Source organism: Lactuca saligna, chromosome 6, assembly GCF_052625555.1.
Source record: "Lactuca saligna cultivar CGN05327 chromosome 6, ASM5262555v1, whole genome shotgun sequence".
Taxonomy (NCBI): domain Eukaryota; kingdom Viridiplantae; phylum Streptophyta; class Magnoliopsida; order Asterales; family Asteraceae; genus Lactuca; species Lactuca saligna.
In genome coordinates this window covers 43,200,720-43,344,898 of record NC_136422.1, presented here as the reverse complement: position 1 = coordinate 43,344,898, position 144,179 = coordinate 43,200,720, and the positions used below count along the sequence as shown (strand labels likewise).

General features: G+C 34.6%; 2 protein-coding genes across 3 annotated transcripts in view; both read right to left on the bottom strand.

The window, feature by feature from the left end:
- Positions 1 to 31,226: 31,226 nt before the first annotated feature.
- On the bottom strand, positions 31,227 to 102,310 carry LOC145001250 (fatty acyl-CoA reductase 3-like). Of its 2 annotated transcripts, XM_078960613.1 has the most exons (10): positions 102,198 to 102,310; positions 102,021 to 102,124; positions 68,079 to 68,281; positions 52,882 to 52,982; positions 52,537 to 52,729; positions 43,885 to 44,049; positions 43,663 to 43,744; positions 36,002 to 36,274; positions 35,761 to 35,888; positions 31,227 to 31,410 (listed from the first exon to the last, which is right to left on the bottom strand). In XM_078960613.1, exons 1-10 carry the CDS (start codon positions 102,274 to 102,276, stop codon positions 31,269 to 31,271), a joined length of 1,470 nt encoding a protein of 489 aa, XP_078816739.1. In that variant the 5' UTR covers positions 102,277 to 102,310; the 3' UTR covers positions 31,227 to 31,268. The 2 variants fall into 2 exon arrangements, with proteins under 2 accessions (XP_078816739.1, XP_078816738.1); XM_078960612.1 differs by lacking the exon at positions 68,079 to 68,281 and having other exon boundaries at positions 52,882 to 52,993.
- Positions 102,311 to 141,504: 39,194 nt separating this feature from the next.
- The window catches only part of LOC145000768 (alcohol-forming fatty acyl-CoA reductase-like), a 5,565-nt gene continuing 2,890 nt past the window's right edge, over positions 141,505 to 144,179 (bottom strand). The window contains exons 6-11 of the mRNA XM_078960041.1: positions 143,551 to 143,746; positions 142,853 to 143,014; positions 142,645 to 142,726; positions 142,283 to 142,552; positions 142,070 to 142,197; positions 141,505 to 141,962 (exon numbers count right to left, since the gene is read on the bottom strand). Of these exons, the coding sequence (XP_078816167.1) occupies positions 141,809 to 141,962; positions 142,070 to 142,197; positions 142,283 to 142,552; positions 142,645 to 142,726; positions 142,853 to 143,014; positions 143,551 to 143,746 (992 nt within the window). The 3' untranslated portion in view covers positions 141,505 to 141,808. The remainder of the gene's footprint in view (positions 141,963 to 142,069; positions 142,198 to 142,282; positions 142,553 to 142,644; positions 142,727 to 142,852; positions 143,015 to 143,550; positions 143,747 to 144,179) is intronic.

Sequence of the window (144,179 nt, the reverse complement as noted above, 5' to 3'; positions counted from 1 at the left end):
ACACTCATATTCATATCTAAACCTACATAGTTTCTAGTTGGGTTCATCTTGTTGAAGACCAAGTTAATGTTGTGGGAGAAAAATTATGGGCAATTCTCAAAAATGGTGAAAAATATAATGAAGAAAATTTATGGAAAGATCTCTAAGCATGAAGATACTCATAAAATGGTGGTTTTTGTAACCATGTTCCTTCGTACAATTATATGAATAAAGTAATGGTTCTTGCTGTGTGATTTTTCTAAAAATTCTATCCAAAGTGAAAAACTTGCCCCTGAATTGTACAAAAATGATATGGTGAAGAAAGAAGGAAGAATATTGCTCTTCCAAAGTGAAAATATTGCCCGTGAAGTGTGCAAACGAGGATATGTGCACAAGTAATAGAGAAAAAAATTAGAGTAATAATGCTCTTGGAAAAAGTAGACATCATTTTTTGTCACAGGGTAAAAGAGAATGATAAACTAGCCATCCACCAAATCTTTAAAGAAAAATTCGAAAGTTGGAAAAACAGACATGATAATCCGATTTAGGGCAAGTTAGGATCCGAAGACGTATTATGCGCATGTTAAGTTCATGAACGTGTTGAGTTAGTTTCCTTGTTGTTTTTTCGTCACGAGAATCCATTATGACTGTCCAAAATGGATGTCCATGGTTTATGCTGGTCATTTTTGTTGGAATAGTGTCTAAGGCTATAACTATATTCGGTGGTGCATGGTCCTTTTGGGTTGCCTTCACCATAGCAACTTGAAGGATGATTTGTTAAGAGAGAGTAAATATTATAAGGAATAATATTTAGCTATTTGATTAATATAAGTCATAGATTAATTGGTATTAATTTGGTGACTTAAAGAGATTAATTAAATAAGAGGGTATAAACTGTCAATTGTTTGATAGTTAGACTTTAGACTATAAATCCATTAGGATGGACTTTGGACGGTTTCTAAGAGCTTTAGGATAGCTCAAAATAGTCCATAAGGATATCTATGGAATGGATTTGGATAGCCTTAAGTGAAGATTATCCAATTAGGGTTTAGGGTGAAACCCTTAAGGAGTCTAAAGGTATAAATAGGCCCTTGGGGTGTGGAATTCGTGTACAAGCTTTCAGAACCTAAAGAAAGGAACCTCTGGCCGAATTCCATCCCCTCTCCTCTCTCCTAAATCATCTTGCTTGCTTTTGGTGTTTGTGAACCATCAGAGGAGTGACAATTGTGACTCTAGAAGCTCCAAGACAAGAAGATCAACAAGGAACTCAAAGGTATGATTCTAGATCTGTATTAATGTTATTGTTTAACCTAATTAGCCGTTAGAAGTCTTGGATTCAAAAGCATGTTTGATAGAAAGCCTAGATCCAAGCAATAGGGTTTTGCATGCGCACATAGGAAAGTTCTTATGGCTAAAACCCAACAGTGGTATCAGAGCCTAGATTGGTTTTCTACAAATTGTTGCTTGTATAACTGAAACAAACCTGCAAAATTCGATTTTTTTTTGGTTTTGAGTCACTGACTCGTCGAGTTCCAAAGTGGACTCGGCGAGTAGGCCTGACTCGGCGAGTCCATTTGTGTACTCGGCGAGTCCAAGCGTCAGGAAAGGCCAGATTCGGGATTTCTTTGTGTTTATCTTATCCAAACTTACCATAAACTAATTAGATCAATATGAATCCGTTTTTTTGATAAATATAAGTGTTATCTTGATCTAGTTAAAGGTAATTATCAACTAATTAAATATTTAGTTTCTTTATATGATAATTAATTAATTGTTTTAATTATTTTTGGTAATTATCCTCAAAGAAATCAAAGATAAATCAAATAAAGATAATTAAGATATTAATTGTTAATTGAAATTATTTGTTATTTGATCCTCCATGTTTTTAAATGTTTAAAACCTACCCTATAGTTTTGAAATTTAAATTTGTGATTAAAAGCTTTAATTTAGACAACTTAAATTTCAAACCCTAGATTTTGAAAAGTTTAAAATACAACCCTATACTTATATGATATTATTAGAATAATATATATATGTATAACTAAATGCTAGTCTTACCGCTAGTAGGCCTCATTCACGAAGCCGATCTATAAGGTGGGTATAAGGTTGCAGCCTATAAAATGGCGCTTAATGGGTGTACACTCACACCCACCGCTTGCTTGATTGGTGGAGGGTCGTTAGCCGAACGGGTAGGATAGGGCAACATCATCCTCTCATTAAAAGTATAATAAGAAATACGAAGTAACTAAAACTTTTTTTAAAATTTCCCAATCTTAGTTACTGTAGGAAAAGTGAATTGATGCAATCCCATGAAATTACACTTTGCACCTTGCTAAGATGTTAGTGGAGCGTGTGTGGTTTACCGGCACACTAATTGGTTCTAAGCGAAGGTGGCGAAGGGTGATTCATTGTTTATCATAGTTCGATGGAGCGTGTGTGGTTTACCGGCACATCGAATAGGTGATCGTAACAATGAAGGCACCATGTAAATTTGCATGGTAATTCACACCCGCTTTGTGATCCTCGGCATCCCAGTCACAAACAAGAGGGGCATATCGAGATTTAAACATGCCATTGAATAGTTCAATGAATCTCATCCGAACCTAGGAATTCTCAAAAACACTTAGGACTAAAAGTTTAAGTTTTGTGATGGAGAATTAGTGAATCGTCATTCACTTACCTTCAATTTATTTGCATGTTGGATTACGGCATCCCTTTTCTAGTATGTAAATGTTATTGTTGGATCCTAGCCCTAATTTTTCTTATTGGGTGATAATTAGGGATTCTTGTTCTAATCTATCTTTGTCCTTTCTATAGATGTCAAACGCAAACAACGCTGCTGCTAGTTCTTTCACGTTGATGAGCCTTTGCCAAAAGGTCACCTTCGATGGAACGAACTTTGGCGAATGGATAAGATACATTCGCACCATTGCTCGCTATGAGGATAAAGAGTATGTCCTCGACGAGAAGCTCGAGAAAATCAACCCCGAAATTGCTACTCCCGCTGAAATCACCGCCTTTGAAACCCATGAGCGAGATGCGACGAAAGTACATTGCATCATGATCGCCACCATGAACTCCGAGTTCCAAAAGTCCTACGAGGACATGTATCCATACGAGATGCATCAAGACTTATTGGAGAGGTACCACCAAAACGCGAGACAAGAGCGTTACGAGATCTTCACCAACATGATTTCCGCCAAGATGGGTCATGGAGAATCTCTTACCGTGCACTTGCAAAAGATGCAAAGGTATGTCGACCGCCTTCGCAAGTTAAACGTTGACTTCGGCGAAGACTTGGCGATCGACATGGTGCTTCACTCTTTGCCTCCGATGTACAATCAATTTAGGATGACCTACCACATGAACAAAGAGGAGGTCACTCTAAGTAAGCTCCAAGGTCTCTTGAGGGTTGCTGAGAGCAATTTCAAGGACAAGTCTGTTGCACCAACTCCCAATCCGTCTGCTGCTCCTGTCTTGGCAATTGGTCAAGGGAAGGGAAAGAAGAGGAAAGCTTCTTCAAATAACTATCGAAAGGTGAAAGCCCGAGATGGTTCCTCTTCTAGTGGGACAAAAGTTGATCCCTCTAAGCCCTGCTCTAACCCGAAGGAGGCAGAGTGCCACCACTGCCACAAGATAGGACATTGGAAGCGAAGCTGCCCGGACTACCTGCAAGCCATCAAGGAAGGAAAGATCAAGCCATCTTTCGTAGGTATATATGCAATAAAATCTAACAATTCTAATCATGCTATTTCTTGGGTTCTTGACACCGGTTGTGGTTATCACATTTGTTCTAATGTGCAGGGACTAAAAGGAAGTAGGGATGTGGAGCAAGGAAGGATCAATCTAATCATGGGGAACAGAAGATCGTCGCCTGTGACCAAGATTGGAGTGTATTCTTTGGTGCTTAAGAATAGTTTAGTTTTAAATTTGAACAATTGTTGCTATTCGCCAGAAATGGCTAGAAACATCATTTCATTTCATGGTTTGTATAGACAAGGTTTTAGATTTTCTTTTAATAATGAGAATGGTTCTATTTTGGCTTATCTAAATGGTGTCTTTTATTTTGAAGCTATACCATGTAATGGAATATATGAAACTGTTATGATTGTTGATAACTTAGGAAATGATGTTTTGAATATTGATTCTTCCACTAGTATGGATAAAGCATCTTTGTGGCATTGTCGTCTTGGACATGTCAACAAGAAACGCATAGCCCAACTCCAAAAGGATGGAGTGTTGGAGTCATTCGACCTTAGGGAAGATGACACATGCGAATCTTGTTTACTTGGAAAGATGACTAAGTCACCCTTCACGAGCACTTGTGAAAGGGGTGAGGGACTATTAGACCTAATACATACCGATGTATGTGGACCTTTTAGATCAACCACGAAGGATGGGAACCGCTTCTATGTGACCTTTACCGATGATTATAGTAGATATGGGTATATCTACTTAATCAAGCAAAAGTCAGAAACCTTTGAAAAGTTCAAAGAGTTCAAAAATGAAGTGGAGAATCAATTGGGCAGGAAAATCAAGATGCTTCGATCCGATCGAGGAGGAGAGTACCTAAGTCTTGAATTCCACGATTATCTCAAGGAGTGTGGAATAGTTTCGCAATTGACGCCTCCTAGGATACCACAATTGAATGGTGTGGCAGAAAGGCGTAATCGAACCTTATTGGATATGGTTCGCTCTATGATGAGTCGTGCTTCACTACCTATCTTATTTTGGGGGTATGCCTTAGAGACTGCCGCCCATATCCTTAACCGAGTCCCTACCAAGAAGGTTGCCAAAACACCTCACGAGATGTGGACGGGGAAAGTTCCCTCGTTGGCACATATCAAGGTTTGGGGTTGCGAGGCTTTCGTAAGACGAGATACTCACGACAAGCTTGAACCTCGAAGTGAGCGATGTATTTTCATCGGCTACCCGCAAACTTCCTTTGGATATCTCTTCTATAGACCGAAAGATAATGTTATCTTTGTTGCGAGGAGAGGAGTTTTCCGAGAGCGAGAACTCATAAGCCAAGGAGACAGTGGGAGGCAAATCGAACTTGAAGAGATTCAAGAATCGATAGATGAAGGAACCTTTACCGCTGGCGTTCAACCCGAGGAGGAAACTCCGGTTGAACCGATTGACGAATCCTTACCTCTTAGACGTTCCGATAGATTTAGAGTTCAACCCCAGTTTTATGGTTTTCATATTACTACCGAAGGGGACACGTATATTAGTGATGGTACACTAGTAAATCTTGATGAACCTAATAGCTATAAGGAAGCCATGGCAGGCCCGGAGTCTGCGAAATGGAAAGAGGCGATGGATAGCGAGATCCAATCCATGTACGATAACCAAGTTTGGAATTTGGTTGATTACGTGCCCGAACGTAAGACCGTAGGGTGCAAGTGGATCTTCAAGAAGAAGACCGACGTGGATGGGAACGTACACACATACAAAGCGCGATTGGTTGCGAAGGGCTTTACTCAAACTCCCGGAGTTGACTATGATGAGACCTTCTCACCAGTTGCGAAGATTAAATCTATTAGAGTGATGCTAGCAATTGCCGCATTTCATGATTATGAGATTTGGCAAATGGATGTCAAGACCGCTTTCCTTAACGGAAAGTTGGCTGAGGATGTTTACATGGCTCAGCCAGAGGGGTTTGTGGATCCGAAGCATCCGAATAGAGTGTGTAAGCTTGAGAAGTCCATTTATGGACTTAAGCAAGCGTCTCGCAGATGGAATCTTTGCTTCGATGAGAAAGTCAAAGAGTTTGGATTTGTACGAAGCGAAGACGAATCTTGTGTATATGTCAAAGCCAGTGGGAGTGTAGTAAGCTTCCTCGTTCTATATGTCGATGACATATTACTCATAGGAAACGACATCCCGACTCTGCAGGAGGTTAAGTCCTGGCTCGGGAAGTGCTTCGCTATGAAGGACCTCGGAGAGGCTTCTTACATATTGGGAATAAGGATAGTAAGAGAAAGAAGTAAGAGACTAATTGGACTTAGTCAGAATACTTACTTGGAGAAGGTACTAAAACGTTTTAGTATGGAAAACTCAAAGAAGGGAGAACTACCGATACAAGGAAATGCCAAGTTGAGTAAGACTCAAAGTCCGAGTACCGAAGCCGAGATAGCAGAAATGAGCCGAGTACCATACGCTTCCGCAGTTGGCTCAATCATGTACGCTATGACTTGTACTCGCCCTGATGTAGCCTTCGCTTTGAGCATGGTTAGCAGATATCAAGGGAACCCTGGCAAAGCACATTGGATTGCGGTGAAGAACATCCTTAAGTACCTTCGGAGAACGAAAGAATGGTTCTTAGTCCTTGGAGGGAGTGATGACTTGAAGGTGCGAGGGTATAGTGACGCCAGCTTTCAAACCGACAGGGACAACTACCGTTCGCAGTCGGGCTGGGTCTTTACCCTAAATGGAGGAGCAGTGACATGGAAAAGTTCCAAGCAGGAAACCGTAGCTGATTCAACGTGCGAATCAGAGTACATCGCAGCGAGCGAAGCGTCGAAGGAGGCGATATGGCTAAAGAACTTCATTGGTGATCTTGGAGTTGTGCCGGCCATAAAGGAGCCCATGGAGATTTTCTGTGATAACGAAGGTGCGGTTGCCTTGACCAAGGAACCGAGGGATCATGGTAGATCTCGACATATTGACAGAAAATATCACTTCATTAGACATCGTGTAGAAGAAGGACAACTCGTAGTGAAGAGGATATCATCAGAAGATAACCCAGCAGATCCGCTTACGAAGGGACTGAGTAGGGTTAAGCACTTACAGCATGCTAGGAGTATTGGGCTGAAGGATGTTATTAGCATAGATTAGATTGTATTAGAAACGTATAATAGATAAATGTAATTAACATTTGATGATTAAATAAAGAAGTTTTATTTATGAGTAAAGTTACTATCACATGTTAGTTGTTTAACTATTGTTTCACTTTGCATGTTTTGACTTCCAGAATAATTGAGTTTATTAGGAATAATCGAATTATTCAAATGGTCCACAATCGTTCATATGTTGGGAGTAGATATGAATGAAGATTGTCGTGAATTGGTGTGTAGAGTGTCTAAATGGTGTTAGACATAGCAAGAGTTGCTGCAACGTTCATGAGTGCTTACGAACTGGTTTTGAGCATTGGAATAAAGCTGGAATCACTTTATGGAATACGATATAAAAGGTGATCGCAAGACGATAATATCATATGGTCTTAAAACCTAGATATATGGTTTATTATTTGTTATTTGATTGTGCATTGATAATGCGAAAACGCATCAGTAACTTGATGTTATAAAACGCATTGTTGTGTATAGTTGGTTAATGAATAAGTAAATGCATATAAGTCGAAGTTTATCTGTAAATTTTATCCTAAGAGGGTAGAAGAGATATCTTGGCCACTCGATGATTTGATTTGACTTATGTGCCGGGCCCGGTCAGAACTGAATTGATGTGTTCGATTAAGTTCTATGTCAAATAAATCGAAGATCGAGAAATCTAAATGCTAGACTAACCATTCCATAGGATTGTCAGCATGATATCTAACAGAGGACTGTACGATCCCTTATCTAAAGGACAAGATTGATTAGATCAGAGTTGACAGCGTCTTTGAGAGCTACGATTGCAAACCGTGTTATACTTGTATAGTTACTAGACTTATCCAAGTGGGAGACTGTTGGAATAGTGTCTAAGGCTATAACTATATTCGGTGGTGCATGGTCCTTTTGGGTTGCCTTCACCATAGCAACTTGAAGGATGATTTGTTAAGAGAGAGTAAATATTATAAGGAATAATATTTAGCTATTTGATTAATATAAGTCATAGATTAATTGGTATTAATTTGGTGACTTAAAGAGATTAATTAAATAAGAGGGTATAAACTGTCAATTGTTTGATAGTTAGACTTTAGACTATAAATCCATTAGGATGGACTTTGGACGGTTTCTAAGAGCTTTAGGATAGCTCAAAATAGTCCATAAGGATATCTATGGAATGGATTTGGATAGCCTTAAGTGAAGATTATCCAATTAGGGTTTAGGGTGAAACCCTTAAGGAGTCTAAAGGTATAAATAGGCCCTTGGGGTGTGGAATTCGTGTACAAGCTTTCAGAACCTAAAGAAAGGAACCTCTGGCCGAATTCCATCCCCTCTCCTCTCTCCTAAATCATCTTGCTTGCTTTTGGTGTTTGTGAACCATCAGAGGAGTGACAATTGTGACTCTAGAAGCTCCAAGACAAGAAGATCAACAAGGAACTCAAAGGTATGATTCTAGATCTGTATTAATGTTATTGTTTAACCTAATTAGCCGTTAGAAGTCTTGGATTCAAAAGCATGTTTGATAGAAAGCCTAGATCCAAGCAATAGGGTTTTGCATGCGCACATAGGAAAGTTCTTATGGCTAAAACCCAACAATTTTGTATATTAAAATGTTTTATGTTAGAATGTATTTATGGTAAATTTTTTGTAAGAAATTATGTAGTACTTTGTTGCTATGTTAATCTTCATAGGGTTTAGCTTGAATTACTCTTACATGGAATAATCATACAACCGGAGATGTATCCATGAGTATTACCGAGATGTTCCTAGTAATAACCTTTGATGCCTAGGCTATGAAAAACATGATTGTGTATCAAGAGAATAAAGTGACAGAGTATGAGAGTATGTATCAAGAGAATAAAACCTCTCTAAGGTGCCACATGTCCTTATAAACACCTACATTCCACGTGTCATTTTCTCCCTTTTCCTCAAAAACTTATTCTCACACAAACCATTCCTAAAGAATTAAACAAAAAATCAAAATTCAAAAGTCAATATTGATACATTCAAATTCAAATACAATCACATCAGATAAATCGGCAATGGGTTTTTAAAACGAAGTCTATTTCCATATAAAACAAAAATTTATGTTTCTTATCAAACTTTTACCACCTATACCTTCTTTGACGAATCCACACATTCTCTTACTAATAAGTAAATATGTTTCCATATTATGCATGCATTGAATACAGAATCGCTAAATTCTTTTTAACCATTTGCCTTTTCGCATTTGCTTCGTAGCTGAAGCGTAAAACACTTCAATTCTGGTAAAGCATCCCCAAACAACAATGTCAATTTTTTTGTTTACCATGTATTCATACTTTTATTCTTATTTTGATTATAACTATATTCTTCTACTTCTATTCCTTTCTGTATATGTTATAAGACAAAATCTTCATTTTTCTCATACGTACACACAAAAGGAAGAACATGATCACATAAATCACAATAAAAGAAATAGAAAACTACATATTTCAATTTGTTATGTTTTGAATTTTGTAGTGGCAAATTGATGAAAGTACATTGCTATAAATTGTAAAAAAGTATGTATATTTCTAATGTTGGACAACTTTACACTTTATAAGAATAATAAAAGTACTTCGAAGCTGTTATGGATATAAATTGTAAAACAAGTACTTCGAATCTTATAATAAGAAAAAGCTTTCCAACATTATTTACCCTTTATTTTTGATGTTGGACAATTTTACCCTCTATATATTATTTGGAAATTATATCTTTTAACTTTTGTTAATTAAGAATAAGCTTTATAACATTACAATATGTTACATTCTGTTGATTCCATACAAAACATAGAAGTGCAAAAAAACATTTTTTCCGGATCTGGTTTGGTTTTAAAACTGATTTGGATTGATCAACAAAGTTAAAACCAGAAATAGCCCAAAATGGCTCAAATGCAATCCGAATTTGATTCAAAAAAATACGAACATATAGGAATATGCGTGTTATGTTCATTAGGGCTTTGAATTTACATATATTTTTCATCAAATTTATATACTTTTGTATTTTTTTAGTTAAATGGCTGCTCCTAATGTCACTTTGATGGTAGATGTGGATGCGTTGAGGGACGATTTGACTCTAAAAGTTCATATCATTAACTTGTGGAAACTTATGTCATTCTACAACAAGGACGACCATTAGTTGCATTTTATATGCATCTTTTAGCACAATTTCCTTAGTATTTCGTTATAAAAAGCTAACCAACTCCTGATTATTCTTATGTATTACGTGTTTCGTGATTATTTTGTAGAATGCCCGTACTGCTCACGTTTGTTATGATTTTTAGGGTAATTTGGAGCACATGGATGATTACGTGAGTTTGGGATGCGTTAATGGATGCTTTGGAGCTTAACTGGAGTCTAGACTAAGGAAGGATGATGAGGAATGATCAAGAACTACTTGGAAGGAGGAATGATGATTGAAAAGACAAAAACAAAGACTTGTGATCGCATGCCTTATACCTGCGATCGCAACTTTAACCTTGTGATTGCATGTTTGGTCGCAGCTTCACGTCGGAGATTTTTCGTGCCAAAAATTCAAAAGGATGAGAAAAGACACTTTATGTGATCACAACAACATAACATGCGATCACAACTTTCTTACTTGCGATCGCAACTTGGCCAAAATGCTTCAAAATGGCAACATACTTCATTTAAAAGGCATGGGACGCGTTTTCGGTAATACATACGATCGCAACTTTCGTATATGCGATCGCATGCGCGTCGTTTTTACCGTTGGACGTATAAATAGAACCACATACTTGTCCAATAACCCTAATTCTTTCAGAGACTTTTAAGTGAAGAACGCAGATCCGAAGGAGACTGTGACAACCGTCAAATTCTGGTCAATTCAAAGTCAAATAAAGTCAACGAGTCAAACCGGTCAGCTCAACTAACCTTGTGTATTAGGTCGATGAATCGATAAAGCAAGAACATATGAGTTTTTGATTCGCATTTGGATTGATGATTGAGGGATGATTCGTGAAGAAAAACGCGAAGTCAAGGACTATGAAATTGTTGGTTGCAAGAATTTAAAAACTCGATTGTGGAGTTGTTGATGCTCATTTTGCGAAAGTAAAACAATCGAGTGTTCGCATCTATGAATCAATTTGAAGTCAATTGGGTTAATATTCGCATATGGGTTCAACATATGAAAATTTTGATTTCGCAAGTTTAGAGTTCAAGAACTAAACTGTGTTCGCATCTGGAATGAAAAATTTTGTGAATCGCATTTGATTAATTAGGTTAAAATGCGAAGGGATGCGAAGGGTGTAAGAATGAAAATGCGAAGGTTAAAATGCGAAGGGATGCGAAGGGTGTAAGAATGAAAATGCGAAGGTGATTAATGCGAAGGGATGCGAATGGTGTAAGAATGAAAATGCGAAGGTGATTAACGCGAAGGGATGCGAAGGGTGTAAGAATGAAAATGCGAATGTGATTAATGCGAAGGGATGCGAAGGGTGTAAGAATGAAAATGCGAAGGTGATTAATGCGAAGGGATGCGAAGGGTGTAAGAATGAAGATGCGAAGTATTTCACAGTAGAATGCGAATTGGGGAAGAAAACAGAAGATTTCAAATATTGTCCCTGGAGTTTCGCATTTTTGGAAATAAATACTCAACTTCGCAAATGGGGGTCATAAAATGATGAAATTGCAGAATTTTTAAAGAGATGCACACACATAGACAACCACACATATATTTAGAAAATTAAACTAAAAATGGGATATAGACTATTATAAGACATTGTTCTTGACTTTTGAGTCCAAAGACGTATGATCACAAGCAACCACCCCACACCCACTCTATGACCAGCCATACCTCCCCACCTTACCTATGTCACTTCAATGTTCCCTTACACTCAAATTTCACTCACTCCCACGTTTTTGAGCTGGAACAATCAACCACACTCCTCATTTTCTCTCATTTCTCTCATTCCACTAAGTAACAAACATCACTTTTTCTCTCAAACTCTTCTACACAAATTTTCGAGATCCAAGGCTGGATTCAAGTGTTCTTCCACACTTAGTAAGTAAAAATTCATCCTCCCTATTATTATTTCACTTCATTCTACTCAAATCTTTGGTTGCTTACACAAACTCCCTAACTATGATGTTAGATTCTCGAAAACCTTCAAGGCATCTCCAAGCGTTCTTGAATTAAACACTTCCATTCTTCAACAATCATCTACTGAAATCACTCAAGGTGAGTTCATACCCCTACATTTTCATGTTTTCTCAAGTTTTCAGGGGGGGGGGGGGAATACAAGTTAAAACACTAAGAACATAACTAGATTTTTCTAACAGCCTTCATCAGAAAAGTTCAACTCCATTCACGGACTGTTTTGGGCATCTTACACATTTTTGTTTTCAAAACTGTACAAGGTGCAAATAGTTCAAGTTTTTAGCTTTAAAATGGCTACTTGCACATCTCCATACGATTTTTCTACAATTTATGGCGATTTTTACAAAACTGCCTATCATTTCAAACAACAATCCGGACCAGTCTGTGATTATGGACTTTTTCACCCAAGTTAGAGGTCATTATAAATTGTGATAAAAATTATGAGCAAACTAGACACATTTTGCGAACTCTCAGAATTTACGGATCTAGTTTTCGACTTTGTATGATTTTTCTAGGATTTTTCCAAAACAGGGCAGAATTGCTAAATTTTACCAACAGCATGTAAATATCATAACACTTTGTATTATGTTGAGCAAAGCGTATAATCATAAGTTTTAATGTTTGAATGTGTTTCCTAGTTAGTTTATCATTATGAACTGAAACTAAGACATTCATATTAAATATTATCCATTCATTTTGGAACACGTATTATTTAACTATAAAAAGTATAGTTTGGATAAATTCACAACACTAATACATCTCCATAAAAGGATTCATACATATTACATACAATTTAGATAAACTATAATAGGTATAGTTTATGATACATCACTCTACGCACTCGTACCAGAAGTGTACATTCATATAAGAAAGATTTCTATTCGCACACATCTCACGTAAGTTAATCTATGGTTTGATAAATTCACAACACTAATACATCTCCATAAAAGGATTCATACATATTACATACATTTTAGATAAACTATAATAGGTATAGTTTATGATACATCACTCTGCGCACTCGTACAAAAAGGGTACATTCATACAAGAAATATTTATATTCACAAACATTTAACGTAAACTTGTTATCCTATATTGTGAGTTTCTCTATCTCTCCCCGTACGTCCGAGTGCGGGATATAATTCCTGGTAGTTATAATCAGAATCTCCTTGAGGGAGAACGTGATACTTGTATATAGATCTATATTGGGATTGACACCCCACACCTTGCTGCTAGCTACAGTTGGACCTGCAGGTCTACGGGTGACAAATGTCATTTCATTTTTCGCGACACTGAGAACGTCGTGGCAGGTTCACATAGTCATAGTATGATTATAACGGCTCACATAGGGAACAATCCATAAGTTTACGGGATTTTATTTTTAAAACCTAAATGAGTTTTATGTCGATTTAAAATCACCTTTTATCTCTATGGGTACAAATACAAAGTACCGGGTCTCTATACAAAAAGGGGTACAAATACAAAGTACCGGGTCTCTATACAAAAAGGGGTACAAATACAAAGTGCCGGGTCTCTATACAAAGCTATTATGATATTAAAACTACACATCCTCTAAAATTGTTAGACTTCAACTATAGTCGCTGAGCGTATATGTTGAGTCATATAAGAATTTAGTCTTGATTGGCCTAGAATTGGTGGTGCCCGCCTCATCTCCTGTTCCTCGTTGGGTTGTGGACCTAGGGCAGACCCACTATATTCAACGTTTTATCTAAGTTAAGCCTTATATAACTTTATATGTTGGACGATTATAGAGGAACTCTACGGATTACTCTAGGGTTCATTACAGCATCATGTAGGATTATTTCTATTCATACTTAACTAAGAAAATATTGGATTTTCTGGAAATCAAACTAAATCGATTTTACAAGGAAAAACGGTTTCTACTTCAAACAAAACTCTTATGAACTCACCAACCTTTGTGTTGACACTCTTTAAAACTACTTGTATTCTCAGGAAATCAGTGAAACAGGAAAACTTCATCGCTTTGAGGATGGGGCGCTAAACCGTCAACAATTTATTTTGTCATCATAATGTAATTGCTTTTGAAACATGTAAACATATACTTTGGTGTAACTTTTGCAATTATATTTGTGTTGGTTGTATTTACTTTGAGCACTATTATACGCGTTGTTGTGATACTGTACATGAAGTCCTCCACCCCCAGATGTTTCCGCCATCCTTGGTTTGGGGGTGTGACAGAGACGATTCAATTTCTTTTCATTGTTTAGTAAGATTTATCGTTTACATTCCGTTTCTACTGTTTGTAATTCGCTTTTAGCCATGCCAGGCTAAAAACTCAGATTTCAGTTTCACAAAGACGAAACATTTTCGTATGATTAATCATTAGGCACAATGTTTGAAAAAGAAGGAAGGTATCTATTGAAGAGATCAACCAAAGTGTTGTTTAATAAAGCAACAAAGGTTGTTTGTTGATTATGCAATGATTATTACGTTACATATATATGTTTACTTTAACTGAAACGTGTATTTACATTATTATTCAATGCAGATTGGGGACAATACTTATTTGTATCTAGGGGAGATTAATGCATTGAAAGGGTTGAAATTGGCATTCAAGATTTCTATTACGGATTTCAATCTGTCGAAAACAGAAATCAGTATGGCATTGCTAGAGTCATTGATAATGTTGATTTAATTTTGATAACTCAAAAATAAGTTTATTGAATCACATGTAATTAAATTACTGATTATTGTTTTTTGGTTGTTAACTACATATCCTTATAGTATTTCTAAAACAGTTTTGTTGTTATTTTATGACTTATGCAGACTGGTAACACACTCTTTGGCACTCTTTGGATGTTTTGTTCAGTCGAATTCGAATCTCAACATAACATGCCTTTAAAGGTTACATGCATGTTAAATTAGATAAATATGTTCTAAGAGAATACTTCAATGTAAATAACAATGTTATATAATTGTTCTTTTAGGATGCAATTTCTGGGACGGACGATAACATAACTCCTTCCGTTGTTCACAAGAACTCAGCAACAAGCCCAATGAAGTTTTTGAACACAACACCGGTTTTGAAACGAAATCTAGAAGAAGTCTTTGATTTGGAATTGAATGAAAACTTATCGTCTTCAAAAACTCCAAAAGTATCCCTAGATGGTCCAAGAAAACAACTGTTGAAGGTAAAGTTGGAAAAAGTGGCTGAATTTTATTTGGTGGCGAATTTGGAAGACAATGTCCGAATTTTCATGAACAATTTTCAGTTTTTATTTTGCATGGTGTTTTTTTTTAACTATCTTGGTTTGATGTTTCAAACATTCTGGTTTTTAATGTTAAAACTTTGGATTAGATGATTTTCTTTTTAAATGGTTTGGGATGCTATATTATTATACCATGTTACGAATTAAATTTTTTTCATATTTTTTGTGATTCTTTTATGTTTTTCCATTCTTGGTACAAAATGGCATGCTACATACTAGTATATTTATCATTTTAATATTTTAATATTCAAAGTGAAGAATCGACCATGTTTATTCAAGTTTTTACTAAATACATAATGATACTTTGTATTTGTAATATATGAACAAAAAACAATGATTTATAAGACTTGCGATCGTTCAAATTGCATTTTTTTTTATAATTATAATTATTGGAGACTGGATCATGCATGGACCAAATTTTTTATGATGTCATATTGTTTTGCTTTGCTTGATTACTTATTCAGGGGTACTTATGTTTCGAGTCCAGTAACCCTAATGCACACTACTTAAAACTGTAATAATTAAGGTTAAAATTTTGGATTCGATCATTGCACTTAAAAAAATACAATTCTATAATCTACAATGAATCACTTTTCAATGTACTTTTGTGTATATCCTTTAATTTCGTAAGGGGTATTATTGGGAATCTTAGTCTATTTTGGATGTTACTTGGTTATAGTGTAATTGTGTAAATTAAAATAATCTAATCTTTATATTTAAACTGTAACTCTGTAGTGTGATGGTTGTTTTTTTTTTTTTTTATGCTTTTGATTTTAAAGACCAAACAAGGGCCGAGATGAATATCGCCATGTCTGTGCTAAATCATTTGTGTGCTCTTCTGTTTTCTTATTTCTCCTTTTCACAAGTTCATGAGCTTTTTAACATGACCAATAGAAATAAACATGCTTTGTAAGGTTATTTACATTTTAGTCATTGATATTGTTCTTTGTTATGGACTAGCATAATTGAGACAATGTTCATGGTTATTATGACTTACCGATGCATTGGAATTTCAAATATTTCATGGATTTGTTTACTAAAAATAGTCTTAAAAAGATTCATAATTATGCATTTATAATTTTCCGACAAAGCATTTAACAAGTTTTTGAACCAAACAGAAATATGCAGAGGAATATAATTGAGTTACATTTTCTTATGCTTCTGTTGAGCTAGAAATTCTATGTGGAAAATTAATGTTAGCCGTGTGTTTGGTACGAGTTGAAGATTCATGTGTAGAACCAATTTCTAAGAAAACAAAAGCCATAGTGAAACTTCAGTTCTGGACCCATCTATTTTTCGTACATACCAGTGTATTATATGGTTTAAATCTAAAGGCTGCATATGTGCTGGTAAGCCTCACCCCACCCCTAAGTTATATTCTTAAAATTATGCTATTTTGGGCCATTTTCTGCCATTTTTTGTCTTCAAATATTGTTGTCAAATGCAAGAAATATCAATCTAGATTCATTTTTTGTGCTAAACCATTTCTTTCAATTTCAACTCACTCATTATCTAATAAACCGGACTGGATTATTATCTAAATACGACTGGAAAGAGATGAGGTAGCCGAAAGCTTTCACTAGGCACTAATATGAGTTTGTCCTGCGTTTTGCACATATTTAACCCTAATATCTAGCTAATCTTTATAAAAATGGCAATATAATTTCGGAAGGTATATAAAATTCAATTAATAAATTATTTGCTAATATTAATCAGATTAACATTTTTGCACATATTTAACCCTAATAGCTAGCAAATTTGAATTTCAAAATTTTAAACTATTACGCAAAAAGTATGAAAATCATAATTTCTGTCAAATTGAAAATTAAATGATTGTGTCTCCACTCTTGAAGTATTTCGTATTACTCCTCATACCACTTCAGTTTTCGATAACTTCTTCAAAAGAATCAAATTTCTGCAAAAAATAATCAAACATAATTTCTTCCAACTAATCTATGTTCTGTTAAAAAAACTATCATTAACAAAGATTTAGATAATTTCTTACCTTCAATTGTCACATCTTCAAACCCTATTCATTCGTAACTTCATTCTCTGTCTCCAACATAGTATATTAATCGGTATAAGTTTCTACTTGGTTCAAATTTGATTCGATGACTGTATATTCCTATTTATATTCACCGATAGCAATTGAAAAACTTCCATATCTTTCTGAAATGAATACCTTAGAGATGTTAATCTCGATTGCGGAGATATCAACTTCGGTATAAGATTGTTCTAGGTCTTAATTTCCATTACTACAAAAGGGAGAAATGGGGGTTCTTACTGATTGATCTTGTACGTGGGTATGTTGGTAAATAGTAAAAAGTAAGTAATAAATTTTTTTAATAAATACAATAAAAACAATATATATATATATATATATATATATATATATATATATATATATATATATATATATATATATATATATATATATAAACACTTATACGAATCCTTCAAATAATGTTTATTTTTCTAATTTTTTCTATCAGTAATATTTAAATAATTTTGATTGGTGTATATCCCCAATTACTATTAAAAGAATATAGTTTAAAGCTCAAACACCACTGTCTATTAATAAACATAATTCAACGTTTGACATTAGCACGGCATCTACCAATCATTCAACAATAATTCATAATTCTCCTTGAACAAATATAAATGTTAAAACTTCATTTTCTAACATTTCAAGTGGTACACATTTATAAATACACAAATTTAGAAATATATGCTTTACATTTATATAAATCATAACAATTGCTAATGTTGTAATTTGTATTTTTATTTTATCCGGTAATTATATATATATATATATATATATATATATATATATATATATATATATATATATATATATATATATATATATATATATATATTCAATAATAACCTTCAAACACCAATATCTATTAACAAACATAATTCAATGTTTGGGAATGTCATGATATCTGGTAATCGTTAACAATAATCCATAATTCTTCATCAATCAAGTTACTAAGAGAGAAACATCAATTAAAAATGAAGACTCCACATATATCCTCTATACCTATGTTTGACTTGACATTAGATGAAGAAAGTAATGATGATTATATTGTCGAAGATAAACTATTAGATTCTAATAGTTTTAATATTATTTAAATTTATTTAATAATATTTTTTTATAATTTTTTTTATTCAACAGATTACTTGCATCATGGAGACGAAATTGCTATATGTCAGATTTGTCATGCAACATTATGGCTAGATGAACCGCTTAGAGGGGAAGAAGGCAATACGTCTTATTCCCTATGTTGTGGTTATGGCAAAGTTAAGCTACCACCCTTAAAAGAAGCACCATCATCTTACACATATCTTTATCGTTCTGTAGATTTTAAAAGCAAACACTTCATGCAGAACATTCGACGATACAATTCAATTTTTTCATTTACATATGTGGGAGGCAAAGTTTATTAATCCATCAACACAAGCAACACACCATACATAGACTTAGCGATCAAAATTATCATAGTATGGGGAGTCTTTTACCTAAAGGTGGATCAAGACCAAAATTTTGTTAGTTATATATATATGATATGGAGAACGAGAGTTCAAATAGATTGATAAGTATTGGGTATATTTTTACAATTAACTTTAATGAATCATTTCAATTCTTTTAATTTTTTACTAACATAAAATTATTTTTTATAATATTTTCAGTGGACCAACGTGCGCTTCTACATCAAGTTCAAGATCATATGATTTCCAGATTATAGAATTTTTGAAGGTTATGTTAGTTTCAAACAATGCGTTTGTCAAGCCTTATAGGATGGTAAGAGACAGTCTGCATGAAAACCATGGTGCTAATTTGAACTTAAGATTAATTGGAAAAAGAGAATAAGATGGAAGGACGTATAACTTACAAACTTCTTTTGAGGTATCCGCTTTAATTGTCAGTGACATTTGTGATTCAATTGTAGAAAAGAGACATCATTGTTGACACCTCATCAGGATTACTAAAGTGTATTAGTGAATTGTATCCTTCTTACCTTCCTCTTCAGTATCCGTTCCATATGGCAATGATGGTTATAGAGTTGACATCCTTCATAGAGGTATTACATCTTCAAGTAACAGCAAGTGCCCAACTTATAATGAAAGAATTTTCCACTTACAGAATTCAAGACAGAGATCAATTGTTCTCACTACTTCTTAATGAAAGGTTGTTCCAATAATTTTTCGTTGATGGTTATACCATGATTGAAAGTAACCGGTTATTTTTCATACGTAAGCAAAAAAAAATTCTTAGATGTGAGTCTTATGAGAATTTGTGTAATCACCAAGCACATGGGAGTACAGATATTCTGAAAGTAGGGAAATGAGTGATCTTAACTTCTTCATTTACCGATGGTGTACGTTATATGATGTAAAACTATTTGGATGCCATGTCGTTATGTAAATGGTTTGGATATCCTGATTTTTTTCATAACCTTTACGTGTAATCCAAAATGGCCAAAAGTTCAAAGGTTTCTTAAGGACACTCCACTTCATATAGAAGATAGACTAGATATATTATGTTGGTTATTTCAGATGAAGTTGGATGCATTTATTAAAGATTTAAGGGAAAATGAAATTTTCAACAACGTTCAAGCAGGTATTTAAACTTATATATATATATATATATATATATATATATATATATATACATACATACATATATATATATATATATGTCATCATTAGTTATTAACTTTTATTCTATTTGTATATTTTACATGTAATGGTTTATACAATTGAATTTCAAAAAAGAGGTCCGCCTCATAGCCATATATGTCTGTTCATGCTTTCTAACTACAAGCTTTCTATAGTTGAATATATCGATTCCATTATTTCTGCTGATATTCCAAATATCGATGAAGATCCATAATTGTATTCACTTGTTAGGGAGTTCATGACTTACGGTCCATGTGGGGCTGAAAATTTGAATTGCCCATGCATGGCGGACAAAAAGTGTTCTAAAAACTTTCCAAAACAATTATGTAATCATATTTCAGTTGATTCAGATGGTTTTCCCTTATATAAGAGAAGAAATGATGGAAATTTTATTGAAAGTTTTGGTTTTCATTTAGATAACAGAAATGTTGTTCCATACAATAAATATCTGTTGAAAAGATATCAGACATACATTAATGTTGAATGGTGCAATCAAGGATCTTCTATAAAGTATTTATTTAAATATGTAAACAAGGGTCCTGATAGAGCGGCTGTTGCTATGGTGCAAAGAAATAATGATTCTGATAACAACGATCCAGTGGATGAAATCAAAGAATACTATGATTGTGTGTGTGTGTATATATATATATATATATATATATATATATATATATATATATATATATATATATTCATGTGAAGCATCATGACAAATTTTTAAATATGATGTTCATTAAAGGTATTCTGCTGTGATTAGACTACCTTTTCATCTGCATGGTTAACAAAAAGTTGTATATGAGGTAGATAATGATATTGAAGATATTCTTGACCGGCCTTCAGTTGCTTCTTCAATGTTCATATCTTGGATAAAGTGTAATGAAATAAATAAAGAAGCATGAAAACCTATACATGTTGAATTTCCTACAAAGTTTGTTTGGAAACCTAAACTTCAAATTTGGAAGCCAAAGAAAGTTGGATATTCTATTGGTAGAAATCACTCGGTTTCGCCTAAGCTTGGCGAAGCATATTTTTTTAAGAATTCTTTTAAATAAAGTGAAAGGTCCAAAATCATCCGAAGAAATTCTCACGGTCAATGGTGAAATGTGTTCTTCTTTTAAAGATGCATGCTCTAATTATAACAATCGTAAATATTAGGTCGACGTCCGCCGAACAATGACCATAACAAATTGTGATGGAGGACTTAATGTACGGGGTTCTTATAAAAATAAGTATATATTTTTAACAATAAGAATCGTTTAATATAGATTATTATTGGAATGCGACTAGTTATATACTAATAAAATCAATAAGATATATACAATTATGTATATGAAGTGAAATGGGTTTTATCTATAAAAATATCCAAGTCCTTATGATGGTTATATGTAATAATAAGTGGGTCATATTATCATATGGAAAATATATCACAAAATAAGTGAATTTTAAAATATATGTGTAAAAATATATGGTTAGAAACTCTCGAGACTTTGCCCCATACAAACCCAGAAGTTCATTTTCTCACACTACACCATTTAAGAGCTAGTACATACAATCAACTTTAGATGTATCGAAGACAAGCTTTGAATGCTAAAGGCAACTCCTAAGGCTCTATCCCTTTTCTCTTGGAGTGTTTGAGTCTTCCAACCATCCACTCACATCATTTCCCTTTATGAGTAAGTACACTCATTTAAGAGTGTTGCTTGCAAGTATCAACCCAACATACATGGCAATTAAAGAGTCTTACACCCTACCTCAAACACCCCACGTTTTCTTTCCCTTCTTTCCTCTAAGCCATAAAAATTCTGCACAAATGGTACTAGGTGTAAATACAAATGGGTAAGACAAGAACTTCAAGCAATGAACCAAAGTACCACCCACTTAATGATGACCAACAATCTAGAGCTATAAAAAGACTCTTCATGGATGGAAATGGTTGCCCAAAATCACCCTTCAAACCTTTTTCTCTCAATCTTTTCTAGCCTAAATTCGTATTCATCAAGGAACACCTCCACCGGAGGTGTTTATTGGCCAGTTTACCGACCAGAAAAAAGGCAGCAACCTCTTGAAATTCTTCCCTGGTTAACCACCCTTCGAGACCACCAAACACCCTCCCTGAATCTATCTTGTTGCCACCAATTATTTCCCTCAAGAGCTGCTGCGAAAACAGGAAGGAAAGGGGGCGATAAAGCTGCCCGGAAACATTCCCCGACAACCCGTTTTCTATCAACAGCCGCTGTAGTGTTTTGGGTGAGTTTATTCCAGCTTAAAAGCCTGAGATACTTGCTGTTTTGAACACCCTTGTGAAGTTTGATAATCTAAAACCAGATTTGTTTATTGTTGGTCAAGGTACCGGGTCTTGAACAAAGCACAAACCTCACAAAATCCTCCCGTCTAAACTCGAGAATCACGCTCCAAATGTGAATCTTTATGGACCCATTTTTACATTTTTACTTGTTTCGGGGGAGATACATACTTGAGTATTTTGATATAATATGATGGCTAAAAAGTGTACATGTTACATGCATGCAAAGTTAATACCACATACAATAACTATTAAAGTCTATGTTTATTATAAATACTATTTTTACAAATAAAGTTTGTTAAAAAGGTGGTGATTAGTAAATGATATACAAAAGAATTTTATAAAATGTTAGACTTATTTACAAGCACTTGTGTAAACAAAAAAAGTTAGATAAGAGTAATCTAGTGTTATATTATTTGTCGGGACAAATAAAAGTATCGTTAAGAGCTTATGTCAAAATTTTGATAGATGAACATTTTTAACTTGGAATGATAGGTATAACCATATGACTTGTGTATATTAGGGCATTAAGCAAATTTTTCATCAAATATTGATAGTAAAGAATTAAACGAGATGATAAAATAAAAATATACAAATGAATTATAAAATGATATCAAGAGTATGAGAATAAACCACAAGTAGTTATATACTATGGTATAATACACAATCTCGTCGATAAATAATGTGTTTGTATTTTTAAGACTAAATTTTACTTATAAACGAAAATAATATGTTTCAACATTAAGTAAATATTAAAAATACAAAAAATAATTGATTAAAGCGACAATCGGTCAACCGACGTAACATCGACACGTAGAAAGTACTCGACTACGCTAACAGAACATCCTTCCTATCGGATAGTAGATTGAAACTACTTGAGTTACTATCGTCTCATTATTGGATGCTAAGTTAAATTTAATATTTAACTAAATGCACTAGATAAAAATAAGATCTTAATAATTTAAGATTCGTGTTGGTGATCATCGGAAGCGACAAATTTTGTGAATTAAGGAATTTTCGTCATGGATTGTGCGGAATGTGTATCCCATGTGTGCTTGTGGAAGGAATGTATCGAAAGGGGTGAAAGAGAGTTTTATGATGGTGTGTTTTTCCTTCGTAAGGATCAAATCCTGGAATTGACACCTAACTCTATAACCGTTAATCCAAGATGTATCATATACTCTAGGTCTATGTACACTACATAGATTTATAATAAAGAACTTTGGTGTAGATCTTTTCTTGTGGGAAGATTTATGCGAATCGTTATTTTCCGTCTATGGTTGGTAGCTACAACTGCGTCTGACGAGGCAACATGCATGAAGTATTTCTTTCTTTGTTACTATACGACTTCTTTTAAACGTTAGTAATGATCTCGATTCCTCCATTTTTTAATATATTATAATGTGCATGTGTGGCTTGTGGAGGAGCGACATATAGTGTCGGTTATAGGCATATTGATATATTGAAGACTTTTATTCGGAGAAGTATAGGTCTAGATTTTATCAATTCTCCCAATTTGGGGCCGAGAGTGTCGAGTGTATAAGGTGTTATCTACCTCTCCTTGCGACATAACTCTTCGTAAACGAACAAGATCCAAACAATAATTTTTTTATGAGGATGACTAATCCTTATCGTTAAAAAGTGTTTGAATAATGATATATGCATCATAATTTACTGATTTTTGGAAAACTTATCCGGATTATAAAATTTTCGGAGTCAAAAGAATACCTATAAAGCTCACCAACATTATTGTTAACGTATTTTCGAAATTTATGTATCTCTAGGTGTTCAAGTTGGCCGGAAGAACTCTCATCCCGTGTGAGGATGAAGGATTTGGCGTTGAAAATAAATTGTCAGCTCTATAGTAGCCTTTTGTCTCTTTTATGTTGCAAGAAAGAAATTGAAATCCGCATATAACACTTATGGATTATTAAACAGTGTATTATGTCATATTCAGACTTTGGAAGAATGTAATATCGTATAAATTCTGTTATTATTTCATTATATGTTATTGACTATGATCCACATGTTTAAGTCGCAACCCCGGCGTTTCCGCCGTTGGTCGGGGTGTGACAATAATCTAGGCCTTTTGGATGATGACAAAGAATACATCGAAGCAATTAAGGAAGCAAGTCTTTCTAGATTTGGTTTTTATCTACGATTCTTATTTGCTATGATGTTGTTATCCAAAAGTTTGTGTAAACAAAATTCTGTGTGGAAAAACACAAGGGAATACCTGTTAGATGGAATTAGTTATACTCAACAAAAGATATTAAAGTTTTTAGGTATTATATGTTTATTACATTATTATTAAAACCGTATCATATAAATTTCCATTATATAGTCAATTACATTTTACATCCCACTTAATATCCTTTTTAATATGTTGTAAGTAATATAGTATTGTTCGTACAGGTTTTGCGCTAAATGAAGATCAAACTAAAAACTTGACTTTGTTTGAGATAGAACAAATTTTACTCCGAAATAATTCTAGTCTCAAGAACTATATAAGGATGCCTTACCCAGATGATGATTTGGTTTTATCTTCAAACAATTATTTGATAACTGAGGATCTAGATATACCAAATTTGAAGAATGAGTTAGATTGGCTCTTTGTTTCATTACCCGATGAGCAACGCAACATTTTTTTGATATCATGGCTACGGTTAAAAATAATAAGGGAGGTGTATTCCTTATTTATTGTTATAGTGGAACGGGTAAGACATTTCTTTGGAAGATAATTTATGCAACAATTTGATCCCAAGGTGAGATTGTTTTAAATGTTGATTCAAGTGGGATCGTTTTCATTATTATTGATTGGACGTAGGACAACACACTCTTGGTTTATAATTCCCATAAATCTTACCGAGGATTCATTTTGCAGAATAAATCCAATGAGTGATCTTGCAAGTTTAGTAAGAAAAGTTTCATTGATCATTTGGGGTGAAGCACCCATCGTACACAAGAATTCATTTGAATATTTACATCAAACTTTTAAGGATATATTAAGATTTGTTGATCCTAAAAACTCAAATATTCCATTTGGAGGAAAGTGGTTGTTTTTGGAGGTGATTTCAGACAAATTTTACCTGTTGTTCTGGGTGGCAGTAGACAAAACATTGTTTTTTGCGTTTTATTCAACTAATTGCCATTCAAAACCCTTTCAAAAAAATCCATATGGTGTTTTATTCAACTACAAACCCAAGTATGATCATATGAAAGTCTTTTGTTACCTTGCAGATTACAGAAGTAATGAAAAAAAGGGTGATAAATTCGAAATGAGGAGAGACCTGGCATGTTTTTGGGATACCCACAAGGAACAAAAGGATAAAAATAATTTGATATGGAAAAAGGAAAAACTATTGTGTCAAGAGATGTCAAATGTCATGAAGATGTCTTTCCTTTTCCCTTCAATTTGATCCCAAATAATGGAGAAGGAGATGTCATTTTTGACATTATGCCAAACCAATTCATAAAAGAGCAAGAGAAGGACAACTCAATTGAAATTTTTGAAAAGGAGCAAATGAGTGAACAAACGCCACCAAGCCCCACTCCTCAAAGCCCACAAAATGAAGATGACATTACTAATCCATAACATGATGAAAATTTCACAAATCCTCAAAATGAAGCTCCACAAATTGAAACTACAAAAAGTAGACCTCAAAGGAATAGAGCTCCACCAAAACACTTAGATGATTATGTTGTCAAGCTTCCCTCTTTGGTCGATCACGCACAAACTACACCAAACCAAGGATCCTCGACGGTACACCCTATTGCTAATTATCTTTCGTATGATAATTTTTCTAATTCTCATAAAGCTTTTTTTAACGAAAATCATTTCAAATTATAAGATGAAAAACTTTAAGCAAGTTGTGCAATACCGAAAATGGGTTAAAGCTATGAAAAGGAGATATAAGCTCTTCAACAAAATGAAACTTGTACTCTAGTGAGCCTTACAGAGGGAAAACGAACTATACATTCCAAAAATTGTTTACAAAAGAAAATATAAACCTAATGTAGAAGACAAAAGATATAAGTCCTGACTCATCACCAAAGATTTCATGCATACCGAAGGATAAGGTTTCCATGACACTTTTGCTCTTATTGCAAAGTTGGTGACTATCAGAATGCTTCTAGCTATTGCCACCAAGAAGGGTTAATTGGATGATTCATCAACTACATGTCAATAATTTTTTTTTCATGGAAATTTGGAGGAAGAAGTTTACATGAAGGTTCCTCAAGGCTTCTCTATAGAAAATGACACTAGAGTATGTCATTTACGAAAGTCTCTCTATAGCCTAAAGCAAGCCTCTCACAATTGGTACAAGAAATTAACTACAATCCTTCTTCGTCTCGGTTTCGATCAATCCAAGTCTTACCATTCTTTTTTATTTACAAAAGGCTGGAACTATCATTATTATTCTCATTTATGTGGACGATGTGATTCTTGTGGGAAACAATTCTCACAAAATTCATGAAAATTAAGAAGTGTCTTAATGAAGAGTTATCACAACTGGCAAATTTAGCGTTGAGATTGTGCTTCATGTACAAACAATTCCTCTATGTGATATTGTTGCATTAAACTATTGAAATTAAAAATGGAAATGTTATATGTACATACATGCATACACTAGGAATCAAGTAATGATAACCTCATGTAAGCCCAACTTTGATCCAATAGCCGAACAAAAACAAGTTTTTGGGTCTTTGCTTAGAGTTCTCGGCCCAAATACCCTAGGCCGGAAATCCTTTTCCTTGGGCCTTCCTTTGGCCAAAAACTCTTTTATTGGACCAAATTAAGCCCGAAAGCCCATACCCACCCGAAAACCTAAAAACCCTCCCTTAATGGGCCATCCAAACCGAAAACCCAAAATGATAGCCCATAAAAACCGAAAACCTCATAAGGTTTGGGTTTGGGATTGGATAAAAAGAAAAAGAAAAAGAAATCATTAATGGAGTGCGACCTTAATACTTTACCTTATATTGTCCACCAAACAACCACCTCATGCATGCTTTTACCTTCCATATATCCACACCATATATCACATTGTTTACCATGCAACCAAGCCTACCTTTTTCCCTCTCTCTTCTTAAGATCGGCAGAAAGCACCCAAGGCCGTCCCAAAATTTCCTTCACACATTTTTCTCTCAAGTCTCATTCATTTTGCTTCTCCAAATTTGTGTGCTAGCTTCAAGGGGTTGAAATTATTTAAGTCGTCCATAGAAATCGGTAATCATACTTGTAAATTCCAAGTATTTTTACACCTATTTAAGTTTAAAAATCCATGTTTACATACCATTCTCTTGTGCTATATCCTTAGAGCATTAGCAATTTTTGAGGGTCCTTCAAGCTTGTGCAAGGCTAGGCTCAAAAACCACTTCTCTTTTCTTTCCTCCTACCACACGAAATCAACCAAGGTGAGCTTCATACCCCTAATTTTTTCGTGTTTTTCATGCTTTTACCCGGGGAGGGGGATAGAAGTTAATTATTGTTTAACCGATGGATATTTGCATGCACCAACTTGTTTATGGAATGTTTTGTGTTTATCAAAAACCTCATGCATACTCATCTTAAAATCATGATTTACAAGCTTGTTATAAGTTAGAATGAGTTTATCCATTGGACAATTGCATGCACTATGATTATATCTTGAATATGGAACAATTCTTGTATAAAATGGTTGATATCATTTGTTAACTACATAAAAATCATAACATATGTGATTGTCAACACTTTTATTACACAAAAATTGGGCTTAAAAGTTGATATACTTGAAAACAGCAAGAACACAAGTTTGTAGAAGCTCAAATATGTTTTGACCTTTGGATAATTACTTATCCCACTTTTACAAATTAAAATTTTGACAAGTACAAAAATATTGAAGTTATCTTATGGTTCTTATAAAATTTTTTTTGTGACTTACTAGAATGGTCAAATTAAACTAGTTTGTGTTTACAAAGTCTCAACCGGAAAAATATGAGATATGCAAAACTACAACTCTTTGGAGGTTTTTATTACCGAAAATAAACTTTTCTAGTAAGAATAGTCGTAATTATGTTGTCACTATTTTTGATGGTTTAAAGCGCAAGGATATTATGTTATTTTTACAACATATTTTACTACTAGACATATTTATTATTGACTATTTGTATAAATCTTTATAAATAGTTTACACAAAAGAGAATACAAAACAAACTGTTGACATAATAGTTTGCTTGTCATAAACAACATGTCATGAAAGTTATAAAACACGTGTTGTAAACAACATATCATGAAACTCTTAAAACGCGTGTCGTAAACATCATATCATGAAACTCTTAAAACGCATATCATAAAGCACATGTCACAAATTTTCCAAAAGTGTAATTCTTTCATGATACAAGAAAAGGAGTCGTAGTTCACGAAAATCTGTTAATGCTCTAGTGAGACACTCTATCTTCACTTTACCTACCTAGCGTACACTTTAAGTCCTGTATTATAACCAGAGTCTCCTAGAGGGAGAGCGAGGTAGTTGTGTATAGATCTATACAGGGCTTGACAACCCCACACCTGATCTGTTCGCTACAGCTAGACGGGCCAATCTACGGTGAAAAATATCTTACCGTTTTCCTATGCCTGAAGAACGTTGTAACAGGCATACAATCACATTAAACATGGTTATAATAACTCACATAGGGATTAACAACACTATCTTGGTTTACGGGAAGCTCACATTTCACTAGTTTTATAAACTATAAAACTACTTACTATGTTTCAGTACACTATTATCACCATTCTGGTCTTAGGGTTTTTAAGACTACAGTTTTTCATGCATCAAAAAATATTGGATTTTCGGGGGAATATACATTTACAAACTACAAGGAAGCATGCACACATACACTTTTAGTCTCACTTTTATAGAAAATATCGGATTTTCTGGAAGCATATAACATTTTTTTAAACAAAGAATATACAAACCATTTTTCATACAAAAATGCTTATGAACTCACCAACATTCATTGTTGATGATTTTTAAAATGAATTGTATTCTCAGGGAACCAGTAACAGGTAAACAACTCTCCTTAAGATCAAGTGATGCTGAGCTATGGAATTTTACTTTTCAGTCATTTTTGGTGTAACTTATGAACAAATTCACTATGTAAACAATGTACAATTGTATTTCAATGCATGTTGTTTGGTTGCTATGTTTCAATTATAATCAATTGTTATGATACTATACAATGACGTCATCCGCCCCAGACGTTTCTGACGTCCTGGTTCGGGGGTGTGACATAACGAAATTTGGCATTTGCATATTGACACGAGATTACAACTTGTTGATTTGTTCACAACAGGTTTAGGTGCTCAACGACTACGTTCCATGTTGCTCAAGCTGGGTATTTGCGATCTTCATGCTCTAGCTTGAGGGAGAGTATTGAAATTGATTTATTTCCTTCTTATCTCTCTATTTTTTCCTTGTTTTCTTCGTGGTTTCTATCTTATGGCTATCATGTATCTCTTTTTAAATATTTAATGAAAATCACAGAAATGTTGTGTGATTTGTTATCAGTTTTATCAAAATGCTAAGGTTAATAAGACTTCATGTGGCTTATTAGACAATATTTACCACATCAAAAGCAAAATGTATGTCTAAAACGATAAAACAAGTTCAAGCTAGTAAAACTTCATGTAACTATAGGTAAAATAGTCACATTTAAAAAAGAACATTATGTGACTATACCACATTTATAGATACAATTTACAAATAATGTTTGTGTATAAATTATAAATAACATTCATATTAAATAATATTTTTGTGCCTAAATGATAACATAAGCTATACTGAAAACAAGTTATCGGGGTCATGAATGAATAATGAACGACTAAAGTTACAACAAATATGTGTATGTAAAAGAATTACAATCATTGTTTGATTGATTTTCTAAGTCGAAACGATAAAAAATAGTCTCGATTAAACACACACACACACACACACACACACACACATATATATATATATATATATATATATATATATATATATATATATATAGGGTTAAGTTCAAATGAGAACACTATTTAATGTAAAAATATGAGAACACTACTTTATGTTACTATTCTACTATGAATTTTATATATACAACGATATATCATTATTTATCAACAAATATACAAACAATCACACATTAATATTCACATTAAAACTTTGTATGTACAACTTTATGACATTATTTATCACCGAATATATGAACAGTCACATATTTAACATTCACATTAGAATTACTAAATTAATACACACACACACACACACACACACACACACACACATATATATATATATATATATATAAGAATAGCAATATAAAATTTAATATATTCATATTATAATTACTACAATACTATACATATTAAATAGTAACATAAAGTAGTGTTCTCACGTTCTCACATTAAATAGTGTTCTTATTTGAACTTAACCACATATATATATATATATATATATATATATATATATATATATATATATATATATATATATATATACATATTGTGTCAATGGTCATTTAAAAAAACATATGTGGTTGTAAGTTAAAGGATAAACATATTAAAAAAATCATGTGCCTATAAAACACTTTTGGCCATGCTTTCCTTAAATCGATGTGGCTAAACTCCTACAAACAACCATTTTCTGACTAAATAATAGCTAAGGAAACATTGAAAAAGATATGTGTCGCCACTGAATGAACAATAGTCACTATTAAAAACACTTGTTTGTCTTGAAATAGTTTATACTCATAATTATTGGACAAAATTGTTTGATTACAACAACACTTTTGCCACAATTTTCATAAATTGATGTGACTAAAGATTCAATAAACAATCATTTCTGTGACTATTAGCACAACCCATGAAATCATTCACTTCAACAAAAGTAAAATGGGATTCAAGGAGTTCATTTTGAACATTAATATAATTTTGAATATTTAGCATACACACATTCAAGAATATCCAATATTATTAGAAGTTAAATTCACACAAATATGATTAGGTTACATAATTCCTTACAGCAATGAACATAATTTTAAGTCTTAGTTACTTATGTGTGATTATTTTCTTAATGCATATTTCACCAACCCAGGGATATGTATATTCATGAAGAAGTCTTCCCAATTAAGAGATTTCACATCAAAGAAAAATGTCTCCATCTCAGATATGTCGTGCAATTTGTTGAGGTTTGCATCATCATAACTATATGTAATGGAAAGTTTAAATTAGTTAACAAAATCTTCCGTATATATAACATCTATTTAGCTTCCAAGCATGGCCGCACATGCAATTTACAGCGTGGACCATAGCAACAAGAATTTTAGAGCTGTTTCATTTTATTTTGTTTATATAAATACATATACTCCAAAGTCTCTTGGATAACATCATATTTTCAGACAAATCCCGAATGTTAATTAAGGTCAACTATAATTTAATTTATCTTCAAGTTACTAGCAACATTTATTTCATTTATTTTATTGGGAACTGATCTTGTTTCTCGTAGGATTATGTAATATCACGATATGTTTTCAAATTAGTGTTTACCTTATGATGGATTTTTTTCTTGTAGTATGTATTTTGATGTAATTGTTTTGTATCTATGTCACATGTTAATTTTAAAGGTGAGTAATTTTACCTTAGAACACTTCTCCCCATTATATGATTATTGTAAATTGTGCTTTCCTTTATGTACAATATTATACATGTATTCATATTGTTTTCCTACTATATCTACATATTGTGTTTACCTTATTAAGTGACTTTATTTATGATTAGGGACATCCTTTATTGAGTTAAGGATGTACTTTTGATAATGTGAATTTATTGAGGGGAAAGGGAGGGCCGGGGGGAGGGGGGGTACATTATTTATGTTACCATGGGTATGACTACCCTTTTGATCTTCATCTTATATAACGACTGGTTCCTGGTATATATTTAACTTATAATTTATTCAATTTTATAGAGAAAATCGAAGTGTTGGGAGCCCCAAGCTCGTCGAGTAGAGATCATAAGGGCCATATGTTTTAAGTAACCTACTCGATGAGTTGGGAGGCCTCAACTCGACGAGTAGGCCGACAGACATAAAATCCTAATTTCCGGGGTTTTCACCCTATTTAACCACCTTAACCCTAAGGTGTTGACCTTATTTCTAGCCTGCAAGTCCCTAACCCTAAATCTCGAAAGCCTAAGGTCTTGTGAGTGATTGTGAGCCATTCTAAGTGTTTTTAGTGTGTATTTGAAGCCATTGTAAGAAGGAAAAGCTTGAGGACAAATGAAGGAGTTGATAGATCCAAAATCCTTGCCTCATCCACAACATTTTGTTGGTATAAAGCTTGAACCTTGCCTTGTATTTGAGTAGATCTCCTTTTTGGGGTTATTTTTCTTAGTTTTGTCAAAATATAATGGTCCTTGGGAGTTGGATATCCCAAATGGGCTAACACTTCAGATCTAAGGTATTGAGGGGTTTTCATGGCATAAATGTGCCAACTTTATGGCCATGGAAGTCCCATGCAACCTTTAGACCATCATTTTGGCATTTTGGAGCTTCTAATGGCCATGCATGTAGAGAAAGTTGGGACTTTACGTGATCTTTTTGTCCCTAGAGTCCAGATCTATAACCTTATGGTATATCTTGTAGTTTTGGTGGTGTTTGGATTAAGACTTTGGCCTTTTTGGGTTAGGGTTTGAGCTTAATCCTTTTAGGAAAGGTATTAATGGGTAAAGTTGGAAACTTTACCCTTCTAGAGGCATTTCCAGTCTAGATATGGAGTTTAGGGTGTAGATCTAAAGAATAAGGGCTTAATGCATTAAGAAGGGTTAACAGACTGAAGAACTCGATGAGTTCATAGAGGAACTCGATGAGTTGGGTCGAAGTGTCCCGATTCAGTTTAAAAGGAAGAACTTGGCGAGTTGGAGGAAAAATCGACGAGTTGGATTGCAATTTCACGATTCTATGATTTATGGGAACTCAACGATTTGAAGGGTAAACTCGACGAGTGGAGTCAACTCGGAGCGTTGACTTTGACTTTGACCTAGACTTGAATTTGATCATAGTTGACCCTAAAGAGTTATGAGTATGAAATGACATTTAAGGGGTTGTTTTGGTTTAGGGATACAATAGAGTTGATTTCGGGACAAAGATGTTTCAGCTACCATCCAACATTTGAGGTGAGTTTCCTCCTAGATTAAACGGGTCGAAGGCACCAATGTCGGCCCGTGTATATTATGTGTGTTGATTAGTAGCTAAGTGTGGGAAAGGCCCGTATCTTAGCATTACTTGAGTATGGATATGGAATGGATTGGTAGGTTCTGGTTATATTTGTTGTTTGTGTGATACTTGTATGTGTCTCTTAGTTAGCTGAGTGTGGGTGGGGCCCATAAATCCTAGTTAGCCGAGTGTGGGCGGAGCCCATATCTCCTAGTTAGCTGAGTGTGGGCGGGACACATATCTCACTAAGTGTGGGAGGGGCCTGTATCTCATAGCATAGGGTCCGTTATCCGAGTGTGATTGGGGGACCATATCTCCTTGAGTGTGGGCGGGGCTCGTGTCTCCTCATTACATGTTATGTGTATGGTATGTGGTAGTTTGAGGGAAATTCACTAATCTTTGTGTGCTTACGGTTTTCAGTTTTGGTTTCAGGTACTTCCGGTAGCAAAGGAAAGAGCTCAGGATGACTGCATTGCACACACCATGATGTTTAGCCTGGGATGTTTACTTTGATATATTTGACATATGTTTTGATATGGATATACTGTTTATGATGTTTTGAGATACTACGACTTATGTTTTGATGAGACGATTTAAATAACTATAGTTTATTTATAATTTAAAAATGAAAATTTTGTGACAATATTTTATGAGTGTTACATCTTGAGTTACTAGGAGCATACATCCTTTATTATTGATCTTGTGTTTCGAAAACTATTTAGCATATACTTTATTTCAATTTGCTTACATGTGCATATACTTATTTTCATTCATGAAATAAGATTTTAAAAGTGATTTGATAGCAAAAGCTAAATATAGATTTTGAATGTGTTTTGACATCCTATTTGTACATACATACTAGGATGAGTGACTTGTGTGTTCATGTCCTAGACTCGTTACGTGTTGAGTTGTTGTGAGTAGATTTCAAGATAATCCTCACAGACACATGTAGGCTCGCTACCCCTTGTGTGTGTGTGTGGGGGGGGGGGGGGGGGGATCATGGCTATGTAGTTCCTAGATCGATGGTAGGAGACCCAGTAGACATAGAAACTGAGAGACCCTTCTTCCTAGAGATAATAAATGTGTGAGACCCACCTTCTCTAGTAACTTGAAGGAAGACTCCTTAAGTGCCCACCACCATTTATCATAGTGAAATTGGACATCTTGAAATTCACATGGGTTGGGATAGTTGCATGAATTACGTTATCTCTTGGAGTTGTTTCTTCGTATAACGATTGTTTGAAAAAAGTATAAAGTTTTGTATATTTGTTTTCTTTAGGTTATCAAATTGAAATGTTTTGAATTCATGTATGTATATATCTCTTTCTATATGATTTGATGTGGGTTTCGATTGTTGAGAATTGACTAATTAAGGCATAACTATGTTGTGTTGTTTATCTATTTTCGAAGTTTATATGAGGTTTGACATTTATGACAATGTACTTTGAGTATTGTTACCCTCAAGTTAAGTATTGATGTTTTGTTGTTGTTTTGAGAAGGTACGAGTTTTTATATTTATTTATGAGTCATGTGTTCATTCATACACTACCCGTGCAATGTCCAACTTTTGAATTGTACTCACTTGGCTCCTCATAGCATAACTCACGGGGTTGATAAATTTTATAGGTTAGTGGATATTATCAGGAGCTTAGAAGATTTGTAAGCTTAGCTGCTTAGATATTTAGAAGACTCTTGGTTTGTAAAAACTTCTTAAACCGTTGTATTGATATTTTTTGTGACATTCCCGCATGAAATATTTTTATTAAATCCTAAATCGTTGGTAATTTATGTTTAGGACTGTTATCCACATTTGAAATCTGAAACATATTTGAATTAATCTTTTGGACAATTATCCGCACTGGACGTATAAAAAATATTTGAATTAAACTTTGGGACCATTTTCTGCAAACAAAAACTCTAAAAATATTTTAATACTATTTTTAATAGTCTAATGAGGGTGATACAAATATTGATTAATTTATTATGTATATGTAGAAAGAAGACCATCAATGACAACCTATATATATGAGGGTGGATGGTGACAGTTGAAGATAAGAAGAGGAGAAGACGACAAATAAGGAATTTGGAAGATAGTGTGACACGAAGAACATCATCGAAAGGTGAAGAAAAGGTATCCTTTATATATTTGCCTTTTCTATTAGTTATTTATTTATTTATTTATTTTTTATTTTATTTTATTATTTTTTTATTTTTTATCTTTCAGTCATGTGTTTTCACGCGGTTCAACTTATCTCTTATATCAATATACTAACTAAACACCATTGTGCATGTTTTAAAAGCTCTCCATAATTTAATAACTAGAAAATGATGGAAAGATTGCTTACATTGTGTTGATGAGAACGTATGGTTTATAAAGACTTGCTAAGCGGAATATGATATTGATTTTTCGCTCTGCGTCGAGATACCATGCATTAAAAGCCCTACCTAGTAGAATGTTTAGATATTTAAATACCTACAAACGAACAAGAAGAAATGTTAAAAACCAGTGAAGTATAATATTTCTAAAACTAAATGTGATATATTTTGTTTTTCCATATTAAAAGGTTGATTAAATTAAGAGAGTACCTTTAAGGGAATCACGTAACGTATCACCATATATCTGTTAAAGCTACTCATGGAACTCAACAACCTAATTGTTTTGGATGTTATGATGGGGTTTCCTTGCTGGCTTTTTAATGGATGCTTAGCAAAGTATTCAATTACACAATTCTTAAATGTAGAAATTTTCAATGGGTTTGACATAGATGATCCAACATGATAAATAGTCATGGACACTGGTTTATTTATGTGGGCACCCATCGCTATTATCATAACATTAATCACCATGTCTGCTGGAATCTGCATGTTTTAGAGAATATCATAATAAATTATATATCAAATAGCTATTGGCCTAGCGATGTCAAGGTGTTTGAAAATATGTTAGCTCTTCTAAATGGTTGAAAGTTCAAGTCTTATGGACTCGTGGTGGACAAATAAAGTAGTTGACGAGTAAGATTTGGAAGGTATATATGCCGTAAGTGTTTTAAAAAAAACATAATAAATTATATTAATCTATTTACAAGGGTGGTTGTGTCTTTCTTATTATTATTTTACAAGTTTCTGTACAAGAGGAATGTGACATGCATTACTAACACTTTAATTAACCATAAAAAACTATGAAAATGTCAAAAGAAAGTTAATTGATTTGCCGTTAAAAAAAAATTATTATGTTAATTAACCATGAACATAATAAATTATATAAAGCTATTATTTACAAGAGTGGTTGTGTCTTTCTTATTATTATTATTATTATTATTATTATTATTATTATTATTTTACAAGTTTCTTGCATTTACCATATAAGAGGAATGTGGCATGCATTACTAACACTTTAATTTACCATTTCTTGCATTTAGATATAAAAAAATATTATTATCATCCAATCAAGTGCACGCAAATAACGCTTTATAAAACATGATACCAAAATGGGTAGGCAAGAGCATCGAGAAAGGCTCGTGCACACTACACCTGACATTCCGTGGTCGGGCGTGGTTGTGATACTTCGTGTTCCCAACGATAAAGTCAAACGAAGAAGGTGATTGGTGGTTGGTTTTTTTGATCATTGAACGGCTATTTTGCTTATATATATATTTTTTTTCCAAACTCAATTCAATAACATAAATAAACCTTCTAATTTCATTAAAACTTACACCTCATTCTAACATTCATTCTCTATGTTGGAATCCTAAGTCACGTAGGACTTGGAATCCAAGAATCTTAGGGCTTAAGCAAATCAGTTTTAATCTCCTAATCTTATTCTACAAGTTGGTAGACAAGGAATGTTTATATATATATATATATATATATATATATATATATATATATATATATATATATATATATATATATATATATATATATATATATATATATATACACACACACACCGAGTCATGATTTGTACAGAAAACAATATTGGTTTTGAGTTATTTTCCAATTAATCAAAGAGTTAGTTTGATTACTTGTGCTTTCTAATACTTGAATTGGTATCAGAGCTTAAGTTAAGAAGCTTTGAGACCGAGTTACTTACCTATTGATGAGCTATGTTAATATGTCAGACGTAGAAGACGGTGCAGGGCCTCCTCTGGTGAGAGTGAAGGAGGTTGGGACAACCACAGTGGCATGTCCAATGCTTACTTCCACTAATTATACCGTCCGGGCACTAAGGATGAAAGTAGTGCTCAAAATTCATAAAGCAAGGAGTGTAATTAACCCTGGAACAGAAGAGAATGAAGAAAAAAATTACATGGCCATCGGATTGTTGTACCAAGCAATACCGGAATCCTTGATTATGCAGTTGGGAGATATTGAATAAGCTAAAATCCTCTGAAACTCGATCAAATCGAGGCATGTTGGCGCCGATCAGGTGAAAGAAGCCCAACTTCAAACCCTAAATACCGAGTTCGACAGATTGATGATGTCAGAGAAAGAATCAATAGATTCCTTTGCCGGGAAATTGTTAGGAATTGCCTCTCAATCGGCGTCACTGGGAGAAACCATCGAAGAATCAAAGATGGTGAAGAAGCTGCTAAAATCCGCACCAAGAAAGTTTCTTCATATCGTGGCGTCACTTGAGCAGGTTCTTGATTTGAAGACAATTGGGTTTGAGGACATCGTCGGGCAGTTGAAAGCGTATGAAGAGAGGGTGAAGGAAGCAGATGATGGAGGAGAAGGATCAAAAGCTTTATTCATCGATGGTGGATCTTCAAATCGCAATTGGAGATCAAAGGGGAAATCGATGGAAGCTCACAGGTCTGGAAACAAAACACATGGGTTTAATAGCTCAAGTGGATTTGGATCCTGCGAGTTGAATGGATCAAGTGGAGCTGGCCCAAGCAAAATTAAATCAAAATAGGCCCAAGGAAAGCCAAATAATGGTCGGTCCAATACTAACCAATCCAACAGTAGGCCCAATCCCAATTCAGATATAATAGTAAACCGAAAAAGGACCGATCCAAAATTATATGTTACCGATGCGATAAGACGGGTCACTTCGCGTCTCAATGTTCGGACCGAATTAAAAAATTACAAGAAAGTAATTTTGTCGAATATGACGATACCGACGAGACCGTATTTTTACACGAGACCGTGTATTCTAATGAAGAGAAGGTGATACTGTCTCGATACGACTCACAAGACAACGATGTGTGGTATTTGGATAATGGGGTGAGCAATCACATGACGGGGAACCGGTCATTTTTCTCCGAGCTTGACAAAGGCATAACCGGGAGGGTTAAATTTGGAGATAATTCATGTGTAAAAATCAAGGGAAAAGGTGTTATACTTTTCCAAGGCAAGAAAGGTCAACAAAGGTTGATGACAGAGATTTACTACATACCAGATCTCAAGAACAACATTATAAGTCTCGGACAAGCAACTGAAGCCGGGTGTGATATTCGAATGAAAGGCAACTATTTAACCATGAACGATGCCGATAATTGCTTATTAATGAAAGTACAAAGATCACCAAACCGCATTTATAAAATAAAATAACAAATTGGATTCCCTATTTGCCTTCATTTGAGACTAAGTGAAGATGCGTGGCGAAGTCATGCAAGACTTGGGCACATCAATTTCGAGTCAATGAAAACGATGTCCAAGAAGGGTTTAGTCAAAGGGTTACCTCAATTTGATCATGAGAATCAATTGTGTGAATTGTGCTTGGTGGGCAAGCAAACAAGAAAGTCATTCCCGACTATGACGACATACAAAGCGAAACAACCATTAGAACTTATTCATAGTGATTTATGCGGTCCAATCACGCCGGCAACCAATGGTCAAAATATGTATATTTTTACATTAATTGATGATTTTTCACGATTTATGTGGATTTATCTCATAAAAGAAAAGAGTGAGACATTTACACACTTCAAAAAATTCAAAGCTTTGGTGGAGAATGAAATTGGAAAGCCTTTGAAATTGTTTAGAAGTGATCGATGAGGTGAGTTTACTTCTCTCGAGTTTAATTCTTTTTGTGAACAAAACGGAGTCAAACGCAATCTTACCGTCCCATACTCTCCACAACAAAACGGAATTGTGGAACGAAGAAACCGGACACTCATGGACATGACGCGAAGTATAATGAAGGCAATGCATGTTCCAAACTACTTATGGGGAGAAGCGGTAAATCACTCTACAAATCTAATCAATCGCGTTTACACAAGAGTCCTTGGTGATACAACTCCATACGAAAAGTTGTATAAAAGAAAACCAAATTTAGAAAATGTTCGTATATTTGGGTGTCTAGCACATGCAAAAATTGAACCAGTTAATCTAAAGAAGTTGGATTCAAGATCAAGACCACTAGTGCATGTTGGTTTCGAACCGGGTACGGAAGCTTATCGGTTGTTTAACCGGGTAACACAAAAAATAATCGTAGGTCGAGACGTTATTTTTGATGAAACCAAAGGGTGGGATTGGATTAAAGAAGCAGGAACCAACAATGAAGAACCAGACTCATTCATAATACCATGGGACTATCCGAGAGACGATGCGAACAACAACCAAGGAAACAGTGTAAATAATGATCCAATTGAATCGGATCATGAGATTAGAGACGGAGCGGAAGTACAAGAAAATGAACAACCAAGTCTGGTAAATAATAATTTTCAACAAGGAGCTGCAAATCAAAGACCCTCTTGAATAAGAGTACCTCCAAGACGATTTCAAGATTATGAGCTTGATCTTGAAAATCTAGAAGAACTCCTTCTAATAACCAATGACGAGCCGGTATCGGTTGAAGAAGTGAAGAAAGAACCAGAATGGGTCAAGGCCATGGATGCGTAAATCAAGTCGATAAACAAAAATAATACTTGGATTCTTGTGAACAAGCCTATGGGGGTGAAACCAATTGGACTCAAGTGGGTGTTCAAATTGAAGAAAAATGCAGATGGCACCATTAATAAATACAATGCAAGGTTGGTTGCTAAAGGTTACGTGCAACAACCCGATATTGATTTTCAAGAAGTATTTGCCCCGGAAGCTCGAATCGAAACCATTCGGTTTCTTATAGCCTTAGCAGCTACTCATGGGTGGGAGCTTCAGCACTTGGATGTTAAAACATCGTTCTTACATGGAGAATTAAAAGAAACTGTTTACGTGTCACAACCGGAAGGCTATATAAAGAAAGGCAACGAGCATAAAGTATATCGCCTTACAAAAGCACTATATGGTTTAAGACAAGCACCTCGAGCATGGAACACGAAGCTTGATGGGATTTTGAAGAGTATGAAATTTCAAAAGTGCATTAAAGAACCATCGGTGTACCGGAAATGTGAAGGATCTAACTTGCTAATTTTAGCAATTTATGTTGATGATTTATTTGTCACAGGTACTAATTTGAGCGTGATCAAGAGATTCAAATTAGAGATGTCCAAGAACTTTGAGATGTCGGATCTTGGAAGATTGACTTATTACGTTGGCATTAAAGTTAAGCAAGAAGAATCGGGGATTACTATAAACCAAGAAGCATATGCTCAATGTATTTTAAAAGAAGATGGTTTACATGATTGCAATCCGACCCACATATCAATGGAACCAGGAAATAAATTGTCAAAGGCCGAAGATGAACCCGAAATCGACCCGACACAATATTAAAATGTGGTAGGATGTCTTAGATATCTCTTGCAAACAAGACCCGATATGGCATATGCGGTTGGAGTTGTTAGCCGATATATGCAAAGTCCAAGAGAATCACATGGTGGTGTAATCAAACACATTCTAAGGTACTTACGAGGAAAAACGGGATACGGAATTAAGTACGAGAGGATGGGACAAAAGCGACTTATTGGTTATAGTGATAGTAGTCACAATCTTGACCCGGATGATGGAAGAAGCACAACCAGTCACATTTTCTACTATGTTTCATCTCCAATTACATGGTGTTCGCAAAAGCAAGATACCATTACTTTATCATCTTGCGAGGCGGAATTCATGATGGTTACATCAACCACATGTCAAGCAATATGGCTTCAAGATTTTCTTGGAGAAATCATGAGCAAAGCGCAAGAGAAAGTGATTCTTAGAGTTGAGAACAAGTCAGCTATCGAACTAACGAAGAATCCCGTTTTTCATGGAAGAAGTAAACACATTCACACGAGGTTTCACTTCATTTGTAATTGTGTCGAAAGGGAACAAATGGAGGTGGACTACATTCCCAGTGAAGAACAAAGAGCATATATTCTTACGAAACCACTAGCTCGAACCAAGTTCAAGGAAATGTGGAGCTTGATTGGGATTGAAGAATTCTCTAGAAGGACTTAGAGATTCGGGGGTGATTGTTGGAATCCTAAGTCATATAGGACTTGGAGTATAAGAATCTTGGGGCTTAAGCAAGTCGGTTTTAGTCTCCTAATCTTATTCTACAAGTTGGTAGACTAGGAATGTTTTATATATATATATATATATATATATATATATATATATATATATATATATATGTAGATACCAAGTCATGGTTTGTACAGAATACAATATTGGTTTTGAGTTATTTTCCAATTAATCAAAGAGTTAGTTTGATTACTTGTGCTTTCTAATACTTGACTCTAAAACCACAAAAAACATATACATGGATTCTACAAAACATATGGAATTTATAAAAACTTTTGATTCGGATGACAGCGTAAAATTTATCGATACATTCTTCAATGTTGTGCAACACATTTACGATGAAGAAAGTTCGAATGTTGCTCATACAATGGCGGTCGTCAATCGTGATCGCCAAGCCGCACACGACTTATTGGTACGTGATTACTTTGCCGATAATTGTCTTTATAATGACGACTTGTTCGAACGTCATTTCCGTCTGAATAAGGCTATATGTTTACGTATTAGTAATGCTTTAAAATCTCGTTATGATTTTTTTCAAACAAAAATCCGATGCTAGAGGAAGAATGAGTTTTAGTAGTATACAAAAATATGCGATTGCTCTTAGGTATTTGGGATATTGTATAGCATTTGATGCATTTGACGAATATCCAAAAGTATCCGAGAGGACCGCAGTTGAATGTGTAGATTGGTTTTCTGCATGTTTTTATGAGGTTTTTCATGAAGAATATTTGCGCAAACCTAGTCAACGTGATATTGAGAGATTATATTCAGCTCATGAAAAGAGGCATGGATTTTCGGGTATGCTTGGCAGTCTAGATTGTACGCATGTGGCTTGGGAAAAATGTCCAAATGCATGTTGTGGTCAGTTCACTCGAGTAGATATAGGTGAACCAACTATCATCCTAGAAGCTTTTGCATCTCAAGATTTGTGGATATGGCATGCCTTTTTTGGGGTAGCGGGGTCTAACAACAACCTTAGTGTTCTTGGCCAGTCTCCACTTTTCAACGATATTCGAACCGACAAAGCACCTGATATGACGTTCACAGTGAACAGGTACACGTACAAATACGGTTACTACCTTGGTGATGGGATATACCCGGATTATTCTACATTGATGAAGGCATACTCGGTTCCTCGAAGTGAAAAAGTAAAGTTGTTTACAAAAAAAAAGGAATCGGCGAGAAAGGATATCGAGAGGGCATTTGGAGTTCTTAAGCAGACATGACATGTAGTGAAATATGCTACACGACTCTGGGATAAAGAAAAAATTAAACGAATGGTCCTAGTATGTATTATAATGCATAATATGATTATTGCAGATGAAGGTCGAGCGATTTGCACGTATGATCCGAACGACGTTGTCGTTCCAATTGAGGAGTTCGTACCCGGAACAAATGCGTTTTAGAGCGAGTTGTTGAAATTCATAATAGTGAAACGTGTTTCAATCTTCGAGATGATATCGCGGAATATTTGTACAAACGTAGCATGAACGACGATTAGGTTTTTAATATGTAGGTTTGTTTGTTTTTTTTAATTAATGTAACGGTTTTTTTTCTAGATTAACTAACTAATATAGTTTGAAGTTGTAATTTTATTTTTATAATTAATGAAAAACTAGTTTAAAAAAATGAATGCTTTTTAATTATAAATAATGTAATTTTATTGTATTTTTGAATTAAAATAAAAATAAAAATAATGATGTGGAGTGGTGTGTTAGTGGTAGGTATCACATGTTAGTGTTAGGGGAATGTGGTGCTGATGTGGCACCCATCATATATGTGGTATGTGGTGGGTATAACGGATGACCTAACATATAAGAATGTGCAATGTGTCATCGTTCTAGTTAAGGAGAACTTACTATGTCAAGTACTTTGTTAGGATGTGCAAGAAAGCAAGAAGTCATGCCTTTACCATATGCAGCAATGAAGCTATCCATCGTCCTGTATTTTTTTTATAAATATTTTTTAATCTTCATGTGAAGAATAATGGAGTGAAATGTTATCTAATGCATGATCTTTATTCAATAAAGTTCATGAAAATTTTGTAATGTCTACTGCAAATAAAATGACAATTGAATTACTTAACGCCTTCAATCCATCCAGGAAATGGTTCTTTATAGGTACTGGCGATGATGGTAGGACGTAATATGACTAATGACACATCTTGTCTTAATCGCTTGAGCAATAGCATCTCTCCCATTGCCTTGGTGAATACATAGACATTTGGCCATCCATGCAACTTTGCCCTTGCATCAGGCAAACATAATACAAATTATAAAGTGAATGATGGCGGCACTTGCATCTTAAAGAATAGTAAACAAAAAAAGTTGACTTCTTGACCAATGAATCTACCTTTATCATACATATTATTAATTCAATGTCATTGTGTTTTTAATCGTGTCACATCCAATTCTGCTTCAATTATGTAATACACTACAAGAAATAGGGGCATTAGCGGCGACTCTTTATCGGCAACACAGGATATTAGCGGCGACATGTAATGGACGCGTTAATATTATTTCATGTGTGGTCCCTGTTTTAACTAGATGAGCAAATACTTTACATTTTTTAACCTGGTTAACCAGGTTAAAAAATGTAAGTATTTGCTCATCTAGTCAACATATATAATGCTAAAATAAATAATATACTTTGCTTTTTATTTAAAAATATATGTAAACCGCATCATATAAATCTAATGTCATCCCGTCTCAAAGCCACATGAGTTGTCCATTCGTAGACAAACTACCAACATTTTGAGTATGCCATAGTTTAAAGGCAAAAATATGCATTTTGATCCCTTTTGACCGGTTGGAACCGGCAACAAATTTATTTGGGACTATTTCATAAACTAACCTAAAATATTGGGACTATTTCACAAAATGATCTAAAATATTGGAATTTTTTCAGCAAAAAAAATTAGGACTTCTTTTGCAAACAAAAACTTTATTATTATTATTATTATTATTATTATTATTATAAACAAGTATACTAATTTTTAAATTCATTATTATTAATATTTTTAATAATACATATAAATACACTTAAATAAAAATATATTAAAGAAATTATTTAAAGGTGAAGGTGGTGGTGATGGTAATGCTTTAAGCATTGAAATCACTGCTTGTATGTCCTCATTTTGTATATGATCATTTCACATTTCTTATTATTGTTTTCAATTCAAAATATTAACACTTAACAATTTAAAAGAAGTTGCCTATTTGTAAAATTATGTAAAAATAGTTTAAGATAAAAGGATTTCTCACTTTGTATATAAAATTTCTTAAGGTATAATGATTTCTTTTCAAATCCAACAGATCCACAATAAATATTCACATTGGTGGCCCATATCAAAATTCGAAAATATTAATTAAAATATCTTATTTAATAGAAAGTAATATGATTTATTTTGCTTTATCACACTATATCTGCTATGTTTCCAAAAAAACCACAAGGATAAAGTAATGAAAAAGAGCAACACACATGTTGGTAATTCAAAAATACTTACACACAAGATATACACGCATATCACATGCTTACTATTCGTAAACAATTTGAAAAATCAGTAGCTTCTTTTAAATTGTTAAATGTTAATATTCTGAATTAAAAACAATAATAACAAGTGTGAAATGACCATATACAAAGTTAGAATATACAAACAGACATTCATGATTTCAAAGCTTAAAGCATTACCATCCGCTCAACCTTCACATTTATAAAATGTCTTTAATATTTTTTTAATTTAAATGTATTTATATGTATTATTAGTAATATTAATAATAACAAATTAAAAAAATAGTATACTTATTTATATTTTTAATATAATAATAATAAGGTTTTTGTTTGCAGAAAAACCCTAATATTTTTTGTTTTTGCAGAAAAATCCCAATATTTTGGGTTAATTTATGAAATAGTCATAAATTAATTTGTTACCGGTTCCAACCAGTCAAAAAGGGTTAAAATGCAAACTTTTGCCGGTTTTTGGGACTTTTTCGTAAACAAAAATTAGTTTAGGACTAAAACATAAACCGGGTTAAAATTTTAGGACTTTATTGGAGATTTCCCTAGTTTAAATTATGAACTTGGTGTGTAAAATTCAACTACTAATACCACTAGACATATTACACGCCTATTAATAAATAATTATTAAAAGACCTGTCGTAATTTACAATACTAAACCTTCAATTTAATTTAATCTTTTTGATAATATAGGTACTCTTAGCAAATTACAAAAGGGTTGCAAGGAGTTTGCAATCCCCATGTGCATGCTCTAAAGGTGTTGACCGGGCAAAAAGGGATCCAAAATGAATACTCGAAGCCAGAAGCCAACAGTTCCTTTTGACAATGTAACAATCTTTTGCTTTATGTTTTTTTGTGGCTGATAGTTTATTGAATAATGCCCCATACTTTTAGAAACATGCTATTTGAATATGCGTTAACTTCCTAGAAATTAACGACTTTGCAGCTGGCGTTATTCTTTTTAGACCAAACATATCGCAATTCCAAAGCCCTAAAATAGCAATGTCTTTGTAGGAATGTGGACGAAAAAAAACTTAGTGAACAAATGTGTACAAATCAAAAATTATATTACCTTTTTAAGTCATTATCCTTTAAATTAGTGTTGAAGCCATTAAGCATTTAATGAAGAAATTGGGATTGTGAGGTTACGCCCTGGGTACTCGGTCAGCCACCCCGATGGTGGTTTCAGCGTAGCTTCGCATACGCTGAGCATATCTTCGGAGTACGTCCCGCGTACTCGCATGGGTTAGCTCATGTTGAGTTAAGTCGGTTGGGTTGACTTAGTGGATTTATTGGCTTTGAACAATTGACATAGACTTTGACCAAGTCTGGCCTTAAGGGTATTTTGAGTATTTTGGGATTCTTATGGAAATTGGTCATTTGGTAGAATTAGGTATCGTATAGAGAGCTGAGATTCGGAGTTGGGCCTCATCAGTTCTATTCAGTTTGCGAGGTGAGTTTTCCTCACTATACTTGTGGGTCAAAAGCACCAATGCCGACCCATTGGATTAATATCCTGTTATGCATGCTATTGTGTTGTTGTGATCTGTTAGATCGATATCCTGGTAGATAGGATGTTATTATGCTAGTTATCTGTTAGATTGTTATCATAGTAGATAAGATGTTGATAGCTTAGTGATATGTAGATCTGTTTGACTAGCTGTAGACTGTTATATGATCATCTGTTATATGTGTACATGTTTGGTCGGTGGCTGAGGCTTTAATGCTTTGTGTGTAAGTCAACAGACCGGGGCATTCCAACCCAATGGTTGAATGGGCCCGAGGGTATTCCATCCCGAGGATGATTGGACCCATAGTATGTTAGCATTCTAACCTGATGGTTGAGGGCCTAGGGTATTCCAACCCAATAGTTGACTGTACCCATAGTATGTTGGCATTCCAACCCGATGGTTGAGGGGCCTGGGGTATTCCAACATGATGGTTGATTGGACTCATAGTATGCTATTATGGTATGTGTTATTTGTTGTGTTGACACTTTGGGGGAAATCACTACGCTTTAGGCTTAAGTTTTTGGGTTATGTTTCAGGTACCTTATATGATCACAGGAAGGAAAATGGGTGATTGTGCACCTCCTCGTGTTGTGTTTTGTTATTTTGGGAAAAATTCTGATACTAAACATGTTTTGAAAGCTAGATTGTAAAAAAAAATATGATTTTTGGTTGGTTTGAAAGAGTTTAAATTTCTCATGAATTTTATGGATGCCACATTTAGGTTTGCTATGAAGTGGTGGAGGTACGACCACGATGTGGAGAGGCAATGTTGGAACGCATATTTCATTTAAGCTACCACAACATGGTAGTTGTCTGATGGAAAACCCTATATTTTTTTGGTTTTTCTCCATGTTTAAAGGAATGGGGAGGATAGGTTTTGCTCATCCTTAGCCTCCATCAATCTCCTAAAGCTCTGAAGAAACCATAATCTCTTTCCTCCATTGTTGAAGCTCTTTTTGGTGTTCTTGGACGTTCTTGAAAGAAGAAAGAAGAAGAAGAAAAAGTAAACTAAGATTCAATGATCGAGTCTCCATTCTTCGCCGTAGCACTTTTTCGGACCTTTGTAAGTGTCCAAGACTCGATCTTTATCATGTTAGGTTGTTAGATCTTGAGTTTTATCCCTTAATATTCATGTTCTTATTAATTTGAGTGATGTGATCTCATAAAGTTTGCAAATTTATGAATCTCTAGGACATTAGGTGTGATTGATGGCTTGGATCTAAAGTACAGTTGAGGTTTTGAGCCATACATGAGATTTTTATCAAAAACCCTTATTTCGACTCCTTATGGCTTCAATACATGCATTGGACATGCATGTCTATAAAGCACCAACTTTTATCTTAATTGTGGTGATAGAAACTCTTCTAGAATTAATGGACTATGGACTTTTTTTTAATAACCGCTTAATGGATGAATGCATCTATTGTTAAGCCTTTTTGGAACCTATTGTATGAAATTTTGATCTTTTTGGTGTCTTAATGGATAAATTTGGAAACTTTATCTTTATAGACCATGTTTCAGACCAAATCTAAGCTTTAAAGCTCTTAGGGCTGAAGGAAACAACTTAATCCATTAAGCTGTTTGGAACCCAATTCCTTCGATGTGGCAACAAGTTATCACGTGGTTGCGACTGGTGATGGATCGACTGTTTTGTCCTAATTCGGTGCCACGACGTGGTGATTCACTGAAGTGAGAAGTTTGACTGTTAACTTTGACCTTTAACTGCTGACTTTTGATTTGAGTTAACATTTGATCAAACTCTTAGTTTGGGTAGAAGAGCTTAGGGCATACCTGTATAATTGTATATGTGGTGTGTAGCATTGATATTTATAATAGTAAGAGCAGTAGTAGCTGAGTATTGACGGTTTTCTTACCGTACTTGTGGGCCGCAGGCATAAATACCGACACACTGGATTGTGCTATGTAGGGTGCTAGCTATCTTTGTGACTCTTCCATGTATGATTGGGTTCAAATATACCCCAAGGTTGACCCCAAGGCTGGGCCCATGTTGCATCTTTGGGTTGAAAGAAACCCAGGGTTGGACCCATGTTTGTATTTGGGTTGAAAGAAACCCAAGGGTTGGGCCCATTATTGCATGTTCGGGTTGAAACATAATATATGTCACCATTTTATATTAGAAGAAAGATAAGTAGGAAGAAAAGGTAGGATGCTATTTTATTTCTCATAAATATAACATATATATCTTAATAATTATTTATTATCTCAATTATATTAGTTATATTCATGTTAATATTTTACTAAAGTATATTTTTCTTTAACAAGAAGAGACTATTAGAATGGCTAGGGAGAGTATAATTACAAGTTCAAACATTCTCTTAATAGGTAATTACCAATTCTTCCAATTAATCGAATTCATCTTTATACATCTAATTTTGATCCAATTAAAAACCTATAGTTTCACCTTATTCCCTAAATTGTGACTGTTTCTCACCATGTTGTTAAATATGTGGCCGTTCCTATTTTTCCATATATATATATATATATATATATATATATATATATATATATATATATATATATATATATATATATATATATATATATATATATATATATATATATATATATATATATATATATATAATCCAAATTGTGGCCATAAGTTCCACAAAGATGACATTTTTGACTTTTTGAGGAACCACAATATAAGTATCCATTTGGAACATGATTTTTTTAGAAATGAAAGATTAGGGTATTTTATCCCACAACGGATTCATGATCGAATGAACGTCAACAACAGACGACCCCCATTAAAATGGCTTCGTTAGCATATTGGAGACGAGACAAGCAAGGGATATTTGTGAGACTTCCATTAACATGTATTGGAGCTTTAGGTGAAGTAAGACAAGTAAAAATCCAATAGTCCATCTCTCTTTGAACCTCATAAGCTTAGGAGTATTAGGAAGAAAAGACCAAGGTTGCGAAACTCCTTGTCAAAATCTACTTTAAAGATGAACAACATTTTTATACATTTTTTGTCCATGTAATAGCCTCATTCACCATAATAGGACCATCAAGAATATTTATACCTTGAATGTACGAGGCCAATTGTTCATTGTTAACAGTCACCGGAATGGCATTTTTAAATCTCTCCGCCAAGATTTTAGCAATTAATTTGTATGCACACCCAATCCGATTAATTGGCCTAAAATTGAAAAGGGTAAGGTCATTTAGTATGGATACAAAGGTGATAAACGAGATATTCCTACCATAATTGATGATGTTGTGCTCTTTAAAATTAGTTGATCACCCAGAAGACGTGCTTTCCAATAATGTTTCAAAAAAGAATTATGAATATGAAAGTGAACATATCCGATCCTAGAACTTTCTCATTTTCAGAACTTCAAACTGCTATCTTTAGATCTTCGAATACGAAAGGTCATACAAGGAAATCATTTGCAATTTTGATTTTTAAACTTATCATTATTAATTTTCATATATCCTTCGTAATCTACTCATACTTTCTTCAAAAAAAAAATGTATATTTGGTTTTTAATCTCCTCTATCTTTGTAGTCCACACCCCATTTCTTTCAAGACCATTTATTTTTGTGTACTTGGCATTTGCATTAATCATTGTATATAAGTAAATAAAGTTTTCATCACCCTCAGGTAACCATTTGCATCTAGATTTTTTCTTGAGGTAAGGGATGCATAAGGTTTCATCATCTTTGATTTTGTTGCTGCATTCTTCCTTTTCTTTAGTATAGGTATCATCAATAAGAGCCTACTCCATTATGATCTCAATAGCAACTTTATTCTTAAGCTTAACCATCTCTTTGTTGTTCCTCTACCTTTTTCTGACCTCTCTAATCATGTATTTCATGTTTCAACATACATAGTTTTCTGTTTAGTTTTTCAATACCATAGACGACATCCAAGATTTCGAAATTTACATCTCATACTCGCATTGTCACATCCTACCTACATCCCAAGATTAAGGAGACAATAATTAAAGAAACAGAATGGATGGGGTCCACAATCTGTTTCATTGGAGCTAAGCAGCAACAGGCGATGATCAGAATTGATCTTAGTCAGTGTAATACCATTTGAGTTGGGGCACATATTGAAGAAACTGTTGGAAATTAAAAATCCATCCAATTTGCTGAATTTGGATCCAATTTTGCTTATCCACGTAAATACTTTTCCACCAATATTTGGATCAAGCATGGACATACAATCGATAAATTTATTGAATAACAATGAACATTTAGGATCGTACACCGAGCCTATTTTTCTCTAGTAGTTAACTTTGTTGAAGATGCGACAACAAAGCTATACCATATCTGTCGTCCATAAGGATATTAGAAAGAGCATTCCAAAGATCTGATTTTAGTTTAAGATCATATGGGTCCTAGAAGTTAAAAGGCCATATTTCTGATTACAAGATTTCCATTTGCCCTTTACAATAATATAATTTTGATTAGTGATTATATTATCCACATCTATGAGTTTCTAGTCGCAACTAGAAACAAGGCTACCAGACCTCCTAACATGATCAATAACATCATAATTACATACCCTATTACGCCAAGACATAACAAATAAAACCCTTTCTAACTTCATACAATCTCGACTCTAGTACATACAGAAAGTTCATACACATTATAGGAAGTCATCATGTATTTGAAGTGTTTTTGTGATTCAAACATGAATACTTGAAGAGATATGAAGTGTTGAAGAAATACGTTTTATTGTATAAATAAGTGAGAATTTTATTATGTATCTCAATATATCAGATATATTAAGAGTATGTTGAGTTCTATGTATTCTTTTTGTATTATTTTATAAATGTTTAATTATCTGAGTTCACACCATTGTCAAATACATACGAGGAAATTATTATAGGATTTGTGGATATGCCTTCATTGGTGCTCCCAGTTCCCTCCATGACATCAATATGAAAATTCATCACAACCTTCATGGAAGTCTATCACAATCTTCAAAGCGATTTGGTGGAGCAAATTTGAATTATTGAGCACATTGACTTGAGTGTGGAAATCATAAACGATTTGGAAGACCAATTTTTTGGATGACAACTTTGTGTAGTTTTTATTAATTTCGTATTTGAAAATTTTAATTTATGAAGTTTGTAATTGTTTTTATGTATTTCTTTTATTTTAATTTAATGAAAAATACACTTTTTTAATCTAAATTTAGTTGTTAAAATAGCAACAAAACCGAAATGGCTAAAAAAATCCTAAAAGTATTGTAAGGCTGATGTGGTGACATGGTGTGTTTAGATGACAGAAAAGAAAACAGTGTGACAAATATGATATTACTCCCTTCAGCCTAAGCCTTAATGACTCAAATAACTTAGTTACATTCTGATTTTTATTTGATTGTATGTTAATAGTTATTTAGTATTTATATTGTGATTAGTTATATTAATATGAATATGTTATTGACTAATTATAAAGATAATTAAGGAAATACAAAATAAATTTTTATTTGTTAGAGGATCACTTTTACATGGTTGTTGGTACCATATAAATGTCATTGCAAAACTACTGCCACACAAATCAAAGACAACTAGCATTATATTGGTGTGGATGTTTGTCTGTCTTTAGTATGGAATTATCAATCGATAGTGAATCTGGCTATTTTAAAATCGATGGAAATGTTAATTTGCACCTTGCTCTATAAGTAAAAAAGTATGATTTCTTGAAGATAAGAAAATGAGAAACCTTTGAATACCAAGATCCGTCATGGCAGATGACATGGCTTCTTCATTAGCTTTCTCAACGATGAGTTGTCTATGTCTTTCTTGTGTTACCCTCTTCTCTTCTCTAATGTCCAGATGATTTTTGTCATTGAGTGTCTCACCCATTTTAAATGGTATCTCGAATATGATTCCGGACTTTTCTCCAGAGACAAAAGCTGAAGTAAGAAGGTTTCAATTCCAAAAATAATTGACATTCTACACAAATGCATTGCATGCCAGCAATTATCAAATATGATTTTGTTTGTGTCTTCCCCAGACGCCCTTAATTATATTTAAGATTTTCCTTTATTTCAACTTTAATACAAACCTGTGGATACATGAAGAAGTAATTTCATGTTGGGGCATTCATTAACAAAGCAGGAAAGATGTTCAACTCCAAGTGTGTTAATTGCTAACGCCACGTCATATCTACAAACACACTGAACATAAATGTAGAGCAGATTAGTTAAATTACCTTTAAAATTAAACTGAAGTAATATCAGATTACCAAGACAACATGAAATGAAATAATGTTTATTAGTATGAAGTTAGGTTTTAAAAACCGGTTGAACTGGGAACCGGTGTAGTGTCTGGTTTAATAAGGACTGGTTTTATGTTAGATTTTATACCGGAGTGAACAGGTCAGTTATTGTTATTTTCTGGTTGAACCGCTTGTAATGAACCGGATAAATACCGTTTAAACCGGTCACTAAATTTTCTTTTGGGCTATAATATGGAGTGCGGGCTTCACAAGTTGCAACAAATATAGTCCGTTACAATTTAGATTAAATGTTACGCACAGTAGGTCAAGTTGTTATCTCTCGTTATCTCCATGGTCAACTGATATGAGCATATTTAGTTATAAAATCCATGCATTATCTTATTACTTTATGTTGTTTTTGTCTCATTTAATGAACAAAAGGTGCTTAATTAGTTTATAATTTGATTTTTCAGCAACAATGATATGCTTGGATGGAAAAGGAAGCGGAACTAGCGATTGGAGGCTTGGATCTTGGATTTTGAAGAAAGAAGGACGTTGCTGGACAGCTTGACCCCTCGTCAGTGTTTTGGCCATATCTCATGAACCATAACTCCGATTGACGAGATTCAAAATGTTCTGAAAAGTAGACACAATTTCGGACGACTTTCGTGTTTTGAGAAAATGCTGATTTGAAACGTACTCGGCGAGTAGGGTCGATTACTCGGCGAGTTGCGTCGAACTTTCGCGATTCTGGACGCGCTGACTTGCCGTACACGGGTTTTAAGTGACGTACTCGCCGAGTAGGTCACTGGACTCGCCGAGTAGCGTCTGTTTTGTGAAAATATGTATAAAGGGACTTTCAGATCGATATCATAGGATGGAGAGAAACCCTAAGAGGCTAAGAAACGATTGGAAGTGCTGCTAGGTCGTGAGGAACTGAAAAATCAACCCTACATTCAACTGTGAAGAGAATCAAGACAATTTTGGTTTATTCTTAGTAACTTTTTGATTTGAATCATGTTTACATACTTTGATTTCGTTTTTAAGTTTATGTTTACTGTAATCATGAACTAAAAACTCATAACTTCTGTTTAGGTAGATGAATTTGTGAACATGGATTGATTATTTGATTAGGATTAATTTTAATTGGTGATTATGTTTTATTAAGCTTGTTAAAGAACCTTATGTGTTAACAATAACTATTCTTCTGTTAATAAATTAGTAATTAAGTTGTATGAACATCTCTTAGTTGCTAATTTCATATGATTTACATGACCACATAGTTGTATGTCTAGGAATAACGAATGTGAAACTAGAATTAACTTGAAGATAGGTAAGTTAATGTGTAAGATTGTGTGATACACCATCAACAAGAGGTTAATTGAATTACCAATTTGATTAACTATTACAAGTCTTATTTAACCCGAATCAATAACTAGGAAATCCGTTGATTTAGACAACTGACCACTGCTTGAGTTAATTTGTTTCCTAAGGATTAGTAATAGCGAACGTGGAACTAATCATCTTAGTCGGTAGCTAATGAAGAATTAGTCCGATACATCGAAATCATCCATGGGAATAAATGAGTCGAACCTAAACAGAAGTCCTCTTTATTATTGAATTTAGTTGATTTTTATTTGCTTAGCACTTAGTTTCTTAGTTTAAGTTTTAGTTAATTGTTTAAGTTTCTAGTCTTGCAAAACTAGAGAAAACCCTCTTTCTATTACTTGTTTTATTTAGATAATATTAGCATCTATTTTAATTGTTTACCGTTCCCTGTGTTCGATACCCTACTTACCTGAACTAAACTGCTAATCGATAGGTACACTGCCTTTCGTGTGTTTGTCTTTGTGTTTAAGTTAGTAGGATTAAAACTAGTTCGTTTGACACACATCATCAACCTAATCAATACATAATCTTCCATAATCATATTGCTCTTTTTTAATACAACCTTCATCTTCAAAAGCCACAACCTACTAAGGTAAGAATTAAGCACATGTGTTTTTTTAGTTCAATTTTAATTGATGAAAACCTATGATCTATCATCTATACATGACTTTAATTAAGTCAATTGAAAAAATCAATACATAAGTCTTATCTTGTTTACTTTTGCCATATATTATTTTAATTAATGTTGGTTATCTACGAAACCTTACCCACTATTTAAGTTTATTATATATATGGAACTTCAAAAATTGTTTGGTTAGTCGATTTGTATTTGTTAAATTTTATTAGTTTTAGTTTATTTATGTTTGTTATTTTGATTTTGAAATTGTTGTATGGTTTTATAATACAGTTCAACATGGATTCTAGAGACAAACAACCAATGGAAACAAAATCTCAATCACAACCTTCCATTCAATCAAATGTAAGAACGATGATAGATAAAGCATGGGAACATATAACTCTAGCTAAGGATGATAAATGAAACAAGAGTTACATATGTAATTTTTCTCAAAAAATTTGGCGTGGTGGTGGCATAAGCAGAGCTACGAAACATATTGCCGCTGTTATTGGTGACATATCAGCTTGTACTAAATATCTCCATAAGTTCGTTTCTTATTGTAAGGTCTTTTGAAAGAAATGACACAAAGGGAGAAACATAAAGATAGTGGTGATGGCATAAACAATGTTACTATCTTGGGTGACGATGTAGAGACGGAAGAAACACAAAATCGAAATGTCAAAGCACGACCTAATAAAGAAGGAAAAAGGAAAGGTACATCAAGTTTTCATCCTTTCTTCACAAAAGGTATAAATGATCATTCTCAACCCACTATTAAATCTGTCATGCAAACTAAGTAAAAAAACATGATGTCGATTTAGCAATTACGATATGGTTCTATGATGCATGTGTACCTATGAATGCTTGTAATCTCCTTATTTTCAACATATGGTAGATAAAATAGCGGGTATTGGTCATGGGTACAAAGCCCCTAATTATCATGCTTTGAGGGTCAATTTATTATCAGATACAAAGAAGTATGTTTCATTGTTAATTGATGTCATGGCCTTGAGTATCATAGCATCGACCACAACATTGGCCTTCCCGAGGTGATATAGAATCTCACAATCATAATCTTTCACTACATCCAACCAACTTTGATGTCTCATATTCAAGTTCAACTGATCCATCAGATATCTCAAGCTCTTGTGGTCAATTTGGATAGCAAACCTAACCCTATACAAGTAGTGCCTCCAAATCCTTAGGGAAAAAACAATAGCCCCCAACTTCATATTGTATGTAGGGTAATTCGCCTCATGAGGCTTTAGCTTCCTCGAAGCATAAGAAATTACGTGACCCCTACAAGACTACAACCCCCAATACAGAGATATACACATCAAAATAAACTACAAAAATCATCCACACCTTTAGGAAGGGTTAGAATCAGAGCCTCGCAAAATCTTTGTCTCAACATCTCAAAAGTTGTTTGCTGATTGGGCCCCCATTGAAAAGTAACATTCTTCTTCGTCATATGGGTCAATGGTATAACATTCTTGGAGGAAATCCTACATAGAACTTTGATAATAGCCCATGAGACCTAGAAAGCTTTGAATCTTTGATGGCATCCTCAAACTCTCCCACCGCATCACGACCTTAATCTTAGTCAGATCAACCAACATACCCTTGTGGTTGATGATGTTTCCCAATAATTTGACCTCGCTAAAAAAACTCACATTTGGAGAATTTGGTATACAACCTCTCTCTCATCAGCGTATCTAATACCTCCTGAAAATGCTCATCATGCTATTCTTTGATCTTGGAGTAGACCAAAATATCATCGATAAACACAATCACCGACTGATCCATCATCGTTCTACGTACCCATTTGATGAGATCCATGAACACTGATAGTGCATTAGTGAGCGCAAGTGACATCACAACAAACTTGTAATGACCATAATGAGTCTTGAAGGTCGTCTTCTGCACATCCTCATCTTTGACCCTTATCTGGTGGTAACATGAATGCAAATCAATCTTGGAGAACCAAGATGCACCCTGAAGATGGTATAATAAATCGTCAAACCTCGGGAGCGGATAATGATTTTTCACCGTTAACTTACTTAACTCCTGATAGTCAACAAACATCCTATGTGAACAATCCATTTTTTTTCATGAACAATATTAGTTCTCCCCATGGTGAACTACTTGGTTTGGTCCTGGTGAAAGTGTAATGGCACCACCATGTGAGCCTAAAGACAAGATGAAAGAGCGTTACCCCGAGTTATTTGTGTTGATAGACTTCAACGATGACGTCTGAATCAAGTGATGGAGAGTTGTAACTCCTGCATCTTGAGGTACTTTATGTTTTTTTTTTGGCATTTTAGGGTTGCCATGACATGGTGGAGGCACCATCACGATGTGGCAAGGCAAGCTTGGAATTCATGTTTCATTTAAGTTGCTATGACGTGGTAGTATATGGCCACAACGTAGTAGTTGTCTGATAGAAAAACCTATTTTCATGGGTTTGCTCCCTATTTAAAAGAATGGGGAGGCTAGCGTTTGCTCATCCTCAGGCTCCATCAGCCTCATAAAGCTTTGAAGAAACCCTAATATCTTTCCTCCATTGTTGAAGCTCTTTTTGGTGTTCTTGGAAATTATTGAAGAAAGAAGGAAAAAGAAGGAGTAAGTTAAGATTCAGCTAGAAAGTCTCCATTCTTTTCCCTAGCACTCTTTTGGATCTTTGTAAGTGTCCACGACTTGATCTTTGTCAAGTTATGTTGCTAGATCTTGGGTTATGTCCCTTAATCTTCGTGTTCTTGTTAGTTGGAGTGATAAGATCTCATAATTTTGCAACTTTATGAATCTTTGGAACATTTGATGAGAGTGATGGTTTGGATCTGAAGTTTAGTTGAGTATTTGAGCCATGCATGAGATTGTTTTATCAAAAACACTTATTTCGAGTCCTAATGGCTTCAAGACTTGCATTGGACATCCATGTCTATAAACCACTAAATTTTATGTTAGTTTTGTTGATAGAAACCCTTCTAGAGTTAATGGGCTAAAAACTTTTTGGAATAAATGCTTAATGGATGAATCCATGTCTTACCTAGCCTTGTTAGAATGTAAGGTTTGAAATTGTGATCTTTTGGGTGGTCTTAAAAGTTAAAGTTGGAAACTTTATCCTTCTAGACCATGTTTTGGACCAGATCTGAGATTTGAAGCTATTAGGGTTTAAGGAAACATCTTAATCCATTAAGCTGCCTGCAACATAGTTCCTACTATGTGGCATCAGGTCATCACACCATGGTAGCTAGAGATGGATCGCCTATTTTGTCCTGATTTGGTACAATAACGTAACCAAGTATGGCAATGGCGTGGTGATTCACTGAAAGGAGAAGTTTGATTGTTGACCTTAACCTTTGACCGTTGACTTTTGATTTAAGTTGACTTTTAGTCAAACTCATAGTTTTGGAAGAATAGTTTAGGGCTTCGCTAGTATAACTATATAGGTGGTGCGTAGCATCCGTATTTCTAGTAGTAAGAGCAGTAGCAGATGAGTATCGACTGAGAGGTGAGTTTCTCAATGTACTTGTCGGTCTAAGGCACTAATGTTGGCCCACTGGATTGTGTTTTGTAGGGTGCTAGCTATCATTGTGAGTCTACATGTATGATTGGGTTGAAATATACCCTAGGGCTGGGCCCATATTGTTGGATTAGGTGTCTAATCCACTAACTGAATTAGTATAATCTTGAGTTATTAGCAAAGTCCTTTTGGGTTGCCCTCAAACCTAGTCAATGATTGCTTTTTGGAGAGAGAGAGAGAGAGAGAGAGAGAGAGAGAGAGAGAGAGATTGATTTATTAATTTATTGTATGGTAAGTAAATTAATTATAAATCATTATAAATAGTTTATTGATATATTATGAGAATAATATATTAATTAGAAATAGTATTATTCAGTAAAGAATTAATCATAAATTAATTGGAATTAATTTTGGGACTAATTGAATTAATTAAAAGTGGAAGGACTAAAGGTGAAAATGTCCAAAAGTTGAACATTGACCAATTCTAGAACCTCCCTAGGAGGGGGGACGAAATTCTAGATGGTTATGGGGTTTCTAGAGGGTTTCTTGGGCTCTAAGGAAACTTGGATGCTTTAGGAGAGCGCGCGCGCGTGCGGGGGGTGGGGTGGGGTGGGAGCAAAAAGGTTAAGGCTTATCCAAGGAAACCTGCATTATCCTAACTCCTTTAGTCACCTATATAAACCCTCCTAAGGGTTCACAATTTTGTTCATCCTTTCTACAAGAGGTAGAAACGAAAATCCTTACTATCCTTTTCTCTGCTCTTTAGCTTCCAATTTGCTAGGGTTTGGGTGTGAACCATTAGAGGCACTATAGAGATTTACAGTGCTTGCTTTCTAAAGCTAGATCAATAAGGAATCATTGTTTATTTACTATAATAAACAAAATGTATGTAATTTCTATAACCCTTTGATAATTTCGGAAATAGTAACACACTTCTAGGGTTCTTGATATTTAATAGTTGTTTGCAAATCATAGTGAGAACATAGATCCTTTAGGTTGCATGTGAACTTTGGGTTTACGTTTTTTTCACCAAAAATAATTTTGTGTAACTCAGGGTGGAAAAGTTTGTTGCTCTAATTCATGAGGATGATTATGAGGAAATACGTTCGCAACCAATTGCTATGTTAATTGCATTCTCAAATTCATAATATGATTACAACATCCCTCTTCATTGTGAGAAATGGCAAGAAATTGTTTGAATTTTCAAAGACTTATAGATGTAAGTTATGAAAGGGTTTAAACACATACATATGATATCCAATGAAGGTGTATAAGCTTAAGAAGTCTCGTTGGAGACTTATTGAAGCATTGCATAGCAGAAACATGTACTTCAGTAACAAAGTCATGAGTATTGATTTTATAGAAGTGTAGTTAATTTCTAGGTCCGTGTCAAAGCTAGTGGGAGCATAGTTGTGATGCTAGTATTACACATTAACAATACTATTCATAGGGAACAAAGTTTTCAATTTGCAAATTGCAAAGTTTGGGAATTAATTTGTTATAGTAGAGTTAAGGGAGAACATAGGTGTTATGCTAGTATTACACATTGACAATACTATTACACATTGACAATACTATTCATAGGGAAAACTTTGTTTCTAATATGATGTTATAAAAGATAATATCATGCATGATTTGGTGAGTAACATGATGATATAAGCATATAAGTCAAAGTTTATTTGTTCATTTTGCCCTAATGGAAGAAGCGATAGCTTTGAGCCCTTCGATCATTTTTTGTCGACATCTGGCCGAGCCCGGACTGAATTGATGTGTTTAATTAGTAGTCTGAATTTAGTCGTCGTAAATCGAGAAATCGAGAAACATAATTTTGGATAATGAGATTGATTTCAATCCATGTCTCATATCTATATAATACATTCTATAACGAAGGAACAATTTATCACTTATCTAATGGATAAACATTTTATCATATCAGAGTTCGACAGTTGCTTTGGAAAGCACTATTTGCTAGTTAATTTAGAAATTTTACCAAAAATTTAGTTTTACATTTATCCTAGTGGGAGAGTGCTGGATTAGGTGTTTAAGATAATAACTAAATTAGTATAATCTTGAATTATTAGCAAAATCGTTTTGGGTTGCCGTCAAAACCAATAATTTATTGGATTGCTTTTTGGAAGGGGAAATAAAGAAAGATATATATATATATATATATATATATATATATATATATATATATATATATATATATATATATATATATATATATATATATATACACAGAGAGAGAGAGAGAGAGGGTGTGTGTGTCTATCTGTGTGAGTGATTTATTAATTTATTATATGGTTAATAAATTAATTAGAAATCAAAATAAATAGATTATTGACATATTATTACAAGAATATTATATTATTTAGAAATAATATTATTTAATTAACATTAATCAGAAATTAATTGGAGTTAATTTTGGGATTAAATGAATTAACTAAAAGTGGAAGGACTAAAGGTGATAATGTTTAAATGTTGAACATTAACCAATTCTAGAACCCCCCTAGGAGGGGGGGGGGGGGTGAAATTCTAGATGATTATGGGGTATTTAGAGGGTTTCTAGAGCTTTTCTTGGGCTCTAAGGAAACTTGAATGCCTTACGGGGAAACAAAAGGGACAAAGCTTATCCAAAGAAACTTGTCTTATCCTAGCTCCTCTAGTCACCAATATAAACCCTCCCAAGGGTTCACAATTTCATTCATCCCTTCTACAAAAGGTAGAAACGAAAATCCTTCGTCTCCTTTTTAGTTTCTAATTTGCTAGGGATTGGTTGTGAACCATTAGAGGCACAGGATTTCTGGTGCTCGCTTTCTAAAGCTATATCAAGAAAGAATAATTGTTTATTTACTATAATAAACAAAAGGTATGTAATTTCTATAACCCTTTGATAATTCCAAAATAGTAACATACTTCTAGGGTTCTTGATATTCAACGGTTGTTTGCAAATCATAGTGAGAACATAGATCCTTTTTGGGGTACATGTGAAGTTAGGAATTATGTTTTTCCACTAAAAAATAGTTTTTTGTAACATATAAGACCCATCAAATGTCTGTATGTTTGGGTTGAAAGAAACCCTAGGGTTAGGCCCACGATATTATGTTTAGGTTGAAAGAAACCCTAGGGTTGTGCCCATTATTGCATGTTCGGGTTGAAATATGTCCTAGGGTTGGGCCCATGATTGGATGTTGGGTTGGAATATATCCCAGGGTTAGGACCAACTGTATGTATGGTATATGGTACTTTGGGGAACTAACTGATCTTTGTGCTTACGGTTTTATGTTTACGGTTTCAGGTACTTTCGGTATGAAAAGGAAGGGCCTGACGTGATCGCACAACATCCCCCTCATGATTCCGCACTTATGATTATTTTTAGTCTGATGATTTTGGTATACTATATCATGGTTGATTTTGAGACATCTGATGAATGGAATTAATGATTTTTGAAATGAAAAATTTTAAATATGTTTTGGGACATTATATAACTATAGATGTTTAAACTCCCATAATGTCATCTCCGATTGCGATATTTCAAAATCACCATCCATATACCACTTTTAATTATGAAGAGTGCAATCCAAAATAGCATGACATCAATCAACCCAACATATGGTGATGTAATATGGTAGGCAAAATATTACTCTCAGATAAGCCAAATATTTTATCAAACACTTGACGTGCATCACAAACTAGAAAACCCTGAAACTAAGGAAAGCTCCAAAAGTACTACAATGAAAACCTACAAGCTCTCATACCACTTGATGTATATACTATCATGGATCTAAATGATTTCCTTAGCAACCCAAACATATCCCAAAGAGATATCAAACACATGGTCTCATAAACACATGTACAAGAATGAAAAAAAACTAACTAGGCTAAAAAAAATTATGATAAGAATTTCTAATAATGAAGGAAAACGCACTAAGATAAACAAATGTAAATGGAAAACAATAAAATTATTAAACACAAGCATTTAACATGGTTCCACAATTGGGGATTCTGTACATTTACGAGGAGAAACTGACGACTATTAATATCAATCAAAAACTAAACATGGTTACAAATCACTTACAAGTGACCAAAGTGAAAGAACAAAGCTTGCCTTCAAAGAATCACTAGAGAGAATAGAGGAAAGACTAGCCTAAAAATGACATAATTCTCGAGACTTAGAGAAAAGCAACAAAAAATGGCTACTTGACTGACAGTTCTAGTGCCCAATTCATGTGGCCATATTTGTCAAAAATCATTATTTAAATTGGTGATCAAGTGGTCAGGAAATACCGAGTATGGTATGATCCACAAAAAATAAAATAATGGCTACTTCAAGTAGCCAACAAGAGGCAATTTTGAGTTGTCCAAAATTCTTTCGAAGATATATAAATTGTTGAACGATTGTATATAGAAAGCATTATGTATAACTAAAAAACAACAATTCACCTTGATAACAATGCACCCATTGTAACATCCGGATTCCCAAGTATATTATTCTAATATTTTATTTTTGGAATTTGTGAAGGAACTCGGCGAGTTGATGCTTAGACTCGCCGAGTAGGGTCGCGGATTATCATCCGGGTTTGCGACTGGACTCGGCGAGTCCACACTGTTTAATGAAACCTTAATCCCCCGGGGTTGGAGCCTATTTAAGGGCACTCATAGTTCCCCATTGTGGCTACCAGTCCCTTGAGAGAACCCTAAGTGAGCTAAATCGTTTAGGAGAAAGGAGAAGCCATATTTGATCTTTCTATCTTTGGGTTAGCAAGAAAAAGGTGACCAAGAGCAAGAGGAGACTGAAGGAGGTGTGATTCTAGTCGTTTCAGAGTCCAGAGACTTCAACTTGAGGTATTTATTCGTACCTTCTTCAGTTTTGGTATTGATTCTTAGAGTTAGGGTTTTCTAACCTCTTTTGAGGATGGTTATGTGGAGCAATTGGTCCCTTCTCGAGTTTATGCTTTGGATCTGGACTCAAAGAGGTCCAGAGACCTTAACCCTTGGAGCTTTATGAATTATCTTGGGAGTCATGAGCTTAGAATGTCATTTTTGGAGCTAAATCACCAAATGAAACCATCTAGATGATATATGAGTGTCAAGGTCTGGACTTTACGTGATTATTATGCTTAGGAAGGCCAGACCTATGAATTAGAGGAACAAATCTGACCTCAGGAGGTCAATGGAGTTTGTGCATGGCATGTACTCGCCAAGTTGTTCTTGAGACTCGACGAGTTGAGTCGGGGTGGCCCTGCGATTTATACCTGGGGACTCGTCGAGTAAAGGTAGGGAATCGACGTGTTAAACGGGACTAAAGAGTTAGTGGACACATGTGGACTCGCTGAGTTGCCCAAGTGCACTCGATGAGTCGGGTCAAAGTTTGACCGTTGACTTTTGTTGAATTTTAGGGTTTGGTCAACAATGAGGGCCTTTGAGCCAAAGGAGGGGTAAAATGGTCTTTTACCCTTCTGAGGGTGCCTAGAGAGGGTTGAGTCTAGTTCTGAGAGTAATATTTATGAGAGTATTACTTAATGTGTTTAGGCGGAGGCTAGATCGTATTTCTACCGAGTCAGTGATTTACCAGGACATCTGAGGTGAGTCTTCTCACTATACTTTACCTTGAGTGGTAATTAGAGTTATGTGACAGAGTTATTGTATGCTATTATGTGATGTGTTGTACTGCATTATTTCTATGTGGTTTATATCATGTGTATATCAGAGTATATCAGAGTTAGAACCGAAAGGTTCATAGAGTTAGGACCAGAGGGTCCACAGAGTTAGGGCCCACGGGCCCACAGAGTTATAGCCTCGAGTGGCTAGTATGTGTTATGTATGGTATTTTGGGGAACTCACTAAGCTTTATGGTTACAGTGTTATGTGTTATGTGTTTCAGGTACCAGTGATGATCGTGGGAAGGCGCTGGCATGATTCGTACACACGTATGGATTTTTATGTATTTGATCTTGGGAAATATTTGTGAAACAAAGTATGATACAATGGGGGGGGGGGGGGGGGGGGGGGTTTATCAATAAATGTGTTGGAAAATTGTGTTTAAAAATGTGAAATTTTTTTTTTGAATTTTACGTTGTTACACCCATATTCTCGAAACAAATAACCCAAATTTTTGGATAAATCTTTTCTAGTTATGTATATATAACAAAGTGTATCAAAAACTCCAAATGATACCAACATACACATAACCCAAAAAGAATATATAACTCCAAGGTATAGTCAAAAGTAACCCCTTTGAAGTCAAATAAGAGTATGTCCAAATCTCAAAATAGTGCAAATGCTGCCTTGAGTTTTGACATTGCCATGACTCAGAACACACTTGCATTATATCCTAAAATGGCCGGAACTGAACAAGTCATAGACCTTATAAAACTAAATTGATCAATCTCAAAGCAAGCCAGAATGCATAACAAACTTTTATTCATTAGGTTAGGCCTAAGCACTCTAGGGTTTAGTCATTAGGCTTTAGGTATTCTTTATATATTCTTATGTAATTTTCTTTTGAGAATGAATTAATCCATTATCTAACACGGTATCAGAGCTCTAGGTTAAAACTTTACTGTTGACCACAACCCACAACCACCGCCTTCTCTAATAGTTGTCAGATGTGCCTTCATTATTTTCCACATTTATCATTTCTTATCTTTTCTTCCTAAATAATAAAATAGCCACTTATACCAAACTAAATCTCTTTCATCAGTTTCTTCCACTACCTCATTCAGTTCTACCTCCTCCTCAGATGACCCATGTCTCTGAGCCTTTTGCCTGCTCTTCAGTGGGCACTTCTGATGTTGTTATTGCCTCCCTCTGATGCCACCTTCCCCGTCGGGTAGTCTCTGATCTGTAGTCGTTTCTTTCTCTATTAACATTGCAGTTTCCGATCTCGCCGGAATTGGTTCCATCCGCCGCAGCTCAAGCCCTCTTTCTTTCTCATTGCCTTTCTCCGAACTCCTTTGCCGCTGGTTGCATGATTATCCTTGCCGCCATCAGTCTTCTCTTTTTCTACTACAGAACCACATATGGCCGCCGCTTCATTTCTCTTCTTCTCCGACGAGCTGTTGATATTAGCCACCATTGTTAGAGCTCTACCACCACCGGTACCGCTATCTTCATCTAGTTTTTATGTTTTCTTCTTTTGTTTATTTTTCTAGTTTAATCGTCCCAACCGAACGAACTGTCAGGGGGTGTTAGTGATTAGGGTTTAGGCCCAATCCCTTTAGGGTTTAGCCATTAGGCTTTTGGTATTCTCTATATATTCTTATATAATTGTCTTTTTATAATGAGTCAATCCATTATCTAATGTATTTTGGACGAAATGGCTTACAACCATATACCTTTTGGTACAAGATTCTTGAGCAAAACTAGATGATCTACAAAATGTTCTACATAACCATATCAGATGAACCTGCTTTAATGATTAAATGTTTTTTATCCTGCAAAGCAATAGAAAATATTTCCATTATACAGACACATTTTTTATTTCGAAATGAGTGACAAACACGAACAATGATGAATTACACCTATCAATTATAATACACTACCATCCAAATCGTACATAAAACCTAAACATCACTCAGAGGTACACATCAAGAATAACTATCGTTGATCTTTATTGCTCTAAATCCATCAAATAATCTCTCCTCCAATAACAAACAAGCAAATAAGGAGTGCAGTCTTAAGTTTCACTAAGTGGTTGTCAAATAAAAGTTGAATACAAAACTCAAATTTTGGTATCAAACTCTATGAAACGATACCGACAGATTCAGAACGACCAATTAAATCATACATAATCCAAAGTGTTCGGGTTAGAACCTAAAAATTAGAATTCCCTTCAAGCACCTCAAAGAAACTATCATCGTATAAAAATGTATCCTAATAGATATACATAAAAATGTCAGTGACACTAACCAGTCATAGTCATGCCATAGTGGTCTTGTGCTAACCAGATAATAGGACATGCTAACAAATGCACTCGCGGACAAACAATACACTGCTAAAATGAATTCGAGGGGGTGATGGTGAGGGAACACCAAAAACAGAAAGCTAAAAATACTCGGACTAATCAAATAGTATTCACAAAGTCCAATCCGAAAATCTTTAAAACTTTTAAGGACCCAAAACAAATTCGTCAACTTTAATGCAATTACCTTCCCAAATTGAGAAAAACATTTTCCAAAAAGAAGGAAATTTAACACCGAATGCAACTTTATCACCGAAATCATATGTTTCAACTATGTTGTTCTTACTTTCCACATGTCAAATCGGGGTTATACGTACTAACAAATGGTATCAGAGCCCTACCATGAAAATCTAAGTAGTTAGAAAGATCACGATTTCACAATGCTCAACATTATTGATTTAAGATGTTTTTTGTTTGGTAAATTTTTTCAAGCTCTTGGAATCAAATTCATGTATTCAAGTAACTCTTCAATCTGAAATCTATATAGCAAATCATGATCATTCTTATCCTATTACTCAATCTGAATTCTAAATCTCAAATCATTCATTCCTCAATACCGAACTTGAATTTAACACATTCATAAATTCTTTGATCCGATTTCATCTATTCTTGCTCAATTGATCTAGATTCAATCATGTTTATTTGCTAAATGATAAAAGTCAGTTCCAAGTTTCTATTGAACATCAGTTCTTGAATCGATTTCTGATTCATATCATCATTCAAGTGTTGGTGAAATAGAATTTATCAAATGCAGAAGTTCCAATGATTTTGACAAACGATGAACAGTACATATTCGTGTTGCAATTCAAGTTAAAGGATGATCTAAAAAGTCAAAATTCGGTATAGGTTCATATTAAATACAATTTTTTTTTTTCGGATTACATTTATTGTTTTATTCCACATGTCGAGGGGATTTTGTATATATTGACCCGTTTGAGCATATCCACATGTCGAGGGGATTTTGTATTGTTAGATCTTAAAACGGGGGATAGTTTTAGTATGGTTCTTCGGATTTTAAAGCTTTGTCATCTACAGGGGTCGAATAGTTAATAAATTATAATGTGATCTACATAATCTGCCAATATATTTAGGAATTTGATCTTTAGTATATCGTATTTCTCACTTCTTTCAAACAATTCTTTCCTTAGTAAACATTAATAGGGATTACAACCTTACTGAAACATAGAATCAACTTATAACTTGAAAACAAAGATCAATTATCATGGATTAGATTGTTTCTTGTACCATTTATTTTTGATGATTACTACCAATCTTGTAGGTTATTTTTAATATTTGTAGAAGTTAATGGTATTTGAAACATTATCTTAAAGCTTCATAATGGAATAAAACATTCTTGGAGAATTAGTAAGAGAAGAAATCTCAAATAAAATATCGACTTGGAAACTTCCTCAACCACAGTGACAAGGTCATTGTACCTTTGTAAATATTCTAGACACTCAACTAGGCAAAGATATGTATATATATATATATATATATATATATATATATATATATATATATATAAAAGTTGATTTACGGATATATGTGAATACCTTTCATCAAACTTGGTAGTAGCAGCCGAGCTTACAACAACATTGATTTGTCCCCGCATTTCATTTAACAAACTGATCTTCGTCACTCCAAAATTTTGTAGGCGTATATCACCAGCCACAGGTATAACCTTTTCAGATATGAATCTTTGAAAATTTGTCTTGTGTACCTCTTTGATGTTCTTAAATAGGTCATTTTCGAGTACCTATATATATACATCTATACATAAATTTACTGATAATATAACAACTAAACGATCATTAGTAAACTATTTATTACGTTTAGGATGATGAGAGTTGTAAACATTTCAATACAACTCAGCATATGGCATATATTTTATATGGTTAAAATGAAGACACTAAATACGTGAAATACACGAAGATTAATCTTAATTATTGATATCTTATTATTATTAATATATTTATTACATTTATGTACGGATAAGCTTCAGAACCGGATCGGTTCGGAACCGGAACCGGTTTTCCTATATTATAAGAACCAGGAACCGGACCGCCGGTTCTAGCGCCGGTTCCAGTACCGTTTTTTCAGTTATTTTTCGAACTAGAACTGGTTGAAATATTATAAATGATATGCTATCTTCCAGAGCTTGTAAATGATTCAATACTTAACAAAAGTAAGACTTTTACATTCTAAATTGAAGTACAAACACTAAATTATACGATGAAAAAAGAATCAAGTAATTCCGACTTCATATGAGTGAGTTATGTGCATTTTAAAAGCCGGATAGATTCCAAAAAAATACTGAAACATAAAATATGCAGCATTGAAATGTTGTCTTCCGGGGTCTATAACTAATTCAATATTTAACTAAATTAAGTGTTTTTATACTCTAAAATAAACTAGAAACACCAAATTACATGTTGGAAAAAAATTAAGTAATTCCAACATCATAGGAATGAGTTATGCTAATTAAAAAAAATGGGATAGATTAAAAAAAAATGTTGAAATAAAAAAAACGCAACATCGATATTCTTTCTTTCGGGGCATGTATCCAATTCAATATCTAACCAAAACATATGTGTGTATAGTCAAAAATGAATTACAAAATCCAAATTACATGTTGGAAAAAAAATCAAATTATTCCGATTTCATATGAGTAAGTTATGCACACTTTAAAAAACGGGAAGAATGTTAAATCGGTACCGGTTTTTAGAACCGGGTCCGGTTTTCATAAAAATGAAGAACCGGTAACCGGACCTTATTACCAATTTCGGTTCCGGTTCCGGCGGTTCTAATGTTGCCAAATTCATCGAAGATACGCTTCGACACATCACAAAAATCACTGCAAACAAGACCCGAAGTTATATAGGAACGCAGACATGAGACGATAATCTACACGACAAACCAATAATCGCAATGCGAAATAGAGGATTTTCTGAATCCTATAAATAAATGTCCTCCTCATAATGCTTTATGCTGGTAACTTTAGAGAAGTCATATTACAATTTTAGATAACTATATGGGAATTCGAAGATGAAGAACACGATTAGAGTGTCGTTTCGAAGATCAAAAGTGTGGAATCATCAATTAATCATTTGGTTTGCTTTTACGTTACGTTTAACAATTCCAATATGGCTATTTTCTGTTCGATGTAGATGAACCCTTAATACTAAGGTTTGATTTGTTAGTTTGAATTTATAAAGTTAATTATTTATTATGTTTGTTTGATCGTCAATCTTTGTTTATTAAAGTTTCAATTTTTATTGCGTACAACTGAGTTTTACATTGTAAAGGACTAATCTGTCTATATAAGCTTGAATTTTAATTGAATATAAATTTTTAGGACTAGAGATTGACCATTACGTGATTAATTATGAGCTTTAATGTGTAAGATAAAATTAGATGATCATTATGTGTTTATATTAACTTTTACGATAATTGAGCTTGATCACTAGATCAAATCTTACATAATTTGAATATTTAATTGGTGATTGGAATAACTAATTGGATGATCATTATGTTAAATATTTTTATAATTAATAGTATTACTTAATCGGACCAAGATCGTTAATCATGATAGGAATCGGCAATTTATAATATAAATCCACTGCACTTCTAATAAATCAACTATAGCAAAAGGGTTGGATTCGAAATCTAAGTGGAAATACTTCAAAATTACTGTTTTAATCAAGTTTTTTTTGCCTTCGTTCGCTAGTTTGTTAGTTTTTAATTGAAGTTTAATTAAGTTTAAACAAAAACCCCAAATTACTTTTATGTTCCTTAGTTTATTTTAAAGTTTTATCTTCTAATTCAAAATCATAGATGTTCCCTTATGTTTGATATTTGGTTTTACTTCAACTATACTGCTACATGATTAGGTACATCGTGTACTGTGTCCCACTCTGTAGTTGTGATAAAATCAAAATTTAAAATTTAGAACTTTGAAAATTATTTTAAAATTACTTAACCACACATCAAGTTTTTGCGGCGTTTATCTATAGTTAAATTTTCTTTATATTAGTAGCCATTTGTTATCCATCCTCTTTTTAGATCTCCCAAATAAAGCTATTTTTCTGTTTTGTTAGTATTCGCGGCACAATTCCTTACCTATCGCGACACGTTTACTAGGATTCTAGTTTTATTTTATTTTTTGTTTTAGTTCGTTTTTACGTTTGTTTTCTATTTTATTTTAGTTTGTTAGTGATTTGAGCATCCACTTTAGATATAGTGTCACCTTTTTTGATGCCCGAGAGCGAATTTTACAAGAAATAAGAAAGTGAAAGAGAAGATTCAAGCGAGGAAGAAGAAAGCGAAATTGATGTGATCATGACATACAGCACACATATTATGATAGTAGAGTACGCAAACCGTACTAGAGAGGGCGCCGACCAATCCCGATCGCAACCAATTTCAAGCTTAAAGGATAATTTTTTTTACAATTATTAAAGGAAACACTTTTTTCTTCAGAAAAGACAAAGACACCCACAAGGATGAAGAGGAATTGATTGAGATTGCCTCTTATTTCAATATTCTAGGGGCAACAAAGGGTATGATCATGTTACGAGTCTTCCCAATAACTTTTAAGGATACGTCAAGCAAATGGGTCAAATCCTTATCGACTTCATCTATTACTATGTGGACGATCTCAAGTCTAAAATTATCCATCAGTTCAACCCACCTTCGAAAATCGCCAAGCTCAATTATTTTAACAACTTGATAGGGGAAACAATAGTCAAAACATGGGACCGATCCACAGAGTTACTTCAAAATAGCCCACAATATGGTCTCAGTACACACCAAGTAGTCTAAACCTTCTACAATGGGAAAAAGGTTTGCACAAGACAATTGGTGGACTCCCAAGGGACTATTACAAAGAAGACTCTGATGGATAACAAATATTTAATTGAAGAACTTGCAAGGCATTTGCAACAATGTCACACGCACATACACACACACACACCAAGAGAAGGTTCACTAAGAGGGAGATCGATGAGAGAAAGTTTCAATTGTTTGGCGGACAAAGATCAGCAAGTTGAGTCAAGAAATGAAGAAAGAGAACAAAACACTCCACGCTGTACAAGTAGGTTGAGACAACTATAGCAGCCCTCATTCAAAAAAGGATTGTCATCTAGAAGACAATGGTAAGAAAAAGGCCCAAGTGTGTTTATCATTCGACGATGAATACAATACGCAGTGGAGATAGAAGAGTAAGTGGAAGCCTTATGAAGAGTACAAGATAGAAAAGGCGGAAAGGTTTTGACAAAAAGACAACGGATTTACCAAAGAGAACAATGTACACAAGAGAATAAATCAGATTTAGGCTATTTATAAGACCCATGTTTGTCGATAGGCATTTCTTAGAAAATATGTAGTTTCATCAGTTGGCGATATATATTTTGTTGTCAATAAATGAATAAAAAATTTTCAAACACTATATGTGTTTATATATATATATATATATATATATATATATATATATATATATATATATATATAGTAAGTTCAAATAAAAACACTATTTAGTGTGAAAAACGTAAAAACATTATGTTTATGTTATTATTCTGCAATAAATGTTATATATATATATATATATATATATATATATATATATATGTAATGTGATTGAAGTTTAGATAAATCTTGTAGATATATAATTTTTGTATAAAAGCTAATTTTAAAATTTAACAAATAGGTTAAATAAACATTTAAAAATAAAAGATTATTTAGCATAAATAATCTAGACAAAGTCGTAGTAATCATGATTATGAACACTTGTATATAAACAACGCCTACATTCGAAATTATCATTTTTCGAAGCTTCGCGTTCAATCCGACAAACCAATATCTGTGATAAAAATTGTAATGGGGTGTATTGCTTTTTAGCCAAAACAATCTAAAAGAGAGTTGATGTATTAGAAAGTACGAATACGTCGATATAAAGAATAACAATAATGGAGTTCGCATGAAAAAGTTAAAAATTTTGTAAATTTTTTTACTATGTAATCTTCATAGACTGTAAATTAAAAATGAAATGAGAACTAGCCATCAAATTCGAAAGGAAAGTTATAGTACTCATCTATACGAAATTGGGGATATAAAGAACATAAAAATTGGAGCTTGTATGTGAAACTTATGATTTTTCGAAGATTCGAGATTTTACCATATAGCGATGACGTGGCACGCCCTGAGCGCAGCACATGACCATAGAACAAACACATTCGCCTACCTAACAGCCGACATCGACAAATGACAACCTAACTCATGGTTCCATCAGAAACGACAAACGCGGCAAGGTGTGACGCCCTTGTAACCAACCTATAAATAAGTTATTAATTATGTCCATTTCTCACACTTTTCTTCCAAAAAAACTCTCTACAAAACCTTCTCCAACTCCGTGCATGATCATGTCAAGCTTATGGCTACTTTAACAAAGGTTGTGGCGTCTAGGAAGCCAATAAAAAGCAATATTCAAAGTGGAAATTATATCCATAACTTTTCGAACTTTTACTAGAAATTTTTGTAAATTTAGTTGCACTTACTACACTTTAAGTCTAAGTTATATTTATATTTTTTTCATTGTTATGAATTTATAAATAAGATTTATTTGTAATTCCAGTTGTTATACTAATCGATCTATTTACGGGAATGATGTCTATGTTAGATTTAGTGAGGTGTTTAAAGTGGATTTTCCAAAAAAAAAAAAAATTTGTATACCAAACGGATCCTACCTATGAAATGATCTTACTTGCTCATTCATTGTTTATAGAACTTAATATTCCTATGGGATTATTGAAGAATTTGAAATACTGTAATTATAGTTTCTAAAATTATAAAACGACGTCTAAGAGTTAGTAATGATTTTTTTTAGTTTGTTTAAAAGGGAAAGCTAAGTGTTAGACTAAAGACAAAATTTCCCACAATCATCCATCTTTAACAAGGTGAGTGTGTAGTTACTTTCATATTACACATAGACACATAGTATTTAAAGGCTTAGCTACCCTATTCACTATTTTTTAGATAAAGTAGCATGATTGGATTTTGCTTGCTTAATTGAAATATTTCATTTTTTTAAACGGAAAACGAATCTAGTCCAACTACCATATATACCACCACCTATGTCTCAAGTGAGACTTAAACCTATGACCTCTCAAATGAGATGATCACTCCTTACCGCTAAGCCAATAACCTTTTGATATTGAAATATTTGAATAATTGTTTACTTTATTATCATACTTAAATTACTTTGGGTAGTAAAGGGTTGTGAATAATAAAATAATGGTGAGGCCGTGAACAACATTCTACTATTGTGCTACTGGGATTACTCATCTACACAATCTTATGAAACACTAGCAAACTTACAATCTATGTTTCTTTGAAAATGTGTTTTATTTCATCTTACACATGTCTTGGGACAAATTTTGCACCAATATATTCTATAAAAGAGTACTTTATGTTTTTTAAAAATAAGCCTAAAGAAAAAGTTTATTTGGCCGTGAAATTTGGGATGTCACAGTTGATATTAAAACATCAGCTTAAGTGAACTAAGAATTTTTGTAAATTCAAGACATAAAATTAGGATGTTAAGTGATGATGTTGAGGTGTGTGTGTAATATATTTTAGGTTGTACACCTAAATTGACATCAGTACTAGCTTACTTTAGGACAAATGCCTAATATGCTATTATGTGCTAAATGATTTACATTATAACATGCCTTAGGTTGCCTACCTAGATTGCTATTACTTGAAAAGATTTGAGGTCTATTGCCGACCATTATTTGGAAAAGGGAAATTTTATTGTACATGATTCTAAACATATAATTATTGTATTAGTACTAGCATGTAACTTTTCTGTGTGATAAGGTGGACTTATGCATCTAACTTAAAAAAAACTTTCCTTGTCATGATATACTCACATTCCTATATATTGAACAATTGTTTTGGTGTACAGAGCATCATGGTGAGGACATGTAGCGGATTGGGAAATGAAAATGGAAATCGATAGCCTAAACCTCAATGTTTAATTAGATGTGCACCAGAAGTTGTACCTTCACCTAAACGTGTCATGAAGGCGGGAGTCCAAGTTATGATACAGGCTATGTTAGACCAAAAAATAGAGGAAATAAGACAACTTCTCCAGGAGAATAGAAGAGAACTACTGATCCATATGTTGAATCATATATAAATGAATATCAGTCGGAAGAAGGAAACTATAGCAAAACTGTTGATCATGTTAAACCATGAGTGGTTAGGAGGAACTATCTACATGAAGGGATAAGATACAAATGGATGAAAGTATAAGGACTTCATGGTCGCCAAGCCACTGAGTCACTCTAGGAACCCAAAACCAGTGACTATTATGGAATGGATCTCTGAAATAGAGATTGTATTTGAGAGCTGCAACTACATCAAAAGATAGAAGACCTTCTTTGTGCTCAGAAAACTAAAGACTATAGTGTTAAGTTTATGGAAGATGGTTGTTGAGACAATACTGAATGGTGAAGCGATAAAGATGTCATAGGAAAAATTCTCGGAACAGTCGCAAATGGAGTACTATTTGGAAAGAGACCTTCTGGAAATAAAAAATGAGTTCCAGAAAGTGAAGAAAAAAAGAAGATGACCAGTGAGTATGTTGCTGCTTTCACTAAGAATATGAAGTTAGTTTCATACTTGTTCCTTACTGAACTATCAAAGATAAAGAAATTTGATAATGGGCTTCTAACATATTATGGTCTAAAGGTGAAGGAAGTGACTACCTTGAAAGCGTCCTTCTGGGGGACTAAGAATGTGGAGACTCGGATAAGGGATAGAAGGGTCTGGAAAAGTTAGGACGGAAGAGAAAAGGAATTTTGAAGGATCTTAAAGGTCTAAAAAGAAAAGTAACTTTTCAAAGTCTAGCCCCAACAAAAAAAGTCTAGGGGTAACAACAAGGTGTAGTGGTGTGAAAAGTTTAAGGAGAATCATTATGGGAGATGTGATAAAGTATTGAACCGCTTAAAGTGTGGGAAATGGGTTGCTATGCTAAAGAATGTACCTCCAACAAGAAAGTGTGTTTTGAGTGTGGCAAAGAAAGGTATTTCAAGAATTACTGCCTGAAGAAAAAACGAGCTGCAAAGCCAAATCTACAGCCAAAACTGAAGGCGCGAGCATTCCAGGAGACCCTTAAGGCAACAAAAGAAGAAGCAAATGTCGCTTCAGGTACATTTCTAGTAAATTATTTTCCTGCCAATATTTTGTTTGATTCGAGAGAAAACTACTCCTTTATTTCTCATAAATTTGCTAGAAAACTTGCATTGCCACTATGCAAACTAGAACCTGACTTGCCAGTAGAAGTTGCTAGTGGTAAGATTGTACGTGCTAGTGATTGCACGAAAAACATCATCATTTGACTTGAATGCGAATAAGTTCCATGGTTTCGAAATAGTTCTAGGAATGAATTGGATAAGTGTGAACGATGCTGGAATATGTTATGGAAAGAAGATGGTGAGAGTAAACCCCCCTAGAAAATAACCATTTATGGTGTATGGAGACAAACACCGAGTAAATTCTGGAATCATCATTCTGATGAAAGTCAGAAAGTTTTAGCCAAGTGATGTACATCATAATTGAAAGTTGTGATCATTGCAGTGGAAGATAAAAAGGAAAAAAAGACAATAATGGTGGTGTGTGACTTTCTGAAAGTATTTCCACAAGATCTTTCTGGACTACTACATGATAGATAAGTAGAGTTCCTAATAGACTTGTTGTCATGAACAACACCAATAACAAAAACACCATACATATTAGCATCGAGAGGGATGACAAATCTTATGATACAACTTCAGAAATTGTTGGAAAAAGGTTTCATTAGACCTTATACAACACATTGGGAAGCCCATATGTTATTCGCGAAGAAGAAGGATGGATGTATGAGAATGTGTATCGACTATAGAGAGTTGAATAAAGACATGGTGAAGAATAAATACCTATTGCCTATAATTGATGAAATTTTTGATCAACTTCAAGGAGAAAGCGGCTTTCCAAAGATAGATCTCAGGTCAGGGTATCATCAACTGAAAGTGAGAGAACAACATTTTGACAAAACAACTTTTAGAATGACAAATGCCCACTACAAGTTTTTAGTTATGTCATTTGGATTAATTGATTCTCTAGTAACACTTATGGATCTGATGAATCGAGTTTGAAAACCATTCCTTGATAGATATGTAATAGTGTTCATCAATGATATTATAATATACTAGAATAGAAAGCATGAGCATGACAAGCACTTGCGTGAAGTATTAGAAGTTTTAAAGAAGGAGAAGTTATATGAAATTATTCCAAATGTGATTTCTAAATCTGAGAGGTTAAATTTTTGGGTCATTTAGTTAACTAAAATGGCATAAAGGTCGACCTAGCAAAGACTGAAGCAGTGATGAAGTGGAAAAAGACCGAAAAGTGTAACACTTGAATCTTGGTATGTTTCATTATTGCCCTTTGTTATTTGAAAGTTGCATATTAGGTCCATGGGTAGTACGTGGGGCATACCATAGGGTACGCTTAGCATACAATCTGTGAAGCCAGTAAGCAGGGCGTACCACATGGTATGCTTAGCGTACTAATACGAGGTGTGATCATGACTCCAGACACGTTTGAAGGGCGTACATCTATGTATACGGGGTGTACATGGGACTTAATGAAGCCCTAATTTAGGGTGTTGCACCATATATAAACACCTTAAGTCATTAGGACTGGCCTCTTTATCATCCCATAAGCCTCCAAAACTCTATTAATCATACCTTAGCCTCTGTTGTTGTGCACTTGAATTCTTAAGAAGATTTTCGTGGTTGTTTTGCTTATTGTGAAGGAAGTATAGTATAAAAGTTGGATGGTGCTTTTCTTGGTGAGAAGGTTATAGATCCAGAATCATCACCCCCGTTGCAAGCTTATTAAGGTATCAAGTTCAAACCATGTCTTCTTAATGATTAGATCTCTTTATTTCTTAGTTTTAATGCTTTTGGTCCCTTTTGGGTTGCTTTGAGGAGCTTGGTTGTTTAAAGGACTTATTCTTTTAAATATGAGCTTGTTATGGAGTCCTATGGCATAAAGATTCAACCTTTATGGGATTTTGGTCACATGCATGCATTAAGTTTCTTATTAAGTCCTCTTAAGCTTTAAGAGGTTCATATAGTGATGCATGAATGTAAAGTTATCAACTTTAGGTAATAATTAAGCTTAAGGAAGTCAGGTCTACATTTTGGAGCAATATCTTAAGGGATTAAAGGCTAAATGTGAAAGGTGGCTCAACAAGAGGAGTACGATGGATGTATAAGCCAATATGTATAGCGTACAAGCCCTAAAGCATGTACGCTTAACGTATAGCTGAGTACACTACATGTACTCGGTCTTAAGGGGTTTTGCATTTTGGGCTTTGAGTTTGGGCCGTTCTATCGGCCGTAGGGTAAGGCCCATGTAACGGTTTTGGCCCAATTTGGAAAATTGGCCCATGTTTAGGCATTGGTTGGTTAGTTGAGTTCTGGCCTTTTTATTGTGAGTTTGGGCCTTAGTCTTCGAAAAAACTAGGACAACGGTTAAAAGGTATTTTTCACCCTAAGTATGGATTGATGGTTATATATTAGAATCCAATTGCTAATAAGATAATATTTGGTATTGATAGCTTGGGGATTCATCGGACAATAGACAAAGATTCAGTTGTGTGATTCAATAGTCGAGGTGAGTTTCCTCACTAGATTTAGAAGGTCTAAGTCACCAATGCCAACCCATATTTTTTATGTTAGGATGCTAGGAATATGCATGACCCTTGCATGAGTTATGTTCTATTATGTATACCGGGCGGGGCATGATGTCGGGCGAAGCCTGATGATTGAATCGTATGCAATTGTTTTATTATCATTGTATGTGTTAGCACGAATATGTGATATATATATATATATATATATATATATATATATACACACATTGTATGTGTAAAGTGAGCAGGGCCCGATGTCAGGCAGGGATTACAAATAAGATATTTGTGTACCGAGATGGGACCAAAGGAGGGTGGGGACCCAGTATGTGATTTATTATGTATGGTATGTGGTAATTTGGGGAACTCACTAAGCTTTGTGCTTACGGTTTTCAGTTTATGTTTCAGGTACTTCCAGTTCTAAAGGGAATCGGTTCGGATGATTGCAGAGCACAGACCATCTAGTTACACTTTTTGTGTTCTACTCTGATTCGAGGTAATGTTTGATACACTTACTTCTGGGATTATATTAATGTTGTTTTTGGAATACTGATTTTATTAAATCAAAAATGAAATTTTCGGGATGTACTTTTTAGGATGTTTCATGTTGGTATCAGAGCCTTAGTTTGAGGGATTCAGACATACTCTCTGGTGTGTCTAAACTCAAACTGAGGATTTAGTAAAGTTTTTCAAACTGAGACAAGAAAGGGTGTGGTACATGAAATCAACCAAGCTTTAGAATTTTTCCCAAATTTCCCAATCCTATTATCTGATATGATTTGATCTATAAATATGTGAATCGCTTGCTAGTTAGGGCTAAGGATTTGCTAAGTTTTGTATGATATTCGCTTGGAGAGATGCCTTTGTATGCCTTTTGTATGAGCTTGTAGACTTGCATGCTAGTATTGATTAGTTAGTGATAGGGTGGCTTGATTAGGTGATGCTTGGTTCTGGTTACTTAATGCTCGAATGCTACTTGCTTTGTGCTTTTATGAGTTCTTACTATACTAAGCTAACTAGTAAACAAATATGCTAAGTTACATATTATGGGAGCTAAATAATTTTAAAAGGTTAGGTTTTAACTCTATTGTATAGCTCTTATCTGACTCCAAGCATTGTAGTGTGAGACCTCTAAATCAAAGAATTATAGGTTTTAGTGGTATGTAATTTTATCTGTGAGTTAGTTTGAGCGAGTTAGCAGGAATTCTTTCTGCAGTTGCTGGTAGAGAGTGGTATGGAGTTCGCCCTAGGAAAACCTAGGATGAGATTTAGTGTTGGGAGCATTATCTATGAAGGAAAGTTATATGGATATAAGTGACTTGGTTGAATCAAGGAGACTCTTGAGGAAAGTATGGATAAATGTGGAAGGTAGTATGGGCCCGTACTACTAGAAGCAGAGGATTCGTACTTGATTCAAAGAGAGTTACGATGAAACTAGGAAGCTTGTGGAGTTTGTGATCCCTCTCTCTCTCTCTCTCTCTCTATATATATATATATATATATATATATATGTCTCTCTGTGTGTGTGTATATATATATATATTGATGGTTTATATGGTCTATTTTCAATATGGTGTTGCGAGAAAGTCCTATTGGCACTTTTGGTGCTGGAGAGGGCTCGAGCTTAGGTTCTGGAGCCAGGCAGCTAGATGATCATACGAGGGAGTTCATCTTATTTGAGATTATGTGTAGTATTGTTGATTAGACTCCAGTGATCTTTGGCATGGTCAAGGAGGGTATTTTGGAGATTATTGATGAGCGGTTGAGCGCCTTTTGCTCTAAGATGGTAGCCTTGGTTGGGGCACGTTATTGACTTTCAAGGAGTTCCGGACATGGAGAGCTCTGGACTATCATGGAGAGAAGGACTCCATAGAGATTAGATGATGGTTAACAGACCTTGATAACGCCTTCCACACAATCTGTTTCCCCGGGGAGGCAAAGGTCATATTAGCTTTCTGTCTTTTGAAGGACAGGATACGAGACTAGTTGGAGGAGGTAGGATGTGCAGTAGGTGATGATGTTATTGATGTGAGGACATGGGATTATTTCTCGATTAGGTTCTGAGTTGAGTTTGCCCTGGTGATTGAGGTGTAGCAATTGGCGCGAGAGTTTCAGGATCTTCGAGAAACTACAGAGACAGTAAGTGAGATCACCGAGATGTTTTGGGAGAGGGCACTTCTGGTTCCGCAGTATGTGGCAGATGGGGAGATAAAGAAGGCCCGATATCATGAGATGTTGAGGAGTGACATTTGGATGTTTGTGATCCTATCCAGTTGAAAGACATCAGAGGAGATGATAACGCGAGCTAGGGAGAGGGAGATAGATCTGGAGATGAAGAAAAAGAGGAAGACATATTATGTCCCAATTGCTAAGGGTTCGGTCAAGAGGCCCAAGCTATCTGAGTCTAGATCGAGAGGCATCAGGTCTAGAGTCACGATGGTAAGTGTGGTAAGGCGCACGAGGGACCGTACAGGGTTGGTTGTTCTGGCTGCTTCAAGTGTGGTTGGACGAGTCATTATAGCAGGGATTGTACTGCTACCACTACCTAACGATCTGATCTGATTTTCTTTCATTACAATCAAGGGCCTACAAGAAGGACCATTGTCCGAGTTTGGCTGTAGCAGGATCGGTGTTAGCGCCCTCTCTTGCAACTCTTCGGATTATTGGCAACTGCTAGGGCTGGGCAGACGTGCTTGTAATGAAGAGTAAGGCTTTCCAGTTAACGGATGAGGAGGTGCATGTAGCTCCCGACATGGTGACGAGTATGTATTTTCTCTTTATCTTTTGATTTATATTAATTTTCTTTATTATGTTTATGTGTTTTATTTTAGGATCGTTCCTTGTGAATGGTATTTTTGCATTGGTATTGTTTGATTCATAGGCTACTGGAGCTCCGTGGGAGCTGGATTGTCCTCTAGATGTTAAGATTGTTGATGATAGGTATGTTAAGGCCATGATGGTTCATCGGGGCTACACTCTTCAGTGGTTCAGTGAGTAGTATTTTGTGGAGTTGGTTCCCATTTCGTTTTTGGGTACAAGGTTATCATGGTCATGGATTGGTTGAGCCGTAATGGGGAAGTAATTAATTGTAAGTAACAGTTGGTACGGGTTAGGACCCCATGTGGGGGAGAGTTAGTGGTTCATGGGGAGATATCTCAGCGTGGGCTGATTTTGTGTTCAGCAGCGAGGGTCAGGTGCTATTTTCAGCAGGGTTATTCCGGTTATGTTACCTATGCCACGGATACCCGGGATAAGGGTAAGGCAACTATGAATGATGTTTCAATTGTGCGGGACTACCCAAATGTGTTCCCGGAGGATTTTCCTAGGGTGCCTCCAGAGAGACAGTTTGAGTTTAGAATTGATCTGGTTCCTGGTGCGACTCCGATAGCCGAAGCTCCATATTGGTTCACTCCTCCCGAGATGTAGGAGTTTTCTACACAGTTGTAGGAGCTATTAGACAACAAATTTATTTGACCGAGCAGTTCGACTTAGGGAGCACCAATCTTGTTTGTGAAGAAGAATGATGGGTCCCACTATATATGCATAGACTACCGGGTGCTGAATAAGGTAACGGTGAAGAACTGTTATCCACTCCCGAGGATTGATGATCTTTTTTACCAGCTTCAAGGTGCGTGTTGGTTCTCCATTATTGATTTGCGATCGGGTTATCATTAGATGTGAGTCAGGGATGAGGATGTGTAGAAGACAGTTTCCGGACTCGTTATGGTCATTACAAGTTCGTAGTGATGCCTTTTGGACTCACCAGTGCTCCAACTACGTTCGTAGATCTCATGAACTTCATGTGCAAACAGATGCTGGATTAGTCTATGATTCTATTCATCGATGATATCTTGTTATATTCCCAAGATTCAGGAGCAGCACGAGGAGCACTTGAGTTAAGTGATGGAGACTTCGAAGAGGGAAATACTTTTCACAAAGTTCTCCAAGTGTGAGTTTTAGTTGTGCGGGGTGTAGTTTTCTGGGGCACCTTGTCAAGCAGAATGGTATTCTAGTCGATCCGGCCAAGATTGAGGGCGTGATGCAGTGGAAGGTTCTGAGGTCTCCATCTGTTATTCAAAGTTTTCTTGGTTTAACGGGTTATTATCGGAGATTCATCCATGATTTCTCCAAAATAGTCCTTCCTCTGAACCGTCTGACCAAGAAGACGGTTACATTTCGCTGGGGGCCGAAGCAGCAAGCAACTTTTGAGACCTTGAGACAGCAGTTGTGTGAGGCGCCGATTTTGACCCGGTCGGAGGTTGTTGATGAATTCAGGGTTTATTGTGATGCTTCGATCTCAGGATTGGGGGTAGTGTTGATGCAGAGGGGTCGCGTGATCGCCTACGCTTCAAGGCAGCTGAAGCCTCATGAGGCGAATTATCCAACTCATGATTTAGAGTTGGGGGCCGTGGTTTTCGCCCTCAAGATGTGGCGGCATTACCTCTATGGGTTCTGTTGTACTATTTACACGGATCACAAGAGCCTAAGGTACTTGATGGATCAGTCGAATCTGAATATGAGGCACGAAGCACAGTCTATGGTTGGATGTTATGAAGGATTATGATTGTGAGATCCTTTATCACCCAGGGAAGGCCAATGTGGTGGCCGGTGCTCTAGGCCACAACACGGTTGTGGCTCCATTCAGAGATATATGTTTGTAAATGATCGTGATTAATCCATTGTTGGAGCGGATTCATGAGGCACATGCCGAAGCTATAATGGAACAACACCAAAAGAGCTATCATATTGTGGGTCTGGTGGCTTCCTTCGATTATGATAGTCGTGAATTGTTGAATCTGCATCGACGAGTGTGGGTTCTCTATTGGGGTGGCGTATGCCAAATTCTGATGGATGAGCCTCACAAGTTGATGTTCTCCATTCATCATTGGGTGACTAAGATGTATAGCGATCTTCGTCCTACATATTAGTGGCCCTACATGAAGCGGGATGTGGCCTGGTACGTGGATCAGTTGTTGACTTGCAGGAAAGTCAAGGCCGAGCATCAGTATCCTCATGGCAACATGTAGTTGTTGGAGATTCCAGTGTGGAAATGTGAAGATATTACCATTGATTTTATCATGAAGCTACCCTGGATTACGCGTGTAGTGGATTCAATTTGGGTCATCATGGTTTCTGACAAAGACATCTGGTTTATTTCCAGTTTTTTAAATAAGTTTCATGACGAGTTGGGGAATCTTCTCCATTTCAACACATCATTCCATCTCCAGACCGATGGTCAGAGTGAGCGGACGATTTAGACCCTTAATGATATATTGTGGGCATGTATTCTGGATTTCGGTAGGAGTTAGGATACGTATCTTCCTTCAGCAGAATTTTCGTATAACAACAGTTATCACCCCAGCATTGGTCGACCTCCTTTCGAGAAGATCTATGGGAGGAAGTGTAGGACCCCAAAATTGTTGAGGTGAGGTAGGTCAGTGTGTTATGGGGAGTACTGAAGTGGTACTCAAGACCACTGAGCTGATTCCGCAGGTTAGGAGCAGGTTCCAAAAAGCTCAGATAAGGAAGATGAGTTATGTCGATAGGAGCCAGTCAGACTTAGAGTTCCAGGTGGGGGATATGGTTCTTCTGAAGGTGTCACCTTCGAAAGGTGTCATCCAGTTCAGGAAGCGGGGTAAGTAGGGCCCCAGGTATATTGGTCCTTTTAGGGTTTTGTCTTAGGTGGGTCGGGTTGCTTATCGTTTGGTTCTTCCATATGACCTCAGTTAGATTCATAGCACATTCCATGTCTCTTAGGTGTGTAAGTGCTTAGTGGATGATTCTGCAGTAGTGCCATTAGAGGATATTTAGGTGAATGACTGCCTGAATTTTATTGAGAGACTGGTGGTGATTCTAGATCGGAAGACGAAAACCTTGAGGAACAAGGTTGTCGACCTGGTGAAGGTGAAATGGCAGCACCGCTAGGGTTCGAAGTGGACTTGGGAGCCTGAGGATGAAATTAGGGAGCACTATCTGAAGTTGTTCAGGGCAGCGTACTTTTTGGACGAAGTCTGATTCAAGTAGGGGAGAAATTGTAACACTTGAATCTTTGTATGTTTCATTATTGCCCTTCACTATATTAAAGTAGCATATTTGGTCCCTGGGCAGTACACGGGGCGTACAACAGGGTACGCTTAGCTTACAAGTTGTGAAGCCAGTACACGGGGCATGCAACATGGTACACTTAGACTACTGTTGCGAGGTGTGATCGTGACTCTAGACACGTATGCGCGACATACATGAGATGTAATGAAAACCTAATTTAGGGTGTTGCACCCCATATAAGCACCTTAAGTCACTAGGGTTGTCCTTTACCAATGATTAAGCCTCCAAAGGCCTAGAAACTGTCCCTTAGCCTTCATTGTTGTGCATTTGAATTCTTAAGAAGATTCTGGTGGTTGTTTTGCTAATTGTGAAGGAAGTGTAGAAGTTGGAGGGTGCTTTGCTTGGTGAGAAGGTTGTAGATCCAGAATTATCACCCTTGTTGCAAGCTTATTGAGGTATCAAGTTCAAACCTTGTCTTGTCCATGATTAGATCTCTTCATTTCTTTGTTTTTATGCTTTTGGTCCATTTTTGGGTTGGTTTGAGGAGTTTGGTCGTTTTAAGGACTTATTCTTTTAGATCTGAGCTTGTAATGGACTCCTATGCCATAAAGGTGCAAGCTTATGGTATTTTTGGTCACATGCATGAATTAAGTCACATATTAAGTCCTCTTGAGTTCTAACAACTTCATTTAGTGATGCATGAAAGTAAAGTTAGCAACTTTACGTGATAATCCAGCTAAAGGATGCCAAATCTACATTTTGGAGTAACGTCTTAAGGGATTAAGAGCTGAATATGAAAGGTGGCTGAATAGGAGGAGTACGTTGGGAGTACATGCCAATCCTCACATCATACAAGCTATAAAGCATGTACGCTTAACATACAGCTGAATATGCCCCGTGTACTCAGTCTGATGGGTTTTTGCATTTTAGGCTTCGAGTTTGGGTCATTCTATTTGGCTTAGGTGCTTGGGGTCTTGTTGGACCATCTTAATGTAGGTGTTTTGACTAGGGAAATTAGTGGTCCTTGGGGTAAGGCCAATGTATAGGATTAGGCTAAATTTGGAAAATTGGGCCATGTTTGGGCCTTCGTTGGTTAGTTGATTTTTGGGCCTTTTTGATTGTGAATTTGGGCCTTAGTCTTGGATCAAACTAGGTAAGGGGTAAAATGGTCTTTTCACCCTAAGTTTGGATTGATGGTTATATATTGGAATCAAATTGTTAATAGGATGATATTTTGTATTGATAGCTCGGGATTCGTCGGACAGCAGCCAGAGATTCAATTGTATGATTCAATAGTCGAGGTGAGTTTCCTTAATAGATTTAATGGTTTTAAGGCACTAATGTCGGCCCTTATTGTTTATTTTAGGATGCTAGGAGTGTGCATGATCCTTGCATGAGTTATATGCTGCTATGTATACCGGGCGGGCCTCGATGTCGGGCAAGGCCCAATGACTGAATAATATCCTATCGTTTTATGGTCATTGTATGCGTTAGCATGAATACGTGATATATATATATATATATATATATATATATATATATATATATATATATATATATATATATATATATATATATATATATATATATATATAGTGGGTAGGGTCCGATGTCTCGCGGGATCAAAGAATAACATATCTGTATACTAAGCGGGGCTCGATGTTGGGCAGGGCCCGAAGGAGGTCGGGGGCCAATTATTTGATTCATTATGTATGGTATGTGGTATTTTGGGGAACTCAATAAGCTTTTTACTTATGATTTTCAGTCTATGTTTTAGGTACTTCCAGTTCCAAAGGGAAGGGCTCGAGATGATTGCAGAGCACACACCATCTAGTTTCGCTTTTTGTGTTCTACTTTGATTCGAGATGATGTTTGATACACTAATTTTTGGGTTTGTATTGATGTTTTTGTAATACTAATTTTATTAAATGAAAAATGAAATTTTTGGGTTGTACTTTTTGGGATATTTCAAAAAGTCCCATTGAGATTCATTGTTTTATGGGATTAGTTAGTTATTACCAATGGTTTATCCAAGAATTTTCTTCAATAGATGCTCCATTGACAACCTTAACCTACAAAGGGGCTACCTTAACATGGAGTGAGAAGCATGAAGAAGCTTTTGAGAAACTAAAGAAGCAGTTGTGTGAAGCACCGATCCTTGCTTTACCTGATGGAGTTAAAGACTTTGAGGTTTATAGTGATGCATCTGAAATTGGGTTAGGATGTGTTCTGACCCAAAGGGACAAAGTAATAGCATATGTGTCATGACAATTGAAGACCCACGAACAAAACTATCAAACTCATTATTTGGAGTTGGTAGCGGTAGTTTTTGCGTTAAAGATAAGGAGGCATTATCTCTATGAAACGAAGCGTAAACTTTTCACTGATCATAAGACTCTCCGGTATCTCTTTGATTAGAAAGAGTCAAACATCAGACTAAGGCGCTGGCTAGAATTACTCAAGGAGTATGACTGCAAAATACTTTACCATCCTGTTAAAGCAATTTTCGTAGCAGAAGCATTGAGTAGAAAGATAAACATGGAGAGGAAAAGGCCAAGAGAGTTAATAATTAAAATTGTATCGACGATTGTGGAAAGTATCAAGAAAGTGCATATTGATGCTTTAGAAGGAGATAACAAAAAAAGAAGAATGTATGGGCAAGATGTTATTGTTTGGAACAAACAACCAAGGGTTGAAAGTATTCTAGAAAAGAATTTGGGTACCAAAGATGGGTGGTATAAGATATTTTCTCATTGAATAATCTCACATAACCATGTACTCTATCTATGTTGGCAGCAAAAAATCTATACATATATATATATATATATATATATATATATATATATATATATGTGTGTGTGTGTGTGTGGATCTGAAACTATACTATTGGTGGCCAACAATGAAACTTGATGTCACTAAGTATGTGGCCGAATGTGTGACTTGTGCAAGAGTTAAGATTCAACATCATAAACCATACAAAAGTTTGGAACCATTTCATAACCAAACAACCTATAATGAAAGGAGGTTACGATATGATGTTGGTAATTGTAGATTGATTAATAAAAGTGCACACTTTATAGGAGGCAATGAGAGATGGTCTACGGGAAAAATACATCTAGTTTACTTGAAAGAGATAGTAAAAGCTCAAGGTGTTCCTTTGATGATTGTATCAGACCGAGAAGGTCATTTTACTTCTAGATTTAGGAAGGGATTACATGAAGAGATGGGTACAAAATTGTTTTTGAGTACGACTTATCACCCACATACATATGGTCAAAGTGAATGAACGACTCAAACACTGAAAATATGTTGCGAGCATGTACTTTGGAATTTCTAGGTAACTAGGATGAACATTTATCACTGGTTGAATTTTATTTCAACAACAGTTACCATCTGAGCATTAATATGGCACATTATCACGCGTTGTACATACAAAAAAAATCGTACACCATCTTGTTGGCTCGAAGCTGGAGAAAAAATTTATGGGGCCTGAGATTGTCCATCAGACTGCTATGAAATTTAATATAATTAGAGACAGAAAGACAGTAGGCTAGAACCGTTAAAAAATGAAATAAAACAATATAAAATAGAATTGATGTACTTGAAAATACAAATCCATCGATATAAAGAACGTTGAGAACGAAGTTCATATGAAGAAGTTATAAATTTCAAAAAGCCTTTTACAATGTAATATTCATCGACTGTAAATTTAAAATTGATTATAAACTAGCCGTCGAAGACAAAAGGAAAGTTGTAGTACTCATCGATATGAAACTGAGGATATAAAGAACGTAAAAATGGAGCTTGTATGCGAAAGATATAATTTTTTGAAGATTTGAGATTTTACTCGATATCGAAGACGTGGCATGCCCGAAGCATACCACATGGCCATAGAACAGACGCATTCTCCTTCCTAACTGATGACATGGACAAACGACATCCTCACACGTGTCACCATAAGAAAATGACCAACATGACGAGGCACGATGCACCCCGATTCTTTAGTCGCGACACACCCTTGTACCGGTATGAAGGCACATGGATAATGATTTAAACTTTTCTAATATATTTATAGATTTTAAGGCGAATACTTTATTAAATAGTTTCAAGGTTTTTGTATGAATGTTGACATCTAAATTTTTTAATATTAGTGAAAACATTTATTCGAAAATGTTTTTTATTTTATTTTACAAATGTTATGGGACACATTATACACTAACATATTCTTTAAAAGAGCACTAAACCCTACATTTTTAGTATTAATATTGCCTCGGATGTACAACAACCCAAAGGAGAAGTAAAAGAAAATGAAAAAGAAGATGTCTCACACAACATCCACGACCATGTCGCAACGCAACCTAGAGAAGAAGTTAAGAAGCTACTGCTATAACGTCATACCGAACATCAATTTTTTTCCATACAGATGAATGCAACATCAACAAGAACAAGAACAAAATTTTTTTTTTTAAACATATCAAATCTCATTCCATAAACATTTTGTTCATTAAAGTCATGTCACAAATGCCCAGATACACGAAATTACTCGAGGATCTACTTACAAATTGGAAGTTAGAAGAGGCATCTTGTGTCATCTTAAATGAATAATGTTCAACAATTGTGACGAAAAAACTTCCAACAAAGGTGCAGGATCCAAGGAGCCTAACCTTATGCTGAAAATTCAGAAATTCCACTACAATAAATGCATTAATCGACTCAGGATGAGTATAAATATAATGTCATATTTGTTTTTCAAGAAGCTAGAATTACATGAGCCAAATCCAACAAGAATGGCGATCCACTTAGAAAATCGCTCAACCACATATCTGAAGTGCATTGTGGACGAATTTATCGTTAAAGTTAGGAAATTTGTTTTCCCTATCGATTTTGTAGTCTTTGACATGGAAGAAGATAACGGCATACCAATAATTCTCAGAAGACCCATTTTTAGCACCGCAGATTTTTAATTCAAGAAAAGTGACACTTTGAGCTATCTAAAGTTGATGAGTTTCCGAGATGTTTTCTCCGTCTGTAGTCATGGTGTTCCGAATAGTGAAGATTCTGAAGTAGAGATAGACTGAAGAATGACGACTTGTATTGTTTTTTCCTATCGTATTTGTTTTTTTCATTATAACAGTAGTTGGGGACAAGATCAACCGCAACACATTATTAGGCGGTTGATCTGCAGTTTGTATTTCACTTTATTGTCTCTTTTGTCTGTTGTGCTCCTGTGTAGTATAAATAAGAGTATTGACTATGTATTTAGTGTGCCTTTCGTCAATCTAGAATCACATATGTTGTTCTCTTAATATATTATTCTCATTTTTCATTCTTTATACTTTTTTTTTAATATTTCATTGAATACATTATTGATTGTTCTTTATCATTCAAGGCTTGACTAGTTGTATCCAAATTTGAATGGAATCTATTATCATCCTCCATTGTTGTTGTTTATTCCAGGTTTAAGAAATTAAACCTTGTCTTTCTATATTTTTTGGCTATCAATCGTTATCACTTGAGATTTAGTCAATAATAATGACTCGAATCTAACCTTAAGAGTAGGGAAGGAAAAAATAACATTTCTAGTCAATCAAGCATTGAAATAGTCAAAGGCGGGCGATGATGAAGTGTTATCTATGGACATAATTAACAAGTTACTCAAGGAAAAAGTAAAAGATTTGAAATATGACAACTTTTAAGGAATGATGCCTCTTGGGGAAGAAGACTTCAACATTATCAAGCTTACAACTTCTCCAAATTTACACAAGGTCAAGTTTTTACTTAAATCTGAGATTGCAAAACTAGGAAAATTCCAGAAATAAGTGTAGAAGCTTTGTGAAGGTTGCATGGAAGAGCGTTGGATGAATGACTTATTTGAAGACCTCAAAAGATATATTTGGATTGTTTGTTCTTTTCCAGCCAAAGCATAAAAGATAACAATAAAATGAGTGTGAGGATCTTATCCTACTACCATAATGAAATCATTAGAGGTTCCTATTGTTGGATAAGGTGTCTAAGTCCATAACTATTTCTGGTATGTACTTGACCCGACCCGGCATGGTCCATTTGGGTTGCATGGAACCGTGCAATTGGATAGACTAAATGAGAGAAATAACACTTGGAGATTATTAATATATTATAAGTTCTAATATATTAATAATATTATTTGATTAGTTTGATCAAGAATTAATTTAGAATTAATTATGTGATCAAAAGATAACTAATTAAATATATGGGTTGATTATGTAAATCATCCATATCTTGTATAGTGGGCTAAGAGGCTCCATGGATTATCAAGTTGGGTTCCACCCATAGGATGCTCCATGGATGCTCCATGGGAGTTACAAACCCATGGGTCATGGAAATGAAGAGTCATGACACATTAGGGTTTAACCCTAGATGTGTCAACACTATATAAGAAACATGTTCTCCACCTAAAATCGGCTACACTAAGAAACAAGAGGGCTTGGCCGATTTTTGAGAAGTGTGTGTTCTTTCATAAGTTCTTCCAAGAGCATTTGGTGTTGTGTGAAGCATTTGAGGCATCACACTTGGGGTGCTAGGCTCACAAGGTTTCAAGGAACACAAACAACAACAAGGTAAGTTATTCTATCTATACTTTAAGTTAAAATTGTTCCCCATGTATGCTAGATAGGAATATAACCTTGGAATTCAACTTTGCATGATAATTAGACAAACATAGATCCAAGGTTATTAGGGTTGCATGTACACTTAGGAAGTGTTAGAATGCTCAAAACCCATCAGTGGTATCAGAGCCTAGGCTTGTTTGTTTTTTATTTGTGCTTAAAAGTCGAAAAAAAGTCGAAAATCTTGCTGTCTACGAATGGACTCGTCGAGTCCATAAGAGGGACTCATTGAGTTCATGTGTATCTTCAACCAACTCGGCGAGTAAGTTCATGCACTCGGCGAGTAGGGTCGACTGATTGCAGAATTTCGATTTAGTTGCTGGAAATGAATTAGAAACATTACCCTAAACTTTTTGGTAATTGAAAAACTTGTTTTAGATGGTGTAATGTCTTTGATAATTCATTTACAACAACTAGTTATCAAAATTACAAAGTTTTAAGTGTAATTTTTGATTTATGAATAAGTTCATATTCATGTTCTTGTTCTGATGATGTTTTAGATTATCATAGGAATTATTTGTAACCTATGTGGTAGATTAATTCTTGATCATAATGTGTTTTAATGGAGTTCATAACTTGTCCTCAAGTTATGGAAAACCAAGAGTCACACTTGAATTAAAACCATTAAAACAAACACAAGAGTTAGAAAAATGAAGAGTCTTCATTTTATTACTCTATTAAACTCATAAGTTACAAGAAATGAAAAGTTTTGAAAGTTACAAAACTTGCCCTCAAGTTTTGGAACAAGTAAAGTTAAGTTAAAACTTTAAGTTCCAACCCCTAGAATTTTAAAAGTTAAAATTCAACCCTTATACTTATATTATGATGATTTAATAATTATATATATATGTATAAGAATAAAGTCGTCTTACCGCTAGTACGCCTCATTCACAAAGCCGGTCTATAAGGTGGGTATAAGGTTGTTGCCTATAAAATGGTGACTTAATGGGTGTCTACTCTCACCCACCGCTTGCTTGACTGGTGGAGGGTCGTTAGCCGAACGGGTAAGACAAGGACTTATAAACTCTCATTCAAAGTATGATGTATATTGTAAAGTAACTAAATGTTTTATTAAATTCCCAATCTTAGTTACTTTAGGAAAATGTGAATAAGGTGCTAATCCATGAAATTACACTTTACACTTTGTCTAAGTCGTTGGTGGAGCGTGTGTGGTTAACCGGCACACTAACTTGGACTTAACAAGGTAGGTAAAGGGTGACTTAAGGTTTATTATAGTATCGGTGGAGCGTGTGTGGTTTACCGGCACACCGATTGAGTGATAAACTTTAAGGGTACCAAGTGATTTGCATGGTTACTTCACACCTCGTTTTGTGATCCTCGGTATCCCAGTCACAAAACTTGGAGGGCACTCTCGAGATTGAAACATGCCTTTGAAAAGTTCATTGAATCTCAAAGAATCTAGGAATTTCTAAAAACCAATAAAACCTAATATCTAATATTTCGGTTTTTGTGGTGGAAATTGGTGAATCATCATTCACCTACCTTTCAAATATGGTATAGCTTAGATTACGGCATACCTCTTCTAAGTTATATTATATTGTGATTGGATCCTAGCCTTAATATTACATTTGGGTGTTTTATTAAGGACTCTCTTAAATCTATACTAAACTTGTTCTCCTCTTTCAGATGTCTTCAAATAATGCTTCTGGCTCGAATCCTAATGGCTCCTTTACTCTTATGAGTTTGTGTGGGAAAGTCACCTTTGATGGATCCAACTTCAATGAATGGATCAGAAACATCAGGATGATTACCTGCTACGAGGACAAAGAATATATCCTTGACAAGGAGCTTAAGGAGATTGATGAGACCACTGCAACTCCTCAGGAGATCGCTGACTTTCAGGCACATGAAAGGGATGCTACAAAAGTAGCATGCATCATGATGGCCACAATGACAGCAGAACTCCAAAAGTCCTATGAGGATTTCTACCCTTAGGAAATGCACCAAGATTTGATGGAAAGATACCATCAAAGTGCACGACAAGAGAGGTACAAAATCATCTGCTCCATGATAACAACCATGATGAAGGACGGGGATTCCGTCACGAGCCACATGCAGAAAATGCAAAGGTATGTGGATCGATTGCTGAAACTTAATGTGAACCTCCCTGAGGAGCTAGCAATAGATATAATTTTGCGCTCCTTACCATCATGCTATGATCAATTCCGCATGACATATCACATGAATAAGGAAGAGGTCACTCTCAGCAAACTTCAGGGACTTCTCAAGACTGCAGAAACAGGTCTTAAGGGGAAGTCGGTTGCTATCACTCCTACTCCAAACTCAACTCCGGTTTTGGCAATCGGGAAAAGTCGAGGGAGGAAGAGAAAGAGATCTTCGAAGGGTACCAAGGCTCGGATCCTTGATGGCTCTTCTTCAAGTGGAACCAAGAAAGGTTTCATTACTCCTTCTTCTGACCCAAAAGAGGCTGAATGCTTCTATTTCCATGAAAAAGCTCATTGGAAGCGGAACTGCCCAAAGTACCAGCAGGATGTGAAGGATGGGAAAGTCAAACCCAACCATGCAGGTATTTACACTATCATTTCTAATAACTCACCCCATTCGAAATCTTGGGTCCTTGATACCGGTTGTGGTATTCATATTTGTTGTGACTTGCAGGGACTAAGAAGAAGTGAGGATGAGGAGCAAGGAAGAATAAACTTGATCATGGGGAACAGGAAAGCTTCACCTGTCACCAAGATTGGAGTTTATACTTTATCACTAAGTAGTGGGTTTAGTTTAGATTTGAATAAGTGTTGTTACTCGCCAGGAATGGCAAGAAATATTATTTCCTTTCATGCTTTGTACAAACAAGGGTTTACCTTTTCGGTTAATAATGAAGTTGGTTCTATTGATGCTTTCTTTAATAATGTTCTTTATTTTAAAGCATTACCTTGTGATGGTGTGTATGAAGTTGTGTCTGTTGTAGATAACTTAGGAAATAATGTTTTGTGTATTGATTCTACTAATAATAATAACTTGGATAAAGCATCATTATGGCATTGTCGTCTTGGACATATAAGCAAGAAACGCATAGGCCAACTCCAAAAGGATGGAGTCTTGGAGTCGTTTGACCTAAAGTCAAATGATAGTTGCGAATCATGCTTACTTGGAAAAATGACAAAGTCACCCTTCACAGGCTCGTATGAAAGGGGTGAAGGTTTGTTGGACCTTATACACACGGATGTGTGTGGACCATTCAAACATGCCACAAGGGATGCTAATCGTTATTATTTGACTTTTACTGACGATTACAGTAGATATGGATATGTCTACTTAATCAAGCATAAGTCAGAGACTTTCGAGAAGTTTAAGGAATTTAAACAGGAAGTCGAGAATCAATTGGGCAGGAACATTAAGATGCTTCGATCCGATCGGGGTAGTGAGTATCTTAGTTCAGAGTTCCTCGACTATCTAAGGGAATGTGGGATTGTCTCACAATTGACACCTCCCAGGACACCGCAGTTGAATGATGTCGCTGAGAGGCGTAATCGAACCTTGTTGGACATGGTTCGTTCCATGATGAGTCGAGCTTTGCTACCAATCTCATTCTGGGGGTATGCCTTAGAGACTGCCGCCCATATCCTTAATCTAGTCCCTACAAAGAAAGTTGCCAAAACTCCTCACGAGATGTGGACTGGTAAAGTACCTAAACTAGACCACATTAAGATTTGGGGTTGCGAGGCTTTAGTGAGATGCGAGACTCATGATAAGCTCGAACCTCGAAGCGAGAGGTGTATTTTCATCGGCTACCCACAGCAATCCTTTGGTTACCTCTTCTACAGACCTAGTGACAATGTGGTCTTTGTAGCAAGAAGAGGAGTCTTTGGAGAAAGAGAGTTTATAAGCCAAGGAGACAGTGGGAGGCAAATTGATCTTGAAGAAATTCAAGAGTCAAATGGTGATGGAACTTCAAACTCTGGCCCTCAACTTGAGGAGGAAACTCCTGTTGAGCCAATTGACGAATCTGTACCTCTGAGGCGTTCCACGAGAGTTAGGAGTGCACCTGAGCATTACTATGGATTCCATATTACTGCAGAAGGTGAGACACTTATTAGTGATGGAACACTAGTAAGTCAAGATGACCCTAACAGCTACGAGGAAGCCATGGCAGGCCCCGAGTCTGCTAAATGGAAAGAGGCTATGGATAGCGAGATACAATCCATGCATGACAATCAAGTTTGGAACTTGGTTGAAAATGTACTAGGTCGTAAGACAGTGGGGTGCAAATGGGTCTTCAAGAAGAAGACCGACATGGATGGTAAAGTACACACTTATAAGGCTAGACTGGTTGCAAAGGGCTTTTCTCAAATTCCTGGAGTGGATTATGATGAGACCTTTTCTCCGGTAGCCAAGATTAAGTCTATTCGGGTTCTGTTAGCCATAGCCGCATTTCATGACTATGAAATTTGGCAAATGGATGTCAAAACCGCTTTCCTTAATGGAAAGTTGGCTGAAGATGTTTACATGAGTCAGCCAGAGGGTTTTGTCAGCAACAAGTACCCCAATAGAGTGTGTAAGCTTGAGAAATCCATTTATGGGTTAAAGCAAGCACCTCGCAGATGGAATCTTGGCTTTGATGAAAAGGTCAAGGAATTTGGCTTTTCTAGGAGTGAAGATGAATCTTATGTGTATGTCAAGGCTAGTGGGAGTATAGTTAGCTTTCTTGGTATTGTATGTGGATAACATAATACTCATAGGAAACGACATTCCAACCCTGCAGGAAGTAAAGTCCTGGCTTGGAAAGTGTTTCGCTATGAAGGATCTTGGTGAAGCTGCCTATATTTTAGGGATAAGGATCTTGAGAGATCGGAGTAAAAGACTAATTGGACTTAGTCAAAGTACCTACTTGGATAAGGTGCTGAAGAGATTCAGAATGCAAGACTCCAAGAAAGGAGAGTTGCCCATCCAGAGTAACGCCAAACTGAGTAAGACACAAAGCCCTAGCACTGAGGCTGAGATAGCACAAATGAGTCGAGTACCTTATGCTTCGGCTATAGGATCGATCATGTATGCTATGACGTGTACCCGACCTGATGTAGCTTTTGCCCTGAGCATGGTTAGCAGGTTTCAGGGGAACCCTGGCAAGGCACACTGGACTGCGGTAAAGAATATTCTCAAGTACCTACGAAGGACTAAGGACTGGGTCCTTACCCTCAGTGGGAGTGATGACTTGAGAGTTGTAGGGTATAGTGATGCTAGCTTCCAGACTGATAGGGATAATTTCCGCTCTCAGTCGGGCTGGGTCTTTACCCTAAATGGAGGAGCAATTTCTTGGAAGAGTTCCAAGCAAGAGACAGTGGCAGATTCTACTTGTGAATCAGAGTATATTGCAGCTAGCGAGGCGGCAAAGGAGGCGTTATGGCTGAGGAACTTCATTGGAGACCTTGGAGTTGTACCAGCTATTAAAGAGCCAATGGAAATTTTCTGTGATAGTGAAAGTGCTGTTGCCTTAGCCAAGGAACCAAGGGATCACGGGAGATCCAGACACATCGACAGAAAATACCATTTCATCAGACATCGAATCGAAAAAGGACTCCTCGTGGCAAAGAGGGTATCATCAGATGAGAACCCAGCAGATCCCCTCACGAAGGCACTGACTCGGGTTAAGCATCTCCAGCATGCTCGGAGCATAGGGCTGAAGGATGATATTAGATTTAGTAGTTAGATAACCTCGAAATTTGTAAAGTGTAATTGACATCTGATGATGAATAAAAGTGTTTTATTTATGAGTAAAGTGTTGCTATCTCTTGTCGATCATTTACTATATTTCTTTTGCATGTTTTGACTTCCAGAATAATTTTTGTTAGGTATAACATATTATTCAAACCTCCACAGTCGGTCATATGTCGGAAGTAGATATGAATCAAGACTGTCATGTTTGGTTGTAGAGGTCTTGGACAAGGCTACAGCAATCATGAGTGCTCAAAAGTTCTGAGTATTGGACTCAACCCACGCTCACTGGAATCACTTCATGGAATTCTATCTCGAGTGATCGTGAGACGGTAATATCGTATAAGTCTTCAAACCTAGAGATATGATTTGTTACTTACAAGTTGGTTATGCATTGATTGTACGAAAAACGCATTGGTAACTCGATGTTATAAATCGCGCTCTTGTGTGTAATTCAATGAGTGGTAGAACAAACATATGAGTCGAAGTTTATCTGTTCCTTCTTGGATTAGAAGCTGATATCTGGGCCCCTCGATGACTTTGTTTTGACCTATGTACCGGGCCCGGTCAGAACTAAATTATGTGTTTAATGAAGTTCTTTGTCAAACAAATCGGAAATCGGGAAACAAACTGTTGGACAATAAGTAAGACATTGTTCCGTGTATTTGTCCGACTGATATCTAGAACAGAGGATTATATGATCACTTATCTTAAATGGCGTACCATCATCTTCTCAGTTCCGAGAAACCTTGTAAAGAGCTACGATTGCCGATCGGTTCCTGAAGTCATACTTGCAGTAATAGTTATTAGACTTATCCAAGTGGGAGACTGTTGGATAAGGTGTCTAAGTCCATAACTATTTCTGCTATGTACTTGACCCGACCCGGCATGGTCTATTTGGGTTGCATGGAACCGTGCAATTGGATAGACTAAATGAGAGAAATAACACTTGGAGATTATTAATATATTATAAGTTCTAATATATTAATAATATTATTTGATTAGTTTGATCAAGAATTAATTTAGAATTAATTATGTGATCAAAAGATAACTAATTAAATATATGGGTTGATTATGTAAATCATCCATATCTTGTATAGTGGGCTAAGAGGCTCCATGGATTATCAAGTTGGGTTCCACCCATAGGATGCTCCATGGGAGTTACAAACCCATGGGTCATGGAAATGAAGAGTCATGACACATTAGGGTTTAACCCTAGATGTGTCAACACTATATAAGAAACATGTTCTCCACCTAAAATCGGCTACACTAAGAAACAAGAGGGCTTTGCCGATTTTTGAGAAGTGTGTGTTCTTTCATAAGTTCTTCCAAGAGCATTTGGTGTTGTGTGAAGCATTTGAGGCATCACACTTGGGGTGCTAGGCTCACAAGGTTTCAAGGAACACAAACAACAACAAGGTAAGTTATTCTATCTATACTTTAAGTTAAAATTGTTCCCCGTGTATGCTAGATAGGAATATAACCTTGGAATTCAACTTTGCATGATAATTAGACAAACATAGATCCAAGGTTATTAGGGTTGCATGTACACTTAGGAAGTGTTAGAATGCTCAAAACCCAACCATTTGTAACACCCCCCTCTGGCACGTATCACAATATTGTCCGCTTTGGGCCACTCGGCACGAGGACTTCCCAGGAGGTCACCCATCCTGGTACTACTCCCGCCCGAGCACGCATAACTGCAGAGTTCTTATGGGATTTGCTGCCCTCACGGCTTTAAAACGCGTTGCGTTAGGGAAGGTATCCACACCCCTTATAAGGAATGCTTAGTTCTCCTTCCCAGCCGATGTGGGATCAGATCTAACCCACTTTCACCCCCCATTATAGGGTTCGACGTCCCCGTCGAACACATCGACCCGTGCCCTGGCTTTCCTATGATAAAACATATTCTAAAAAGATGGTGCAAATTCTTCAAGACTTGGAAAAAAGGCGACTAGAAGGTATGAAATTACTAGTGGAAGCAGCAAGGCAAAAATGCAAGAGGGTTTAAAACAGAAGGATTACAAGAAATATGAACCGGATTAAGAAAAAATGTTACAATACAGGGAAAAAAGGTTAATAGGAAAAGGTGCAAAAATCATAAAGCATAGTCATCACATGAAAATGAGGAGGTACCCCTCCAAATAACTAAAATTACTTAAGTGATGGGTGAAGTACGTCTTACGAATCCTAAAAAAGAAGCACCTTGTGGGAGGCAACCCGATAATTAGGTTTATGTTTTTATTTTTTTATCTTTATTTTTTATAAGGTTTATGCCTTTGATTATCAGATACTAGTTTAATGTGTTTGTTTAGCTTTGATATATTTTATTTGAGGAAATAATTAGAAAAGAAAAGGCAAGAGGCATGGCAACATTTAAGTGTGGGGTGCAATGAGGACATGGAGAATCAATGGAATAATTATTGAATTACTACTCTTACAATAGTAAGAAAGTATATGAAAGACATGACAAGAGCCAATCAACTCGAATCATATTGATTGTATTCCATGAAAAACAATTCATTGTTTCATTTTTGCGATGCGACAATGCTCATAGTGTGTCGCAGCGACAATCTGAATCGCGATGGAATTTCCCAACTTTTAAAGATCACAACATGACAATCCATCTTCGTATTGCTGCGTCACTTTGAATTTATTTTACATTTCGCCACTATTATCCCAAGGGGAATCTATTCTATTTTCTCCCTTAGTTTTTATGTGCTTTAATTATTTTTATGCATAAACTGAGGACATTGTATGTAATAAGTGTGGTGTAGGGGTCGAAATAGGAAAATGCATGATAGTTTAATTTTGGGTCTAAATTAGTTTGATTTTATAAAATTTCATATAAATGAAATTTGTTAGTGTTATATATGGTTGATATGTGTATATATGTGACTTTTTAATTTTAGTGAAACCATGAGACAAAAATATAAACTTGTGTAGTTTGAGGAATACAACATATTTTGCATTGTTTGCTGAAATACACCCTTAAGTATTTATATTTGTCATTAAATATCTAACTGAATCGTAGCCAATATAGGTTGAGTTAAATTTCAAAGTAGTTGTTTAAGTTTTGGTAGAGTGAAAAATGTAAGTATGAAAAAAAAAAGTTGCGAAAACAAGTTTGTTGAAAAATCAAGTATTGAATCAATAACAAATTGCAAAGTATGGAGATCTTGAAGAATGTGAATAAATAAGAATAAAAGCCCAAAGTTCTTGCAAAAATCAAGACTTGTAAAAGATGAAGACTTCAAAAATAAAAAATTCAAAGTTGTAACATTATTGTTATTTTTCTTTTTAAATTAAGTATATGAGCTTGAGAACTTAGCAAACATATCTTAAGATATGAAACTTTTAAAAGATATATTCAAAGAGATATAGAAATGAGTATTTTTCAAATTAAGTGGTCAAACATTTATAATGATTGTGAATATTTGGAACTTGGAAAGTAATTAAGATTATACAAAAATATATGCTTTGAAGTTAGGTATAACTGATTGGTTTGAATTGAATTACTTTATGTAATGTTGGTAAATAAAGTTCTAATGTGATAGTATTGATGTTCAATTGCAATTATGACTTCGAATAATTCTAGTTTGCTTGCGGACATGTGATATATATATATATATATATATATATATATATATATATATATATATATATATATATATATAGAGTCAAGATCAAATAAGAAGGAAATTTTTCGTAGGAAGGTAAGAAGTTTTTTTTCTACGTATTTTTTTGACGAAAAAAATAAATGAATCACTAGATGATTCATTTCTAAGATGATTCACAAGAAAAAATTCTCAAAAAAACATCTTTATGATTCATTTATACAATGATTTTGTTGTTATTCACTAAAATTATCATAAAAATGAATTTTTTCTTAATTTACTTAAAAATGAATCATAAAGATGTTTTTTTTAGAATTTTTTCTTGTGAATCATTTTAGAAATGAATCATCTAGTGATTCATTTATTTTGTTCGTCAAAAAAATATGTAGAAAAAAACTTCTTACCTTCTTACCAAAAAAAATTTCTTACCAGATCTATATCCTATATATATATATATATATATATATATATATATATATATATATATATATATATATATATATACACACACACACACACACATCCACGAAAAGTTCAATTTAAACAACAATTTTTAATAATTTCCGAAAAAACCACGAATTTTTGGTAAAATATTTCGACATGACCACTCGACCACTATTGCCTATTGGAATCAGTTTTAATTACGAAAAAAACACTATATTTTTCCAATAGTTCGTTTTAACCATCAATTTATGAGTGGTTTTTTAAAAGCAAATGAAAATTGATAGTTTTTAAAGCACAAATAATAGTGGTCGGAATATAAGCGGAAGTACTTTCAAATTACTGTTTTAATGAAATTATTTGTTGTTGCTTGTTAGTTTGTTAGTTGTTAATTCAAGTTTAATTAAGTTTAAACAAAACCCACAAATTACTTTTATGTTCTTTAGGTTAACTAATAGTTTGATCTTCTTATTCAAAATCATAGCTAGTTCCCTTGTGTTTGATACTTGATTCAAAATCACAGCTACATGATTAGATAAACCAAAAATCAGTTTTATTAATATAAAACTTGTGATAATTTTTTATCTATATATTAATGACACATCATTTTGATAAAAATAAACGTAGACCTGTTATTTACTCTTTTAGATAAAAATTAAAAACTCTAATTTTTGTTTCCTCTTTTCCTCACTCCCTCCAAAAGTATGGATATCGAATTTGTATGATGCTGCTATATATGCGAAGTTGTACTGTTGCAATTGTTTATCTTTCTGGAAAAAATATATATACTGCTAGTCGATGATCTATGTTTTCTATTGTGTTCAGTTTAGTTCTACTTGATTGGAATATATATCTATCTTACTACAAAAGTTATCTTAAAAAAAATTATGTTGTTATTTAAATTTAATTCCAATGGAAAAGCACGAGAAGATCTAAAAATGTGAGAAAGAAAGGAGTAGCATATGTTTGCGCGCAAGAATATATTCTATCTAAATAATTTAATTATATTTCCTTTTGCAAAGAATATTTTTTGTTGGAATAGGTTTTAACTTTGAACTATGGGGTTCTAATTTTTTAAGATGAAAAACAAAAGCATAGTTTCGACTTCGGAATGGTTTTACGGATTTTAATTTATTTTATTAGAAGAATAAATCACATTGAAATCAGTAGATTATTACTTAGCGTCAAATAAACGTTTTTTTTTTTTTTTTTTTATTTTATTAAAAACTACCTAGGTTTGATGGGTTCCACACATAATGGTGGATGTATAATAACCCCATATTCAGTTCGCTCATATATATGATATATTATAGGTACCTCCGTGTGTAACCGATGCATGGCTAAGTTTGAATCTGAAGCTCTTATAAGCAGAAAGAGCTTATTTATGTTTGGTTGTATCCTTAGTATCTTCTCAACAAAAACTGCAGTATATAAACATAAATTAAAAACTACAACATATCTTTACTGTTGGGAGATTGAATACGATAGACTTACTTTTTGCCAGAAATCCAGTAGCTCCTGTGACTAAGATAGTTTTATTTTCAAGATACTCAATAATGCTTTCCATTTCCATTAGATATCAGACGAAGAAAGCTTGTAAATTAAATAGGCTTTACAATTAACACATGTTATATAGGTCTAACGGTTGGTTGGTTGGTCTAATGAATAAATGAGCAATGAATTGCAGTTGGAAACAACTTGTTAAACAAACCAACCGTGGGATACTTAATTATGCTGGTTCAAAGAAAAGGTTATTATTGATATAATTGGCCTACACGACTAAACCAATTTAAAAAAGTCCAAAAGCTGTAATGGCCTAAGAAAGTAATAAGAAGTAAAATGCAAAAACCTACCATTAATAGAAAATTTAGCCTACTAATTACCAGGGGAAGAATTTCTGTTTCATTTACTTTCTTTTTCTACCGACAAAAATATAGTAGAATTGTACGACATAATTGATGGTAGCACAAGTACCTAGTTGGTGGTTGCTTTCATTGCCACTTAAATCTTCATGTCCACATTGGCTTGTTAGAGTCAGGGAAATCTTAAATAAATTAAATTAAATTAAAAAAAAAAAAAAAACCTTACATTTTAGCTCTATTGACAAGAAAATCATCCTTGATTTATTATTATTATTTTTAATTTTCTTTATTTTAGTTTTTTGCAATTTAACCAATGCAATCGGCTATTATTTACAACATAGCTCAATTACCAGTTTACCAAAACAATAACATGTTTCGATGGCTAAATTGTAAATAAAGTGTCGAGAGTGATTATTTATTTTTATTTTTTTGTCAATAGGCTAAAAAATAGGTAATTTTTTTCAATGCATAATAATCTTTAAGCTCAAATCTTATCTTATTTAAGATTAAATTACAATCTATTTTTGTTTAAACAAGCATTACAATTTTTTTGATTTTTAATATATGATAATAAATAAATAGATTTTTTTAATGATACTTCTATTTAATAAAATATAAAATTTGATTAAATTATAAAAATTGATTAAAATATAAAAATATATTATTATGAAATGTATTGTCAGTTTTTGATAATAAAACTAAATCAAAATTTGATATGAATAATATTCAAATACCAAAGACTTGGTTGAAAAAATCTTCATGTTGGTTGCTATGTATAAAAAGCATGATTAAAATGAAGATGATATGTAGATAATTTTTCTTTTTTTATTTTATTATTATTATTATTATTATTATTATTATTATTATTATTATTATTTTGCAAATTTCATAAACTGGATTTTAGGCAATTATGAACTACTGTTGACACTGATAACTATTATGAAAATCCAAGAGAGAAATAAGATCATACGACGTTTATTGTTTGAATTTTTAATAAGTAGGCATATTGTAATTTATATATGTTTATCTTTTATAAAGGAGATCATTCAAATGAATATGATTCAAGATAGATCATCTATCTTAAACCATATTCATTTGAAACTTTCAAACTCTTCATATTATGCTACTTAAATAATTATTTGATTGAAATATTTGCTTATACAAGAAACACTTCTTTTTCTACCTTTTCATTTTGCTTCTCTTTTCTTTTCATTTGTGTTATCTTGAGTGTATATGAATGAAGAAGTTTCAAATAGGTTTGAGTTCTTCTTTCCATATCGTCATTCATCTATTTTCTTAAAATTCCATAAGAATTGTTTTATGTATAAAAGTCAATCCAAAAGTTTATGGTACTTAGAGATGATGAAGAATTTTCTCAAAATTGTATGTTTAGAGCCAAAAGAAAAGGCAATCCAAACGTTTTTTGGTATTTAAAGATGATGAAGATTGTCACAAGGTTGTATGTTAGAGACGAAAGAAAAGTGTTGTCCATTTTTGATGTGTTATGTTTATTGGTTTTCAATATTCGATATTATCCCCTCCCTTTTTATCTCCTGACTTATTGCTTTAATTTATGTTTTTCCCTTTTAAGTCTTTTTCTATTTATCGGAGGTTTACTCCCTTCTCTGTAATTGAATTTTAAGAACAATATTTTTACTCAATCAATGAAACGAAACCTCAATTTCATAATGGTATCAGAGCAGTGATCCTACTGCTCGACATAAAACCATAGCCGGAGTTGCAGATCAACCGGCGAAGGACGGCGGCAACGTCGTCGACCACAACTCACCATATTATCTTCACCCATCTGATTATCCTAGACAAATGCAGGTTAACGATGCATTGTCTGATAAAAACTATGCAGATTGGGTTCAAGAGATGGAGAATTTCCTGTTTGCAAAGAATAAAATCGGGTTCGCTGATGGATCCATAAAAAAACCAGACAAGTCATCCAAGGATTACATGGCTTGGATGAGGGTGGATGCTATGATTAAGGGATGGCTTACTACTGCCATGGAGAAGGAAATACGAAGCAGTGTGAAGTATGCAAGCATAGCATCGGAGATGTGGTTAGATCTTCGTGAAAGATTCGGAAAAGAAAGTGCACCAAGGGCGTACGAGTTAAAGAACAAAATCGCTGCTTCACACCAAGACGGTACTACTGTTTCAGCCTACTACACAAAACTTCATTCTCTGTGGGATGAAATTTAATCGGTTTTTCCTATGCCACGGTGCACATGTAACGGGCGCACTTGTGACATTGGTAAGAGACTCGTTGAGCATCAAGAGAAAGAGAAGCTGTATGAGTTCCTCATGGGTCTCGACAATGATTTTGGGGTTATCAAAACTTAGATCCTTGCCACTAAACCGACACCAGGTCTCGGGACTGCCTACCATCTTGTTGCAGAAGATAAACGACAGAGAATGATAACAGAGGAGAAGAAACCCACCATGGAAGTCGCTGCATTTAAAGCCTTTGTTCCAAAACGTGAAAACCTCTCCTCGAACCAGCAGAAGGCGAAGAAACATTCAAAGACCCTGAAATGAGAGGAAGAGGCCCAACACTGCACTTTTTGCGACAGAGGTGGACACAATCGGGACGGTTGCTTCAAACTGGTTGGTTACCCTGAATGGTGGCCAGGAAAAACCAAAAGTGATAAGGGCAAACCGAAAGCTTCATGTGTCGAAGGTGGGTCGAGTCCTGTTCCGGGTCTCACCGTGGACCAATACAACGCATTCTTGAAGCACTTTGAAGATGGGATTACTACAGGTGATGAAGGAAGAAAACGTGTTGCTAACATGTCAGGTAATGATTATGACGAGGACGATTGGGTTGTGGATATGGGAGCTACCGAACACACAACTTATCGTGCCGATATCCTTGTGAACAAAAGGAAAAGCCTTTATGAACCACTTGTTATCATCCCCAATGGTGATGCCATTCCAGTCGAGGGAAGGGGTGACTGTACCTTGCCTGGAGGAATTAAAATAGAAGGAATATTGCACGTTCCCAAGTTTAAATGCAACCTTCTATCTGTTAGCCAATTAACTAATAAGCTTCAATGTGCCATAATTTTTTTTCCGGATTTCTGTGTCATGCAGGATCTTCGTACAAGGACCTTGATTGGTGTGGGTGAGTGCAAAAGAGGTCTATACCGAATAAGGCTCTCTGAAAAGGGAAGAAAGGTTATGGCGGTTACTATCGGAAGATGGCACAAGAGGTTAGGTCACACATCTCAAGAGAAACTTGCTAAAGTTGACTTTCTTAAGGGAGTTTCCTTTAACATTAGAGATACGTTTAGTGATTCTTGTTCAAAGGCAAAACATACAAGGTCACCTTTTCTTTTAAGTGACATTAAAACAAAAGGATGTTTTGAATTATTACATTGTGATGTGTGGGGCAAATATCGTTTTCCATCCTTTTCTGGAGCCAATTATTTTTTGACTGTTGTAGATGATTTTAGTAGAACTGTCTGGGTTTTTCTCATTAAACACAAAAGTGATGCTAGTACCTGCTTGGTTAAATTTTGCAAAATGATAGAAAATCAATTTAGTAAAACCGTCAAGAGAATAAGATGTGACAACGGTGGAGAATTTACTTCCAACCTCATGATTGATTTTTATGCCAAGCAAGGTATTTTATTGGAAACAACGTGTCCACACACACCCCAACAAAATGGAGTCATTGAGCGTAAACATAGGCACTTACTTGACACGGCTCGTGCCTTACGTTTTGAAGCCAATCTTCCCAAGATATTTTGGGGGGAATGTGTTCTCACGGCAGCCTACATCATAAATCGATTGCCTTCTAAAACCCTCGGCCATAAAACTCCATATGAGTTGTTATACAATCAAAAACCTGAATATGATCATATAAGGGTTTTCGTTTGCTTAACGTACTTTTGGAGCATCGAAACGAAGGGTGATAAATTTGAAGTGAGGGGGAGACCCGGGATTTTCTTGGGGTACCCCCACGGAACAAAGGGTTACAAAATATTTGACATCAAAAACAAAAAAATAGTTGTGTCACGGGATGTCAAATTTCATGAAGACAATTTTCCTTTCTCAGGTTCTCCACAAACTCAAATTGATCAAGATATTTTTAGTCCCATTCCAAACCAAAGTGTCGAAAGTTCTTATCATGAAGCCCATGACACTTTGCATAAAATAACAAACAGTGAGGCTAATTCTAGTCCACAAGATTTTGATAATAATAATGGGAATGAACCACAAGAAAACAATAATGAAAATGGGGAAACGACCAACAGTGAGGAATTTTTTAATCAAAATGGAGATAATCTCCACCAAAATCGTGAATCCCAAAACTCACGACCAAAAAGGGACCGATGTCAACCCAAGCGATTAAATGATTTCGTCGTCAACCTTCCCCCTTCGGTCGACCATGCACACACCCCACCAACTCAAGACACCTCAACGGTACATCCCATTACAAATTACCTTTCTTACGATAAATTTTCTAATGCTCATAAAGTTTTCTTGGCGGCCATCACTACAAATGATGAACCGAAACACTTCAAGCAAGCTATACAGGATCCAAAATGGATTGAAGCTATGAAGAAGGAAATCCAAGCTCTTGAACAAAACGACACGTGGACCCTCGAGACGCTGCCGAAGGGAAAACGAGCCATAGACTCAAAATGGGTCTACAAAATCAAATACAAACCAAATGGAGATGTCGAAAGATACAAGGCAAGACTCGTGGCTAAGGGATTTACGCAAATTGAAGGAGAAGATTTTCATGACACGTTTGCTCCGGTAGCAAAACTCGTCACTGTTCGTACGTTACTTGCCGTGGCCACCAAGAACAGTTGGCTCATCCACCAACTCGATGTTAACAACGCCTTTCTACACGGCGACCTACACGAAGAAGTATACATGAAAATACCGTAAGGTTTTTCCAAGGAAAACGAGACTCGAGTATGTCGGCTACGAAAATCTCTCTACGGCCTCAAACAAGCCTCTCGAAACTGGTATCAAAAGTTCACCACCGCCCTTCTTGGTCTTGGTTTTTGTTCATCCAAATCAGATCATTCCCTTTTTGTCTACCGAAAAGATGGCATTTTCATTGCTAGCCTCATATACGTTGATGATGTCATCATTACGGGAAATGATTCTAAAAAGATACAAGAAATCAAACAAAGCCTGCATGACCAGTTTAGCATAAAAGATCTCGGTGAGTTAAAGTATTTCATTGGGATTGAAGTCGCCAAGACTTCGAGTGGTCTTGTTTTGAGCCAACGAAAGTACACTCTTGACATTTTGGAGGATTGTGGCATGGAAGGGTGTCGCCCGAGCTCTTTTCCCATCGAACAAAACATCAAATTTGCCATGGATGACAAAGATCCCAAGGTCGATGCCACTCATTACCGGCGACTCATTGGCCGATTACTCTATCTTCAGGCCACCCGTCCAGACATTGCTTACTCGGTTAACATCCTTAGTCAATTCGTTTCAGATCCTCGCAAAAATCATATGGATGCCTTGTTCAGAATTTTACGATACCTCAAGGCTACACCCGGTCAAGGTATTCTTTTACCAAAAGAAGGTGGCGTGAATTTAGTTGCCTACTCTGACTCAGATTGGCTTGGTTGTCCTCTCACACGGCGCTCTCGAACGGGTTACTTGCTTCTTCTCGGTGGCGCCCCCATTTCGTGGAAAACAAAAAAAAACAGTCCGTTGTTTCACGCTCTTCCGCTGAGGCCGAATATCGGGCCATGGCTGCCACCGTTAGCGAACTTATTTGGATGCGATGGCTCTTGAAGGAACTCGGCCTTCCCCAACTTGCATCCACTACCATTTTCTGTGACAATCAATCAGCTCGACATATTGCTAATAATCCCGTCTTTCACGAACGCACTAAGCACGTTGAAATAGACTGCTACTTCGTTCGTGAACGTGTTGAATCGAAAGAAATTTGCCCTATGCCGATCGACTCGAAGCTTCAACTTGCTGATCTTCTTACGAAGGGTCTCGGAGCTGCTCAACTTCGTTTCCTTCTTGACAAGCTGGGCATTGTTAATTTACATGCTCCACCTTGAGGGGGAGTATTGGTTTTCAATATTCGATATTATCCCCTCCCTTTTTATCTCCTAATTTATTGCCTTAATTTATGTTTTTCCCTTTTAAGTCCTTTTCTATTTATCGGAGGTTTACTCCCTTCTCTGTAATTGAATTTTAAGAACAATATTTTTACTCAATCAATGAAACGAAACCTCAATTTCATAAATGTTTTGGATGTGTGTTTGTAAAAGGGAAATAAGATAGAAACAACAACAAAGTGTTAGGTGGAGATTGTATATTTATAGTTAAAAGAAAAGTGTTAGTTCATTTTTGATGTTTTTAAAGTGTTTAAACAATAATTAGGTTTTTATGAGTTTTCTTCAAATGTTTATTTTAATAGAGTGATTCTTTATATTCTTATCTTTTTAAAAGTCTTTGGAAAATTCCACGTCATAATATTCAACTTCAAAAAAACATTTGAAAATGGTTTTACAAAGAACATATATGTTTGTGCTATTTGAATTCAATATACATAAAGGTGATTAATTTTATTGATTGTATATTGGGTTTAAAATTATCGACTACTAATTCTAAACAGATGACAATTATTATTTCTACAATTGTAGTATATATGAACTCTTCGAAACATTTTTGTGTAATTTGTTCAATCACAATCGTTTTCTTTTCATCATTCCTAAAAATTGATTTGTTTTGATTGTTAAATTGTTCTTGTGAATTGATTTTATATAATTTGTTCAATCACAAAATCAATTATGATCAAGTTATTGTTAAGAAATTGTCAATTGGTTCTTTGATTTTTATTAACTTGACCAAGAACACTTGAATGTGATGAAGAACGGTCTAACAATCACTTTTTGATCTGAAATTTGATGTCATTTTCATCAATTTTGTGTTTTTTGTACTTTGAAATTGAAATGTCAAACTCGAAAAATGTCAAACTCGATTTTCAAGTGATGAGTTTATGAATTGAAGGCTAAAATTGATAGATACAAGTTGAAGTTGGGTTGTGGATGTCGAAATCAAGCTTGATTTGTGGTTTAATTTCAAAATTTGCTTGAAATTGGGTTGTGATGTCGAAGGTTGTGACCTTGACGTCGAATGAAACTTGGTCAGTTCGATGTTACACAAGTTGATTTCTTTTTTCATGCTTTGGGTTAAATATCGAAGGGTTCACTATTGGTGTTGAAAGAAGTAATTTTTGGTATCAAAGCTCGATTTTTGTTTTGAATAGCATCTTCATGTCGAACAATGTTTGGTTTTGGCTTGAGAAAGAAAGTCTTTATTCGTGGTTAACAAAAGATTTGGAGATTGATATCGAATTCAGTGTAGTTGATGGGATTGGATGTCGAATGTGTCCTGGAATCAACTTGGAAATGAGTTGGGAACAACAGTTACTATTTGGAAGTCGAACAAACATCGATTCACGGTCTGTGAGTTTGGCGTATAAGAATGTTGATTTGGGATTGATTACTTGGATTCGATGTCGAACATGGCTTCACAGTTGGAAATTAATTTGATGTCGAATATGCAAGGCTGAGAACGAAGGATCGATTTGGAAGGTTATATTGGAGTTATAACAAATAGAAGTCAAAAGGAGATATCGATGTTCTGGTCCTGAAATGATCGATTGGTAAGGTATCAATAAAGAGTACTTAATGTCGAGGTCGAATGTACCTTTGCTATTGGTGAAATTGCTTTGGATGAAAAATGACCTTTGATATGGCAAATTTTTGTTGATCACTTAGGTCGATTCAAGTTACTGATAGCGAAGTACAAGAAGAAACAGAAAGTGCCAATTCGAATCTCTAAACTATCAACGAATTGGCAATATTAATCCACCTTTCAACATGGGTCGTAAAATGTGCACAATTGCTGAATTTTCATTTCGCATACTTGCAATTTTCGCAAGTTGACAGAATATACTCAGTTTTGACATCGGGTTAAAAATTTTGAAAAATGGGAATATTTTCGAAACAGATCCCTACAGTTAATGCGAATTGACACATTTTACCCAGTTTTGCAGTTGGGGCAAAGTTTTGCATTGAGGCTGTTTTGGGTGCAAATGGTCACTACAAAAATTTGAAAGTGACAATTTCTATCCAAATTTTTGAAAATTCGTCAAAGGCGGTTTGTGATTAAATCATTTTGGAAAATTGAAATATTTTTGGATTTTCCTAATTTATGCAAAATGTTTATGCCATGTATTAAGGGAGAGTTTTGTATAGAAAATTCTGAATTAAGCGTTTTCTCATTCCTTTTTGGTTTATAATTCCACATGCCAAATCAAATGCTCTTCATTCACATCATCTAGACATCATATGATTGTAAAGTCATAAAGTTAGAAACTTTATGATTCTTAAGGGTGTTTTGGCCATGGATCTAAAAAATGGATGTGAATGCTTATGCAAGTAACCACTTATTGAGTTTTGGTACTTGTGGGAGTACGCCCTATGTACTTGGAGTACGGCCAGTATACGTGGTCAACCACCCTTTAGGTCTCATAAATTTTAATGAAATACCATGAAAAAAAACTTTTTTAAGTTGTATTTGTTTAATTCTAAATAACCTTTAATTGGAATTTGAAAATTAAATTTTAATGCAATTAACAAATTTTCATTACATCAATGTAGTTAAAGATATGTATTTTAATTGCCCTTACCAATATTTAGTTAAATAATCACCATTTATATAATAATTTAGCCCCTTATATAAATAATACATATAAAATATTAGATGCACATAATTATTTTTAAATATAAGATCTGGGTGTTCTTGGTACAATATTTAGTCTTTGCATTACATGAACATATGCATCTTTTATCGACTAAACACAATTTCAATTATATTTAATTAATTCTCAAAAGTATCAATATAAATAATAACTCTATTTAGTTGCATAACTCTGAAAGTACCAATATGAATAAAAAAAAAACTCCATTTAATTGCAATAGTTTAATTTTAAATAACATGTATTCATACGTTAATAGGTTTAGTATTAATCTAAAGACTATTATGTAAATAGTTAAAAGTTATAAGTTGTAATCTTAAATGCAAAACCTAAACTTTAATCTTAAATTAACTAAAATGTCCTAAAACTATTTATATAATCAACTATATAATTGAATTATGTGCATCGTGCAAACACTCACTAAGTATCTAATTTAAGTAAGCGTATTCTCACGTGTTGCGCAGTAAAACAAATATGTGGTTAAAATATGTTGAAATTTATAATATTACTATGGTTTTTGGTTATTTTTTATATAGACCTATTAAAATTGGAACTTACGACCCTAGAATATTAGAACCGATTCTGAAACATATTATGTCGGTTTTTAGTATTCCAAAACTACTCAAAAAAGTGTCGATATTGGGGTTCTAATTTTTTTTATTACGGAATAAATTGATCGACTATTACAACATATGAAAAAATAATTAACTATACAAATTATTGTACAACAAATTAAAAGATCAGTTAAAATTATAAAAAAAATATATTTATAATTGATGGCAAAATATACGATAATAGATTCTAACTAAACTAATAATAATTATAAAATCCAAAATGAGTTTTACCCCTCATATGTTATTAGAAAACATAAGTTATAAAACAATTAACCGATTTGTATTTTATGAGAGTATCGTGCCATTGTGCTTTTGATTAGCATAACCTAAAATTAGAGGTGCAAATCGCAATGACTAACTCTTATTTCGTTTTAATTTACCTTACATTTAAATCATAAACGTTTCGTTTAAAAAGATCATGAATGATTAAATGATTTATAATCAAATAATAGAATGTAATGATATATCAACAATTCAAATTTACCATTTTTATGGAATATAACAAAATCATTTTTAATAAGTTTTAACAACTACATAATTGTCATCTATAGGACTATTTTCATGTAAGAGATTGTGAACATCAAACACAACATCAAAGACCTATAAAATTAAATGCCGACATGCACTCCATCTTGCAAACTTCATTATAATTTATACAACATGGGCCGTTAGGTTTAGACTTTAGACGGTTAATTGCATAGCTTCATTTTGGGACTCTATTGAACATGATTATAACTTTAATGAAAAGAAAATGCAAAACTCTAAAATAAATTGAACCAATAAAATTTTAAAACCAAGAAGCATGAACTAACTATGTTAGTTGTGTCCATTCTTATGTTGTATTGTTGTGAAGTAGTCTTGTTGCTCGTGTGAATGTAGAGATAATGATTAGAGCATCTTCATATATAATATTTTTCATTCCAACCAAAATCATATTTACACAATATAAATTTGGATAATAAGAAAGAAGAAAATGAAGAAATATTTCTTACCATAAACTTTCATATTTCATTCTCATTGACATCTTCCTTTTTATTATTATTTATGCTCTCCATTGATAATCTTTTTGTATGGAGTTTCTAATCTACCTCTCAACCACTCACACAACTCTTTAAACCATTCTAATAAAAACCAACCATTGTGAACTACATATATCTCAATGTTAATCAATTGGTGTTATAAGAAGCATTAAGTATCATAAGTTAAAAAACTATTGAGTGATAGTTGTTAATTAAATGCTAGTGGTATGGAGTTTCTAATCTACCTCTCAGCCACTCACACAACTCTTTAAACCATTCTAATAAAAAAATCCAATTATGAACTACATATATCTCAATGTTAATCAATTGGTATCATAAGAACCATTAAGTATCATAAGTTAAAAAACTATTGAGTAGTAGTTGTTAATTAGATGTTGGTGAAAATTTTTGTAGGTTTAAATAGATATCATAGAATCATTATTATAAAGAAATATGAAAACACATGGATGTTTCAAATGATTGTGGTGATAGAAAAAATGTCTCCTATATAAGCATAGTATGATATGATATGATAATAGGGCATATTTCCGAATATCACATTCATTTGAAACTCCCACTAAAATCAAAAGTGTTCTATTTTATGTATACTTAATACCTACAACTAAAACGTTTTTAACTTATGATTATTAATTAGTAATAACTAATGAATTTTTATTTTCTTCTCATTTTTACACTTTGGAACTTATAGTAGTAGCATATAAGTTTTGCATACAAAAAAACATTCACGTATATGAAGATATTTGTTATTCAAATATTAAAATAAAAAAAAGCAGTTTTATTGAATCTTAGGATAATGTAATATATATATATATATATATATATATATATATATATATATATATATATATATATATATATATCAAATGCATGTTGATTTTTGTATACTTCTTTTGTACGAATTGTAAGCGCTTTATAAGTTTTTTAATACAAATGTTATAATATATGTTTTAGTGTATTCATGTAATTAAAAGTTATAGTATTTATTTTTTCAGACTTTTTGTTATTCATTAAATATAAATCACATCATAGGTTTAATTCATAATTTATACAACTTTAATAGTCTAAAGATATGAATTAATGGTAAACATCACCATTTGTTTAAAACTATGATTAATACAACTAACAGGTTACCTATAAGTTTGTTTTAAAACTTATATTTATATTTTTAATTAGGAATACTAGATAATATTTTTTAAGAGTTAATATGATAATATATAAATGATATTGCCGCCAACGTGCGAAATTCGCCTACTTCTATACAAATTAAGATTACTTATGTTGAGTTATCGCATGAATAAAGCTTTTATGTCATGAGGACGAGACTCTTTTGCATATTCTCTATTGATCTATAGATTAATCAATGAATTGTTTTCAATCCGGTACTTGGTATATGAATGTATATTTCGTATCAAATTTTGACTTAATTCCATCATTAAAAAATGACACAGACATTTTATAACAATATATTTTTACATTTTAATCAGTTTTTATATTTTATTAAGTAGAAGTCAAACAAATGGTTTTCTCACATTCTAAATGGGTCCTGGATGTTCAAAGCACGACGCGTTTTTTCTCCAAAACTCAACATATAAATACCCCACACTTTCAACCACTTTTTTAACCATAATATCTATTACTCTCTTGAAATCTCTATAAAACTCCCTAAAATTCAATCAAACTATCAAATAGTGAATTTTCTAATTTCAAATAATCAAAGCCTGTCGGTAACCGAAAAAAGTATTTCTAATGTCACCGATTAATGTGCTCTTGATTCAACTGCACCTGTTGATAAATTAGCAAAACAAATCATACCATGAAAATTTGAAATAGTTTTACGCAAATTCGTAAACGAAATAAATTTTATGGTAGATGCAACCGACACAGCCAAGTTGATTTTGGTTCGAATCACACTTTCGAATGGAAAAATGTAAGATTTCGTAATTGTTATTATCATCTTCTTAATTTACTTAATTTATAATTTATCTGTAATTACTTTAAGCTAATTTATAATTAGTTTTATTATTAGTTAGAATTGTAATACTAGTAGATATAGCTTACAATGTGGTGTTTACAGTAAGTCATGATTGGCTTGATTATTGGATTTTTAAAAAAGTTTATACCGAAGTTTCTTGCCTCCTAACTATCTTATCTGGCCACTTTTTGTTTGGTAGTCAAACATATTATATTGGAATTCATAAGTGATTTCGATGATGTAAATGACTAATTATAAGTTAAACTAAACTAATAGCCTAGGTTTAGTTTCATCAATAATATTTTGCTTTGCTTTGATATTATTAGGCGTCATGTCAAGAAAAATGTTGATGTATTGCCCACTCAAGCAAAACAAGGTGACGATTGTAAACATAACATTATGATATATAATCAAATAGCACGTCAATTATCTATGCAACTAGTAATATATACAAGAGAGTCTCCCTTCTGATTTCTTCTGTCGGCCTAGAGTTGTTAAGTCCATCATAAGAGCTTTAGAATTGGGTTATTGTCAAGTAAGTCATACTACTCAAAACGTGACGCTATAAAAACATTTCACAAATTTGTAGGAATTGAAGGAGTTATTTAGTAGATATTTAAATAATGTATCGTTAACTATTGACTTTTTAACGTGAAGCATGGTATCGCTGTTTATTTATTTTTATTGTGGTACATTGGATTGATCTAAAAACATGGTTTATACAAAAATAAATTATTGCCTCCGAAAACATTCCTCACCCGAAATAGGTGCAAAAGTATATCATATTTTATTATATAAACAATGGTATTATTTTAGAAAGATGCTAGACATTATTGCCACATGTTTAGATATATGTCATGGAGTGTAAACACACTTATGCAAGAAAATGACTATTTGGTAAAAAGTTGGACAAAAAGAGCAAAAATGTCCGGAATGAGTATTTTGCTTTTATAAAACACATGTAGCTATTGAAATGGATATGGAATAATATTAAAATGACTAGATTAATAAATTTATTAAATGACTAAGAGATTTGAAGCATTTTGTTAAAATAAAGTTAAATGAAAAAAAGAAAATAATATGTTATATGAGGTATATGAGACATGAATGATATATTTTTTCTGTTTGCATATATCTAAGGTTGTACTAATTAGAATATGATTGTTGACATGCTAGAAGTATTTAAAGGATAGTTGGAGTAAAGCTTCCTTTTAGACTCCTTGTGTGATCTTTGGTAATCTTGTTTACTAGATATGATTTAAGTTTGATGTGAATTTAATAATACTTGAGCTTTTTAAAAAAAAAAAAAAATTACAAAAAGCTTTTGTTTGGGACCATTTTTGTAAAAGATTGACTTGATGTAATTACTATTTTACATCCAAAATATTAAAAGCATAAAAAATTGGGTGTTACAGAAATCTCAGTAAGATGCGAAAGTTCTAGGACTCATAACAACATATACAACTTTTATACTTTATAAACAACATTTTAAAAGTCTTAACATCATCAAAATAGCTAACAACATAAAAGAACACATATAAATAATTACATCATTCCTAATCCTTCTTCGTCTTGTAACACACGTTTCGGGAATATTTCTTTTGAGACTAAGTAATTTTAGGCTTTCTAAACGTAGGCCTTGGTGGTGACCACGACATGGTGGAGGAAGCACCGCAACATAGCAAGGCTTTATGAAACATGCATTTTTTAATGCTCTACGATGTGGCTAGACTATGGCCATAACACGGTGAAACTTGGAGTGCAAAACCCTAATTTCAGGCCTAAAGCCCTATTTAAAGGATGTGATGGCTAGGGTTTGCTCACCTAGCTTCCATTACCCTTTTAAATCTAGAAACAGACCCTAGCCCCTTGTGTTCATTTTGAAACTTATTGTGGTGGTTTGTGGCCTTGAAGAAGGAAGATGGGAGCTCCAAGTGCAAGGATTCAATAAGAAAATATTTTCATTGCCTTCTTGTGCATAGCTTGGACATTTGTAAGACCATACGTTCCTACCTTGTTGTCTATCTCTTCAAGATCTAGATTTTTGAAGAACATTTCATCTTTTTTTTTTGTAGATTTGAATGGATGGATTTCACAAATTTAGCAACTTTATGCACTAGTATAAAATTGGGCTTTATCCATGTACAAACCCGTCATTATAGACATTTTATGTCGGTTTTTTTTTTCATTCAACATGTAATGAAAGGTCATGTCATTGATGTCAGGATATGATGTGGTTTAATTATGGTGAGTATATCGCACGAAAATCCATTGTTATAGGTCAAGCCCATCATTATATATTTGGGTGGTTTTAGACATGTATGTATCTTATTTTGATAACCATTGTTAATAATACACTTATAGTGATGTGATTTTTCGTATAGAGTGATAAATGTGAACTTATAGTCACCGTTTATATATATATATATATATATATATATATATATATATATATATATATATATATATATATATATATATATATATATATATATATTATCATAACAATTGTTGATTTTAATTTGTAGACACAAATGTAATTAAGCTATCACGATAAGTTATCTTTACTAACATGTTTTATGTTTTCTCATTACTATGGTTTACATACACCGACAAATAAAAATTTAATTTGTCACAAAAAATGATATATATTCACATGTTAATACTTTATTATGATTATTGATAACTTTTAATGACATGTTTAATATTATATCGTGAATATTGTGTGCATTTACCGACTCACATGCAATTAAATGGCGTCCATAAAATATTTATAGTGAATTGTTTTTTTTTTTTCAAATAGAGTGACAAATGTTTACTTATAGTCACCGTTTATAAATATTGTTGCGTGATTGTTGATTTTAGGTGACAAAAATGTAATTAAGCTATCAACATAATTTATCTTTATTAACATGTTTCATGGTTTCTAAGTATTATTGTTTACATAAGTTTACAAATAAAAATTTAATCCTTCACCAAAAAGGATCTATAATCACATGTTATTACTTTTATTATGATTATTACTAACTTTTAGTGACATGTTTAATATTATATCGCGAAGATTATGTGCATTCACTTATTCATAAGCAATTAAACGGTGACTATAAAATACTTATAGTGATGTGTTGTTTTTTTTTTCATATAGAGTAATGTCACACCTTGCTAAAGGAGAAACACGGGACACAATAATACATGGGTCTCATAGCAAAAGTTAAAAGACAACACCAATCATAGTATTAAAAGCTTTACAAGTTACATATAATTACAACATATAAAAAGAATCACACATGCGAATGCTCCTACAAATGATATGTCTCTTTGTGCCACTTATTTGATGATTTCTGAAAAAACATGTAAAACGAGTGTCAACTATAAAAATCGTTTGTGAATTCACATGTTTACAAAAATCCTGATTTCATGAATCATAATCAAAGTTTTGATAGAAGTTTCCATAAACAAAAATACACTGCTAAAATGAGTAAATAAGTTTCGTAGCTAAAATGAATAAATAAGTTTCGTTGCTAAAATGAGTATACAAGTTTCGTTGCTAAAATGAGTCTTAAAGTCTCGTTGCTAAAATGAGTATAATTGCTAAAATGACTATACAAGTTTCATTGCTAAAATAAGTATACAAGTATCGTTGCTAAAAGGAGTATACAAGTTTTGTTGCTAAAATGTGACATATGATTCATATGTGCATCAAGTGTCCATTCATGAGTTCACAACCCATGCCTAATGACCAAATCGTGCTCTATTGACTATAATGTGTATCACAAACATAGTGTATAAAATATAGTAAAACGCACTCAACCGAATCGTGCGAGTGAGGAGTTATCTACCTCCTAATAGCATTATCCATAATGTCCATGGGCTCAAAAGAGTTAAAGAGTTGTGTTAAATGATTCCATGGACTTAACCGTGATACAAGCCTCATGAATTAAAGTAACATACACATACATGGAAAATATAGCAACCAAGTTTGATACGAGTCAAAATAAATACAACAAACATAAATAGTTTAGGATATGCTTTTCCACCCCATTACATTTAAAAACCAAAAATAGGGGAGGCGTGAATACTCACAATGATGTGTGAAGGTATTTGTGATGCCTTGAGCTAACTTCCCTCACATTTTACTACTAATTCCCTACGATAAGGTTACACACTAGTAAGTCTCCATTCGAAAATCTAACACTAGTATACCTAATTTCGACAATAGAATTATGCCAATATTGTGTCAAAATTAGGTTTTGTATAAGTTACAAATGGTTTTCTGTAAATTCATATTTCCATGGATCAATTTGTTAAATAACAAATTTAAGTCAAAAATTCCATTTTTGGCTTAAAAGAAAGATTTTGTCTCTGTAGATACCCAATCACTCTCATCATATCTTTGGTGTTTCTCTCCACCAAAATTGGTCACCAAAATATAGAGATATATGTGATCTTATGAAGAATTCAATATAGTAATCTCTCCTAATTATTCTGCTTCTAAGTTCGGATTTGCTAGAGAGAAGTAGAGAGGTGGTGTGAGGAATGAGTAAAATGATTATGCTTAGGGAAGAGGTGACTTGGGGGAAGAGATGTGAACGGGATTTTGAGGAGAGGTAGTATTTTCTAGGATTAATTTTTTTTATTTATATAATTTATAAGGTTTGTGGGTTAGGTTTATAAAATATACAATCTTGTATTGAACTTTATGACATTTTGGCTTCTATGATCATAAATAAGCTAATCTTTATAAATTATTATCCATAATATAATTTAGGTCTCATAACATATGTAAATAATTAAAGATGATATATAATATAAAATTTTGGGGGATATTTAAATTTTATAAAACTTGAATTTATTTTATAAAATTTTGAAACTTGTTATAAAGTTTGGTATTTTGGAATATCATAATGGATGTAGAATATCTTGGATTGTTTTGAACAAAATAAAATTTGTTAACACCATAATGAATTGAGTTTAATATTTGAAAAAATCAAATTTCTAATATAAAATAATTATATTTTTTAAAAGTTACATAGTCTAATTGAAATCAGATTATTGACATTCTATGTAGTGGTTCCAAGATTCAAGTGAAATTGAAGAACCAACTATACTAGTCATGGTTTCAACTTTGACTTAAGTTCCTACGAGACTTGCACCTAACTTATACTACTAGGTCAAGTGCATGATGTGTCTACGTGATTGATGCAAAGATATTCAATTCAAGGAATGATCTGAATTTAGATACTCGCTACGGATAAAGTAGTTGTAGAAATTACATATCAATGTAAATGTAAGTACACTATCCTTCGATTCTACTTGTTTCCAATTTTCTAGTAGGTTATAACTTATCTTCTAGTTACTAAGTCTAGTATGTTTCATGCCTATACGTGCAAATAAGCTTAGTCAAATCTAAAACCGACTAGAATTTTGACGGTTGTCACAAGTTATAAATGTTTACTTGAAGTCACTGTTTATAAATATTATCATGACCAATTTTGACTTTTGGACACACAAATGTAATTAAGCTCTCATTATAAGTTATCTTTACTAACATGTTTAATGGATTGTCAAAAGTACTTTTGTTGCAAATAAAAATTTAAATTGTCACAAAAAATCCATACACAAAAGTTATTACTTTTATTATGATCATTAATAGCATTTAATGACATGTTTAATATTATTGTGATCGTGTGATGTTTTTTTTCCTTTGGAGACATAAATGTAATTAAGATGTCGGCATAAATTATCTTTACTAACATGTTTAATGGAAACAAACAATATAATGTAATAAAAATATTTTTTTTAATATTAATAATTTTAGAATTATTACATCAACTCCTTCATCATTCCACCACACCTAAGTGTTCCCCCATGCTTTAAGTCATGCCATACTTTCCCTTATAATATTCAAAAGCCCATGACTTCTCAACCTTATGGCATTCTACAGTTTTGAAAAGAAAAATGAATACATAAGTTGTAAGTTTTATAAACTCTTTTATAAAATATAAAGCTAAACTTTTTGGTAAAAGGAAAAAATCCTAAAGTCCAAAATGTTGTACATGACTTATTAATTCACACAATATGAAATAATGTAATCTTACTTTCTAGTGAAAATTATTATTTCCTAGAAATAAATAATTTCCAATTTAATTATAAGAGTTTATTAAATATTTATTAAAATCATCTTCTAATAAACAATCAATTATATCAAGTTGTTTTTAGTGTGTCCCATTAGTATCATATGTTAATTAGAAATATCACTTTAATATGTTTATTGAGCATACAAGATCTTTTAATCTCCCACTTGCGCAAGATTCATATTAGACTGCTATAGAGAGCGGTGAACGTCTAGCAACATTTCACTTCCTCCAATAAAATATGAATTTGTGCAAGTCTATCAAATTTCAATTCCCAAAAGCTCTAATCTACAATTTGTGTATAAGTTAAGTTTATCAATAATTCCTTTGGCACAAATGTCATGTTGAACATGAGATACGGATCACAATCAATCTCATATAGTGTTCAAATTTTGGTAAGTCGTCTTAGATGTCTAGATCTCAACACATAAGAGAAACAAATCCCATCTTGACTACATAAGCCTCTTTTATAGTTTATAACATACCTGAAAATGGCTTTTATAACTTCTCGGTTAAAGACCATCATTTGTCCATATCTAAGCACAACACTCCCTACACTTAAGTCTCACTATGTATCTTACGTGTTAAGGATAAGAAGATAGTACCTTTTAATCAAGTGTCATTCATGATAGTGATCCATGAGATGATCTTGATGTGTGTCAGTTTAATACCAGTTATTTAACATGTACCTATGAAAATTGGTTACAACCCATTTCCTACCTTCACCCGATGAAAGTCAATCAATCCAATTCATATTAGTCTTACTTTATTACTGCTCCCACAATTATAATCGACTATGAACTTTTAGAATAATAATATTATTCATGAATTAAACATGTTAATATTGAACTCACCAAGTACTGATGTCATGATCATATCCCGATATATAAAAACATTAAATAATAGTTGTTGTCACAATGTTCCAATATCCAAATACTAAATCCAAATGAAAATCACATTTCTAGAATAATAAAGTCTTACAGTTGAAGTGTGACCATTCATACTTAGCTTAAAAGAGGACTTTATTATTAGGTTTGGCTAAACTTAATTTTTCTGAATTTTGCGAATACTATCATCTCCATATTTGACTTTACTCTAGGTATAGTTAAATTTCTCGGAGCATATGATTGATGCTCTTTCACGACGTAGAGTCTCTTAGCCTAATTAATTATACTCTCAAAGCCATAAAGATTTCTATGTGATCCTTGAATGGAAAAAATCAACAAAGTTTTTCAATGAATCCATTCATGTAATCATATTAGATTTCAACTTCTAAAGTAGTATATTATTATTTTATAGTATATTATTATTTTATAGTATATTGTGTCAGCATGTTTTGGTTGGACCTTATTCCAACAAAACATACTATGCATCCCACAATGAAGTCATAATCTAATTATAATTCATAATTATATATATATATATATATACATATATATATATATATATATATATATATATATATATATATATATATATATATATATATGCTTAGAAATCAGAATTTTATGTAGCTCTTTACATGAAGATTTTAATCTTAACTAAATGTCATTTAGTTCTTCTAAAGTACTCTTAGAATATTTCTATAGTCATCCGATGACTTAACCATCTATTCAATTGGCATATTATGAAGTACTTATAGCATGATCATATATCAAGTCTTATGCATAATATGGCATAAATAATGCATTCATTTTCTAAGCAAATTGAATATAAATCATTTAGCTAGTTCAAACCTATGAGCTAGGTTCTTTTTAGGTTGGCTTAAACTTAGTGCCATGTGACAATACCAAGATTCCTCCAAAGGAATTTTGTATCTTGATCCCTTTCAAGATATTTCCCATATGCATAATGATATCAAACTTTGAACATTCATTTTATCTATCCCTATAGATTTTACATTCCAAGAATGTATCTTGTTGTTCGTAAGTCTTTCTTTTTTAGAAATACATTCCGAGTCATGGTGTAAAAAGGCCTGGCATTGTCAGAATGTAATTTCTCATGATAAAGTATATCTCACTCATACAAGATTAGGGGTGTCACTATGCTCTCACTAGTTCTTAGTAAACACACATGTTCTATTCATTTTAATATAAAAGCATACCATGTGGTTTCATATTAAAATGATGATTACAACATTGAGATGTTTGCTTTCTATCCATAAGTGGATCTCAAGGACTCCACATTTTGTTATTATCTCAAGCTCTATGCGAGGAAGTGTTGTACCCTAGTCCTGTGGGTAGAGGTCGGTCACAAGGTATTCCATCTCGATGGTTGATTGGACTAATAGTATGTTGGCATTCTAACCTGATGGTTGAGGGCCTGGGGTATTCTATCCCAGTGGATGACTGGACCCATAGTATCGATTATGTATGTATTGTGGGTGGGCATTCCAACCTAATGGTTGTGGGCCGAGAGTATTCCATCCTGAGGATGATTGGACTCATAGTATGTTGGCATTCCAACCCAATGGTTGAGGTCTTGGGGTATTCCATCCTGATGGATGATTGGACCCATAGTATGTTGTTTATGATTATATGTGTATTGTTGTGGGTATTTTGGGGTAAGTCACTAATCTTTTGGACTTATAGTTTCAATTTATTGTTTCAGGTTCAGCGGATGGCCGCGGGAAGGCGAAGGCATGACCGTACACTTCCTCGATTGATGATTATGATTTCTGGGAACTCTGATGTCTAAACTATTTTGAAAATAAATTGTAATGACTGAATGGTTTTAAATGATTTAAAAGTTTTAAATTGGCTTGAATTTTATCGATGTTATAGATTCTGTCCTAGAATCAGGAACTAGAATGAACAATTGTGGGTAACGAGCCCTCATGTCATCCTCAAGCTCCTATGTCATATCTCCACCATGCTTGTTCTTCCAAAGAATCTTCACAATTTTCATCCTCTTCTTGCGTAACTTCTTGGTTTTATGCTCCAATATAGTTGTTGGTTCTTCAACCAACCACTTCAATTTCGTCCACTCATAGCTCATCTAATGGTAGTACGTTTGTGTTCCTCCGCCTAACACTTCCTCGTGTAGCAAACATGGAATACATTGTGAATTCCCGCCAGCTCGGGTGGTAACTCTAACCTGTAGGCTTGGTATCTGACTCGCTCCAACACCGCAAGTGGTCCCACATAACGTGGTCCCAACTTATCCTGCTTTCTGAACCTAATAATCCCCTTCCAACGTGAGACTTTTTGCATTACTTTCTCTCCCACCTTGAAAGTTTTCAGTCGATGTTTCCTGTTTGAGTACTTCTTCTGACGTTCGCGAGCTACACGCAACCGATCACATGCTATTTTCACTTCATCCTCTATAAAGTGAACAATTTCAGAGCTCGCATACTGTTTTTCTCTTTTCTCTAGCCAACAAATATGTGTACGACACCTCCTCCTAGAAAGCATTTCATACAGAGCCATGTCAATGCTAGCATGATAGGTGTTGTTGTAAGAAAACCCCACCAAAGGTAAGTAAATATCCCAACACCCTCCATACTCAATAACACATGCACGTTACATATCCTTGAGAGTCCGGATACTCCTATTGGTCTGCCCGTCAGTCTGAGGGTGATAAGATGTACTCAAATGCACCCTCGTACCCAACTCCTCCTATAGTTTCTGCCAAAACCTCGAAACAAAACGGTTGTCCCGGTCAGAGATTATGGATAATGGTACACCATATCTTGTAACAATCTCCTTGACGTACATCTTCCCCAACTCCTTCAAATTTTCATTTGCTTTGGTTGCCAAAAGTGTGCGCTTTTCGTCAACCACCCATATCATGTCATCGCCTTGAGAGGTTTTAGGCAATTTCGTAACAAAATCCATCGTAATTTTTATCTCATTTCCACTTTGGAGTCTCTGGAGGCTACAATGCACTATAGGGCTTCTGGTGCTCACCTTTGACTAAAGCACATGTCGCACACTCAACTACATATTTCGCCACTTCCCTCTTCATTCCTGGTCACCAATAATTGACTTTCAGGTCCCGATACATATTTGTTGCTCCCGGATGTATAGAATACTTCGATTTATGAATGTCTCGAAGCAAGATTTCACACACCCCACCCACCTTGGGGAACCAAGGTCACCCCCGAAAGGTCTTATGTCCCCACTGATCATCCACCAGCAAGGCCTGTTGCTTAACCATAACCTCTTCTTTCACATGATATTCTTTCAAATACTCCTCTTGAGCAACTCGGATTTTCTCAAAAAGGTCTGGAACTATTACCACCCTATAGATTTAAGGTGATAAGCTCCTCTTGGTTCCTTGTGACTTAGGGCATCAGTTACCACATTAGCTTTCCCAGGGTGGTAACTAATCTCACAATCATAATCAACTAGCAACTCTATCCAACATCATTGTCTCATATTTAACTCCTTCTGATTCTAGATGTGATATAATGAGTCGAGTCTCATAGGCTTCAGATATATAATCAATTATATATGCTATAATACTCACTTATTTTAAATTTTTAAATGCTCAGAGCATGGTGAGAAAAAGGACCAGGAGTTTGTGTGACTAAAGTTGATAAAAAGCTGTGAAGAACATTCTAAGGTTATACTAAATATTGGTTGCTTGTAGACAGTTAGAAGTATGATATTAATTTGGACGGACCATAGTGACATAACTCTGGATTGAGATGAATCATGATCAGAATTGACGGTGATATGAAAATATGGAAATGTTTTCATAATTTAAGATACTTAAATAGTATACATGTGAGTTAGAAACTTTAATGCAAGAGAAGTGTTTAAGGAGTGTACCTTGAATTAGAACATTCATTACCATGGAATTGTTTCTTGTAATAAATTTCCAATGGGATATTTTGTAATATCAAAGACTCAGTCTTTGAGACTTTAGAATCTTGATATCATAGGAGATTAATGCATGTTATTTGGAATTTCATCACATCTTGGATAGTGATAAAAATTTGAAATTTTGAAATGAGCATCATTTGAATAATGTCCAGTTGATATGTTCACTAAGGAAGGATGAAAGAGAGGCATAGTATGCATGTTCCTAACATGGCATGACTAATGTTTAATTCAAGTGGTTAGTTGATTACTCAAAACATTATACAATGAATAAAGTCATAGTTATTATGGTGATTAAATAATAGAGATTATTTATATACAATAGTTTTGAGATCATACTTAATTAGTTTATTCTTGTGTTTTATTTTGCATGTTTTACTTCCTGAATAATTTTATTATTTGAAGCTCCACAGTAGCTCATACTTTCGGAAGTAAGTAGTAAATGAAGATCGTCATGAATTGGATTGTAAATTGTATAATGTGTTTAGAAATATCAATTGCGTTACTACAAAGTTCACGAGTACTTAGAAAATGGGGATTTGAGTATTGGATAAACCCACTCTTAGAGAATTACTTCATAAATTTTATCACGAGCAATTCTGAGATGATAATACCTTATATACTTGAAACGGAGATATATGAGTTGTAATTTACAAGTCGGTTGTACATTGGTATTGCGAAAACGCATCAGTAGCTTGATGTTATAAAAAGTAGTGTCATGTATGATTTGCTAAGTAAATGATACAAACATATGAGTCAAAGTTTATTCGTTCCTTTTGGTTAATGGGAAAAGTGATATCTATGGGCCCCTCGGTGATTTGGTGTTTACTTATAGTGATGGGTGCGACCAACACTAAATTGATGTGTTCAATTATAAGTATTATGACGCCATCAAAATCAAGAAATTACGAAATATAATTTTGGACAATGAGATTGATTCTAGTGCATGTCTCATATCGATACGATATCTTGAAGAATGGAGGAATGACTCATCATTTATCTAAGGACCAATATCTGATAGAATCAGAGTTCAACAGTTGCTTTAGAAAGCACCCTTTCCTGTTTGATTTCGAAGTTATACATGTAATTTATTTTTAGACTTATCCAAGTGGTAGAATGTTAGATTAGGTATCTAAGCCAATAAGTAAATTAGTATAATCTTGAACTGTTAGCAAAGTCATTTTGGGTTGCCTTCAAACACAATAATTGAATGGAATGCTTTTTGGAGAGAGAAATTGATTTATTAATTTATTATATGATTAATAAATTAATTAGAAATCAAAATAAATAATTTATAAATATATTATGAGAATAATATATTAGTTAGAAACTAGATATGTTGCGCATGCTCCGCAAGGGCCGTGTACGTCTGATTTGAGTGTCGTTTTTGTTAAAAGATGCAGGTGAGATAATTCGACCCCTAATTTTCACAGACGGAGACGGATAGATAGAGGCAAGAAAAAAATAAATATGCGGACGAATATATAAAAAACATACCAAAGGAAGAAAATGAGAGACACTAAAAACTGCAATGGATGGGAAAAAACAAAAAAATAAAATGTAGAAGGCATGAAAAAAAATATGAGGATCAATATAGAAAAAATATACCAAAAGAAGAAAATGACAAACGACAGAAAGTCTCAGACCGTTTTTTGTGTTTTTTATGAGAAAATGTAAAAGTTTTGACTGTAATGACCAAAAGTGTCAAAATGGCTAAATAATTAAAAGGGTTAGAATTAGCAAGTTTTTAGAAAATAGACAAAAGTTATCAATTCCTTAAAGTGGACCATGTGTGCCAAAAAGTTAGGAACTTTTCTGTTCCTAACTTTAGACATTTTTAATATATATATATATATATATATATATATATATATATATATATATATATATATATATTAATAGTATTGTTTAATTAAAAACTAACCAAAAATTCATTTGAATTAATTGAAAGTAGAAGGACTAAATGTGACAATGTTAAAAAGTTGAACTGTAACAACACAATTTTTCATTTCTTAAAAACATAATTTCATCCAAATCAAACCATAAAAATCCAATGTATCATAATCATAATACAAAAATGTCAAATCCCAAGATCAAATTAATCCAAATCCGCCTGCGTGTGTACGAGTCATGCCCGCGCCTTCCTACGGTCCTCACTAGTACCAAAAAGGGATATTGTCACTCTGGCCTAACTATCTTTCGTATATTGGTTTAAATGGTCCCTCGTGACTATTTTTTGCTTTTAAAGGGCTTATACTTGTCATTTTATGGTTTAAAAGGTCACATTTCTAGATTTGAAGGGTGCAACCGGTCACACCCATCTGACTAGGACGTTTTCTTATTCCACCTCAATGCCAACTAGATTAAATATGCCAGGTCATTGCAATGCCACGTGTTATGAACTAAATGAAACTTATATCCGTTTAAACCCTCTCAACTGTCCCTTTCACTTATTCTGCTACCATTTGCATTCGTATACTTTTTTCAAACCGTGATTGACACGAATCCGTTTCTTAAACTCTTTCTCCCTGAAATCGGCCAACATAATCAATCCTATGGTTGTCTACATGAAGATAGATCTCCATTTTGCCGGAATTTTTTCGAGGTACCACACTATTTGTTACTCAGATGGTGCAAAACAAATGTTCGATGATGTCGATTTTGCTGGAATGGACAAGAACGAGTTTGTGGGGTTCATTCAAAGATTCGCTCATGAGGTATGCATCAATTTTTACTTTTGCATGCCCGATGTGGTGTTCCCTGATGGATTGAGGTTAATAGCTACTGATATGGACTATATGGACTTCATCGAAGTAGGATATGCTTCTGGTAGTGTTATTAATGTATACATGGACCATCTTGGTGTTAATGTACATCAATGGATCCTTGAGGAGGAAGGCGAAATATGCAGTTCATTAGATGAATTGTCTGATAGAATTAAAGTTGGTGAAGAAGTGCAAGGTGGTAAAGATATGGATGATGGAATTGAAATTGAGGATCTGTTGGGTCATAGGCAAGGTGTTACGGAGGATTTGCAAGGCACTAGGAAAGAGTTGCAAGATGGGGAAGGTGATGACATTAACATTGAAGTTGAGAATGATCAAGGTGATATGGAGGATGTGCAAGGTAGTACGGAGGACTGGCAAGGTAAGGAAGATGATGGCATTGACTTGGAAGTTGACAATGAACCTGATGAATGTATTCCTATGAATAGGACAAAAGATGATGAGTTTTTGAGCAAATTGTGCCCAAATGACCAAGTTACCCCTAACAGTCCTCCTCATGAAGAGCTATATGAGCATGTAGTCGATGATGAAGTAATATCTAATGAGCAAGCTATTTATAATGACAATGTTCATTAGAAAAAACAGAAGCTTGTATTAGGTATGAGATTTGTGAATCCTAAACAACTGAAACCCATGTTGTGTAACTATGCTGTTGCAAATGGTTATCAGTTATGCTACAAGAAAAATGATAGCAAGAGACTTTTAGTGAAATGTTGTTCCGGTGCTTGCAAGTTTAGACTGTGGGCATCTTGGATGAGTGAGGAAAAATATTTCCAAATTAAGAGTCTCATAAATGAGCATAACTGTGCAAGAAACTTCAAATTAGGTTCAATTGTCAACTATGCTTGGATAGGTACCCATTACACCACCCAATTCTTACAGAAACAAAAAGTTAGTGTTAGGCTCCTTAGGGATGAGGTTAAAGAGAAATTTAGGATAGATGTAAGTATGGGACAATGTAGAAGAGCTAAGAAGTATGCAATTGAGTTGATTGAGGGAACATTAGTGGATCACTATGCAAAGCTATGGTCATATGGTGAGGAGATAAGAAGATCAAATCCTGGATCAATAGTCAAAATAGATGTCAATGCTATGCCAGATGGTAAGACTTATTTTAGCAAGTTTTACATTTGTTTTGATGCCCTCAAGCAAGGGTGGAGAGGGAGCTGCAGAAGAATTATAAATTTGGATGGGTGTTTCTTAAAGGGTTTATGTTCAGGAGAGCTAATTGTTGCTGTAGGAAAGGATGATAATAATCACATATTCCCAATTGCATGGGCAGTTGTATGTGTAGAAAACAAAGAAAATTGGAAATGGTTCTTGGAAAATCTAAAAGATGACCTTCATCTAGAGGATGGTTTTGGTTTATCATTGATGTCAGATCAACACAAGGTATGTCATATACTTACAACTTTTATATATTTCACAATTAAGTTACATGATGTTTAAAATATGACTATTATTATGTAGGGGTTGTTAGAGGCTGTTAAGGAAGTGCTTCCTATTGCTGAACATAGGCAATGTGCAAGGCATATTGTAGCCAACTTTAGGAAAAGATTTAGTGGTGTACACTATGAGAACATGTTTTGGAAGGCAAGCAAAGCATCCACTGAGCCTTTATTCAATGCTGCCATGAAGGAAATTCAAGTACTTAATCCTGCAGCCTATGATTACCTTATGGAAACAAACCCAAAATATTGGAGTAGAGCATTCTTTCTAGAAGGAAAGATGTGTGATGCAGTGGAAAATGGATTGTCTGGGAGCTTTAATAGTGTCATCAGGTATGCAAGGAAAAAGCCAATCATCACCATGTTAGAGGAGATCAGACTATATGTTATGGATAGGCTGTACAATTTGAAGATGAAAGGTTGTTCATGGCCTAATTACAAACCCTGCCCATCAATAACACTCCTACTAAATAAATTGAAAAGAGCTCAAAGGTACTTTCTAGTCTTTACACTTTTAATATAAGTGACATACTAACTAATAAGGTGGGTTTAATAGGTATTGGTTTAATAAGGTGGGTTTAATAGGTTTTACCAAGTGGTCTTAACCAATTTGAAACCAGAAACCTGGCAGAATCATATGTTGTTGACCTTGACAAGAAGACTTGTACTTGTAGAGTATGGCAACTTAATAGGTATGGTTGTGTGCACTCAGTAGCTACTATATCATATTTGAATAGAGATGTAGCCACTTATGTTGATCCAATGTTGTATGCTGCCTTCTACAAGAACACTTACAAATACCATATACATGGGATGAATGGCAGCATCATGTGGCCAGTTACTGATTTCATACCACCCTTACCACCATTGAAAAGAACAATGCCAGGTAGACCAAAGGTTAATAGAAGAAGAGATGCATCAGAAAAGCTTCCAAGGCACAATGTGTCTAAGGCAGGTAAAATAATCTTGTGTAGTGTATGTAGACAACCAGGGCATAACAAGGTTACTTGTCCCAAAGTTGAAAGGCCACATGTAGAAAGATCAAGGGTGCAAAGGAGCATGAAACTAAAGGTCAAGAAAAGGAAAACAGTTGACAAGGGTAAAGATGGTGAAGGAAGTAGTGGACCAACTAGAGATGGTGAAGGAAGGAGTGGACCAACTACATGTTATGAAGGAAGGAGTGGACCAAAAATTGGTGGTAAAAGGAAAAAATCTGAGAGGATCATAAAAAAGAAACTTGCAAAGAAGGTTAAGACCAAGGATGGGAAAGGTGAAACTAGTGCAAACCCGGTAGACCTTAATGAGTAGGTATAATTTGATGGTTTCCTATGGTTATGTTTGACAATGGTTTTATGTTGTACTTGTTTGTTTGGTTTGTCATTTACTTGTTTGTGTGAAGTTAGTATGTTTACATTGACAATGGTTTGTAATATTATCATGCATTGCTTCTTTAAGACTTTCAGATTCCTATTACTTTTCACCTAGCATGCAGTCAATTCCCATTATTTTCATGTGCTATTTGTGTGCTTAATGGACAAAAATGTGGTTGTGTTTGGTTGGATTTAAGTGTTATGATTGTTCATATTTCGTACATACAAAACACATCAAACCCCAAATATAACCACTTCAATTAAATAAAGTACATTACAGATTACATAACAACTTAAAGGAAATAAAGTACATTACAAGTTTCAAAAGACATCAAAGTGCATTACAAGATGCATAACAAGACAATTGTTCCAACTAACCTTCATTACAACTTGTACATGATTAAATAGAAAAAAAAAAATACCCAACTACATACTAGGTAAACCTTCAACTTAAAGACCTCAGCCTGAAGCGTTTTGTTGGACTTATACAACCCATTTATGATCAAACCTTCATTGTTGCACTCCATTTCATCAACCCAAGCTATAAAACCTGAACGAGCATCTTGATTCCAAGTATTTGGTTCAATTTACACATCTTAAAAAAGTAGGGTTAACATCAAAATGTGAATAACTGGTAAATTACCTTTTTCGGGCATGCATAAAAGGGCCTTCCTGGGTTATTGGTGGTACGAGATGTTCTTATTATAGCCTCAGCTCCACATCCACATTAATGTTCTTCATTATGTACCTTCACAGTGAAGAGTATTTGAAGAAGAAAACAATGTGCTAGAATGAATGCAAGAAGGTATATATGAAGGAGCAGTGCATAAAAAAGACTATATTACCCCCACCATGTAAAAGACTATATTACCCCTACTATTGCACTTTCAACGGATCCGATTATCAAAATTAAGAACTAATTTAGATCAAAAACAATCGGCAAAGAACATCAAACATCTTCACAAAACGACTATCATTTTGATACATCTTTCATTAATCATTCGATTTCACTTACAAAATGTCTGTCATTAAGACAGGACTTTTACATAGGGATATTTCGCCAAAATAAACAGAAATAAAAGATAAGAAATTAAGACACACGAACACTACATACTAATAACCTTCTTAACCATTAACCACCTTAGCTGCAGATCAACCCATCACCAAAGCTTAACAAGGAAATGGAGCACAACAACCAGCAACAAGAGCATCCCCAACATCATGCCACCCAGAGCAACACCAACGACTTTAAACTTCTGATCATGATCACCTAGCTTGTGCTGGAGACTGATGTGGTCGATCCTGCAAACGATATAATCTTGTCCTAGCTGCTCCTTCAACCTTTTCATTTCAGTTTGGTTTTCTGCAATCTTCGGACCACAATCACAGAAGATTGAGTGGAGCACATTGTAGTTGATGTCTTCACCAGAATTTATAGAGTTGGGTGAAGTTGGTGGAGCCGACATTGTTGCTTTTTAAGGGTTCTTCCACAAGATTGTTTGCCCGAAAATGGTAAACAAGTTTCGGATTTGTTTTACTTCAAGCCCCACATGCGTATGTCCCCTTATAATTCGAGACTTGTGTCTGGGACTCAATCGAATCGACAGTGAAAGGTTGTTAGGGTGTTGGTGGACATTAAAGCTGATAATTACTAATCTGCATGTGCCAACTTATGGGTCATCGAGTCAACTCAGTATTGACTCAGTGAGTTACCTCATGCGTATACATGGCAAGTGACAAGGCAGATGACGAGGTAGGTTTACCTGCTAAAATGGGTAAGGTGACTTTCTCAATCGGTCATCAACAAGTTTAACCCCTTAAAACGCAAAAAATAGTCATGAGGGACCATTTAAACCATTATACGTAACTTTGTTGGGCTAGAGTGACAATAACCCTACCTAAAACACATAACACAACAACTGTAAGCATAAATGCTAGTGAGTTCCCCCAATATACCACTTACACACATACACCCTTCCGGGCGATGACCTTCTGGTCCATGTGTCTCAGGGGACTTCCGTCCTGACCCGGTAAACCTTCTGGTCCCACCCGTGTCGACCTTCCGGTCCATAACTCCCTGACCTTCCGGTCTACATCATAATGTCTTCCGGCCCATAACATAATGCCTTTCGGCCCAAATCAAGCATAACATACATATCGCATACAAAACAGGCAACTTAACATACAATGCATATATCTTATAGCATACCAAACCTTATGGTTACACTTAGGTACCCTTCCAAATACAGTATAGTGAGAAGACTCACCTCGTATGATGTCTAAGTCTCACGTGCTTGATATTTCTAAATCTTGTAACCTCGACCTAGCCTCGCCTAATCACATCAAATAATCATTCTAAATCATTAACGACTCTCAAGGCTATACTATATTCCTTCTAAAATTCCACAGAAGGGAAAAAGACCATTTTACCCTCCCTGACCCAAAAGTCCACATGTTGACTAAAACCCTAAAAGTCAACAAAAGTCAACAGCAAGCAGTACGCAGGGTGTACTCCTGCCTTCCAGAAACGGGGTACGCAACCCCTTACACGACGCGTACTGGGATTACGCCCAACGTAATGCCGAGTTTCTTTGTTCAGCACATTTAGGTCTTCAACGGTTAAGACTTGCATCCAAAATTCAGATATGACCCCTCTAATATGTCTTAAACCATAAAGTTGGAACCTTTAAGCCTTTGCATGGCTGTAAAGGTCACTTTAAAACACCTTTCCTCTTTCCATAGTAAGACTATAACTCATGCATGCCATAAGATCCACGTACAAGACTCGATTTTTATGACTTCTCAACACATTTTACACTAGAAAAGGTCAAATCTAAGCTTATGGAGACTCTTTGCACATAAAGTCTCCAACTTTGAACCAAAAACCCTAAAAATGGTCCAACAAGCAAAACATATGAAGAACAAGGAAAGCTTTGAGCTTTCTACCTCAGGAATGATCTCCAACCACTATAGAACTCGGATCTACACTTGTTCTTCAACTTCTAGCTCCAACAATGGCTCCCTCTTCTCCTTCTTCACCTTAAAAAGACAACTTCAAGCTAAAAAACTCACACACAAGCTAAAGCACGAATCTCAGCTCTCCAAGGGTTCTCTCAAGGGTGTATAGTGGCTAGGGTAACGGACTACATGTTCCTTTTATAGTGCAAGGCCACAAATTAGGGTTTTACATCTGGGCCGGTTACGCCCGGCGTAACCTTGGGTACGCCCAACGTACTCGAATGAACACGCGTATAAATTAAGCACGCGACCCAGTAGGCCCAACGTATTCACCAAATCATCTTTTCAACTTCAAGGGACTAAAATACCAACTCTCCAAAATAGAAGGGCTATAATGCTAACCTGGATTTCAGACTGTTACAATTCTCCTCCACTAGAACCAGACTTCGCCCTCGAAGTCTTATACCAAGAATAATTCTGGATGCTGCTCTTTGGAGTTTGAATATACCAATATATCATCGATGAAAACAATCATTGATCGATCCAACATCAGTCTGCACACTCTGTTCATGAGATCCATAAACGCGACTGGTGCATTGGTGAGCCCAAAAGGCATCACCACGGACTCGTAATACCCATAATGAGTTATGAATGCTGTCTTCTGGATATTTTCATCCCGCACCCTCATCTGATTATAACCCGACCTCAAGTCTATCTTGGAGAACCAAGGCGCTCCCTACAACTGATCGAACAAATCGTCGATCCTCGGTAACGGATAATGGTTCTTGACCATCAGCTTGTTCAACTCCCAGTAATCAATACACATCCGGTGTGAACCATCCTTCTTCTTGACAAAAAGGATCGGCGCTCCCCAAGGTGAGCTACTCGGTCTAATAAACCCCTTTCCCAACAACTCCTGAAGCTACGAGGATAACTCCTGCATCTCGGATGGCGTAAGGTGATAGGGTGCCTTGGCAATAGGTGCCGCCTCGAGCACCAAGTCGATACAAAACTCCATCTGCCTCTCAGGAGGCACACCCGGAAACTCCTCAGGGAAAACATCAGGGAAATCCCGCACAATTCGGACCTCATCAGTCGAACTTGGCCTCCCAGCGGCCACTCGTGTGTCCATCACATAAGCCACAAATCCCATACAACCCTGCTGTAAACTTTGCGTCGCCCTAGCAACCGAACAAAATGCTGACTCAGGACGGGTACCCTCACCGTACACCTTAAGTACTCCACCACTAGGGTCTCGTATCGTCACCAACTAACGCTCGCAATCTATAACAACTCCAAATCGTCTCAACCAATCCATGCCCTCTATAACACACACGTCGCCTATCGCAATCGGGACCAGATCTATCGGGAACTCCACACCGAAGATCTCAAGGATACATCCTCGAATCACATCCGTGGCATACATTTATCGCTCGTTAGCTATAGAAACTCGCAGAGGTCGACTCATGGCCTCTCGAAAAATACTGATATGACGACTAAAGGCTAATGACACAAAAGACTGACTTGCTCCCGAGTCAATTAACACTAAGGCAGGCACATAATTCACAAGAAAAGTACCTACGCATAACATAATATAAGCATAATATCTCAGACTTAAATAAGTAGAGAGAAGAATACATACCAGCCACAACGTCGGGTGCTGCACGGTTCTCCTCTGCTGTCAAATGGAAAGCTCTCCCACGAGCCTTCGGAGCCTCATCCTTTACCGATTGAACCTCGGTAACCCTAGCAGCAGGTGCAGATCCCTGCGCTGCCCCCTGATGCAACTGCAGACACTGGGCCTTCCGATGGACAGTGTGGTTGCAATGAAAGCAAACCATAAATCCCTTGAGGCAATCCTTGGCGATATGCCACTCCTTGCCACATTTGTAGCAAGCACCCTATCGACAAGCACCAGATCGACAAGCTCCCTCATGACCCTTGTCGCACTTCCCGTAAGTTTGAGCACAAAGTGACCTTTACAGCCATGCGAAGGCTTAACTTGATGGTTTAAGACATATTAGAGGGGTCAGATCTGAAGTTTGGATGTAAGTCTTAACCGTTTAAGACCTGAATGTGCTAAACAAAGAAACTAGGCATAACGCTGGGCGTAATCCCAGTAAGCGCCGCGTAAGGGGTTGCGTACCCCGTTTCTGGAAGGTAAGAGTATGCCCCGCGTACAGGAGCTGGTACGCCCCGTGTACTGCTCGCTGTTAACTTTTAGGGTTTTAGTCAACATGTGGACTTTTGGGTGAGGGAGGGGTAAAATGGTCTTTTACCCTTCTGTGGAATTTTAGAAGGAATATAGTATAGCCTTGGGAGCCGTTAATGATTTAGAATGATTATTTGATGTGATTAGGCGAGGCTAGATCGAGGTTACAAGATTCAGAAATATCAAGCACGTGAGACTTAGACATCATACGAGGTGAGTCTTCTCACTATACTGTACCTGGAAGGGTACCTAAGTGTGATTGGAAGGTCTGGTATGCTATAAGATATATGCACTGTATGTTAAGTTGCCTGTTTTGTATGCGATATGTATGTTATGCTTGATTTGGGCCGGAAAGCATTATGTTATGGTCCGGAAGGCATTATGATGTATTCCGTAAGGTCAGTGAGTTATGGACCGGAAGGTCGACACGGGTGGGACTGGAAGGTTTACCGGGTCGGGACAGAAGTCCCCTGAGACACATAGACCGGAAGGTATCGCCCGGAAGGGCGTATGTGTGTAAGTGGTATATTGGGGGAATTCATTAAGCATATATTCTTAAAGTTGTTGTGTTATGTGTTTTAGGTATTATTGAGAACCGTGGGAAGGCGTCAGCATGACTCGTACACATACACACACGCATGCAGATTTGGATTTATTTGAACTTGGGATTTGACATGTTTTGTATTATGATTATGATACATTGGATTTTTATGGTTTGATTTGGATGAAATTATGTTTTTAAGAAATGAAAATTTGTTTTGAAAAATTACGTTGTTACAAGTTGGTATCAGAGCCTTGGTTTGAGGGACTCGGATGCACCTTTAGGTGTATGTGAACTCAAACTAAGGATTTGAGAAATTTTCAACAATAAAAACTAAAGTTTCAAAAAGAGCAAAGAGTTTTGAAACAAACAGAGCAGAGCAGTGTGTACGATTAGCCAACGCCTAAACGGTGAATCCTCAAAATACCCTTACAATATGTGTTATGAGATATGTTATGTTATGTTATGCATGCTAGAGTGGGCTAGGTATTCATATTAGGACTAGAGTGGCCTGATTTGTGATGCCTTAGCCTAGGAGAATCCTGTTGCTATGAGATGCCTTGAGAGCAAGTAGGTAGTCAATGCATAGCGAGAATAGAGTACTTGCAATCCAGGATCCAAGGAGGTGGACTTGGGGTGAATGTTGATGCGGTGTAGTCAGTAGTATAGGGTCCGTACTACTGAAGACATAGGATCAGTGAGCAGCCCAGGTAAGAATCCTTTCGGTATTGGAAGACGAGTAGGGTTGCGTTATCGAGTGCGATTATGATCGATCGAGTCTCTGATATTTTTATGTTGTATTTCAGAGGCATCATGGTTGGGACACGACACACACCTGAGAGCACTGGGGTTAGTGACGAGGAGATCTTTCGATTGATTATAAATTAAGTGCGCGAGTACGCACGGCTTACGCCCAGCGTACTCACCAAATCATCTTTTCAACTTCAAGGGACTAAAATGCCAACTCTCCAAAATAGAAGGGCCATAAAGCTAACCTGGATTTCGGGCTGTTACATGAACATTAACCAATTCTAGAACCTCCCATAGAGGTGACAGATACTACAGGGTTTCTAGATGTTTTCTAAAGCTTTTCTTGGGCTTTAAGGAAGCTTGCATGGGTTGGGGGGGGGGGGGGGAGCAAAATGATTAAGGTTATCTAAAAGTAACATGACTTATCTTTAGCCTCCCTATCACCTATATAAACTCTCATGGGCTTGATTTTTGGAATTCACTTTATTCCTACAGAGAAATCCAAAAATATTCCTTCTCCTCTTCTCTCCTTTTAAGCCTCCAACTTGCTAGGATTTGGATGTGAGTCGTTAGAGCCACAAGACATCTGGTGCTTGATTTTTAAAGACCAACAAAGAAGGAATATTAGTTTATTTTCTATAATATACCAAACATATGTATTTTCTAATAACCCTTTCATAATTTCAATAATAGCAACATACTTTTACAGTTCTTGATATTCAATACTTGTTTGAAAATCATAGTGAGAACATAGATTCTTTAGGTTATATGTAAACTTAAGGTTTAGGTTTTTCTGCCAAAATAAGATTGTTGTAACCTATAAAACTCATCAATTGAAGAGTGGTTATAGGGTAGGTGTATACCTTTTCTATTATTTAATGGAGCGGTTATATGATTTAAGAGTGCGTTTGTCCTCTTTTATAATGAAAAACCATTTGTTTTTATTTTATTTTATTTGTTTTGTTTTTTTAATGTGTTGTTATCACATTTTTGGTAAAATCGCAACATTAAATAAGAGTATTTTTTGATATGATATTTGTTGGTGCTATTTAATATTTGTACCTATTAATCACCTTTCCGTACTGTTGATTGACCAGTTGATGTATATCATGGCCACTAACCATAATATCTCATATGTTGGGTAGAAATTAACGACGCCTGGTGCTCTGAATTTTCAAAATTTTCATCAAATTTTTTGATTTTTAAAACATAATATAGGTTGAGGGCTATGATGTCTCGAAACTTTTTTCAACTAGGTGCCTCTATTAATGGTTGAGACCGCATAGGCAGTCAACATGAACCTCTGTAAAAAGATTTTGTGTCCTTGAAGGCAAAGAAAACTATCTACAATGTCAAGATTATCGACAGAGGCATAATACTATGCTATTACAACCACCACTAATGGAATTTGTTGACTTTAACATCTGCTACGAGACTTTGGTATTGTTTCTAGTGATCCTACACTAGCATTTTGTGACAATACTCTGGCTATCCAACTTGAATCCAATTCAACCTTTCTCGAAAGGAATATATATATTGAAATTGAAAAATTTTAATACTTTAAAAAAAGTTCCATCATCGTAGAAACTATTACTATTTGAGGAATAATTAGTATTGTATTAATCATATTAATCCATTTTGTTATGATGTTAGTGATATTTATTAACTTTCTTATGATATTGATCATATTTATTTATTTTTTAAATACAAAAAGTTATCAATTTAAGCTCCCCAATTAATCTTCCAATCAATCTCATCTAGTTGATTAATCCCTTAACCTCAATCACTAACTAGCTAACGTTGAACGTTTTTTCGAAATTGATATGTTTTATAATTCGTGGGTTGATTTTTGTTGTTTTAATTTGTTTCCGTATTGTAATTTAAGGCGGATTATCTTAAGACTGGTAGTGGTCTTCGTGGATACTGAAGAATGGATATACGGTACGTACGATAGCCTTTTTATTATTTAATGGTGCGGTTCTAGGATTTAGTAGTGCATTCTCCTCCTCTTTAAAGAAAAAACCATTTGTTTTCTTGGGTGTGTTTATTATATTTTTTTGGTAAAATCGTACCGTTAAATAAGAGTATTTTTTGATAGACTATTTGTTGGTGTGATTCAATATCCGTACCTATTAATCATTTTAACAGCAAAAAAACTTTTTTTACTATTGATTGCCCATTTGATGTATACCATGGTCACCTAGAAATTAAGCAAATAAATAATGGTGCTCAACATTTAGAGTTTTTCATCATAATTTTTTATTTTTAAAACACAATACAGGTTGAGGGCTATGATGTCCTCTAAAACCTTTCTTTCAAGTAGGTGCCTCTGTTAATGATTTAGAGTGCATAGGCTATCAACACAAATGTCTGTAATAGGATTTTGTGTTTAATTTTATTGATGAATTAAGTGTAATATTCGTGTATTACATGAATTGATTAAAAAAAGATTAAATATCAAAGTGTAAACAATAACTATTTTTTAAAATAAAATTTGGAAATAAGAAATAAAAAAAATATTAATTGCAATTTATTAATACATTTATTACATATATACTTTACATATATTGGTATAAGTATTTGTGACTTTTTAATTTTAAAAATTAAAAAAACTAACATGTGGATATTATTTATTTCAAAATTATGACAAAATAATAAGTATCAAAACTTATGAAAAATTCAGATATAACAAAATAAATCTTTATTTATTATAATAAATATATAATCTCCTTAAAGGCAAACTAACTAGAATGTCAAGATCGTCAACACAGACAAAATATTATGATATTACAACCACCACTAATGGAATTGGTTGGCTTAGTATTTGCTATGAGCTAGACTTTGGTATTGTTTCTAGTAGCATACACTAGTGTTTTGTGACAATATTCCGGCTATCCAACTGCAATCCAATCCCAACTTTCATGAAAGGAACATATATATTGAAATTGACGGTTACTTTATTTGAGAGAGTTTTGGATTGCATGATCAAGCTAACGCTAATACATACCAACACCAGTTTTATTTATTTATTTATTTATTTATGTATTTTAACGACAAACTAATTTATTCGTAAATCATCACTTATATCTCAATGAAACATGAACATATGATCTCTCAATTGAAAGAGTCATTCCTTACTGCTAGGCTAAAAGTTTTTTTTGTACACAACATTAGTTAGTAGACTTTTTCACTAAAATGTTTCTAAAATCAAAACAATTCTACCAGTTATTTCCAATATGTCTCTTTAATTAACACATATTTTAGAGTTCATCTTGAGGGGACATATTGGATGTATTTATGAGTAGTTAAAAATGGTAGTTAAGTTAGTTAGGGAAGCTCGATTAGTTAGTCTTACCATTTGGTAATTAGACGAATGTTAGTTTCTCATGTATAGGATAACATGTTGTATATATAGCATTACTTGTTTTGACATTAAAAAGTGAGAAGAAAACTTAACACATTTCTGGATTTCCCTTTGCAAATTATAATACTTCATCAATACGTTGCTTTGCTCGCAGTTTGTAAGCAATAATTTGTTATTATTTGATGCACACTTCATTATTCACCAAGTATAGGACCACAAGGTATACATGACTCGTACAAATATAATTTTAAGAAAATTTACACGGAAAAAGACAATAAATGGTTCTTAAATGCAGTTTGTATCGTTGTTCAATCAACAACATATATAATCTACTAATACGACTTGTACATGGAACGAATTTCCTTTTTCGTCCATTGTACATTAGTTGCACGAGAATACTGTTGGGCGCCTCAAATATATTAAAGCACTCATACTTATGATATATTTGATCATTTAAATCATTTAAATTCATGTTTTACAACACCAGGAAGGTGTGTATGCTGGAAGTAGTCTTCCCAATCGATTACCCTTGGGTCAAAGTAGAAGTATTTCTCCTCATCTCCGCTGTCTCTAACTGCCCTACGTAACTTTTCAGTATTCATATCATCATAGCTGTGTAACAAGTTAAGTTTTGTAAATTCAGATGATAAAGCAATTATGCTAAAAAGGTTGATCATTATCTTAAACCACGAGTTATTAATGAATAGTTGAATACTTACAAGCTTTTTGTGAACAGGTAGGGTTCGTAAAGGTCAACTAGTCGCAGCACAAAATTGATCTTCCGTTTAACATTCTTATACGTGCTCGCGAAAGCTTGGCAAAATAAAAGATTTATAAACCAAAGTACCTAATCAACGAAATATAAGTTTGTTAATATGTAAACGAGAAGAACTGATAGAAAAAAAGAATATGAAATCAGTCAAATCACAAACCTGCAATGGGAGTAAATAACGAAGTGCTACATATCTATGGAAGCTAGCCATCGATTTCAACACTGTAACTTCACCCACAACGACAGGAGTACCATCCTTTTCAATCCATGGGTGCTCAGTAAAATACAGGTAACCAGATTTTTGAATTCTTGTGAATTTTAAAGGGTTTGATACAGAAGACCCCACATGGTAAATTGTTTCAGAAAATGTTTGATTTGCATGAGCCGCTATTGCCACGATCATAGCATTCACCACCATGTCAGCGGGTACCTAATGTTTTTCTCCACGTCAATAACTGATTACAAAGAATTGAATTTCCAAATGAACGTTACAACATGTTAAAGATGTTTTGAAGAACTCACCACATCATATACAGCTTGAGGATCACCAAGGAAACAAGTTAACCTGCCTTTTCCATAACCAAGAGCTAAGCTATCAATGGTCCTGTGAATGTCAAATACAAGCATTATTATTTTTCACCTTTTCACCTTATTTTTCTATTTGAGGATTTCTCATTCAAGAGCTTTGACGACTTCTCAAAAAAGATAAAACCAAAGGGTAATCATTTACCTAATGCCTTCAACCCAGCCGGGGAAGGGTTCTTTGTAGGTGCTGGTGACAATGGTCGGACGAAGAATAACCACCGGCATGTCTCCTTTCAAGTGCCCGATAATCATCTCTCCCATGGCTTTGGTAAAAACATATGTATTTGGCCAACCATAGTGATTTGCCCTAGTGTAACAAATAAAAGATAAGTTAGGGTTTTTTTCCGATTAAGTTTTGTGTGGATAGATTAGGTTGAACGGGTAAAATAAGTTATATTTTATTTTTATAGCGAATGGGAATTAATATTAGTAACTATTTACCCTAGTATCTGAATGTGACAAATAAAATTAGTATCTATTTAATAACTATGGTAATAAAAGTTGTACATGACAATACTAAAATAAAAATTTAAAAATACCAGGACTAGCTAGCTAGATGGAAATTGATGTAAAAGAACTAGGAATTAACTATGGAGTATTTGAAAATTTTGATTTTGATTTTGCTTTTAAGATTTCTTTAATATTGATTAAGTTTTATTATGTGAAAAAGAGATTGTCATAAATAAGACTATAGTTTTGAAACAAAATAGAAAATTAAATTATATAATTTATTAGACAGAATGCATATATAAATTTTTACAAATTTTATAAAGTAAATTATTAGAGTCGAGTTAGTACTGAATTAATCATGTATTCATCAAATATTAAAGTTAGATACTATACCTTTCCATGCCCAAATCTTTCATGGAGATTTTAATGGATTTCTCGTTTGCATTATCATCACATTTCAATTCTTTTAGTTTCTCTTCAATAATCTTCCTCTCTTGATCGATGTCGAGCCCAGTTGTTCCATTGAGTGACTCTCCCAGATGGTATGGAGTTTCAAGCATTAGTCCTGGCTTCTCACCGGAAACATAGGCTGAATACATATAAATTAATTAGACGACGGATTAATGAAGGATAGAAAGAAAAAGGCATTAAATGTTAAAACATTAGGTTTTGATAATGACTTTTTATGTATAATAATAAAACCGGTAACTTTATCCAAATTCAATTCTTCTCCATCTATTATTAGGCATTCCATATTGTTTTCACATAGGGCTTTGTTAGTGGTTGATGCCAAGTGGGCAACAAAACCCTTGAGAGCCATTAGGAAGGTGTTCATGTTAGAGTGCCAAGTGGACAACAAAACTGGTTAATCTAACATGAACAACTGTCTGGTGGCTAATGATTCTTAATTAATGATCGTGATCAATAATTATAGTGGGAAGGACCATGGACAACAAAAAATTAATTTCTTGATCTGGCTATCTCTTTCTAACTCTCTATCTCTTTCTAAATTTTAAATAATT

Bases quoted from the DNA above. Each gene is read 5' to 3' on its own strand.
- LOC145001250 (XM_078960613.1), bottom strand. From the start codon at position 102,276: ATGGAAATGGAAAGCATTATTGAGTATCTTGAAAATAAAACTATCTTA. The intron at 36,275-43,662 runs GTAAGTTCTCCT...TAAAACATGCAG, and splicing joins CTAACAAAGTACTTGACATA to ATTCCAGCAGACATGGTGAT. The intron at 31,411-35,760 runs GTAAGCAATCTT...CATTACATATAG, and splicing joins TACGTTCTCATCAACACAAT to TTATGATGATGCAAACCTCA.